Below are 141956 nucleotides of genomic sequence, written 5' to 3'. Positions count from 1 at the left end.
AGGATATCGTAATTATAAATTTTAATTAGATTTGTTAATTTCCAACTCGTACGTACGAGCGATGTGTCGACGCTATAAATAACTAATTAAGATGATATGAAATCCACTTTATCCTTTAAATTTATTTTTATTGTCTCCACCTTTGCTAACATTCATGTAAATTTCTATGGTTTTGAAAGAAATTCAAGGGACTGTTTCGTGTATAAAGCATAATTAATATTATATAATAAACTTCGTAATGAGGAATATTCGCATTACGAGCTAAAACAAAACTATGAGTCGTACATTCGAGCATTTCTTGTCTACCGTGGATTAACATCATTTCATGAATTCAACTCGTGTGAATACTATGATAAGAGTATTATTATTCTAAATCATCTACATCACATAATATTTATGCGATATAATTTAATTTAAAAAATAAATTTTAAATTTTATAGATTAAATTTTATTATTTAAATTATATATATCTCAATCCAAATTAATTACTGTTTTAATAAAAAATTCAACTTTTATAAATTTTAAAATAAGAATAATATTATAACAATATTTTATTCAATTTTTATCTCATTTCAATTCACTATCTAAACATCTTCTAATTATATTATATTTAACTTGTCGTGGTTTCTAAGGCATACACGAGTTGATTTAAGTACATATTTGACTTCGAATTGGAAAAAAGGGGATAATTCCTTACAATTTCGAAAAAAAAATAATTAATATTGTGGTGAGACAAGAGGAAGATTATAAATAAGTTGACTTGGCCAGCCCTACTAATTAATTCTACTTAATTTCAAAGGAAAAGGCATAAGACATTACCTAGGCGGCATGCTGCATGGGTCGAAATTCCAAGGTGCTAGCTACCAATGCGGTCCCAAGGAATTGATATATAGTCTGATATATAGGGGGCTATATAATAAATATATATATATATATATATATATATTATTATTGAAGGGAACATAAATTAATTAGGAGCCGTACTATAATACCTTCAATTTCTAAAGATCAACGACAAAATAAAAACCATATATAATATATACATATTAGGAGAGCTACTATAATACCCTTATCATGCCTTGTTTAATATTTACTTTTTAATGATATATTACGATATATTATGTTATTTGAACACGTGCTAGGTTAATTGATCACCATATTAAAAAAAAAAAAAAAAAAAAAAAAAAAAAAAAAAAAAGCTATTTCATGCTAAGGTTGAAAAGATCTCAAAATGATCCTATATATAAGATCAATAATTTTGTAAGTTTGCTCACCCTTTTTTTTTTAAAAAAATAGAGTCCACCATTAAAAACAAATTTTTTTACAAAAAAATTATCAATTTAAAAAAAAATAGTTTACAAGACTTGCACGCTCTAGAATTATACAAATCACTTCCCTATATATATTATAACCTAAGTTTAAGTCCACCGATCTTAGTAGCCAGCAAGCACCGTTGTAGTATATAAGCTTGAAATAAATTGTTCTTTTTTCCTCCCTTCATCTGGAATAAATGATTCTTGGTTACTTCAATTACTTCAAGAAAGACACACTATTGAATTCTCAAATAATTAATTAACAAGTGAATGTATGCCAAAAAAATAAAATAAAAGAAAAATTGAAACGATAAACACATTATTCAGTATTAATATTACTACTAAACAAGGGTTGATTAATTAGAATTGCTACGATATTCTAGTATGAAAAGTTTACTCGTAGAACTCAACATTCTCATAATTGATATATTTTTACGATAACATTTATTATTTCTAACAACTCAAGATTTAAATAAACAACATTAGCTAGGAAAGGAAGATTTCAGGAAACAAACAAACTAAACTAAACTAAGGACATATAAATTCACTACAAGAAAAATGAACATTTATGATGTGTTATTTGTTACGAAATTGACTATTTGTGTTAGAATAGACTCATTTTAGTAAGAAATAACTGTAAATAAGTAATTTTCTTATAATGAAATGATAATAATGAAAAAAACAAATCCTTGCAAAACTTAAGAAAAATGAGTTTTCTTTGATTTTCTTTTCGCCTCCATATTGAGAGAAAAACTATTGGAGTAGAGGCCGGGGATAAAAAGAAAACTTATTTAATAAAATGTTTACATGTCATAATTTAATTTTAAAGATAAATTTTAAATTTTGAATTTTATAAATTAAATTTTATCATTTAAAAGACGTTTATGTTGTACATTAAACATTAACTTGAGAAGATAATAAATCAAAAGAAAGTAATAAGTAAATGCATATCTTAGTATTTGATTTTCACTAGAGTGCATATATATTATTTTATGTAAAGTACTTAAATAAAATTTGATTGATATAGATAAAAATTCTGCCGTTGACCAGTCAAAATTATCGATGTGAATTCCACCAATCTACTGGTCTACACAGGTTAGTAGTACTAGTTGTACATTGAATTAATGGCGTGTACTACTGGTATTTTGATAATTAATTTACACGCCATTATAATTTATTTCGTTGAAAGGTCATTGTAAAAAGATTAAGGTGCTGTTTGGATTCGAAAATGAGTTGAGAAGAATTGTGAATAATAATAAAATAAATTATAAATAGTAATGAAATTTATGAATTAAAATTAATGAATAGTAATAAATAATAATAAAATAAGTTAAGATGAGTTAAGAAGTCACTGTAGGAATGAATACTTTGCACTTACTATATAATTACTTTTAATTCTTTATTTTTTTTATTTTAAATTTGAGAGATATATAGTATAGATGATATCACATCATGTGTATAAAATAATTTCTGTCAACAGTGGTTTATATCTATATTTATTCTATAAAAATAACCCCACGCTATTCACCATTCACCAACACTCAGACCTCAACCATTCCATTTCTTCACGATTCAACGTCTCTCTGCGTGTCTGTTCCCCTCTCTTCCATAAGAGTTCGGTTCAAGGTTTTTGATTCAGAGACCCTTTTCTTGTTCTCTGTCTAAACGAGGTATGATTGTTTTCTTGTTCTCTTTCTAAACGATTCTTTTGGTTTGCTTATTTGATTGCGGTGGTTTGAGTAAACAATGGATTTTCTTTGTTGTTTTCGGATTTTATTTTTGAAAACGATGTCCAGTCCCGGACTTCGTTTCCTAAATCAATCCTTTGGGAGTTTTTCTTTGTATATATAATCTGTTCTATATGATGGGGAGTTTATTTTGTGCTCAGTTTTCTTGTGAGAAAAGTTATCTCTTTGGATCTTAAATTTTATACTTATTTTTCTGGTAATATTCATCGATTGAAACAAGAAGGGCCGTACATATTTTCGAGGGATTGAGGGTCAGTGTTCTCTTCATTGCAATATTTTCTCTCGTTGTCATTAGGCCGAGGTGAAGTTGAGGGACAGGAAACGAGAAAATATTCTTACCCATAATGATATATTTTCCTCGATGAAGTGGAGACAAACGTTGAACTGCTGAACTTTCAGTTTATCTTCTTGGGTTTTAGAAAACTGCGAAGGGAGACGGTAGGATCTACTTATCAGGAGGATCCTCCTTTCGTTTCGTAGCCCAAAAAAAAAAAAAAAAAAAAAACAGAGGGGTTGGTCCATCTTCCTTTTCTATTTGACTTTATGGAGAGATGAGTATATTATATAGGCCATAGTTTGATCAGTCTGTAATTATCTTAGCCTAAATGTATAAAATAAGTTCGAATCATAGGATCGAATAAGTGTTTTCAATTTTGATGATATCTTTTATTCGCCCAGTCTGGCGTTTATAAATCAGATACTTCGTATTTTGTGGTGTTGTAGAAATATCCACATGAGCGGAATGAATTGAATTATTAAGAAGACCCGGTCTTTCCAATGAAAGAGAGGTTTTTCAGTTGTCCACTGCCAGAATCCTGGAATTGATGCGCGTCTGTAAATTGTAATAGATATTCCTAAAGCTCAAGTGCTCCTCGGATATTAGAGGTGCCAGATAGGAAAGGAGTGCTGGGTTGCAGGGCGGCCTAGCGTGGATTATGCTGCAGGAATAACAGACATAATTCTCTCTTTTACTTCCTAAATGTGATGATGGTAGGCAAGAGTCCATATTTCATATTCTTCTTAGCCGTGATTCTGGGGTTTTTGACGCATGCTTTTTGCTCTTCCTTCATCTGTTTGCAGCCAGTCTGGCCGTTTGACATTCCCTTTTCTCTTGTCATTTGATGATTGCCACTAACTTAACCGTAGATTATTTGATCTTGGCCCCTCCCTTGGTTCCTATTCATTCATTCTTTTATACATTCTGATCTTTTATTGATGAGTTTCTATGCATACTTCTGCAACCAGTATCATTCTAACGAGACCTCATTTTGTAACAGAGTAAATAGCTATGGAACACAATTTATTTGAGCCTGAGTTACATTTCGAATCAACTGGAGATGTTTCTTTTCATCAGACATGGAAAACATCAGTCTCAGACAATGAAGATGGCTGCTTTGATTGCAACATATGCTTAGATTCAGCACATGAACCTGTGGTCACTCTCTGCGGTCACTTGTACTGCTGGCCATGCATTTACAAGTGGCTTCATGTACAAATCTCCGCAGATGACCCAGATCCGCATCGGAAGTGCCCCGTTTGTAAAGCTAACATCTCACAGACATCGTTGGTCCCCCTGTATGGCCGGGGCACCTCCCCCCCAGATTCTACTGGCAAGAAACCCAACTCGGGCCTTGTCATACCCCACAGACCAGCTCCTTGCGGATTGAACACTCTTACTTCTGCTACAAACTCTACTCTGGATTCCAGCCAGCGACTTCACCCAAATTATTTTCAGTCACAGTCACAGTCATTTCATCACCAGCAATACTTTCCTCACATGTATGGAGGTTTAGCTGCAGATGCATCAACTTTTGTTGGGGGTGAAGCGATGGCTGGTTTATTTAGTCCAACAATTAGCGTGTTTGGGGAGATGGTATACGCGAGGATGTTTGGGAGCTCAAATTTAAGTGTATACCCTTATCGTTATCCAGGTTCCTATCCTCGCACAGGGATTAGCAGTACTAGGATGAGAAGGCGGGAAATGCAGCTTGATAAGTCTCTTAATCGACTTTCCGTTTTTCTCTTCTGTTTCATAATCTTGTGTTTTGTCCTTTTCTGATCACGTTTCCTTTCTGGCTTTGGCCTTTATAGTCGCCGGAAGATGTAACATTATGTGCAGTAGATCATATAAATGCTGATATCGATTTTGCAGCAATTCCAATCTTTTTTTTTTTTTTTTTTTTTTTTTGTATAGAATTATGTGACATTTTTTTAGCTGGATTTATGATGAATTATTGGTATGGATGTATCTGCCGCTTACGATCACCAGTGGAGCCAGGAATTTGATTGGATTGGGATTGCACTTTAAAGGAACTTGTGCCATTATTTTTAATGCAGAAGACTTTGGCATCTAGAGGAACAGACACATGTTCCTAAACACTCGCACTCTCCCTGCCTGCCTTGTGAAAACACAAATGGAATGTGCAAGTTACCTATATATATACAAAAATTAAATGTGACCAACCCAAGAAATTTGACTAAATTGTAATAATAATAATAATAATACTAAACTCGACACCCATGAAATTTGACTATATTATTATATAATTGAGCATTAAAATAATTTTTTTAATATTTAAATAAGATGGCAGTAATTCATTGGTGATGCCGTAGTCTTTGATGGATTTGTATCGGCATATTAATAGAGAGATTGATTTGATCAAAGTTAACAGTTCAAAATTAAATCTCAAGAACTAGTCTATTAATGGGGGATCTCTAGAGTTCCAAGGGCCTCAACCCTTGACCAGAAAATAAGATCAATGAAAGAGACCCTTCTCGGTTGGTATCATTCCCTGTTACTCGCCTTACAGTCTCTATAGCAACATTGGAGATTTTACAGAAACTCTAGTCTCTTCTCTGTTGGTATCATTCCCTCTTTTACTCACGTAACAGTCTCTACAGCAACATTGGAAATTTTACGAAATTCAACAGAATTAAATCTCTAAAGGGCCCGTTTGGTTCCTTGTCTGCTGAGTTCGGTTCAAATTTAGACTTCTTCTAATATCTAAACACTCAACTCTCAATTAAATTTATCTCAACTCAAAACTTCTTTACATGTAGGATCCACAATATTTTTCAACTCAACACCTCTTTACACGTATGACTCACAATTATTTTCAACTTCTCATAAATATATTTAAACTCATTTTAATATTTAAATACATCTAAACTCATATTAGGTGGGTCCCATAAAACTCGTTTCACCATATCAACTCACTATTATTCATAAAGAACTCAACTCAATTCAACATTCAAACGTAGCCTTAATCAGTTTAGTTTTAAATTGAAAAAATAATTGTTAGGACTACAAAAAGATTTCATAAAAGTTAATTTATAAACTGGCGCGACTTTATATGATATGTTAGATATACTTTACAATAAAAATAATTTTGAATTATTTTTATGAAATCCCCTTGCATCTAAAGATTGCCCCGTTTGGATTGAGAAATCATCTCAACTCATCTCATCTCATCATTACAACTTTTTCAAATTTTCACATAAAATATAATAAACAATTTAACATTTTCAAATCTCAAAATAATAATAATATTAAAAAATAATATTCTAATAATATTTTATTTAACTTTTAACTTTTATCTAAAGAGAAATTATTTGTACAAATTTTAAATAGACAAATCTCATGAAGCCTTTGTAAAAAAGTAAACCTCACTTTAAAAAAATACAAAAAAAATATTTTTTATTAATAGGATCCATGTTTTTACAACGAACTTGTATGAGACTTATTAATTTAAGATTTATATCTAATATTATTCTTATCTAAAATCATCTTATCTCATAATTAAGCTATCGCCTAACTTGCCACTGAAAACTACGACAGGAAAGAATGGACCGCCAAGTAACGAGCGATGCTCAAAATTAGAATCTGATCATATATTTATAATGCCACATCGATTCTGCCCACTCAAACAGGCCCATCATGCAGTACTCCAAATTCCAACCGTTGAGAGCATTTTCCCTGGAAAACATCCAACGTGAATTGAAACTCAAATTCCAAGCACTCTCCACAAATGATCGCTCTCGCCATCTCATTTCACGCAAACCCTTCTCTCCCCTTGCCACTATTCTTGATCCTCATAGCCCAAAGAGCGCGAAAACTGCAACTTTCACAAGAAGATCCGAATTCCGTTTCCCAGGAAGAGCCGAAACGACTCGCTTTGTGCACTCAGTCGCTGATTCTGATCAACCCAGCGAGTTTCGACGAGACCCAGATCACCAAGCAACTATTTTTGTTCAAAATCTACTCAAGTTTCGAAGGGACAAGCCGGCGGAGGAGATTGAGCGTGCTCTTGATCTATGCGAGCTCACGCTGAGCGAGGATTTGGTGCTGAACGTACTTCAGCGGCATCGTTCGGATTGGAGACCAGCGTATGTATTTTTCGAGTGGGTTTGTAAAAGAGGAGGAGAAGGAAGTGCTTACTCACCTGGGTCGGTTGTTTACAATGAGGTTCTTGATATTCTTGGGAAATTGCGGCGTTTTGAGGAGCTTGTCAAAGTGCTCGACGAAATGTCGAGCAGAAAGGGCCTTGTCAATGAAGAGACGTATGGGATTTTGATCAATAGATTTGCGGCTGCTCATAAGGTGGAGGACGCACTTGGTGTATTCAATAGGAGGAAAGAGTTTGGATTAGACAGTGATTTGGTTCCATTTCAGAGGCTTTTGATGTGGTTATGCCGGTATAAGCATGTGGAGGCTGCGGAAACTTTATTTCAGTCAAAGCGATACGAGTTTGGTTGCGATATCAAGACCTGGAATATCATTCTCAACGGCTGGTGCGTGTTGGGGAATGTTTACGAGGCAAAAAGGTTTTGGAACGAAATAATTGCATCTAAATGTCGGCCGGATTTCTTCACGCACGGGACTTTCATAAACGCTCTGACAAAGAAGGGGAAATTGGGCACCGCGATCAAGTTGTTCCGAGCTATGCGGGAGAATGGTTTGAATCCAGATGTAGTGATCTGCAATTGTATCATTTATGCGCTTTGTTTCAAGAAGAGGATCCCTGAAGCTTTGGAAGTTTTTGAGGAAATGAAGGAGCGGGGCTGTCTACCAAATGCGGCGACTTACAACTCGCTAATCAAGCACCTCTGCAAGATAAGGAGGATGGAAAAGGTATACGAGCTTTTGGAAGAAATGGAACAGAAGAAGGGCAGTTGTTTGCCAACTGATAAAACCTGGAATTACTTGCTCAAGTCCTTGAAGAAACCAGAGGAAGTTCCAGAGCTTTTGGAAAGGATGGAGAGAAATGGGTGTCAGATGACTTGTGACACATACAATTTGATGTTGAAGTTGTATATGGATTGGGATGATGAGGCAAGAGTAAGATATACATGGGAGGAGATGGAGAGAAACGGGATGGGACATGACCGTCGATCTTATACTATTATGATTCATGGCTTCTATGACAAGGGGAGAATACGAGATGCGCTGCGTTTTTTCAAGCAGATGATATCGAAGGGAATGGAGCCAGAGCCAAGGACCAATATATTTGTCAATGACATGAACGACAAGTTGAAGATGAGGGCAGGCGAACAAGTGGAAATTTCAGCAGAGGTGGATGGCAGCTCATAGAGAGATAGAGAAGGTAATGCTTCCTCCAACTTTGAAAGTTGAACTAAGCTTGTAAATCCCTCACTTAGAACGGAACATCAAAATTATTACAAGAATTTTGGAGATGGTAAAGTTCTCACTTTTTATTTGTCTTGTTAATTCCTCATTATTTTTCTCAGCAACCAAACTAGGAGTTGATTCTGCATTTACCTTTAGAGAAGCATTGCGCGATTGGTTTTTGTAGAAACTAAGCGACCTGAATATACTTGTCATCTTAACTGATTTGAAGAAGAAGAAAAAGAAGATGCACTAAAAAGTGAAAGAGAATTGCTCAGCTTTGAGGGGAGGATCAAACAAGCTAACAATAGGGTTGCCATTCTGTCTCGCTTGCTTGGTTTTTATCCATGGGAGGAATCCGGTCAGGGGGTATGCTAAACTTAATATAAACTGGTGCAGCCTTGGCACTCCAGGGGGAAGTGGAGGGGGAGAAGTGATTTGGGATGAACAAGGAAACCTGGTGCGGGCTTTCTCAGCTTACCATGGAGAAGGGACCAATACAAAGGCGGAATTCCTTGCCCATAGGGATGGCTTGAGCTTTAGAGGTGATCCAGGTTAACATACAAGTCTTACCTTCCAAATTTAAGAAATAGATGATAAAAGCTTGTATAGAGAGAGATACAAGGAATGTGGGAAGCTCCAATAGAAAAATGTTGTATGGGAAAAATACTTCGAATATGGACTTTTTCCCATCAAATAGTCAGGAATTCTTGATGGTATCTAGCTAGAACTTCCTGTTCTTCAGCTTGAATACCTCGATTAAGCGCAAAGAATTTCCTGCCCATCTCTTCTACTTGGAACCCACATAAGTCCACTTTCACAGTATCACTCTCCGCCAATGTTTTGAATATAGTACCGGAAGTCATACCGGTCAAGACACTGGAACGAAATATTTTAGTGCCGTTTCGAGATAGTCGATATATGAATAAATTATATATAAATATATATATATATAAATTATAAATAGTCTAATCTGAATTGGGGGTCAAAAAATGAGCTTATAGTTTAAAAAAATGAAAAATAAATAAAAATAAAGGCCGAAATATTGGCCGATATGAGCTGAAATACAAGTCGGTACAGGCTGAAATATAGGTCGGTACGACCGGTACAAAATATATGCAATACTTGTACCGGACCAGTGGCCGGTACGACATATTTTGACTGTACCAGCCGGTACGGTACGGTATTTGAAACGCTGCTCTCCGTCGCAATAAATTATATATATTTGAAGTAAAACCCATGTAGGGGTGGATTTCTACATTCCAAGTCTCCAACCACCTAGCAGGATGGCATGAAACCATCCCTCGGGTGGTCGAGCCACCTCTTTCAGTGGTGAGAAGTCTTCTTTTTTCAATTTTCTTTATTTTCTTGTTTCTAAATAGATTATTATAAATGGTATGATGTATCTCAGTTTTCTTGAAAATTATAAAAGACTGGTGTTGAGGGAGTAGAAATAATACGTCTAGGCTTTATGTCACATTTTGACTCTAGAAATATTGCTGTAACAAACTATATACTAGACAGTATTAATAGCAACACAAACTGATTAGGAAAAAAATAAAAATAAAAATAAAAACAACACAAAACAACATCCCGTCTAAATTTGGGTCCGAGCCCGCCCAAAAGTTTGGGTACCATTGGGCCCAATCGACAAGTTTGCCATTGCTCTATTTAAACAACCCATGAAGTATTCAACTTTGCAAAGCAATCCTTTACATTCCACATTTGTCAATTCACCAAGATATTGCTTTTTATTTTACTTATATCCACTTTTATATATATATATATATATATATATTGCATTCACATTAAATACTTGGGAAAACGAGACTAATAAATAAATAAAATAAAATATCTCAAAACTATTAAATGTACGACATTGGGTTTAGTTGACAACATATTGACATAAAAGCTAGGAATTAGATTTACTTATTTTTAAGATGACATTATTTTTTTAAAATTTCAATGGAGAAATGAAAGTTTAGAAGAGTTATTTTAAATTTTTTTTTATAAGAAAAATGCTACAATACGGTCTCAATTATAGGGTGACAATAACAATACTGTTTTGGTAATTGGATGTTCCTCTTCTGTTTTCAGCATGAAGTGTAATGGGAGCGTTTTCAACTTAAGGTTAAAGTCCAAAAAAAAGTTGCACAAATAAGGGACACCCGCGTGCTGTGCCATAGGCCTATGCACCGGGAGGAACCTACCAAAGTAGAGTCCCTGAGCAGAGATGAGATACCCCATAAAAAGGCAGAATAATGGAGGGATCCTGCTACGCATTTCCTTGATGGAGAGTAGCTGTGTCTCTTTTATTTAGGCTTGATAATGTACGTACCAAGCTGGGTGCAATTAATATGTTGACTTGACTCTTTCCATCTCACAATCATTACGCTCCTTCACCCACCAATATCTGCTTGATCCCACGGTTCAAAACCAACTGAAATATATTATGATTACGATTTTATTCTTCTTTTGACGTTCTTTTTTTTTTTTTTTATAAATATTTACGATCCTAAAATAGACTTCTTCCGTTCGGTTCTCTAAAAATGAATCATTAGCAGCTACATCTATACATATGGTATCATCATGCCTACTTTTTTTTTTTTTTCTTCTCTCTCTCTCCAAATGCCTAATTGATTTTATACTTTTAATTTCTTTATTAGCGACATATTAACTTATCCCAGAAATTAAAAAAAAAAATATTGTACGAGACAATAATATAGCGCGCAAGCATGACGTCCAACTAGCTAGGTAAACGCAGATGCCCGGTTCAAGTATATATCTCCTCTATTATAATAAATGATTATTTAATTATAAATAATATTTTTTTTTCAGTCAACTTTTATTATTTTTTCATTAAATCTGTTAAATCCTGTACCTCCTGTTTTATCCAGAGATCTTTGTAACTATTAATCATTTGACGTGTAGCTTCTTTATAAAATTTAATAAAAAATTATGTTTTATCAAAATGTCTTTAAAATACTTAATCATTTAACGTGTAGCTCCATTATAAAATCTAATAAAAAATTATATTTTACCAAAAGGCCCTTAATGTCCCGCGGCACAAAGTCTCTTTTTATGTCTTTTTTGTTCTCATTTTTCTTTCTTTTTGTTTTAATTTTTTTAAATAAAAAATTAATAATATTTTATTGTTATATAGAAAGTAAATAGATAATTCAATATGAATATAAACCAATGTTCATACGTTGCTGAAATTTAAATTTTTTTTTAGTCTTAATTTTTTGTCCTTCTTTAACCTTGTATTTTTTTTCCAGACAAATATGTTACTGATTTTTTCACTTTTTTTTATTTAAATCATTATGTTAGGCGCATCTCAGAGCTAATGCACCTTGGACTGTTCTTTACTGTGTATATATATATATATATTTAAAGAAAAAAAATATTTACAATCGTGAATTATGTAACTGTCGTGTAATCACTTTAAATATGAGATCTACATAAAAATAATAATAATAATAATAAATTTTTTAATAATAAACCTCACTCTTTTTCAAAGTGATTGATTATACAACGTTTACATACTTCACGATTATATATAGAATTACTGATCATATTCAAATGTAGATTTACCAAAAATAAGTTTATAAACAACTCCATCGATCGTCTCAGATGAACAACGTCCGCAGTGTGGACCTCCACTAATTTATTCTTCCCACTCTGGGAATCACGGGATCGCATCTTCTTGTTTAATTTTCGATTTGGAGACGGCCAACGTAATATTTACTCATTAAAGTTAGGTTTTCTTACATGTATATAAATATATGCGCGCTGCAAGTACTCAATATCGATCAAAGAAATAAATGGGAGGCTGCAAACGAATAATGATTATAAATGTACACACCCATTTCTCTGAAGAACAGTTATTAGCAGTGTTCTACAACTTAGGAGGGGCCGACCGGGAGCCATATATATATATATATATATAGAATCCGGCGGGGGGCCATGCACAGTCTCTGCCTGCAGGCTGCAGCCAGCGCCTCCTTCCGCCGCCACTGTTTGCAGTTCTCGTACCCGTATCTGATCATTGTTTGTAGTTAGCATGCATGGGGGGCGTCCATTAAACATGCAGTTAATACTCAGTGGTCTCGAATATATATGTTTCTTAATAATAGTTATAATAATAATAATAATAAAAGGAGTGAGGATTCCAAATTAATTCATATATCGAAAGTGCAAATTAATGATCAATGGCTGGAATATATATCTAGATTAATTCGTAGCATGAAGCTGGAGGGATTTTTAATATTTTTATTTTGTTGACAGTGGGTTTTTCGAGTTTCTTGTTTATTAACCCTAACTAGTGTCCGTGATAAAGTTTTACAGTATGGCATGTCAATTATATGTAGGTTGTAAACAGATATAGTCCTTGCTCATGTTCTAATTCTCCGGCGATATTGGTCTGAAAAAGCAATGTCATTCGATTGTTATCAACTTTAATTGCAAATTCATTGACTTCTTAAAAAGAAATACTCTTAACTACATATATAGATTACAATAAAAGTAATCTCACATACAAACTGATGTTGCTAAATTTAATTAGTCAGAATTTAAGTTATTTTTATTGTAAAATGAATATAAAAAATTACTTGAAATTTCATCAGTTTATTGAATCCTTTAAAATTGTTGTGTAATGATTTTGTAACTGCAATACTCCTCATTTATAAATAAGCCGAATTAATAGTACTATTCGTACAAAGAAACGACTGTTTAGGTGGTTGGCAATATAGTTTCATTCCCAACCCATGAAGAAAGTGAAAAATTGGCTAGTGATACTCATGAAAGGCTCTGGAATAATCAGATCGATCATGTTTCTGTCCTACAAAACACCACAAGTTTTCATGCATGGTTTATTAGCAGAAATATATGGCATAGGGTTCTCCATTTTTATCACTGATCTTGTATGAGGCACAAGATGATCAGGAGATATTATATACCACAACATGGTCACGATCAATAATAATTTCCTGCAGCTAAGGTAGTACTAGCCCATGTTGTTGCATAGCCTGGTCCATCGCCTAGTACCTTTTATAATCCGTATCTAACGCTCACGTAAGAGCAATATAATTTCAGTAAAAGAGCATTGAATTTGTCCTTTCCACTAGCGGGGGCTGAAGACACGGTCCTGTCGAAAGGTCTTGCTTGCACTTCCCCCTCCCATGTGGAAGTTCACTGTGATGCCGACCCTCCTTGAGTCTATTCAACTGCCCATTAAATGTCGTGGAAAATGTTCCCTCTGGAAAAGGACCAAAAAAATTAAAAAAATGTCACAATTTTCTTAATTTCTCGCTTTAAATATTGTATCAAGTGTTTAATACAAAATATCGTAAAGTATAGTCAGTTATTATTCACCGTTTTATACTCCAAAAATATATATACACCATATAAAATATACTCGCACCCTATGAAAAGTTATAGATGTAAAGTGTGATGTGAACAGTTATTAATTTATAACAAAACTCTAAGATAAGTAATCACATTAAGCTTGCGATTGAATTGATTCGACTCTTTTTATTAAAATATTATTTTTTAATATTATTATTATTTTAATATTTAAAAAAATTGAATTATTTATTTTATATTTTGTATTAAAATTTAAAAAAATTATAATAATAGATTAAGATGTGTTTAAGAACCAAACGAAACCAAGAGTTCCATTTACTTCACTGAAATGAAAACAATTAAACTCGGTGCATGAATTGATTCTCACCGTCTTTCCAATATATTTCCACGTAAAATCCAAAATGTCTGGATCTGCAACGATATTATTAGGGCTGAGCACCGCCTGTTTCGGAGTCGGAGGGCCCAACCTCCGACTCCGACTCCGACTTTGTCGGAGGTCGAATCCGACCTCCGACTCCGACTCCGAGATGTGCAAAATCCGCTCCGACTCCGACTCCGACTTGTCGGAGCGGAGTCGGAGCGGAGTCGGATTTTTTGATTTTTTTTTAATTCTTTTTAACTTTATATTTGACCTACTTTTAAAAACAAATTGTGGACTTTTGAATTTCAATTTTCTCAACATTACAATCTAAACTAATTAAACTTTTGATTATAACAAAAAATACAACTAAATAAAATAAGTAATATACTAACATGCATTCAAAAAGTAAAAAAAAAAAAAAAAAAATCATATTTTTACATATACTCTCATCATCCATATCCTGATATCCACATCCAACTAAATACTAATCACTACAATAAACATTCACATATCACACCTACCATCCATCATCCATAAAAATTAAAAAGAAAGTTCTATTTTGACATGTACTCCCATCATGATATCATCCATATCATGATATCCACATCATTCTAACAACAAAAAAAATCCAAAATATTCTAAGAGCCAACCAAAATAAATGTTCTCAAGAACATTTAAATATTTAATTACAAACTTTCAAATGCACCAAAATAGAATAAATTACAAACTTCTAAATTACAATATTCTAAATGCCCAACAAATGAACCAAAATATATTAAATGTTAGAAACTTCCATATGTTCCAACTTCCAACTTTCAAGTTGTGCCTGAAAAGGAAAAAAAAAAGAATATTAGTAAGGAAAACAACCCAACTTTAATATCATATGAAAAAAAAATTTAAACAAATATAAAAAACATGTATATTACATCTTATTAGGAAGATGCAAAATCTTATATAGTTGTAATATTCTCAAAAAACCTATTAGGAGGAATGGATCCATTTAGCTTTTTTGAACTAAGGTCTCGGAAACTTAAATAAATATGAACTTATGGTATAAACAAAGTAGAAGTAAATAGCAGAGTTATCTTTGAAAAGTAAACAGAATTCAGCATGAAGCATTTAGTATTTTGGATAGTAACTCAAACCTCAAATGCTCAATATGTCAAATTGTCAATCATCTTCACGAAGTAAGTTGGCCATACCAGTGATTAATTCTACATTAAGATGTTAAAGTATAGGAGGTTAGTATCAGAAAATGGCAAAATCAACATATATAACAACTTAAAAAAATCTCTAAATACATTACCTGAGTCTAACTTATAACTCTCCACATCATCAATGGCATCCGTATAATTTTGACTCAAGCATATAGGAGTTGACTTCAACCAGTTTTGTGTGCACACAAGAGCTTCGACAGTTCTAGGAGCCAAAGAACTCCTAAATGGATCCAGGACACGGCCTCCTGTGCTAAATGCCGACTCAGATGCAACGGTGGTGATCGGAATGGCCAAGATATCTCTTGCCATTAGAGCAAGAACTGGATATTTGCTTGAGTTGACTTTCCACCATACCAAAATTTCAAAATTTCCCATAGGAACCTCAACATCCTCCAACAAATACCACTCTAGTTCAGACTTACAATCCATCAAGGATGCTGATTTTCGATCTTTATGGAATCCCAACAAAAAGTCCATGGGATCATCATCATTACAGGCACTACTACTACTACTCCCCATTGATGCACTAGCCTCACCACTCCGACTCCGAGTTGACTTAGACCCAGTTACGCAACCACCACAAAATCCTACATATTGTTCATACAAATATTCCATATCCCTCTTGAGGAGTCCAACAAATTCCTCACCCCTCTCATCGCCCAATGTTTTGTTGAACCAATATGCTTGAGCAACCAATTTGTACCGTGGATCAAGAATGGCAGCAACAAACAACAATCGATTTATTTTTTCTAGATCACCCCAATATTTATTATACTTTGTCTTCATTCTCAAAGCCATTGAACTCAAGCGTCGATTACTATTGTTACAAAAAGTATTCAAGTTTTTATGAATATTAATGAGCTCTTGGACATACAAATTTGATGTGACATATAGTGTACCAGAAATACGCAGGGTGACATTATAAAATACATGAAGAAACTTTGAAAAGTTTCTTATGGTCTCCCAATCATCAGCCCCAGGAGCTCCTAGACCCTTTTTCCCATGCCCATCCTCAGACAAATAAACTCGTGAGTAAGGATCCTCATCAAGCAAAAGTTGGAAGGCTTTTTGATACTTCTCAGCCACGTCCAACATAAGAAAAGTCGAGTTCCATCTAGTAGGCACGTCAAGACACAAGAAACTAGAACATGACACTTTTGACCTATCAACACAAGACTTGAAAGTGACAAGTCTTTGGGGAGAAGACTTCACATACTTAATCAAATTTCTGACTCTTATGATCGAGTCATCAACATCTTTCAAACCTTCACTCACAACAAGGTTTAAGATGTGTGCTGTACACCTCATGTGAATAAACTCGTGAGCTGCAACACAATCCTCACTTCCTATTTCCCTTGTTCTCAACCAATCAATAGCAGAGTCGTTAGAGGTAGCATTGTCCACGGTAATTGTAAGGATTTTGTCAATGCCCCAATCAAGCATACACTCCTCCAACTCCCTGCCAATCGTTGCCCCCTTGTGGTCGCTAATCCGAACAAATGAAATGATTCGCTTCTGCAAGTTCCAATCACTATCAATAAAGTGAGCGGTCACACACATGTAATTAATATTTTGGATAGAAGTCCAAGTGTCGGTGGTCAAGCACACTCTTTGTTTGGTGGTCATAAACATTTTCTTCAAGCTATCCTTCTCTTTCAAGAATAGCCTCATACAATCACGTATTACGGTAAATCGAGAAGGAATTGAAAACCTAGGATCAAGGGATTTAGTGTATTCCCGAAACCCTTGGCCCTCAACAACCCTAAAGGGTAACTCATCCACTATCACCATCCTAGCAAGAGCTGCCCGGATTTTTTTCTCATTGTACTTGGTCATTCCTAAGCTCTTCTCCCCTTGGCCTTCAATTCTTGCTTCTGGGACCAAGAATGTTTGAGTCTTGTCCAACTTACTCTTACGGTTTTTGGGGCAAAGTTGGATGTGTGTTTTCATGGCCGAAGTGCCTTGCCGTTTGGGATGGCATTTCCATTGCCTCCCACAATGGTTACAAGTAGCTATAGGCTCTTCGGGATCACAATCGGGCACTCTTGTGAAGTGGACCCATACCAAAGACCTGTTCTTAGGAACTCTACTACCAGGTGGAGGGCGAGGATTAGAACAGAAGGCACTAGGAGTGCCTACCGAAGATTCTATTGGTCCGCTAGACTCTTCAACTATGGGACATGGAGCATCAATAGACTGTTCTGGGATGCCAGGGGAAGATGCAGCTGTGGATGTAGGAGTGTTTGTGCCTTCTATATTCATGATTTAAGAACTAAAACACAACAAACAAAAAAAATCATACGATTAAGACAATCACTAAAACAGCCAAACACAGCCTTAAAAGCATAATACAAACTCATTAACTCAACTAGTGGATGTTTTACAATCACTAAAACATAAATATATTTGAGAAAATATATACTCATCTTAAACAGAAAAATAGAAAAAAAAAATCAGACCCAACATTCAACAATATAAACGAAAACACCACTAAAACAACATCAAAAATTACATATTTTTGGCCCTTTTGGGTAACAGATTCCCCAATCAACAATCAACAAAATAAACCCAAACTTGATGGAATCCCCAAGGTACAAAAGCATCAAAACAGACTATGACCCAACATTAGCCACTTTCCAAATCTAATGGTGCATGGCTTTGCAATAGTTTCTTCGGAGTGAAGAACATGAAAAATAATTGTAAATCCGGATGCACACATTTTTCCACATTCAAAATTTAAAACTGCTCAGAATAGAGACTCGAAATAGGTCTACTACATAAGCCGTTTTTGCCATTAAGAAAAAAAAAAAAAAAAAACATATAAAGATGACCGTTAGCCCAAGCATGCTCCTCTCACTCCCAGCCCCAAACTCCAAAAACTATGATCGGAAGAAAACTAAAATTTAGAACATACTACTGGAGGATGGACAGGACATACAACTAAATAGAATTTTTAAACAATTATCCACCCGAGATCAATGAAAATGACAGATGGGCGAAACCATAAATAAATTTCATATACCTCGCTCAAAAAAGATCCAATCACTTGATTAACCAACAGAAAAATCTTCAACTGCTATCCTCCTGAAAATCTTTGCTTCCTAGGCAGTAGCAGTTATCCGTGGAGCTGTACTTCTGGCTGCTGCATTTACAGCCAAGCCACCAGCACGATTCACACGCGGCGAAAGGGCTGCGTGAGGGAGGGGAGGGCTGCGGGACTGTGCTGCTGCTGCGCGAGAGGGAAGGGAGGGCTGCTGCTGCGCGAGAGGGAAGGGAGGGCTGCGGGACTGTGCTGCGGCGCCTATTTAGCCCTAATTCACCGAATCACATGAAGAATCGAAGATGAAATTGAAAAGGGGGATTGGAAGTATAAGTATAAATCTAAACGGCGCCGTATTATACATATTAGTAGTATAAAATCTATTTTATCTATTATATATATATATTAAGATTCATAAAAAAATATATGATATATATATTATTATATATGAATATTAAAAAAAGGGTACCGTATAAGAAATATTAGTAATTTAGTAATACACTAATATACTTGATATATTATATATATATGTATATAGATTAAATCTCTAACCTCTTAATTCTTATACTTGATATATATATTAATATATATAAATATTAGTAAGACACTAATAGTATTAGTATTAGTATTAATATTAGTTATACTAGTAGTGATATTAGTTATACTAATAGTTATATTAGTATTAGTTATTATTAATACTATATATTATACTAATAGTAATATTAATACTATATAATAGTATTAGTATTAATATTATACTAACTATATCACTAATAGTAATTAGTATTAGTATACTAATACTAGTATATTGCTATAGTTAATAGTACCCTATAGTAATATAACTATATTAGTATTACTTATAGTGATTTAAATTTTAGTATAACTATATTAGTATAAGTTATAATAATTTAGTATAGTTATAATACTATAAGTTATAACTATAGTCTATATTAGTATTAGTATTAGTTATGATGATTAGCATAATTATATATTAGTGTTTGCTATAGTGATTTTAATTTAGTATAACTATATAATAGTATTAGAATAAATGTTATACTGACTATATCACTGATTGTATTAGTACACTAATATCTAATACTAGTATATCACTATAGTTAATAGTATCATATAGTAATACTGTAATATAATATTAGTAATTAATACTATAGTGATTTATATAGTAATTTATATATAGGCTTAAAGTGGTTTACTAATTTATATATAGTAATTAATACTATTAGTAATTTATATGAATAATACTTTAGTTATTATACATTAATATTATATGTTATTATAAATTTATAGATTAGTGTTTATACATTAGTATTACAATATTACATGTCGATGTTAGCACTTGTTATTATGCATCTTAGATTCTTAGTGTTTATGGTATATTATATATACATTAGTATTATATGCTATTATATTTATACATTAGTAATTTAGTGTTGCATGGTAGTATTTAGTAATATTGTAAATTTGTAATAGTATGATATTTACATCTAGTTATATACTAAACTATTATTAGTCAATTTAGTCCATATATTATAGTATAAATATATTATTTAACTAGAATATTATTGAGTTTAATTAACTATATAAGATATAGTTGTATAAAATTTAAATAATTAATATATAGAAAAACACATCTTCTTATATAAAATCGGAGGCGGAGTCGGAGGCGGAGTCGGAGGGACAATCGGAGTCGGAGGCGGAGTCGGAGTCGGAGGCGAAGGGTCGGAGTCGGATCGGAGCGGAGCCAGAGTCGGTTCATCCGAAAATCCGACTCCGACTCCGACTCCGACTTCTAGGAGGAAAAAACCTCCGACTCCGACTCCGACAAGTCGGAGTCGGAGCGGAGCCGGAGCGGAACCGGAGTCGGAGTCGGATTTTCGGATTTTTGCTCAGCCCTAGATATTATGTATAGTACTAAGAAGAATCGACCATTGATTTCTTTAAATCCATGCAAGAACTTCAACATAAATCTATCATGTGTCTTCTTAGGTACGTGGTTTCCAAAGCGAATGCTTTAATTCTCTATTATATTTTAAGCTCGTTTTCGATATATACACCAACAAGTAAGGGTGTAACATCATCTCAATCGAATCCACCACAGAACTTGAAAAACTGTCCTATATGCATTTATCCACATAACGTGGACAGAGTAATCGGGTGGATAATCCAACTTCACAACTATTATTAAATCGGTAATATAACACAAAAATATATATTAAACTGAAAACTCAAGTAGCAAAAAAAAAAAAGAGAGAGAGAGACAGTAAAAAAGTAGTTCAATTTATTACAAATATTAAACTAAAATGAAAGTACAGTAAAAACAATGAGTTCACTTTACCAGGAAGTGAATCATTGTATTAGCAGAAGATAAGCTGTTTGATGGCGATCGAAAAGCGGCCTACACAATATCAAACCGACTTTATAAAAACAGTACTTAGTACAATAGCTTCATTATCACTGTCTTCAGGCCCAGGTATGTAGAAATTAAGCCTGAAACTTCTTTAGTAGGTCCACATGCAGTCAAGCTCAGTGGGACCCATTCCCGCTCTGCCACCACCGGTGCCATCGACCTTTAGGTCCTCCTGCATTGGCCATGTCCCAGACGAGCTGCAGAGGCCAGGTTCGGCGGAGCCTCCGTGGAACATAGGCGCCTCCCCCTGCGGGAAGAAGAACGGCAGCTGAAGGTTATCCTGCAAGGACCTCAGGCTCGGGAACGTCGAGACTCCAATGTTCGTCGGAAACCGCGCGAAGGGGTCGACAGAGGCAATTGCAGGCAGTGGTGGAGCGAGGTCGAAGCTAGGGTTGAAGTTGGTGGCAGCAGCGGAGGCGGCTGCTGCGGCTATGGTGGAGAAACAGGACACGTGCTCCCTTGCAATTGGGCTGTCGTACGAGCAGCGATCACGATCGGTGAGGTTGACGGAGGACGCGGCAGTGGCGGTGGGGTAGGGCGAGGAGTCAAGCAGCGGGGGGAGGGAGACCGAGGTAGGAGAGCTGGGCTCTGGGTACAAGGTAATACTAGCAGCAGAACAGATCAGGCGAGTCTTCTTCGATCCAACACTTCCTCCACCGCCGGATCCGCTCTTCTGAAACACCCGGGATATGACCCACTCATCCTGTTTGAAATAAATTTGTGTAAATATCTCGCAGCAAACAATGCAGTGAAAAGGAAAAAGTTTCTAAGAGCAAAAGAAATTAATACAAAGATTAAGAATATAATCAGAAAGGTTAGGGCACAAAGTCGCCTGCTTTCAGTTCGTTTCCATAATATGTTTATATACGTTTCGATTGACTTAATCATAAATTTACTCGTTTGAATGCCTCGGTATAAAGATCCTAATTGAACATCTTACGCGTTAAGAAAAGAAATAGTGAAATTCCATAGAAGCAAAGCTTCCGAATGGCACAGGAAATTTGTCTCAACGATTAAATATGAGTGCAGAACCCATTCATATGTGATTTCATCCTCCACCCACCCTCTACCACCGATTTATGGAGAGAGAGAGAGAGAGCAACGGATTTCCTGTGAATCATCTTGTAATGCTATACAAGCGGATACAGAAGGACGAAGCGATCAAAGTTCCATGCATTAAAAAGTTTGTAGGCCGCGCCGAGTCGAGCAATATTTCTACTTTTGGATATGCGGAACGTTCTAAATTTCAAAATCAATGTAGACAGCAATGCTTTTAAGTTTATCCTGATGATGGAATCAATGCCATAAATTTTGTTTACAAACCAGCCGAAGTGAGAGTACGAAACATTAACTTAGGCCCAATGGCTAGAGTACTTCTACCAATTACCATTCAAGTCGAAGCAGAAGGAAGTTGGAACGGAACTACGAACAACAACTTCCGAGGAGCGGGAGTATTCCGATCAATGGAACTATCAACTGAAAAACCTAACCTAACCTTATCAAACTTCACCTGAAAAAACCCATCCATAGATACATTGCCGTAAATAAAGCCTAAAATCGCGGAAAATAAAAAACTAAAGCCTAAGACCAACTCCTTCAACTCAGTACGTGATTTATTTAAAAACAAAAAAAAAAAAACAAAAATACGTATCCGCTACAATAGTAATGAACCCTTTGTGCTGGAAAGTGGAAAGTGCAAAACAATCTACGAACGCACTCAGAAAGAGAGAGAGAGAGAGAACCTTGGAACTCCTAGAGAGGTAATGGTAAGCAAATTTGCCTTCAAGTCGGTACTCATGCATGACCCAGTTACTCTTCTCTCCTTTAGGAGCTCTTCCTCGGTAGAAGACCAGCGTCTTCTTCATCCCCACGAGAGAACCAGTCTTGGTGCTGTAAATCTCCCTATCTTTCCCAGTAGCCTTCCAGTATCCTGCCTCAGTAGCCCTGTTAGTTCTAAGGCCAGTTGGGTACTTGCGGTCACGAAGGCTGAAGAAGTACCACTCTTTCTCTCCTATCTTTGCTTTCTCTGGGAAAAAAAAACAATATATAGAGAGAATTATAAAATCTATCAAACTTGTGAATCTCGTTGGTGACCAGAAATGAGCTTTGAAAAAAAAGTAAATACCAGGTAGCTCCCATGGCTCGCACTTGTTGAGGTCAACTTCGGCAATGGCTCTGCCGGTGAAGTTGCTGTCCAAGACTTTCTTGAGGAGGTAGTATGTGATAAGTTCTTCATCAGTTGGGTGGAAGCGAAATCCAGGAGGCAAGTGATCAGCATCTGTGTTATCAAAATAGCCGTAGGACTCCATGGAAATCCAGCTAGAAGTCACAGGCGAAAAAGAAGCCTAATGAGCAAAAAAGCAAAAGCAACGAGTTTTATGCAGAACTTTAGAGACTGGCAAGGGTTATCAATAACGCAGGTCAGAATCTTGCTTCCAATCTTCAAGAATCTGTGAAAACCAATGCAGAGAACGACAGGGAGTTTGTGAACTCAAGAACAGAAGTCATAGTGGAGGGAGGAGAAAGAGGTTTGCTCTGGGTAGTTGTTAGTTTAACTCATAGGTGGGGTGGAGAGAGAGTGATCTTATATGGGTTTCATGGGGATTTTGATGAATCGGGTGGCAGGGAGAAAGGCGAAATAATAAGGTATGATATGGCTGGAAAATCTCTGTGTTTCCTCTGCCCTGTCCTTTCCTGTTACTCTGATCACTCTCTCTCTCTCTGCTGTTCTGCCAAGGTCCTTATCATGTCCATATAGCTAGAGAGAGAGAGAGAGAGAGAGAGAGGGGTGATGTATGTGTCTGAAGAGTGGCTCAGGGGTCTGGTTTGAGTATGCGTGCGTGCGTGAGAAAGTGTGCAGGTATTCCTCTGTCAGTGAAGAAAATGAAAGGGAGGGAACAGAAAGTATTTTACGAGAGAGGTCCTCTTGTGGTGGAAAGGAGGGGAGAGGGAAGATGGGGGAGAAAGATAAAACGAGAGACTTTCACCATGGATATCAATAAAGCTGTTTCAAATCTCCCCTTGTCAGCACAGTGCGTAATTAAATAATCAAATAGACAAGCCAAGCCAAGCCAAGGGTTATCACACGCCATCTTCTTTTGGTACTTTCTCTCACACACACAGATACACACTCTCTCTCTCTCTCCAACACTGTTTCTCCATGAGATTCACTGATGATCGTCTTTGTTTTCGGGCATTTGTTCATTTGTTTGGATTCTGATGTCCTCCAGCCAAAGTTAAAAGAGCATATATATATGGTTGCTGCAACCTACATCTAATAATACGATTTCACTTTTTTATCACTTTTCCAAGAACTGCTTTTGCCATTTACTTATATATATATATATATATATATATGACATTTTTTTATACTGAGGTACAGCAACAGTTGGACGCATAAGACAAATAAGTTTCCCCCAGGAAGAAGCTAAAAGCAGGGTGGATAAAAAAAAAAAAAAAAAAACAAAGAAAAAAAGAAAGTTCACCAGCCCTCGTGTTGTAATCTTTTTGTATCCTTGTTGTTATTGGAATGGTTGGGGATCGTTGCTTGATGCAGTACCCTCATATATATTATTCTATTCTTCAATGCACACTACGTACGTACCCCTTATTTATGTTTATTTATGTATACTATTCACGTGCAAATTCGATGATATGTAGTGATCTTGTATTGGAAGGATTTCATTGTTCTACTGTGGAACTATTGCTTGATAATATTAATGTGTTATGAGATATATTTTTTATGTAAAGTGAGCAATGGAGAGGATGAAGCTATCTATTTGCTGTATTGTTGTAGATGTTCTACCAATTCCAGGGGCAAAAAATAGGCAAACAGTCATTTAATTACTACAAAAGTTTTTAAGACTCTTTCTGTATAACTTGCATGTGCTGCATGTTGATCGTTCTCATGAGTTGATGGAGTGAATATCGTGAGAAAGCAGAAGTTGATACAAATCTCACTCATCTTGTTGATCTAATTAAATGCTCAATCGTAATCGGTTTCTGATTAAAAACTAAATCTGAATAGTTCCTTTTATAAGTAACAACAAAATAGCCAATAGCCATCATTTTCAAACTACATGTCAAAAGTAGCAAAATATTCTGTTCTCTGTAGAGGAAACAAAAGTCCATCATAATGAGTATCTTAACTCCATATTTTTGTCTTCTGATCCATCTATACCCACGCAAAGATCAGCTGTTCCAAAAACATTTGAAAAAATGGGAAGGAAAAAGGGCTGTATTTGCATTTCTGCACTGCAAAAAAGGGTGAGAACGTAACCCAACCCTCAGCTATATGCCATGAAGATGAAAACACAGATGCCCAGTTCTCTAAAACGATCGAAATACCGGATTGATTGGTTGTTGGAATCGATTTGTTGATTTTACACCCAAATGAACCATCACCCATTAAATTGATTAAGATTTCTTACTTTTTAGAACGTAAAAGACTGTGAATCCCAAAAAGAATGGGAGACAAAAGGTGGGGCTTCTTTCTGGTTTCTTTTACACGAATTCTAACACGGTGTGAGTTCAAATCATCTGGATTTCGACTGAGGAATAAATGATTAATTAAGCATATGTATATGTTTGTATTGAGCAATCCCATCCATCCAATCCATTCCATCCATCACGATCAGTGAGAGATGAAGGGGGAGAGGGAATTGATGCAATGAGATTTTGACACATCATGCTCGGATTTTGAGAGCACAGCTCCACTCTCAGGCTTTACATCTAATCATCTCTTCAATCTGCAATGCTACTGTCCGGGGGTCTCCCTCTTGTCGCTACCCTTCCTGTTTGCACCATCTCCTTCGCTACTCTCTTTAGCAGCATTTACCCAAAAAAGGCCAAAAGGTTACCTCCCACCATATCTTCTCTTGTTTTGGTCACCTCTGCCTGCTAGGTTTTCCTTGACCCTTGGAAAAACGAAGCCTGTAATTATCCGTACTGAGAATAAAAAGAAAATGAACGAACACATTGTTCCATTTTCACTCCCTCGTTTTGGTCTATTAATCTTTTTGTTGTGGTCACCTTTAGAACTTGACATGGTCAAATAAGTTTTTTTTGTTTTTTACACGACGGGACGGGGAATCATTATAGAACATAATCCTTGAAACTCATTTACGAAACTTAGTCCCGTTCAGAATCAGAAAGTATTTCCTCACATTTTATTTTATTTTATTTTATCGTTATAATTTTTTTAAATTTTTATATAAAATATAATAAATAATTTAATTTTTTTAAATTTTTAAATAATAATAATATTAAAAAATAATATTATAACATTAATATTTTTTTCAACATTCATCTTTTATTTAAAATCATTTCAAATTATTTTTATATTCAAAGCAACTCATAAAAAAATAGCACAACAACCCACTGCTTTAGCCTCCCCTAAATCACTGTAACATGGGACACATGCACATAAGTTCGTGTTTACCAGTTGGGCTACACACGAGTGGGTCCAATAAATTCTTATTCTATATCCATGTCAAACAAAATTATAATTAAAGCTCTTAGGAGTATAAATTTATACGGGAGTTTTGAATCGGTTCAGTTCGAAACCAGTTTGTATATTAGAAAAATTGGTTGAAATCGATCTGATTTCGATTTTATGATTTCTCAAATCAGACCAGTTGAAAATATATATATATATATATATATAAATTAATATTTTTATTAGGGCTGTTAAACGACCAAGATCAGTCGAGCAATTCCAAAGAGGAACTAAATAAGAAAATTAGGGGGCACGAAGATTAAGGAGAGAGATCTCTCCCTCCTACCTCTTTTAGAAATGGGCGATGCTCTTTTAAGGGCCCTTCTATATAACTTTTATTTATAGGAAGGCCCGTTTCAGGCCCATATTGTGCCCAACCTCTTTTAACAAGAAACCAGGCTTAGATAATGCCTCATTTTGCATGAAACAAAAGGCACAAAACTAGAGCTTCACTTCTATAATCAAAATACTTTTGGGACAATTTGATTTGGTTGGTTTCCTATAATGTTAGTTTAGTTACGAATTTCAAATTGACAAAGTTTGTAAGATTCTTTATGCAAAAGTAGATCTCATTAAAAATAAAAAGGTAATTTTTTTATTATAGAATCTACTTTCTTACTGATAAATTGGCATTTTCTTATTTGCATCTTTGTTAATGTAAATACTTTCTTACGTGGAATGCCACGTGACCACGGTATTTATTTGTTTAATAGAGATTAGAAGTACTGTTCTCTTTTCACCAAAAACAAAAGGGAAAAAAAAAAATCTAACTTCTTTAAAAAAAATTCGTACAAAATTTATCTACTTAATACTGTTAAAAATCATCACACTTTATCCGTGAAAGGCCATGAAAAAGGAGAAAGTTTGAAAACTTTTTGTTACCTTGAGATGTACAATTCACAACTCCTGATATCTGACTTACTTCTGACATGTGGAACATCGTCTTGTTGCCGAAAGTCCGTGGAGATTCCTCTCATTTCTTGCATCCAATATCAGAGCAGAGATGCCTTTAAGAAAGTAGCAGGATTTCGATGGTGTGACACCTGCTCTCCTTGCAAATCAATCTTAAAAGAGTTAGAGCAACAGTGAAAGGTTAACGGGCAGAATGATTGAAAAAGAGTATGATCAATCCGGACCTTCCACATCTAAGATTCAATCTTCAAAAAGTCTACACATTTTTGCGTAAAGACTTGTGGGCGCAGTTTTGAATGGATGCCGCATTTGTTTGCAAATTGCATGTCAATGTCCGGCTAGCTGCCTTTTTTGGTTTTGAATTCTGCGGACTTTTCAACGTGCAACTTCACAAACAAATTGAGTAAATTCACAAATTTCGGAGGAATGGTACGTACAATTATGTATTACGGAATTTACACATTTTATAACTGTAAATATTATTAATCATCAAATATTTTGTTAACCTCTCTTTGAATTTAAATTGTAATAAATGTTGGAAAAAATTTTTATAAATTAGTGCATTTGTATATTATGTGTGTCTTATCACGCCGAGAACATCTTTCAGAAATTATGTTGGTTGAAATCAACTTCAATCAACTTGTCTCGCTTGTTGGCAGATCAACTTCCTCGCCAGTACTCATCGTAATCACGTGCCAATTGATTTGTCTCACTTCTTGGCTTACATTAAAAAAAAATCCTAGAAAGTAAAAGAATAATGAGTATATAGGGTAGTGACATATGATATTAGAAAGTCATCACGAACCACATGAATTGTTTGTTCAGTGTCGCTTCGCATTATAAATACTATTATTATTTTGGAAGAAATGACGGTTAGAGTCGTAAGCGTATAAATATCGTATAATTATTTTAAAAAAAATAATAAATACGAAATATAAATAAAATAATAATAATTTTTTAATAATGAATCTCACTCTTTTTCAAAACGACTGCACGATACTTATCCATTCCACGACTGCATATAGTATTACTCTTATTTTAGTTGGGCTATTAGTTTCGAGCTTAATTAACTCTAAGACCCGTTTGGAATCACTTTAAATATTGAATTAAGTTGAGATAAGTTGAGTTATTTATGAATAGTATTGAGTTGAGATAATATAATGAGTTTTATGAGGTTTACCTAAGATGAATTTAGATGTAGTTAAAAAAAGTTATGGGTCTTGTGTGTAAAAAAATATTGAGTTAAAAAAAATTATGGATCATACGTATAAATAAATTTTGAGTTAAAATAAATTTAATAATTTAAGAATGAAATATTTATATATTAAACTCAACCTAAAATTAGATTAAACTGAAAAGTTCCGTCCAAATTCAAAACGGGGCCTAAGTTTGGAGGGGGAAATTTTATTTTATTTTTTATTTTTTTTAAATCGTTATTTGGTAATCAAATTCAGACTTCAAAGTCATTTTAAGAAAGATGTACGTGTTTAGCGTGCGTGGCTTATTTTATGTTCGGGCAGTGCTAGCGTGCCACCGAGCTTTGACAAAGCTGGGCGCGCGTGCCCGTTAGCACAATTTTTTTATTTTTTTAATATTTTTAAATATATTTAAATATTTAAAAAATAAAAAATATATTAAAAATTATTTTCTTAATTATTAAAAAAAAAATTAAAAAAAAATTAAATACATTAGCGATTAAAATGAACGGCCAAAATTAGGCGATATATTAATATTTTTCTTTTATGTTCTGGGTGAACAACTAAAGAGATCTTTATAAGACATATTTGGTAAGATATTGACGGGCTTTTTATTTTTACGACGAAATCAGGATTTCCAAAAGTGATATTAAAGGACTCCAGATTTGGAAAATGGATTATATAGCCCACATTGTTTGGGCGAGAAATTATGTTGTTTATAATGATTTTTTAAGTGACACTATCGGGTAGAAAATTGAAAAGAAGTTTAAAAATAAGAAAAATGGAGAAAAATTCCTCCTTTTTTTAATATTGACAACCAAGAAAATGTATTGAAATATTTTAGCAATAAAAGAATTTTATAAAAATAAACTTATAAACTGGTGCGACTTTACGTGATATATCATATTGTAAAATTATTTTTATTATAAAATAGATCGATCTAAGTGTGTTTATGATTTTACTTTTATAAAATCTCTTTGTAACTATAACACTACTCTAAAAGGTGACAGGTCGAGATAATCGGAAAACACTGGTAAAATTTAATCATTTTTCAAACAATTGTGTTTTGGTACCGATCGACTGCAAAATTATTTATACTAATTTTCATAATGTCATCCAGAAGTCGTGGAGAAATAATGTCTATATATATTCAATAGGAATCAGCTAATTATATCCAGAAGTCGTGTACTTCGGTTTATAATTTTTTAGTAACATGGAAAGCGCTGCAAGACAAACTGCAACAGGGGTTTCTCTTCGTTATATAGTTTTCTAATCTTTTTATTTTCCTTGGCACATTGATTGCTAATCATTTATATTATTTTATTTCCCAAATGATGAGGAAGCATGAATGATTCACATTGATCTGTTGTGCCTCAGTTTCCACGTTTTTTCCCTTTAAAGCCATGGAAAAGAGCAGCTATATATTCTTCTCATGATCAGGAATCAGGTGGTTAATCATTCTCTTCTTGTTTTCTTTCGATCTCTGAAAAAGCAACCATATCCAGCAATGTATTCCAGCGTATTTGATGGAATTATTCTTGATCCAACCATGATGGTAATCCCATTAGATGATCACATGGTTCATCGAGGGCATGGTGTTTTTGACACAGCCATTTTATTAGGTGGGTGAGCATTATATATTCATGATCTTTGACGTTCATATCAACTCATCTCTGCTAAGCAAACGTTACGGTCTTATGCAATCCGAGCTTCTCTGCAAACTTTCAATTTTCTCTTACATTTGGGTACATTTGGAGTAGCAAGTGTTGATTTTTTTAAGCTATATATAATTGTTGATTAATCGTCTTATTCCGACAGATATCTCTACGAGCTGGATGTTCACTTGGACCGTTTCCTCAGATCAGCTTCAAAAGCAAAGATATCCCCTCTCCATTCCCTCGGTCAGATCTTCGAAGCATTCTTGTGCAACTGACTGCAGCATCTCAGTGCAAGAAAGGAACACTAAGATTCTGGTTAAGTGCAGGTCCTGGGGATTTCTTGCTCTCACCTGCAGGATGCCCAATGTCTGCATCCTATGCTGTAGTCATAGCTGACGACTTCTCTCAGTGCAAAGAAGGGTTTAAAAAGTGATAACATAGACTGTACCCTTGAAGTCACCCCAATTTGCAACAATGAAGAATGTTAACTACCTCCCAAATGTCCTCTCCAAGATGAAAGCTGAGGAAAAGGGAGCATTTGCTTCTATTTGGGTAGACGAGGAACGTTATATTGCTGAAGGTCCAAACGTGAATGTTGCTTTTATAAACCATGATAAGGAGCTTCTCTTGCCTTTGTTTGATAAGATCCTTTAGTGGTTGCACTGTGAAAAGGCTTGTTGCACTTGCGCCCGAGTTGGTTGAGCAGGGACGTCTAAAAGGGGTGAGAATTGCAAATATTACTGTGGAGGAAGCACGCTGCCTATATTGCCAATCATCGTGTGGGATGAACAATGTGACCTTTTTTTCTTTAAAATCAACAATGCAACCATGAATGAGATTTCGAAACACTTTCATGTTTGATTTTTCCTAACAGGCAAGGTGGGAGAATTCACAATGGCACTCTCAGATTTGCTTTGGAATGATATGGTAGCAGGGCCTGAAATGCAGAGGATACCTGTTACGTATCAACGGAGGCTGAAAGAGTGGTTTCTTCTTGCTTTTAGATGCCTCATTCCTCCTTATTCTTGTTGCAGAGGCCTTCGCCATTGTCGCCTTTCTTTTTTTTTTTCCTTTCTTTTTCTGTATGAATGTGGGGAAAAAGTTCTGAATAAAACAGTATCGGCATCGTCATATGGAACTTACTTATTTAGCAGATGTACAAATTGGTAGCCAAAAGACGGGCTAACTGAACTGCCTTGCTTTCTTTTGTATTTGAAATTTTGAAGGTTTGAAACACTGCCCGCATGCCAAAATCATATCTTGAAGCAGGGGCGGACCTATGTGAGTTGGGGCTTCAAAAGTTATAAAAAAAAATTAAAAAAATAAATGGTCACTAATTCAGATATAGTAGATAATGTTTGTATACTTTCACGATCGAGTAGAGCTGCCCCCACATGAACACCACGTGCGTGCATGCATGCATACGAAGAAAACCACCTCGCTACAGATTAGACCTGATAGAGACTCTCTCGCTTGAATCCTCACTAATTTTTGGTCTCCCGTTTTCTTCGTAGGGTCTCCGCCTCCACTAATTTCTTAACCGATCGAAAAGGGCCACTTTCACATTCATAATCCTCTCCAAAGCTTAATCTCCCCAACTTCCTAGAATTATTTCAACAAGTGATGGATTTCTGTCGCAGCCAAAACCAAAAACACCCATCCAAACACAACAAAAAGAGACTAAATCCTGAGCAAGTGAGGCTCCTGGATAGAAGCTTCACTTCTAACAACAAGCTGGAGCCTGAGCGCAAGCTTCAGCTCGCAGAACAACTCGTTTTGCCCCCGAGACAGGCTTATTTGGTACCAAAACAAGCGAGCCCGGTGGAAGACCCAGAGCCTTGAGCTTGAATACAACGTGCTTCATCAAGAGCTAGAAAATGCATTAGTTGAAAAAAGGTGGCTCGAGAAAGACGTGGAGCGGCTTAAAGGAGAGTTGGCGAAAGCTCAAGAAATGGTTCTTGCTTTGAAGCAAACTGGGTCGGCTCAGGTTTCTTGTACTTCTATTAATTTTGATCAGGACTTATATGCTTGTTTGATTGGTGAAAATTGGTCAAGCTGGGATTAAGTGGGTATAGCAAGAAATGTTCAATGATTTTTTGTTTGAATGATTCCTGAAAATTCGTACTATTCGGTTTTTAATTGCAAATTTTAATCTTCCTCTAGAACAAACAGTGAGGACTGACGCATCAATGAGTAAACAAATTGCCCAGACCGACTTTGTAGACGATTGTGTCGAGTTTGATGGAGAAGAACATGAATATATAGTGAAAATAGTAACTGATGGAAATGCCTAATTATGTGCTATATATAGTCCATTGCATATATATATATGCCATATATATATATGAGCAATCTCTGTTCTTCTACTTCAAATTCTCTTTCCTTTTGGGGTTCAGAGACTGTATTTTATCTTTACCTAGTTATATTGCTTGTAACTTCAATGCGGAATACCTTCTAAACCTCCCAATTGTAAATAGTCATCTTCAATTTGCCTGACCAGTTACGCACTGCCATTCGAGCAATTAGAGTTGATCTAACAGTGCATTGTATCAGGTTGATTTAAAATGTGAAATCTATTGTCCAAAGATTTGCCCGAGATTACAAGTCTTGGCAACATGGAGAAGAGAGAGATGTGGACTCAGTGGGACCTGCACTATCCGTGCGAGTCTCTAGATAGATAGACCCTACCGATAGTCATCCATGTCATATGTCCTGATCCTGATCTAAGTTTAACACGATTCACCTGTTGCCAATAGTGTCATGCACTCTCCAGGTGGGATTGAACTGATTATCACCCAGGGTTCTACAAAACATGACTTTTACCCGAAGCCAAAGATTCCTGAGGTACTCAACTCTATTTTGTCTCTGCTCATAGGATTCTCTCCAAGAGAACAAGTTTGTGACTATGATATAATTGCAAGAAGCAGGACCAGGTTGAAAGCCTTTTGTTTTGACTCTCCAGTATTCAGCAGATGGGGAGAGTCGGAGACACAGCAACAGGAATTAGGTTGGTTGTGCCCAGCCATGTCTGCAAGCTTAGGATGAGCCTGATCCTACTTCCTACCATTTTTCACCAAAAGGGAGAAAGACTCCCTACCATTGTATTAGATAAAACCATTAAAAATAGCCATTTTCAGCTATTTCCCACCCCATATATTAACGCATAGAACCTAGCTGTTACACGATCTTATTAAAAAAAAAAAAAAAAACTAGACAAAAAACCCTCTTATATATATAGCTGCCTAAACAAAAAGCCATCACATATGAAGTGTGCTGGCACTTCAATGATGTCATACGCCTCATCAATGGTACCCTCAATGTATATCCCTAGTTGTTAGACTTAGGTTGGTTTGGATAGTGAGGTATTCTGAGGTATTCTATAAGTAATGCCATAAGTCCCTCTTCAGTTCTCATCCCTTTCTGTTTGCACCGCTCCAAACACCTTCACGATCGAAGTCCTACTTCCACGTAGAATGTTCTTTGTTTCCACTTTCAAGTTCAAGCAGATGGGGTCAAATCACACATGGCTTCCCTCAGTTAGCCCATTTGCAGACTTTTTTTATTTTTTATTTATTTCTCATTTAGGTGGGATGTTGATCTTTAATGGATAACGTATCAATAAATGATCCGGGATGGGAAGAACCCTCATGTGGTATGCTTTTAATTTGTTGAGGGGTAAAAAGTAGGGCAAGAATGGAGCCGATGGATGACCCTTTTGAGTCCTCTTCTTCTACTAGATATGAAAAGGTGGAAGCTGTTGGAGTGTTGGTTCTTTAGGAAGTCGCTTTATAGAAAAACAATGATGTCCAGGTGCTATTCAGATCCTTCTTCAATCAGGTTATTTGATTTGAATGGCCTAATCTGTGCGCATTTGTGTTGATGATTGAATGGAAATGAATTTTTTATTGACTATGGCATTTCTGCATTATCTTACTTTTATAATGATGAGCTTACATTCTGGACCGTAGGGCATGACACAGACGGTATACTCTTGCAAAATACAGACCAACAAGGAGTCCGGAGGTGGAACCATTAACTCGAGCTGCACCAGGGACATGAGGCGGCAACTCCTGAACCAAACAAAGTTGAGGAAGAGAAAAAGCGATCTTGAGTTTGAAGAAGTACAAGGTTTCAAAGACTTAGGTTTCACATTTGACAAAGAGTTCAAACCGGATGTGGTTAAGATACTTCCTGGTTTGCAAGGGAAGAAGTGTGAGGAGTTGGAGGAAGATAAGTTGAGGGGGCCTTATTTTTCTGAGGCATGGTTTGCAAAGCTGTGGCCCCTCAATTCCAAACTGGGCATCCGAAGGGTCTATGGCATGGTGGCACAAATCAAGAGTGCTGCAGATCGATCAACAAATGAAATTTGACACCAGAATGAGATTTGCTATGACTATCATGCTAAAACTATCTAATCCATAAGAATTTGCTATCCCCGTCATGCTAAAACTATCTAATCCATAAGAACTCTGTAGTCTGATAACTTTATTTTTTATTGTCTTTCTGCAATTCCTTGTTACATAAATTTTAGAGAAAAACACCTATCGAAATCCTAAATTATAAATAAATAAATAAATAAATAAAAGTCTTGATTTATTCTCTTCTTTGTGTGTAGGACATCGTTTCCTGACATTTTCGAGCAGAGATTTCTCTCTTTTTTGATGGAATAAGAGGAAAAAAAAACTGAAATGACAAATAAAAAATGAATAATGCTACTTAGACCGAGGAAGAACCGATGAAATTTGATAGATAAGAAAAAATGTACCTTTTTTTTCATTTTTTTCTATTTTATTTCGATATTTTTTATATTTTTAAATATTTTAAAAAAATAAAAAATATCAATTCATTAATAATCACTTTCTTAATTTTAAAATAAAAAAATTTAATCCATCACTTTTATTAATAACTTTTATCTATTAATTTTTTAAAATATTCTCCTACTAAGAAAAGGTGAAAAAAAGAAGAAAAAAGAAGGAAAAAAATATTAAAAAAAAAATCTAAAATGCATGCCAGATATTATCACAATCTCAAATCCCCACCAAAATCTAAGCAGCGAAAACACGAGATATTATCGTATCTTCTTCCTTCCATTCCAAAATAAGAACAATATATTTCATAGATTCACGAGACAGACGCAAATCGTCAAGAACCGAAATCTGACATAACCACAAAACCTCCAATGTTGCTGTCTCTCTCCTACCACTTCCTCAGTCCCAACTTTCCCATCTCCCTACCTCACCTCCACAATTCCTCTCTTTTCCCATCCCCTCTTGTCAGCGTCCCTTACAGACCCACTAATCTCCACCATGTCTCAGCCCTCCCTCGCGCCAGACCCGAGACATGGCTTGCCCAGGTCCCCGAATCCACATCCACTGCTGCACCGGAGGAGGGTCCTATTGAGCTCCCACCGTCTACTCCATCCATTTTTGCCACCACAGACGACCCTTCTGCTATCCAAGTTGCCACCAGTGTTCTCCTTACGGGTGCCATCTCTGTATTCCTCTTCCGCGCTGTCCGTCGCCGCGCCAAGCGTGCCAAAGAACTGGTATTCTTCCTGTTTCACTCCTTTTTTCTGAGTTTGCAATTTTATTTGTTAAAATTCCTCACTTTGGATTTTTAGGAATGGGTTTTGGTGGGGTTTTGTTTACTCTAATCCTGCATTTGCGTTTGTTATGAGAATTGAGGTGATACCAATGTGGTATGGAAGGGGACGGAACGGTAAAGTTGGTAGAATTTTCACATTGACACCTTCCACCATGAAACTTGAACTAGGAGTTCTTGTGCTCGAAAATAATTTCAAAATTCCCCACATAGCTTCAAAGGCCCCATTGTGGAGTTCATTCACTGTATACATGTTGTTTATCATTGTTACGAGCTGCGTCCAATTGATTTTTAGTTCATTTCAATAGTTCCGCTTTGCTACGTGTTATTATGATTTATTTCAGTTCTGTTGTTTTGTGTGTTTCAGTGGTATTAAAGTTGTATTTGGATTTTGATGAAGTTGGTTTTGGCGGGTCTAGAAATTTAGGTCCTCGGGAGTGAAGTCATTGAAGGAGGAGGCAGTGGATACCTTGAGAGCAATGGGGTCGGCTCCTGTTGAAACCAACTCTCCTCCTTCACCTGTTCAAGCATTCTTGGGTGGAGTGTCAGCTGGCGTCATCGCACTTATTCTCTACAAGTTCGCTACTACAATTGAGGCATCTCTCAATCGCCAGGCGCTTTCAGACAGTTTTTCGGTTTGGTCTTTGATCCCCTACCTTTTCACTACCTTTACCATGTCTTCATAAGGAATTACTTTGTAAAAATAATATGATAGTGTTGGAGTCTACTTCAGTGGTGTGTTGGGTGTGTCGGCATTTAATTCTCAAATATGATTGGATGGTCACTGGCGGGCTTAATTTCCTAACCACAACTTACAACAATGGCTGGATGTCTGATTATTGTCCTGGAGTTGAGAGTTGGAGCTTAGTTAATCCTACTTCTATGATTCTTTTCAGCATTCATCACAGACTGGTCACTGAAGCTTTAAAGTTCCAGCATTTTGATAAACATGTTGTGATGGTTCCAATTGTTTGATATCCATCTTAGGACCAGTTTCTTTGAAATTCTTCTTTGGGGTTTCTCATTTCTAATTCCAGATTTCAGAACAGGGACCAGTTTCTGTATGGGCCTCTGACCATGTGATTTTATCTTATATGAATTCGTTCATACTCGGTCACTAAATAATATGGTTTCCCATATTTGTGGTTCTGGAAAAAAATATATCTTCCAGACTCACTGTTCTCTTTCTAGGCGTGTATTTCTATGCAGCATTTTAATAAACGCAAGAAGAATCATCATTTAACTAGAAACCATTTGGTACATTCATGATACAATATTGTTTGTGTTATGTATGTTGTCTACAAGAAAACAAAAATGGAAGAAATCATCTTTTTTATACAAGCGCATGTGACAAAGGACTTTCCTAAACTAACTATCGAAGGAAATTCCACAAAAGAACACCTTTTACGTTATCATAATACACGGTATGCTTGTCTGTTCAAGAAGGTCTTGATGATGATTGCTATGTCTTGAGAGGGTCATCATATAATTCTGACACTGGCTTGTTTTCATAATTTCCAGGTCCGCCAGATAACCATAACCATAAGGTAGTTCCTACTGCTACATTCTTCCTGGAAATGTTGTTGTCGACTTCGATAGGAAAAGAAATCATCATCATCTCGTTTCTGCTGTTTACAGGACTATTGTAAATGGTTTGTGCTACCTTGCAACCTTTGTTTTTGGCGCAAACTCTATTGGGTTATTCCTTTATTCTGGTCAACTTGCCATGAACTCCATGATGGAAGGTTCTACAAATGAAGAAAACAAAAGCAAAGGTGATGAGCCGTTAGACTCACCAAATTCAACAGCTGCGAGTGCCACAGATGCCACTGAGGTAAGCAGCAGCAAGGGGGATCAAAGTTCTAATGAGAAACAATAATTGAAGGGAGCTGAAATTAAAGTATAGGAATTTGTAGAAAATATCATCAAAATTACTCAAGCATTTTCATCATCATGGTCTTTACTCAATGATAGCTGTGTACTCAATCCACCATGCAAATACTTGATTATTATTGTAGAAAGATTAATGCTGTTTTATACACCCATTGTGAATTTTTGACTGACAAATTTTTGATTTTGGTGATGAAAATCATCAAGGAGGGATGATTTAAGGAAGTTTTGACTGCTATAACTGTTCCGGGCATGTATGTCTTTCTGAAATCTTCAATCCAAGTCCTTTTTTATTCATAACATCCTGGCTGGTGGTCATCGTTTTCCTTCTGTACAAATGATATGATAGCATTATTGACCACCTTAAGTTGTGCTTCCATCCCCTTGCAATCTTTTGTGGTGCTCAGTGGCACTGTTGACTGCAGTTAGTTCATCCCAAATTTTGCCATGTTAGGATTCTAGGCTGGTTAAAATCGATGCGCTGGAGTCGCATTTGTATCAAGAATTTGAAAAATCACCACCATACTCACTGAAGAAATAAACGTGGGTATTGGACCAAAGATCAATAGCAGCAATGTGGTGGCAAAGTAGATTGCCCGTAGCCCGACAGACCAGCAGCACTTTCAATGCTTCATGCGCATACCCCCACGGTAATATCGCTGTTTGGCATACTGACGAGAAAATTGGCATGGACTACGCTCCTTGTACATTGGATAAGATCCTGGACAAAAAGACGCGGACTTAACGTAACGCTCCCCTGCTGGTATTGGTTAACTAAAATGCCTAATCATTTTGTCTGAAAGCGAATAATTACGATCAATAAATGACAACTTGCAAAGAACACATACTCTTCTCTTCACATACCACTCGCTGGTGAACAGTGTTTCTATTCTATGATGTATCTAAAGCCGCATTACCTTCCAACATAACTGGCATTTTTGGTTTGGAGCTAGCTGTTGGGAGCAAGTTTGGAGGGATACCCTTGAAAGGACCAAACACAATGCAGAGGAAATCTTTACCAAAAAGAGAGGAAAGAGGACCCTTATATGCTTGTCTTCTGGCATCCCTCTGGGCTTTAGTTTATCCCATTCCTTTACATGTATGTGCCACTATTATTGGGATTGTGATTCTCCAAAACTTTCTCATAATTGTAAAATGGAGATCTCTCTTTTAACCAAATTAAATCGCCTGATTTTGAAATATTTAATACTACCTGTATAATAAGATTATTAGGCAGGGCAGAGTAAATGTTTGTGTTAAATTCCATTAAGAAATTGAAGACGATAGGAGCTGCCACTAAAACCCAGCAATAAGTCATTCTGGAGCCATATGTACGGGTCCTACTTTTTCTTCTTTTTGGTTCTCAGAATTTGCCCCTTGCTCACGCCTCATCGATCTCATATAAAGCAAAGTAAAACCCCACAAAGCGAGGACAGGTGAAATAAAAATCTATAGACCACTGAAATCTCTGTAAAAAGAAATGATATTGAACCCACCAACTTCTGCTGCCTTGGAAATTGATTACTGCATGCATGCTATTACGTATTGAAAAGTAAAACTAAAGATTGCCAATGCTTTGAAACTCAGAAAATCACACATGCTCATCCATCCTGGCCCGCACCTACTTTATTTCCTTTCTTCTATTTTCTTTTGTTTAGTAGATTGAAGACACGAGTGAAGTTTTTAACATGCAATAAAGATCCAGTAGAGTCTAGTTCGATGTGATGACTGCAAACAAATCCAACGTAAATGTTCTCCGAAATGCAGATTGAAACAGAACAAAAATTATTATATTTCAGAGGGAGGTGGCTGCTGATTAGACCAAACAGCTACCTAGAATTATTTCCAGAGTCGGAGACAATAATATAATAAAGAGGTAAAGCAAACATCATCGACACCATCAAATCCCTTCCCAGCCTGACTAGTGCCAATTCTGAACTGTCGCACTGGTGTGCGACTGCTCCATGCCAACCCCACCTCTTCTAACTTGCACCCTGCTCTCTCCATCATCATCCATAAATTATTAGCCTCATCCCCACCAACATACAGACATAGGGACGACAGTAAACGAAACAGATGTGTAATATATATATATATATATATATATATGTGAAGTAATATTATTGAAGAAAAATTAAAAAGGACAGAGAGAAAAAGAATTGCTCGGAAACCATTAAGCATAGATTTACAAACGTGGAAGACCAGTAAAAGCACCCTGCCCAAACTAAAGTACAACAAAAAACAAACAACGTTTAAGAATTTGCCACAGTATTTTTTTTTTTTTTTTTAATCCTTTTACCATAATTGCCTCGGTTCAGAATCCGATCCCGGCCGCACCAACCCCAAGCGTAGCCGGGCGGTGCGGCTCCATCTTCCGATTCTTCCAGAAACAAGCCTCCGGGGCGAACTTACCCGACGACCTCCTCGGCTCCGACTTGCACCGCGTCAGCACGAACGGTTCATACCCATTGGACCCCACCAGCTTCTGCTCTATCATGCTAGCCATCGAGGAGCCTGCTCCCGGAGCCGCCGCTGCAATTGGGAACGAGCATGAAGATCGCGGCGGCTGCAGCAGCAGCTGGTGCGGCGGGTCCGTAGGATTGGAGACCTCCGTGCTGACTCGTTTCTTGACCTCATCTTTGCCGTTCGTTTTGTTGGCCGGTCTCTCTGGGAGGCATCGAATGAAGTCTGTACTGCAAACCCAGGTCTCTTTGGAGACCTCCATAGATAGCTTCGGCTCACACATCATCAACAACAAACAATCCGGCAAGACTGAACTCCTTCTCTCTGGCTTTTGTTGAATTTCCTGGATATTTGGCTCGAAACCCGAATAATGTTCGTTGGGGATCGGGTATTCGGGGTCCGACCTTCCATGGGAAGGCCCTTCCCATGGCCTCTCTGGCATCTCCTTCTCCTCGTTTGACTCCTCTGCTTCTTCGCCTAAAGCTGCAGGCGTTGCATCTCTTTGTTCTTCTTGCTCTTCTGATTCTTGCCCTGACTCTGCCGATATTACAGAGGAAGGTGAAAAGTTAGCTCCTTTGTTATCTGCTGCTTCTTGTTCTGCGTGGTCGGCTTCGGGTTCCATCTTTGAGTTCTCTGGATCTGCAAGAGCTCCAGGTGGAGAACTCAATAGAGTTTCTTCTGCTGGTACCACCTGGTTCAACTCTAATTCTTCTTCTTCTTCATCTTCGTCGTCTTCTTCTTCTTCATCATCGTCGTCTTCGTATTCTTCTTGCTCTAATGGGTGTTCATGCAACTGATTAATAACTTGTGGACTCCTTTCTGAGTTTTCTTCCACCCCCTCATCTTGTTCCTCTATAACGAAGTTTGCCTTCTCTTCTAGTTGTCCATGCCCTTCACCAGCAGAAACCCACTTGTCACGAATTTCATCCTCTTTTTCCTCTGTTTCCACCTCAACTTTTCCTTCCCGTCCTTCGCCCACTTTCACCTCCCCGTGTTGTTCTTCCTCATCTTTGTGACCCTCATCTTCATCCTGATCATGATCCTCATCCACATCTTTCCGAGTTGGGGAGTCCCAAAACCGATTCGCCAAGGCCGCCATTTTCACTGGGTCGGATCTGCACCTCATAAGCAACAAAGCATTCTTAGGCGGAATACAAATGCTCACCCTTGCTTCCTCTTCCTCCGCATCCTCAACCCCTTTCCTCTGCTCTTTAATCTCAAATCCCGCATCAAAAACCTCCCTCCTCCGCTGACTCGGATTTCTCTCCGTCACTCTCTCTTCTTCTCGTACCACCAACTCTATCTCCCTCCCCTTGCCTTCACCTTCTTGCATCGCCACCAGCCACCTTGCGAACACAGCCCCGCAAGAACTCCCATTTCCACACTCACCACCGTCCGATCTAGCAGCTTTCTCTTCCTTTTCCCTTTCGCTTGTCATACACGAAGACCGGCAAGGCAGGAAACAATTCAGCTCAGCACCGAAGGCCCTCAAAGCTTCGCAAATTGTTACTGGTAGATGTACCCACCTTTGGTTCCGATGCGGCAAGCCTTCATGCTGCTGCTGTTGTAAAACCTGGTGGCTTTGAAACTGACCGTTAGCAATATTCTGAGTGTTATGCTCTTCATGCGTGACAACACTCGCATTTTGCTGCTCCACTCTCCGAAAGCTCGCCTCACCTCTTCTTTTGGACCTTGTTCTCATCTTTTTCCCTTGCTTCTTGGTTTTGACCCTAACCTGGCCAATACAGGTCACCTTGGGAGAAGAGGGCTCTGGGTTTTCGAAACCGTACCCTCGTTTCTTGCCCCCAGTTGGGAACATTGGCGAGGCCTGGCCACCCTTCATGCTGCCACTGCTTCTCAGTCTTCGACTCAGAGAGGAGGAAAGAGAGATTTGGGATGGTTCTCTGGTACGGCCTGGGCTGAGAATGGATTTGGAGAGCTTCATAGAAGAAGAGGAGAGGCGCGAGGTGAAACAGATGAAGAGCTCGCTGGTGCTACTGCCGTTTGTGCTTGTCGTGCGATGGGTTCTCTCTGACTCCATTCTCTCTCTCTGTTTTTTTTTTTTTTTTTGGTATTTGTTATTTAGCCATTGACGGTGGAAAATGTGAGACTTTGTGTTGGGATAGTCAATATAGATTGGAGACTATTGGGTGGGGAAGATCTTTGTGTGTGGGTAGTATGTTTTGGGGCCGTGCTCGCAGAGGTACAGACTACAGACTGCAGAGAGAGTGAGGGTGACGAAATGCCCTTTGTCCTTTGCAAAATTTAACACAGTGATGTAGGCAGGCTCTGGATATGAGCCTGGCTACTAATAACTTTTCACGACGATAATACCCTTAACCTTTGTGCAGAATCTGGGACAATTGCTGTGCATGAGATAAATAAAAATTCTAATCCATCATCATTATTTATTGTTTTACATCTCATATTTTATAAAAAATAAATTTATATTTTATAAAAAATATCTGTATATTTTATAAAAAAATTATAAATATAAAATATAAAAATAAATAGTAACTGATACATAAAATTTCTATCAGCACTTCTATCTCGGCAGAGCAACCCACACGGTGGATAAGAGCAGGATTTGATCAGTTCTAGTTGTGGAATTCTGAAACTCGTAAAGGAAAAGCCAAAAAAAAAAAAAAAAAAAGTAGAAAGCAATGTTTTAGAAAGAAAGCAGCTCACTACTTTTGTTTTTGGGTTTAGGTCTTTTTCCATCCAACTTTGGTGCGCGCACACACCACTATCCTATGATATGACATTGTTTAAAGATGGGAGATGCATGTCCTCCAAACAACTTAGGTCGATCAAAGTTTCTTATTCATTTTGATTCAGAATCCGAAAATAGAGAATTGACAAAATCTAAATGAGATGGACACCATTCTCAAAGGATAACCATCTGATAAAGTAATACAATGCAAAGAAATGGTATAGGAGTTAGAACAACGTGGTGGACAGATGAGAGACAGGAGGACGATAAAAGAAGATAAAATATATATATATATATATATATATATATATATGAATTAACAAGTGTGTAATTGTCTTTGTTGGGAACATCGAGAACCCATCCGTGTGGTCTTGTGCCCTGTCCCAACCTCGCTTTTACCCCTCCCTTGACTCGAGCCGTTTTCTCTATGCCTACAAATTTAGCTAAATGACAAGGTGGCATTTTCGATATTAAATCGAAAAATGAATGTTCCTTTGGAGTGGAGCTCACATGTGAGAGAGGGTTCGATAGGGACGATGTGAAAGAAACGGAGAAGTATCCAAAGGTGCACGTGATCGGTAGCCCGATGGCGATGGCGATGGCGATGTACACGATAATATGCATCGATCATACGCTATGGTCGTTCTTTAGTTATCGTTATTATTATAATTTTAAATTTCTTATAAATAAATAAGAGAAAATTTATTTTACCTCTCTAACTTGACACTTCCATTTGACTGCTGATCAAAATTCTTTTTTTTTATTTAGTGATTAAAGAAGTGATTTTAAGTGTATTGGTGTATTTTTTTATTTTTTAAATATCTTTAAATGTTAAAAAAATGTGAAAAAAAAAAATTTATGCTTGCGGTATGCCCACCAGTCAAAATGAGACGATATAGTAGCCGCACCCAATAAATAATATATATAATTTTCTTTGCCATCAACCTAATCTACGTACTTTTTTAAAGAAGATAAACATCCCAAACTTCTCAAATTATTATTTTTTAAATATTTTATTATTAAGTCGATGTGTATAGTATATATAAGAAAATACATATATAATATAATGTAATTTGAAAATTTAATTTTATAAATTAAATATTATCATTTAAGTAATATAAATAGTATGTTCTACACAATATATTAAAAAATAGAATTTTCTTCCAAAAAATGCCCACGTCTCATATATTGGATATATTAAAAAAAAAAAAGTTACATTCACAAAAAGTTCTATAAAAATAAATCTGTAATTTAACGTAACTTCATATGATATATTAAATTTATTTTATAATAAAAATAAGTTTATAACATGACGTACCGTATTAAATACATCGATTTCTAAATTTAATTTATGCAATCACTTTTTACATATCTTGTATTGAAATTTCAGGCCATTTACAGTTTATATGTCATCCTGATGGTATGGCACGCGCATGGAATGAGAGTGGGTATGAACTGCTTGTTGTATCAGACGTTTGCCATGGAGCCTATACTATGCTAAGTATGCTTCCCATGCGAACATAGAGAACAGCATCAAAGCAGGGCGTGGCAAGGAGGCCATAATCCGATGCACAAAAGATCACGACACCGCTTTAGCTAAACTCAATAGCTGCTCGCCACGTTCGCAATGGATAAATGAATCCAACGTGTCGAGTGTGTATTGGTGAGCTTCAGCGTAAACATAATGATTTTGTCATGGAGTGGGTTTCCCCATGTATTTAAATAGTTTATTAAAGAGTAGGGGCCAAGCTGCCAAAAGCAAAAACTACACAATAAATACAATAAAAGAAGCAAAGAAGCTAACTTCAAAGCCAAATGATAAGCAAAATAATGAGTGGGTCAAAATAATGAGTGGGTCAAGGTTTACTTCAAGGGGAGGGGAAGGGGTTTGACCAAAGATTTTGTACCACAAGAAGACAAGACAAACGTTATTAGATTATTAGTTAATTACCACTTTTAACCCAAATAAATAAATAAATAAATTGACAAAACCAATATGGTGGGCTTTCTAAAAGAGGCCCTAAAAGCATGCAAAAACAATGGAATGTGACAGACAAAAAGAAGGAATCACCCATCAATATGGTGGGCTTTTTAAATGGCTGTTGTAGATAAAAGATGATATTGTAACTAAGGCTAAGTAAGGTGTGGGGGAATCACCCATCAAAATCCCACAAAAGATTAAACAAAGTTCTCTTAAGGTTCCTTGTATGCCTACTTAGGTTGCAGATAGTGGTTTGATGGTTGAGGTGCATAGAAATTCAAGAGCAGAAAGAAGCTAAAAAGGAGGAACAACGGAAGCAAGAAATAGAGGCAAGTAATAAGGATCTCTTCTATCCATCTCCTTTCTCTTTCTTCTGTTTGGTCTATTTGGTTTCAGAAGCTACTTAAATGTTCCGAGGTCCTAAAAGTTTACACAATTTAGTTAGAACATGCCAACATAGTGAATGTTCGACGATGCCATGGACTCTTTTCAATGAACTATTTTTTAGTAAGTAGGCCCACAGTCCGCCAGCTTCCCTTCACAATTCCTAGATGTTCTTTTCGACCTCTTTTGTACCCATATCCATGTTGCCACAATAAAATAAATAAAGAGAGAGCTAGTTTTTGTTAAATTTCTGAAATTCAATAATGCCCTCCCTAGGTGATAATGGATGTTAGAGATGAGCGTTTTTATATGCAAACATAACGGGACTCATTTGGTAATTCTTCAGTCTCTCTCCACTTAACATCAAATTGAGATTGAAACGAAATGAACTATATAATAGACGTTGAGCATGATAAAGATTCTCAGATATTTAAAGATTGCCAATTCGATAGAAAGTTTCCACCATCAAAACTTGCTCAACTCCTATGCAAAATCCTATTACTTATTGTACAAGAAAAGGCTGACATTGCAGTATCCACAGCCAAAATTAAATTTCAATGGAATGGCATTTAGGTGTTGAAGATTTTAGTCTCCCACAACATCAATAAGAAATCGTTAAATATTATTCAGTCAAGTTCCAACACTATTTTACCGGGAATGTGCCGCTCATCTTTGGCCTTGTGAGCCTCACTAACCTGCGTGATGGGAAATGTTTTTTCCACTGGCATTTTCAGCTTCCCAGCTTCTGAGAGTCTGCGGATCTCATCTAAACCTTCTGAGTCAGCCCTCATGTATGTCCACCAATATTCTGCGCCATTCAAAACAAGAATGCAGGCATTAATTCAATGACCTTTGTGTGATTGCACACGTTATCTTGGGATACAAGAACCAGATGAAAATGTGTTATTCATGCACTTGAAGGCAGATGAAAATGTGAACAAACAGAACTACGATATTTATTAATCAAAATTCTCTATAGCAGAAGCTTACTCTAAAAAAGAAGACAAAGGATTAAGCTATTCCGAAAGTTGTTAAACAACACTCCCCCCCACCCCCCGCGGTGGGAGTAAGGACAGCAGAGGAAGGAAATACATGTTGGATCATATCATCAACTTTGACTTATAAACCGCAAACCCATAACAAAGAGTGCAACAATCAAAAAGTTTCATGTATGATCACATTTTCCCTTCTCACTTCCACCTTTTAATGCTTTTGGCATCTGGGTTTGGACATTGATAAAAAATTTAAACCCAACCTACTCTGAGGTTAACAAGGGCCTTTTTGAATTGTCAACGAATTGAGACACTAACAAACATGTAAAAAATATTCTGCTAAAATAATATGCAAGATATAACCTTTTTACCTATTCCATGAGAATAACGGTATTGAATTTGTTTCTTCATTAAAATAGCTGTGGCTAAAGGAAGTCCAATTGCTAGCCCATACCTATCAGCCAAAGATGCCGCCTCACCCTACAATGAAAGAGGCTAAAAAATTTAAAGGCATATGTGGCAGCATTCAGAAAAGACGCATACAAGAAATCTTTAGAGAAGACCATGCAACTATCTCATACCTGAAGTGTCATATAGTGGCCACCTCTCTTCAAAAAGTTGATACTTATTCTTTCTGTCTCTGGTGCACCAATGGTGTCCAAAACAGCATCAAACTTCCCTTTTATTGCCAATTCAAGGTCCTGTAAATTGAAGAAAAAAAAAATCAGTCTTGGTCCCCAAGATCATTTTTTTTTTTTTTTTTATAAGTAGTTCCCCAAGATCATATGAAATCACCATCTACATAAGGTATTTGAGGAGAGATGACCTCAGCAGTGTAGTCAACTGCCTGCTCCGCACCAGCTGCCAATACTCGACCAATACTTTGACTTCCACAAGTAGCCGTAACATGGCACCCTGCAGCTACTGAAAGCTGAATTGCGGCAAACCCTACTGCTCCTCCACCACCCACCACTAATACTCTTTGCCTGTGAAGATGACATCAAGGAGACAACTATGAGGGACTACATGATGAAAATATAACATAAAGAACATACGGTAATTCAAGTTGAAATTGCATTTCCTTATATTTCATCCTTTTCTACAAACTTCACGCAAAGCATAAAATAGGCCAATAGAATTCCAATTATATTAAAGCATGCCAATTACTAAATTCTTTCATTGGGTTAATTTTATCACCACATCCAGCAACATTCGCAATGGAAAAGAAAAGAAATCAATATTGCTTGGTAAATAAGCATGTCTATATTTGAAACATGTCCATATTGAAACAATCAAGCAAGCAACCAAACAATATTCAGAACAATCTCATTTTTTACTACTGCAGTCGTTGTAAAATGGTCATCCAAATGCCTGAAATATAGCATTTTCAGCTATCAGCCATTTTGTGGTGAAGACTGCACTATCTGTAACGGTGACAGCTTTGTGCCTTCATAAGGCACATTATTCATACAACTTGATAAAAGGGAAACAGCTAAGAAATATATGGCAGAGAGAGAGAGAGAGAGAGAGAGAGAGATCAAACCATACCCCTCACTTATCCTAGCAGAACCTTTTAAGGCACGCCATGCTGTCAGCGCAGCAAAAGGAATGGCACTTGCCTCCTAGGAGCATAAAAGTTATATACGAAGTCAATCTCTGTAGATGCATGGAAAAATAATAACTTTAACTATTTCTAAATTATGTGATTCATCATATGTTGAGAGCTGTTGTAAGGCCAAATCATGCAGAATAAGAAAATCTGGACAGCTTATGAAATGTCATCATCAAATCCACATGGAAGTGCCAAATGACACAAAGTATGGAAGCAGCAACAGCAGTTTTTGCATCAATGCATTCTGAAGAGGTGATTTTCAGAATTCAAAAACACCCCCATTAAAATACTAACGATGAGCCAAATATTTTTTTTCTTTACTTTTCTGTAAAATCTAAGGGTGTGTGTGGATGTTGAAGTGAGTTGAGTTGAGTTGAATTGTGATGATAAAATATTGTTAGAATATTATTTTTTAATATTATTATTATTTTAAAATTTGAAAAAGTTGAATTGTTTATTATATTTTGTATTGAGATTTGAAAAAGTTGTAATGATGAGTTGAGATGAGTTGAGGTGAGTTTGGTGACCAAACGCACCCTAAAAGTGAGTTTTTTGAGCAGCCTTAATTTTTTCTCTCTCATAAATTGTCCAAGCCAGCAATTAAAGCCTAGGCATCAATGTACAGCATATCGTTCAAAAGGACAACAGTACACCAACTTTAATTAGCATTAGAACAGCTTTTATCGTTGAATGAAAATGCCCACACATATGAGACTAACAATTACATCAATAATTCTTCAGCCAAAAACACAAAACGCTCCAAAATTTACCACGTGTGTTACTGCAACAGGTTTCGGAGCAAGCTCATCTTCAGAAAGAATTGCATAGTCAGCATAAGTACCCCTAATGGCAGTTGGATGCAATGCACCAAAAACTTCTTGCCCAACCCTTAGTGACCGAACTGAAGCTCCAAGCGCTGCAACTTCACCACTAATATCACGACCCAAAATGAGAGGTAGATGTGGTTCAAATATGGAACGACCATAGGCTGATCGCATCTGAAAATATTAAATCTAAACCATTCAATATGTGCTAAGATCAATGGATGATTAAATGTCTAAGCACGAGTGAAGGGAAAGTGGAGGGGCACTGGGCAGGGACAGGATATAGTATTGGTACATTCCGTTACATGGTATTGGTATAATAGTTTGCCCTGTGTGCGGCAAACAGTTCAGCACCCGTATCGAGTGGCATGAAGTGAATGTGTTAATACATAGTGGCTAGTATTATAAATTCGTAAAGTCTAGTTTCAGTAGGCAACATCTCTCAAACGCCAATTGGTTTCCTTCAGTTTCATCACCTATTTCCCACGTTTTCTCAGCAACCAAGCATAACTAGAAAAAGATAAAACCAATCCCTCCACCCACATTTAGAAAGTAAAAACAAAGCGCATACTCTGGTATCGAGAGGGTTAATGGAGACGGCACGAGCGCGGACGAGAACCTCATTGGATTTGAGAGCGGGGACTTCCAGATTGGGACGGAGTTCCAGCACCTCCGGCCCACCGAACCGCGGAAGCACGACGGCTCTGCAGCTGGTAACGATGCCTCTCAGCCCCGAAACGTCTGAACTGGGACTAAGAAAATTTCTACCGATCGAGAAGCTCCGAGGCGTCAGAATTCGCATTTTGAAATGTCCGTTTGATTAACCGTGAGTTCAGAAAAATGATCTGTTACGGAGTTGGAGAAATAAGAACGAAAAAGAGAAACAAATATCGATACGCAGTAGTGTTTGTTAGGGTTTCGATGAAGAGGGAGGGGAGTCAACGCAATATAAAAGGAGTGAAGAAGAGAGTGAAGAGAGTCAAGAAGACGTGTCAGTACTTTGGTCCGCACGGCAGAGATGGCGGGGGTTCGTTTCCGCTGCGTAATGGAGGACGCACGCTCCGTGCTAACGTGCACCATATCTATGTGATAGGCTGCGCCTCTTGCGTATTTTTTTTTACTGCCATTTTTTTTGCCTGGAAATAATTATTACAATCTTATCGTGTACAAACTATACTTATTATTTTTTTAAAAATAGATAGATTTGAAACTAATATAAAAACAATCTAGAATTTTTTTTTTAAATACGCAAAATTTACGTATCAAAAAACTGTATCTAACGTTGCTGTTTTCACATTAATTGTCGTATGCTAATAAGCATACCTGGAGTTTTTCTTTTTCTAAACAAGAAATGAAGTAATAAGCACAAGCCAATTATCGTGCCAAGTTTGGGATATATGACATCTACTTCTTTCTTGGCTGTCATTTACAATCGGAGAATGTATAAACACTGCGTAATCTCTTTAAAAAATAAATAAATATAAAATCTATATAAAAAATTTAATTTCTTAATAATAAACCCTATCTTTTTTTCAAAGCAATTGCGCAATACTGTATACAGTAGCATTATTCTACTTAATCTGCATTGTTGTGTTGTATGCAAATATGCTAACAAATATTGTCATGAAAGAAAAAAAAAAAAAAAAAAATTATTGTTCAACGTTGCAGAGCACAAAATATCTTGCTGGGAAATTTTCCCCCGTCCCCCTTTTTGTGATAACTTAAAATCAACGTCGATTCATTATCTTGATCAATGAAAATAAGAAATAGGATTCTGCATTCCATGGTGGTGCAAAGGACTCTACCAAATATAGAAGTTAGGGGAACTATTGACTGTATTGTAAGATACTATCATGAAAACAGATCCTACTCGGAGTGATAAAGCTCACTGACAGTTTAAAAGCAAAAACAAAAACAAAAATAACGGAGAGAATTGCATAATTTCTTATCAACCTACAACTTTGCTTCATGTCTGTTCTCCATAGAGCCAAAAGGTGCAGTGCTGCTGCTCACGACTGCAGTACTGGGAACATTAGAATTTCCTGCAATGTTAGGGTTGCCAGTTTCAAATTCTTTCGGTTCAAGGGTTACTGTATGAGTGGCTACAGAAATGTTAGCATGGGATACAGGAGCCACCATAGCTGCCTCGCCGGAGTGTTGCTTTTGCATTGTTTCAACAGGAGTAAGAGCCCTCGGAGCACTGCCTGCCGAAGGATTTGTGGTAGTTTTCTGCTGGTTGATGGATGCTGCCTCATTCACAGCATGAAGTTGCTGCAGCCTGTAGTCAGTTTCAGGCCGACGGCAAACCTTTCTCAGCGGCACTATTTCCTGAGGTTTAAAAAATCATGAAGCAACCAAATAATTATATACGATCATAAACCACATTTGAATGACATTACAATGCAATCAAAAGTCCTGATTGAATCCACGTTCATCACCTTAAAATATATAAAATGAATAGAAAGCAAATGAATTCCCATGGCAGCGTGAGATATAAATAACTACATGACAGTGTGCATTTGGGGCTAAATCAATCTTACTGCTAAATAGAAAATTCCTCTAAAATGAATGACCATAACGAAATGGATATTTTTCTACCATTTATAGGCAAGCGGTGACCTAAAACAATATAAAAGAATCATCGTTATACTGGCCAAAAAAGTTATATCAAGTTTATCAAGTAAACCAAGGACCATGGCTGATGTAGAACTCAGAGGAGGATACAGGGAGGGGAGAGAGAGAGAGAGAGAGTCAAATGATTGAAAAAGAAAAGGAAAATGAAAACCTTACTAGAGAATTAAGGCAAGTAAATACCTCAGACTGATCATGATCGTAACGCACCAAAAACCTACAACGGCAACCTCTGACATCATGCCTTCGTCTTTGTGCATCAAGGACATGGGCATCATAGTAAAGAGCCTGCTCTTTACCTTCCTGAAATTTTTCAAAGCATTGAATAAAAAGTTCTCAACATCTGATTAGAATAACTCCCCTTGCTGTCGTTGACTAAGGTCCCGTTTGGATGTTGAACTGAATTGAGTTCTTTATGAATAGTAGTGAGTTGAAATGGTGGAGTGAGTTTAATGGAGCCCACCTAAGACGAAAAGATGTATTTGGATGTTAAGATGAGTTTAGATATATTTATGAAAAGTTGAAAAAGATGTGTTGAGTTGAAAAAGGTTGTGGGTCTCACGTGTAAAGAGGTTTTGAGTTGAGATGAGTTTAGTGATTTGAAAGTTGAATATCTGGATGTTATACTCAGTCCAAGTTCCAAACGGGGCCTAAATCAATTTTCTACTGCAATTGCATTGAGATAATTCCACCTGAAAACAGAGTATGAGATCTCCAGGAAGAACTGCAACACATTCTGATGATTCACATGGGAGAGAGCGCGGCCTGACATGCTTACGAACATTAACCCACTCATCCTCCTCTGATCCGAAACCAGCAAAACGGACAAGTACTTCCTGAATATCCCAGCAAGATTACAGACATGACATGAGACAAAAGGTAGGTGAAAGGCCAAGAAGAAAAAATGTAACCCGAACAATAAGAGCAATGCTATCTGCATTTTATTGCACACTTTTAAGGATAAAATTTAATATAGTCAAAACAAGATTTGAGGGATTGACAATGAAGACGACGAAAAAAAATCCAATCAGGTATTTGGACTTAAAACCTTCATGGCTCATAACTCATAATTTTTAAGGTAATTCTCATGACCCCCATTCCAAGCCCTAATATGGTCAACCGGGATATATGCAATGTGGATACCTCTTTCTCACAGGAAACAAGGAATTATTCTATGACATTTAATTTACTTAAGTAATTCCAAATTAAATACGGTGTAAGAGATGTAAATAAGACATGAAGGTATGGATGGACAAATATGAAACAAACATAAAAGAATTCAAACCACATTAAAAAGGGGAAAACTGAAGTAGCTTTAACAATTTATTGAAGAGGAACTTGAAACTCACTGGATCACCAGTCTCCAAATGTCTATGGGAAACAAAGGCAGCAACATCATACCTAAGAAAAGAAAAGAAGTTTTAGGCTAATTGCTACTGAGTCATTACCAGAAAACAAAAAAAATCATATTTATAGGATAGAATAAAGAAAGCAACTAGAAATACAAACTACAGTTCCTACAAAAAATGACAAGAAATACCAACCATGCACCATCCCTCCCAGATTTGGCTTCAAACTCCATTGGAGAATTTTCAGTAGCACCCTTTCCTGCACTTAGAACTGGCTAAAAGAAAATGAGGGCTAGATATATCTAAATATGATGACATAGATGCCTAACAATTTTTATTTTTATTTTTTATGACAAGGAACCCCAGAGATCTTGCAAATGCAACATGTCTTTTATAACGTGCCCACATCACATGGATGAAGTTAATTTTCGGCTTTTCACTGATGGGGAGGTCGCCCTAGACATTGTCTGCACTGAAAGATTCAAACCTTGGACCTAGGAGAATGCCCCAAAGACCAAGGCTCTTACTAAAATGGGCTTTAGAAAATGTTGGGGTAGTGAAATGAAGAGCATGCCCATCTACTGCTTCCTGTTACCCAATTAACAATGTTTCTTAATGGCTTCTCAGGTTTTGGGGCATTTATGGATGGCATCTTTCATCTACTTCACCTTTCACCATTATAGGAAAAGTAAAAGCAAAGTAATAAAAGGGATGGAAGATGGGCTGTGAATTGTAACGAATGTGAAGGGCACAGACTACTAGACATCTATGCTTTTTTTTATAAGTAACTATTAGACATCTCTGCTAATTAGATATTTTGAAACATTGACAAACCAAATGATAGCCAAGAGTGCACTTTTGGAGGTAGGTTGTGTTTCTGAAAAACGAGAGCATGACTGTAAACTTGATAACAAATCAGTTCAATTTCTGTATGCGCCTGTGTCGTGTTCTATGTTATACATCGATAGGCAATTTTTAAGGTAACGTGCAAGCAACAAAAAGATGTGCAAGAATCATATCAAACAACATGGACAACAGGTAATAGTCATTTTCCTGAAAATTCAAACATAGACAAATATAAATGTTCTCGTAAAGCTGTAAAATTCCAAAGTGTTACTCTAGAAATAGATACAGATATAAACATAAACAACTACATGCAGCATTTGGATAACTCCAGAATATTACGAGTTATGGGTGCATATTTTTTTCTACTCCCAGGTTGTAGAGTTTCTACTTAGATATTATATCTTAACATGCTTCCAAATATACAATAGATGACATACAAAAAATTAATAAACTAATTCGCAACACCAGATTATGTGCACCATAGAGATAAAGGTTGATTATCAATCATCATGACAAAAAAAGAAACTCAAGACTATATAGAAGAGTAAATACTTTACCTATAAAAAAAAAAAATAGAAGAGTAAATATTTTTTGTCGTAAGGAATAGTCTATATTAAGTACAGAAATAGGGCTAAAAAATATGGAAGAGAGAAAGGAGGTCTTTAAAACTATGAGCATTGAGTAGGACACATCGTACCTGAAGGAGCAGCTACAGATTGTGGTTGTGGTACATTTCTCACTGGATTTGAATCATCCCGAGGCATGGGAGAGACATTTAACTTCCCAGGAGCCTTACTTATTTTTGCCCTTATAGCATACCGCCTATTTTGGAACCAGTTCCAAACCTAAAATGAAGATTCTAAATGAGAAATGAGACTCTAAATGATTCCTCATAAAGCAAAAATACATTAAGCCACCATACTTGCTTCATTTGAACTGTAATCTTCCCTTTGCGTTCTGCTGACTCACTACATCACAAGACAATGCATCACAAGTAAAAATTGTAATGCTTACAATATTGAAAGAGATGAAGACACACCTGAACTTCTCTGCAAGTGACACAATAACATCACGTGATGGCATTGTATTATTGTGTTGTTGCAGAATAACATCCATCTCCACAACCTGGATAAAGTAGCAAGACATTATATGGCATCATGAAAACAGAATCATTTGATGGCTAGAGGAAAGACAAATTAACTCCCATTCGTTTTCTTTTCTTTTCTTTTTCTTTTCTGACCCTCTCTTTTTTTCTTATTAAAATCCAGGTACGGTTTTTGTTGAACAATTGAAGCCCCTCAAGGTGTACAGGTAGGTGTAGGTGAATTCAAGAATCTTACCAGGAAGCTATGCTTAAGACATTCTCAGTGTCAGTATTAAATTGAATATTCCAAAAATAAGATGACTGAAAAGGCTGATAAAACTGCACCATATAAGGTAAGAGCACGTTTCCAAAAGTGGAGAAAATGAAGATGGCATTAAAACCTTTATTTTCAAAACTGTATCCTAAAAATTATTCCCGGATCCCAACACAACAGATCATCGCTAAAATATTTCCAGTTACTACCTTTAGGTTTTTTGTTCAATGAAAGAAATGCCGCATAACAAGCACTCCTTCCAAAGTGTTTTCAGGTTTATTTTTAAAGTTTCTGGAAATAAAAGCATCCAAAAAAGTATCCAAAATAGCTTGATGCTACCAAATACACCGATCACCCAACAAGATAACATTACTGGGGAGGCGTGCTTTGTCCCAATAGGGCTTGGTGTATATCGGATAGGTTTCTAATTTCTCCCTCTTGGGCGTTATTCATTAGGCGCTCTCTATTATGGGCTAGGTGCTCTCTCTTGTATACATCCAGTGTACTTTGTTACACCTATTAATATTAATATATTTTTACTTATAAAAAAAAAAAGATAACAAATTACAAGCATACCAAACCATACAAAACAACAAAGTTTTGTTAAAAATACCATACTAAGAGAATTAAACACGTCCCATATTTACATATATATTTATACATAATAAAATATATATACATCTACCCTACAAGTTAAAAGAAATAAATAAACTTAGGAAACAGGAACAAAAGAAATCAACAATAAATCAATTCAACCCAGAAAAGTACGCTGATAACTGCAATTGAACTGACCTCTTTGACGAAATGAACTTTAAGTTCAAATTTGATACATACATATACATACACACATGCAACAGTAAATTGATAAGCTTATATTAAATCAACCACCAACAGGGAACTTTAAAACCCCAGAAAACCAAAAACATAGAGCCTGCATAATTGACCCATTTAACAGTTCCACCCCTAAATTCGAAATTTAGCGCTCGCATACGTATCCAAAACCCAGAAAATCAGGCAGAGAAACCCTGCCAATCAAACTGACCCGTTAAAATATTCCACCCAGACTTTAGCTGGAATTCATCCAATCAAAAGAAAAATGCATAATACATACCACACAAATACATTATATAGGTTCCCAGACTCGTACATATTAACATGAATCGCAAATTAGAAGGAAAAAATAAGTCGCAGAAGAAGATACCTCATTTTGTGTGAAGCGGAAGGCAGGGCCTCCATTGCTAGGAGGCCGACCCATGACCTCTTTCCGTCGCTCTCCTTGTGTCTTCCTCTCAAACTCTCAGAAGCGAAAGAAAAAAACTTCAACCAAAAACAAACGCCCGATGGATTTAGACAGATGCAGCGCTTAAGCTCGCCAAAACTTGTATTATTATTATTAAATTATAATAATCATAAGAAACGAGAAGGCCCTGAACGCTGTAGACTACTACGGTACTACCCTGACTATCTTTGTGTAAAGTCCCTGCAAAATTTCGGGTAGAGACGTAGGTTGGGCGCAAGGTGCAAACTGCACGACACTAGACAGGATATTTGCGCATTTTGGCGAGCTTGAGCATTAGCATTGGATGATACATTTGCATACATATCTAGATATTTGTATAATATAATCTTAAATTAAATTGTACTAGATTATGCATATTTAAAAATTTTTATAACTATGGATAATATTTTTATAAATTTGAAGATGCACTATTTACTCTCTAAATCTTATTTTATTATTATTATTTCTCTCTCCTCCCCTTCTCTCTCCATTAACTAATAGAATTTTAAGAACAAAATTCTAGTGGGTACTAAATAGTAGAATTTGTAGTGGTGCTAATTGCAAAATATAAAAAAAAAAGGAAAAAAAGTAAATAATAATAATAATAAAATAATAATATTTTATTATTATTTTGTTAAAAAATACATAATCCAATGTGAGAGTTTTTCTTTATATACAAAATTAATCTTCAAAAGATGTGATTTTGCATATCTATATAAGGGAACCAATACTAATACTCTAGCATTGACATTGGATTCATCAAACTCATATTCAAAAATTGATGAAAAGTACATGTTTTCTTTAAATCCAAAACTTCCTTATCTATAATCTCACATTAAATTAGCTATTGGATTCATCAAAATAATAATATAATATTATTTTTTAATAATAATATTTTTTTATGTTTTGTAATTATACTAATCATATGTTAATTAAAGTAATCATAATCATTATAGAAATAGAACAGGTAAATATTTGCAAAATGCCAGACACGAAAATTTGGAGAAAATGTTGTGATATTGTATAGAAATTAAAGTAAGAGCTCCTCCAAATTGCCTACTTAAAATATGAGTGGATTGCAGTAGCCAAATTTTCTCATCATACCAAATTGGGTTCTACTTTCGAGTGTATCAATCACAGAAGATGCTCAAACATATAAATATTAGTTACTGATATTGGAGTGGTAAATCACTAAATCAATTCAAATTTGCAATATTTTCATTCATTCATGAGCAGCAGTTGCTTTCAACATAGATAACAAATGAAATGGCCAGCCTTCAATTGCCATTTTGAAATGGCCATGCGTTACAAGCAAAAAACGCATGGCTTAAAGCCATGCGTTACACTGTGGTTTAAGGAAGGGGTCAGCCCCACGTGGGCGCCCCTCCATCTAACATTTCTCACTCGCACACAGTGGGCATGACCCCAAGTCTGCATCTCTCTAATGTTCTCAATCTTGTTCATACAAATAAATAGGCCGTGCGACCACCAAGCACATATGTAGAAAGGTGAGAATACATATATCAAATCTCTCACTGAGAAGACCAGTATAACAACATCCCTAAAGCGTTTGGTCATGTCCTAGACTCATTCGATCGCATCAAGATCAAGCATTTTCGAACCCTCTTGAGTTAATAAAAAAACTCAAAACAATTTAGTACCTCCAAAACATTTCAATGTGTTCACAACCTTTAGCCGCTACCAAGATGTAGCATCATTGTTTGACGTCAGCAAACACTATCGAAGATACAATATCGAAGAGTCTTCCTTTGCACTCATATCACTCAATTTTGGTCGAACCGCTTTCCCAACAATGCCTCTTTAGACCGTATCAGTCCTGGTCATAGACAACATGCCAAAGTAGCAGACATCACAACCTCCATCTCATGACATAGCCAAAAGTAAAGGACATTTAAAAAATGTGACTCACACAATGAGAAAGAGGGAAACATTTTACTCACTTCCTCATATGGTCGTATAAGCACATATAGTATGAAACACATGCTACGGTGTATTTCTCTTTCTTAAAGAACATATGTCTATATCAACACCGTACAAATCTTAGTCTAGCCACTCCTTAAGTGTCTAACCCGAATTTCTCTATTTGCACGCCTCCAAGACGTCAAAGAGGAACTTACATCTGGCTTACTACAGGCTACATGGATGGTGGGGTAACCCATGCATAGTCCTATCAATGGACCCCATCTTAGATTCCACTAAGGCGACATAACTTTGTATCAACCAACTTATCCCTTTGGAAAAGTACCTAGGGACACAATATCTTATCTCTACTCGCTACTTAAGCGCTAGAGGCGATCGCTCGTATGAGTGAGCCGATCTAAGCCTGCTAACATATCTTGTATGTGTGTATTATAAAAACAATACGATAAAGACAAGAACTGAATCATATTGTATTAATATCCCAAAGGAAAGGTTACATCTCAATGTCATTTGAAACACAAATTACATTTACAGTCTACGCAGTCCTAGATTCCTAACATGAGCCTCAAAGACATCTCTTGCAATAGGCTTCGTTAAGGGATCAACAACCAAGCGACTATATGTGTTTCAAAACCACTTCCTTTTGCGTTACCATGTCTCTGATGTAGTGATATCTGATATCTATGTGTTTGGTTCTCCCATGATACTTTGAGTCCTTAGCATATGCGAGAACTGCCATGCTATCGCAGAATATCCTCACTGGATCTGAAGTATCTGTGCCAATGTCTAAATACTTGAGGAACCTCCGTAACCAAACAGCTTCTTGAACTGCTGCAGAACAAGCTATATATTCTGCCTCCATAGTGGATAAAGCTATACATGGTTGTTTCTTGCTGCTCCATGTAATGGCGCCTTTATTGAGCAGAAAGACATACCCAGTGGTTGTTTGCGCTCATCTAGGTCACTGCCCCAATCGGCATCACTGTAACCTCTTAGCTGCAAATCTGAACCCTGATAGCATAACACATAGTCTGCAGTTCCCTTGAGATATTGCATAATCCTTTTGACCGCTTTCCAGTGAGCCAGTCCGGGGTTAGATTGGAATCTACTCACTAAGCCAACTGCATAACATATGTCAGGCCGAGTACACATCATTGCGTACATCAGACTACCCACAGCATTAGCATAAGGGACACGGGCCATCTTTTCCTTTTCTTTTTAAGTCTTAGGACACAACACTTTAGACAAGTTCTAGCTTCTTGCAACAGGGGTGTCAATGGGTTTACATTCATTCATTAGGAAGCGCTCGATGACTTTCTTTATGTAAGTCTGTTGGGACAAACACAAAAGTCTCTTTGAACAATCTCTATAGATTTTAACTCCTAGAATGTATTCTGCCTCACCCATATCATTCATCTCAAAATTAAAGGTAACCATTTTTTTGTGGCGACTATCAACCCTTTATCATTTCCAGCTAGTAGTATGTCGTCAACATACAATGACAACATAGTGAAACTCTTTTTGGACCTTTTGACATAGACACAATAGTCCTTTGTGATCATCGTAAACCCATTCGAGAGAATAGCTCGATGGAATCTGAGGTACCATTGTCTAGATGATTGCTTTAGGCCATATATAGATCGTTTGAACTTGCACACTTTGCGTTCTTGACCTTTAACCACAAAACTTGTTGGTTGATCCATATAGATCTCCTCATCTAATTCTCCATTGAGAAATGTTGTTTTAACGTCCATTTGGTAGAGTTCCAAATCCATGTTTGTTACTATAGCTAGAATCAGGCAAATTGAGGCAAACCTCACCACTGGTGAAAAAGTTTCCTCATAGTCTGTACCCTCCTGTTCGATATATCCTTTCGGCACTAAGCGAGTTTTGTACTTATCTATTGATCTATCCGACTTGCGTTTGACCTTAAGAACCCATTTGTTCCCAATAGTCTTACGCCCTGTCGGTAGATCAACCAGATCCCAGACCTGGTTAATCTTCATAGACTCAATCTCATCATTAAGAGCTTTCATCCACTTATCTTTAGTAGAAGATGAGAGAGAGCCTCATGAATTGTCCTAGGCTCGTCATTATCTTGCGGAGCTACCATAAAAGCTTCCCCTTCAATCTCAAAACGACGACGGGGAATACTTTCACGTGTGCTTTTACGTGGCTGAGATTGTTGTGATTGATTGACAAGTGGTGTGCTCCCACTCAGATTCAAATTCTTTTTATAATTTGTAGGAGTTTGAAGAATTTCTTGCTCATTCTCAACTAAATTCCTTGGAGCACTTTCCTCTTGTTCCACAATCTCATGAAGTTCTAAACTCCTATCAACCTCACCTCTACTTGGAAACTCATCTTCAATGAAATCCACATCTCGTGACTCAATCTCAGTCGCACTTCCATCAGATTGTTCACCTATTAACACATACTCTTTAGAGTGTTCTAAGTACCTTATAAAGATACATTTCTTCCCTCTAGGGCCTAACTTTTCATATTTATGAGAAAGATCGTGAACAAAACCCGTTGAATCCCATTGCTGCAAGTTACTCAAATTGGGTTTCTCGCCGGTCCATAGTTCATATGAGGTGGAAGTTACTGATTTGAAAGGCACTCAGTTATGAATGTAGGCAGCAGTCAAAAGTGCATCCCCCAAAAAGAAATTGGTAGGTTTGCTTGCGCCATCATTGACCTAACCATCTCAAGCAGTGTTCGATTTCTCATTTCCGCCATGTCATTTTGCTACGGTGTACTTGGCATCATTAACTGTCTTTTGATTCTTTTTACATCACAGAGCCTTTTAAATTACTCAGAGAGATATTCTCGTCCTCGGTCAGTTCTTAGAATTGTTAAACTCTTATCTAACTGATTCTCAACCATTCTTAGATATCGCCTAAAGCATTCCAATGCTTCAAATTTATGAGAGATTAAGTAGATATGACCGTAACGTGAAAAATCATCTATAAATGTGATGAAGTAGACACCTCCGTGTCTTGCCCTCACACTCATTGGACCACAGATGTCTGAGTGGATTAATTGCAATAGAAAAGATGCCCTAGTGGCTTTTCCAAACGGTTTTCTCTTAACTTTTCCCATTAGACAATGTTCATATGTGGGCAAGATGACCTTAACGAGATTGCCTATAAGGCCTTCTTTAACTAACCTAGCCATTCTATCTTGCCCTATATGGCCAAGCCTAGCATGCCATTTATATGAATCCAAATTATCAGATGTAGAAAGAAAAACAATAAACTCATTTATATTTAAATAATCCAAATTCAATATCATAAAACCGTCTTGAAGAAAAGTATTGCCATAAAACACATGGCCCAAATAAAAGAAAACGTAATTATTTTCAAATACAATTCGAAAACCAAGTCTTAATAGAGTAACTACAAAAAGTAAGTTTTGTTGGATTTCGAGAGCATATAGCACATTGTGGAGGAAAAGAGTGCGGCCACCCCGCAAGTCCAGCTTGTAGGTACCAAGACCCAGTACCTCCACGCTAGCTCCATTCCCCACCTTGATATCACGGCTCCCAGCTGGAATCCGGCGGTACTCCATAAATCCGACTCTGTCTCGCGCTATGTGTTCGGTCGCTCCTGAATCAACAGTCCACATAGGATAGGAGTAAGCAACCATCACATGGCTAGTTACAAAAACAATGCGATAAAAGCCAGATTGTACCTTATTCGGCTCAGTGCAGTCAAGAGCGAAGTGGACATTCTTTCCACAGTTGAAGCACTCTAATTTTGACTTGTTCTTCTAGCGCTTGCCCCTCTTGCTACGCTGAGAAGTTCCTGACACATTCTTAATTTGTCCAGCAGCTATCCCATTCTTGGACTTCTTGCGCTTAGGCCTTGATGCCTTACGCGAACCAGAATCAGCCACATAGGCCGTATGATTGGGCTTAGCAGCCTTTAGGTGCTTAGCCTCCAATTCCAAGTGACTCGAGACATCATCAAAGTCTTTGATGTTCTCGTTATGTGTCAGGTTCTGGCTCATATTCTCCCAATAATTCGGCAGTGATCTTATCACTGCCTGGACTTGCTGTTCATCAGTTAGGTTGTTTCCTGCCGACTTAAGTTCACGGATCATGATCGACATAGCCCTAAGATGTTGCTTCATCGTGTGGTCAGAGCACATCTTATAGGAGTCAAACCTCATGGTTAACTCACGCAACCTAGTGGCTGAAGTTCCACCAAACTTCAACTTTAAAGCCTCCCACATGCTTTGGGCAGTGTCATAGATCTCGAACTCATACATTAGATCATTGTGCATGCTACTTAACATTATTATGCGAGCGTACCAACTTTTCTTAGCCCATTGAGTATAGGCTAGTTGATCTATCTTGTGTTGTTCCGATATCCCCTCCCCGGGTGCAGTAAGGGAGTGAGATAAGGCCTCCAAGACCTCTTGCTCATCTAAGACATATTGGATCTTGCGATGCCAAATGTCATAGTTCTCCCAATCCAATTTCTTCCATTTGTTTAAATCGGCAACTATACTCTTTGATGTCATTTCACTACAATACGCAAAGAAGGAATATTACACACACCTAAGAAATCTGCCGCGTCCATTCAAGCTAGAAAAAGAATAATTTAGACATGGCGCAAGATCGAAAAATCGCTAGGCTTCATAATCATCTTTTGCGTCACAATATCTAATTATTAAATTTCTAACATAATTCCCACACAAATTTAAAAAATAAATATAGGAGAATTAATCATCATAAATCTCAACCATACTCTCACTATCTTAAGTAGTCATCTAGTCCTAGTCACATATAAAGACAAAACTTACTAAAATTGCAGTAACCTTTTGGGCTAGTCTACAAGGACAGCTACTCCAACCACAGCAACATGTTGGGCCAGTCTACAAAGATGGTTCATATAAGACCATTACAGTCCATTTTTCTTGTTCCATCAATGCATTTACAGTTCTTACTGGGGTCACTATGGTCTTTTGGTTATACAGTGCATTTACAGTTCTTACTGGGGTCACTGCAATTCTTTCAGCCTATCATTTACACTGACAATTCTAACTAAGACTACTTAATGAGAACTTTTTTATTTTATCATTAAAGACTAATGTATAAAAATTCAAGCCTAACATTCATAGATGATAAAATAAACACATATCCACATGTTCAATTCACATATACATGTAATCACATTTAATCTAAACAATTAAAAAAAAAGATCACATGTAATATAACATAATGGAATAAAAAAAATAGCATGAATATAACCATATATTCACATGTAATCACATTTAATCTAAAACATTAAATCAAAGATCACATGTAATATAACAATATATCTAAGCATATATCAAATCATGAAGAATTTTTTTTTTTAATAGAAACGAAATAAATGTATAACAAATATATTTAAAAAAAACCCCACCTAAACCAAAGATAAGTCGCAACCCAGTGGTGCACGCTGCTTTTGACCGGTGGTCCTGGGTTCGAGTCCCAGAGGTACCATTTTCATCCCCTTCTTTTTATTTTGTGTTTTAAAAAAAATGGGCTCAAACAAGGTTGGGCTTCTAAAAAATGGCCCAGAATTTTTTTTTTTTTAAAAAAAAAAAAACACAGAAGGACCGAACCGGCCCAGCCCAGCCCAGCCTAGATTTAATTTGGTTTAAAAAAAAACACAAATGGGTCGTGAGGCCCAAGCCCATTGGCAGGGTGGTGCGAGTAGCACCTCCGTGGTGTGTGATGCACCACGGTGGTGCACGCTGCGCTAGGTATGCATAGCACCACTGAGTTGGTGCAGCACAACAGCTTCTAGTGCGCTGCCATTTTTTTTTAATCCAGATAAAAAAAAAGATAAAAAAAGACATCAGACAAATCTCAAGCATATGCGAGAAAAAACTATAGACTGGAAGCAATTATAAAAGCTCTGATACCAATGTTAAAAAGTACAGCGGAAAAAATACCTCAAGCTCAGCTTATAAAATTACTCCACAAGTTTTTCCAGATTGATAAATCTCCAACGTTTCCTCTTAGTGGTGAAATGTACTACGTAGTAGGGCTGCAACCCGAACAAAAACAGCAGAGTTTATACCCGACCTGACCCGAAACGGCATCATCCTAGAATAAGCCCGATCCGACCCGATCAAAATAAAACCGGGTCGAACCCGTATGACCTGACTAGGTCTTGCACTGTGGAAGAGGAGAAGAGGGGGGACTTGATGGAAGCATCTGAAGACGAATCCAAGGGACCAGATGAACCTCTGGTTATTTTTCTTCAACGAACAGATGTTTTAGCTTGAACTTGATTTCATAATGATCAACCTCCCATATCTATTGAAACATATAAACTAGTATTGGATCTTAGGAAACGCCGAGATCTTACCATTGAACTTGTTCACCGCACCGCCACGCACCCGAAGTCATTTTCGTACATGGGGAATCTCGGGTAACTCCCCATCGTCATCAATGCACCATCGAAGTTCCCCAACGGGAACAATCTCGGCTCACTCTCCCAATTCGCTACTCCCCGACGGACCATGGAGTCATCGTGTGCAACCACGTTCCGGTGCAGAAGATCGGCGCACCTCGCAGATCCCGAGATAGAAGCTCGCCGGCTACAGCACCAAACAATCTCCACCAGCCAAGCGTAGCCATTATCTCACTTTAGAAATCTCTATCCACAATTAAGTAAAGGCCTCGAATAACCGTGTGGATTTATATACATTAGAAACCAAAAGCTTCTTCCCAGACCAACGATCTTGACAACGATGAGAAATGCATGAGGTACAAAGACGTCTTGGTGGAATCGGCGAAACAGGCTCAATGTGTTGGCAAATGCATGGAAAGATCGAAATAAAGAAAATGCGGACGGGTTGAAATAAAAATGCAAACCCGTTAACTAGTCGGGTTGGAGACCCAATCATGCAATAATCCAACAAAATCGGTTCGGGTCGGGTCGATTTAAGCGGGCCCATCGGACTAACGGATCGTTTGCACAGCCCTACTACGTAGTATAAAACTAGAGTAACACTTAACAAATCCACAGCATAAATATTTTTTCAAGAGAGAACAAAAAGAGAGAGTTTTTGTGTATTTTCAGATGATCCCAAAAACCAATTGAGGAGGACTATATATAGTCCTCCTATTAAGGCCAGCCTTCAATTGCCATTTTGAAATGGCAGTAAAGCAAATAACGCATGGCTTTAAGCCATGCATTACAAGCAAATAACGCATGGCTTTAAACTGTGGTTTAAGAAGGGGGTTAGCCCCACGTGGGTGCCCCTCCATCTAACACTAACTCAAGTTGCTGCATATCTCCATAAATCTAACTCAAGTTGTTGCCATCACACAAAATAAATAACAAGCATATAAATATAGCCAACATTCAAATTAAAATCAAGTCACAATTCACAATACACTGAAGTCACAACATTCATATCAATATAGCCAACATTCTGAACTAAAGTTGTTGCTATCTAAAATCAAGTCACAATTCTAAAATAGAATCATCCATTTAAAAAACAAAAAAAAAAAAAAAAACAAATTTAGATCTCATAGTGGCTAGCCAACCACATGTTTATCCAAAACATGTGGTTGGGTAGCCACTAAAAGCTGGAAATCTGAAATCAGTACCAACATTTACACACCTCCATGACGTGTGGATGGAGATTTGTCAAGTGTACATTCGGAATTATTCAAAGAGTCCTAAAAAATTCTCCTCTAAATGTTAAAGAAGTACGCTTGTTGCATGACATTCATGCCAAAAAGATCCTTACTCAAGATCTCCATCTCGAACGTTCTTTTATCAAATTCCAATTGTACACCTTTATCGTGATCTACCTTCATCACCCATGCTTTCCTCTCTGCCTTTTTTGCCTTTTCAACTATCAAAGAAAAGTAATTAGTATTGATATTTTCTCATTATTGTTGAGTCTGCAATAGCAGCACATTCAGGGAAGTACAATTTCAATATGTCTCATCTAGATCGAGAATTGTTGTTTTGTTTTTTTAGTCATCCTTACTCATACGTATGGCACACATTTTAAAGAGGTGGCTATCGGCTGTTGATGTATGAAAGTCACTTAAAATGTACTACATCATGCATGATTAGGGATGACAAATTCTAGGACAACGACTTATAAGGCTCTTTCAATTCGTGCAAACCACCAATGCAGGTTTGAATAGGGCATCTTTAGCTTAGCTAGACTTAGGTGATGAAGGTCGGCAACTTGCCAAGGACTTGAGGATTATATTACCACAATAGAACCCTAATAGAGGCAGTATAAGGCCAATTGATTAAAATCGATTTTCTCTTGCAAATCGATTGCTCCTTTCCCATGTTCCTCAACAGCCCAGATTCCCAACTTCAACAGGCTTGGAGTAATGAAAACAGCAAGAGAACTGGAAAAAATGAAAATAAGGGGAGAGAGGGAGTGTCGGGACAAAGAGATAACCGATGAAGGGGGTGTTCGGCGAGGAAGAAAGGGAGAGAAAGTGAAAAGGATTTTGGGGAGAATGGATACACAAGGGAAAAAATTTGTTTTGGTTGAGGATATGTGATTTTAGAATAAAATATTGATTTGGTGATGAACAGTGTCTCGCTATATATGAAGAAACGAATGAATTTACTGTAGCTGAAAGCTTCAACTCTTCTATTTTACCCAGTCCAATGCAGCGGGTTTAAAGAGCACAAAGTTGATATTTTGGCTTTTGAGGAGTTTTAGTCAGGCCGATGCGGATGCTGTAAGGGTGTAAGTGTTCGCATAAAAATAAAATAAATTTTTAATTTTTTAACACTAGCTACATCCAATGCGAAACTGCTAAGAAAATTCGAAAGTTAATGCCACCACTGAATAATATCATCCACAAACCGTGTATGTCGAGCTAAAAGATGGGATACATCATTTCCATGCCTACCAACATGAAGAACCTCAAAAGAGAGGAAAGTAGACAACAATATTTTTACTTCACGAATCAAATGACCACACCTGTTCAGATCATCTCCCTCGAGCAAATAGCCTCCACTACAGCAAGTGAATCCCTTTTAAGAATTAAATGAGATATGCCCAGATCATAAATTAATTATAAGACCCTTAGAACAGCAAAGACTTCAATATCTTCCACCTCATAAATACCCAACTCTCTTATAGACATTGCTATGACCATATAACCTTTTTCATCACGCAACACAGCACCCACCCTAGAAGAGTGTATAAAATTAAACACAGCTCCATCAACATTCAGTTTTAAGATCCCACATGGTGGAAGATACCAACGCGACAACTATATCTAATGTTACTCAACGAAATCTCAACTCCCGTGACCATTAGGAAGAACATTAATTTATTAATAGTTCAGAAATATTTCATTTATCAAAATTATATTTCAGAAATATTTAGTAATTACCTTACGAGAGCAGAATTCTCCAACATTTTTTTATCTTTCAACCTGAATTTCTGATTTTTACAACATTTTCTGAGAGTCGCATGCAGATATTATATTATATTATATATATATATATATATTTATATTTATATTTTAATTCTGATTGAATCTTTTTTTTTATGCGTATTCTCACGTCGGCATGTTGTCAACAAATTAATGAAGAATCGACAAATGGATCACATTGGAATATGATTTATGCCACAAGATAGTTATTCCAAAATTCGTGTCCTAAACACCAATTTGAAATTCGACAAAATCAGTTTAAAAAAAGAAAAAGAAAAAGAATTTCGACAAAATCCAGAAATGAATTTATAACCACAAACCACGTTGCAAAGCTCATATATTACCAACGTCATCTGAAAAAGCATAGTAAGTGCAATAGATCTCTCCCATATAAGGGAGTCAGGAATACAACCCCATCACCAACAAGGTTCTCTCAATGCATGCTAACACAATAATCACACATTATTATTCTCTGGTTTTGCTCTCCCCGTCCAGAAGAGAACCAGAATTACGAACATCTAAGCAGCTTCCTAAGCACCATCATCTTCGAGGCTGTTGACCCGCTCACATTCGTCAATCCATTCACTATAGCTGTGATCCAAAAATATGAAATGAGAAAAAGAAAGAAGAATATAACAGAAAAGCAATTCTCTAGTTCTAAAGTAACATTCATACAATACTTCAACTTACATGTCTATGGGTTCAGTTAAAGCTGCAAAACAAAAAACCAAAAAAAGAAAAAGAAAAGAAAGATTAGTACTTTACTGATTTAATATGGCTATAAGATTACTGAAGACTCTTGGGGGAAAAATAAGGATTATCGAAGACCAGTGGAAGCCACAACAAATAAAAAGGCGTCTAATCCCCAGAAAACAATAAAAAGAGGTCATAAAATGCAACTGCATTTGTTTATTATTTTTGTCCCACGTCATAAAAAAAATAAAAAAAAAAAACAAATGCAGTTGGACTAAACCATACAATTAAGTAAAACCAAGAGCAAATTTTTATAATCTATACGTCTCAAATCCGAGAGAGAGAGAGAGAGAGAGAGAGAGAGAGAGAGAGAGAGTTTTTCAATCCAGTCCTGTTTAAGAAGGTTTTACAAGTTGAAACTCTTTTTCAAACTCAGGCCCTGACAGGTTAATTCCCAAAGCCACGAAATAATAATAAGGAACCTGTTACGGTGGTGCTGAAACTCTCTTGGCAAATCCCACAAGAAGCCTCACCAATCAAGTTCTTCATATCACTGAAACAGCACACAATCTTTCAGTTCCAATCAACACCAATATGAAAATTACGTACATGAGCACACAAACTTTACTTCATAAATGCATTAATTAACGAGACACGACTTAAAAAAATGGAAAGATCTTCAGAAGCAAATTGAACTTGCAAACATGATGCTATGTGACCAGAGTCCACAAGTGTAGTGGAAGATGTCAACTTCTAATATAACTATAATTCATCAACTACATCTCTAGTAAAAGTAATTCCATCGTAACAAGGCTGAAGAAAACAGCCAAAACTAATGATAATAATAATAATAAAAAAATGCAATCTTGTTCCATGAATCTAAATGGATGCTACTTACATTCGGCATTCAACACTTGTTCCATGGTTGCAGAAGGGGCAGCTGAAGACAGTATCAAGCTTGTCCATTCGCTTCTTCGGGGTGGCTTAGCCCTTGACTTCCTTTTCCCCATTTGTCAACTCAAACCTGTTCGATATCCATGTTTCACCACATCAACCCATGTTTAAAGCCATCAAGCATGCAAAACATGGGATTATTACTCAAAGAATATATAAATGGAATAAACAAGATGCATTATTGACAGAAAGCAAAATCTTTTCACGCATATTAAATGCTCCTGATCACTGCTTTGATTAGCAACTTCTCATGATGAGATTCCTTTCCCCCAATATTTATATTGATTGTTTCGACATATACCATCGCCATCATCACTACTGAACCAAAACTATTCAACCAGATACGGTAAATCAATTACCAAACAGCAAAGGTTATACACTTGCACACCCAGCAGAGATTTATCAACAAATATTACGGACCGAATCATTCAACGGATACGCCCAAAATAATTTCTTTTTAATTTCATTTTTTCTCTTGATAAACAGTAAGCACTAAGCAGATTGCAAAACATCGAGGGATTGCAAATTTAATCAATCAATAAAAGGAAAGCCCGACCGAATGACCAAATTCAACCTATGAAAAAATCAAAAGCATTAGCAATTAGGCAAACTTCAATTAAAAAAACAAATCCCCCAAACAAATGGGCAAGATTCATATAAAAACATTGGGGAAAAAAATCTAACGAGCAAACTTATTCAATTGATATAAGGTAACCTTAAACCTATACTCCAAAAGAAAATGGACTTGGAATACAACTATACAAGTTTTTCCCACTCATAATTTATAGAGTCCAAAATAATTATAACGAAAGTAAAACGAAATCCCTGACCACAGACCAACGAAACGAAAAATTTGCTCAGAACCAGAAAAAATAATTTGGAAAATTTTCAAAACACTGAAGCCCTAACTCTCTGTGATGCCATTATTGGTCGTCGTCGCAAACCATACGACGAAAACTCGGAATTTCAATAATTTTTCTTTGCTTCCTTGGAAGCCTATCCCGAAGATCAAATCTTCTTATAACAACGAGTGAATAGATGGAAAAGAAGCTGAGAGAAAGGAAAGGAAAGAAAAAGAAGCTTACCCGCACCAAAGTTGCTTGAAATATGATTTCAACGGAGAGACTCAGAGAGAGGGTTCACCCGTCAGTACTTTAGAATTTAGTTGGATTGCAGTATTTATAGAAAATAAAAAGAGGCCTTTGTCGGAAAAAAAATATTTACAATTGTAAATTATATTACTTAACTGTTAAATAATCATTTTAAAAAATTAAATAATATGAAATTTATATATAAAAATTAATATTTTAATAAAAAAATTTTATATATTATATTATCATCTTATTTTTATCTTATTAAATATGATATGATATATTTATTATCATTAAATGATCATTTATTATATTTTTCTTTATTATCTAATGATCATAAATATTAAAATAGATTCAATCTTTTTAAAAATAATTACACAATATTTACAAACTTCACATAGGTAGAATTACTCATCCCTTCTATCAATCTTATCGCTAAATGTTCTCTGGCACGTCATTTATTAAAAATATAAAAAGTTATATTCAAATCCAAATGATACACGGAAATTAAAAAAGAAAAATTAAAAATTAAAACTGAGATTTTAGATTTTTTTATTTTATTTGTTTTTTTAATTCTTTTAATAAATTACATGGCATCACATCACATGACGTGTCGCGCCAAGATGGCGATATAAACAGTAAGTTTAGATGACCAAATGAAATTATTCTAAAAATAATATGCTTAAATATTAAAAAAAAAAAATACCCATCAGTATACTCTCTCGATACAATCTCCGTCTATTTAGCATTATTCTTGTTTATTTTAAAAAGTAGTGTTACTCTGTCGCCCTAATAATACCGTTCGGTGTTTCCGTTAATTGTAAAAAAAAAAAAAAAAAATCATTTTTTTCACATTTTTAATATATTTAAATATTTTAAAAAATAAAAAAATATATCAATACATTTAAAATTTCTTTCTTCATTATTCAATAAAAAAAAAAATTTCGCCGAACGGTTAAACTGAGTGGTATATTTGAAACAGTATAATAGACTTTTTCTATTTTAAAATCAATTATCCAACAAGCTCTTTAGATAAGGGCGGTACTTCTATCTAAATAAGGACAGTCCTGCTGGGACTGATATTTAACGGAAGGAAATGCATCTACGAGTGTAAATGCACTTTTTTTATTTTTTATTTTAATCATTTTTTACACAATTTTAAATATTTTAAAAAAATAAAAAAAATAATTTATTAATATTCACTTTCTTAATCATTGAAAAAAAAATTAAAAATTAAAAATTCAATCGATCACTTTTATCGATTTTTCCCTTAAATAATTATCCTTACTTCTAATTTACCATCAAGATTATCCCCAAGTTTCAATTTAAGACAAATTATAATTCAACCATTTGGTTAACACCTCATGTACAATATATTTAGAAAAATTATATTACTATGGATAAAAAAATTATGTTACTATGGATAACATATATAGTAAAGTATTTATATGATATAATTTGATTTAAAGAAAAATTAAAAAAAAAATTATTGACATCGAGTGTCCGGGAACAGCATCCCAACTAATCCTGAGGGTGCTCAGGTCTCAACTCGAACCTTAGAATTAGGAGGGAGTATACCAACAGGACCAAGATCTTTACCACTTTTTTTTTTATTTATTTATTTATGGAAACAGACTTGTTTCATTAATGATCCGAAATTACAATTGTGACTTATCAGTACATGAAAAATCCAGACTATAAGTCAAACTACGCATTAACTCTAGGGCTTCCCTACACACAAATTCCTTTATAGCAAACATTGTCCTAACTTCTAAAAATTATTTCCTAACAAAGAAAGCGTTCTGTAAAAACAGAACTCCATGGCCCCCTCTGTCCTCACAGGGAGGAAGAGTACGGAACACTACTATGGATACCAAATCCAATAGCCTATTTCTATTACATTACTAACTAAAATAACAAAAAAACTACAGAGAAAAACACATAATCAACTACATAGCCACAAGTACTGGCATGAACCCGGACGTCACGCCTACCCAAGCATCGGCAACTCGAGCCCCGACGGCACGAGCACCCAGCTCTCACGCATGGACAAACAACCTCCATTACGCAGGCGGCACCTACGCACGAGCACTAGCCGTACGGCCACCAGCCGTAGCATCGCCCCCTCTCTCGAACAACTCTTACCCCAGATTGCGTCTGATGTAAAGATTTAACACCTCACTCGGGTCAAAATGAAGAAATAGAGCAACAAAAACAAGAAAACAAAAAAAAAAAGAATTTGAAAAATGAAACGGATGAACAATACACATAGCGTCGGCAGTGGTGCGTGCAGTACACTGGTAACTCTGGAAGGAAAGTCGACAGTCAATCTGGGAAGTCCCGGAGTCAAGAATTTCTGAGAAGCCGAGCGTGGCGTCGGCAAAAGGCTCCCTGGTGGCGCGTGATGGCCACGTGTAGACGAGATCTAGAACTTTCTCTCGCGCGTGCGGGCTACGCTCCACTCTTATGGACGCCGGATTCAGTGATCTTGAAGATCGGTGACTGGGCATCGTTCCGGTGAGGCGCATGTTGAGAGGCGACAACTGAAAAGACCTAAACGACAATCCTCTTTTATTTGGCTTGAAAAACATAAAAAAAATAACCAAAAAAAAAAAAAAAACACTACACAAAAAATAAGAGGAGAAGGGAGCGGAGGAAAAGAGATTTTTGGGGGGAGGGGCGGGGAGCCAAATCTCCCACCCTCTTGCATTAAATATGAGTCTGTGAGAGTTTAGAGAAAATGGAGAGGGTTTTTATCTAGAGAGAGAAATTACCACTAGAAAAAATTGATTAAGGTCTTTATCACTTGAACCAACTCTTAAGAATTAATTTTAAAATTTGAATATTACAAATTAAATCTTATTAGGTATGATGTGAATTTGTATTTTCCACACCGACTTGAAATAGAATAACTCATACATTTATATTTTCAGAGATTGAGAGTACTTCTACTTATAAGTCGGTATGGAAAACACATTCTTTAAACCATTAACATAGCAAGATTTAATTAACACCCTCCATATTATTGGCATGACAAAACTTGATTTAAAAGATAAATTTAAAATTCAAATCTCTTAGAAATTAAATCATGTCATATTAATGATTTAAACGGTATGTTCTCCACACCGGTTTATAAGTAGAAGTACTATTTCTTATTGAAAACTTAATTGAAAACTTTAATAATTTAAAGAAGAAAAATTTTACTCATTATCCTCACACCATACACCACACATGATTTTTTTTTTCCTAACCAAATATGTAATGCATGAATGATGAGCAGAAGAACTCAATTAGTTTAAGAGAAATAAAATAAAAAATAAAATAAATGTAATGTATGAAATGATGAATAACAAAACTCTTTAAAGAATAAATGATAAAATAACCGATAGTTCGGAGGGACTCGGTATAACTTCTTCTAAGTAGAAAGTTGAAGCTCAGAAGAACTCGACTCTGTCCTTTAACCATGCAATCTAATTTTCTTTTCTCGTATTTTTCAGCAATCACAGACAAAGAATGGGTGTATCCTATACAAAGAAAGAGGTTCATAATGCACCGGCATTATATATCAATACATGGAAAGAACAAGATTGGGTGGAATAGAGTTTACTGAGCAACATGAGAAAGTCTGTACAGTTTCTGTTTAGGCAACGAGACCCATGTTCCAGAAGCCAACAAATAAATGGTTCGAACATTACAACTGTCAAGTCATATATGTTCATTTACAAAATATAAAACAAATATCAACTTGCTGCCATAATTAGCTTTCAAATGGAAAGACAAATGGAAGAGTATTTTTTTTTTTCACTCGATCTTCCAACTGTCAACCCATTTCTATACATCCCTCCTTCCTGTGGTCAAGGCCTCAGATTTGCAGATGGGGCAGACATTCTTCACGAGCAGCCACTTCTTTAAGCAATCCGCATGATAATCGTGCCCACAATCAAGAATTCCAATTTTCTCTTGGTTCCTATATTCATCCTGCAAAATAAAGAACAACCCGCAAGTTAATGAGGTAAATGGATTAACCAGGGTAAGTAGTAGAAATATGAGCGAAATAACAACTCAAACTTCCCCATTGCTAAACGGTACTTTTAAAGTACCTGGCATATAATGCAAGAATCAGCTTCATGATCCAAAGAAGCTGCTTCCTCCAGATTAATAACAGTAGCAGATGATAGATAGGTTTTTGTCCTCAATTGACTTGTGACAGTTTCCTCCGACAACCCAGTGCTTACATTCCCAATCTGTTCCCCCAATGCAAGAAGGTCCTGAGGGAAGAAAATTCAAGGTAAAAAGTTAATAGGGTGTCTTCAAAATTTGTACAAACAGAGGTAATCTCTTTTTTTTTTTTTTTTTTGTGAACGGAAAAAAATCTATCAACACTATCTCCAATATGCCACTCTATGTTCTATTTAGCACTAGAAGCATTTCCTAGCAAGGACTATACATAATTAAACATTCTCCACTTACCTCATAAGACATGTGCTCTATATCCAACCTCATATCTCTATGATGGTCCATCAAACTCCCCACTTGATAAAATTCTGGAATATCTAGTATGGCAGTTTCCTACACATTAACCCAACACTTAGAGCCAGTTTGAACCATATCATTCGTCCAAATAAAAAACCACTGCTTATTTACAGAAAAATAATGAAAGAGAAGAGGCAAAATAGAGAATATTACATCAGCCTGCAGAACTCTCAAGTGTGGCAGGTTGTGATGTCTAGGAGTTGCCTCAGGCATGAACCCCCCTCTGTGAGGACGGTATATCCGAAGCCCAGTTGGTGGAACAGCTGCCAAATTCCTTAGACCCATCTCAAAACTATTTTGAGAAGGATTCGGAGTGCTGCGTAAAGAATTTGTAGGAACTCTATATGAAGCTGCAGCTACTTGAGGGTGAAAGTTAATAGTCTGGCCTCTCACTCCTAGCATTGACGGGCTTGGATGTTGATGATTGTGGTGCCGGTGATTGATGGGGGATGGATGCTGGAAACCAGATGAAATTCTGTTGCTAGCTGTCTCATGATATCTCGGTGCACCCATGCTGCGAGTCTCCACAGAACCTCCATTGGCATTGCTCCCTGAGAGAGAGAGAGAGAGAGAGAGAGAGAGGAAATTAGGCTCCGTTTGTCGCAATAGAGGTCTTCTCACAACAAAGAAACCACGAGGGATTTTGATAGCAACAGTCATGCTTATGAATATTAGCTTCGTTACATATAAATGAAGAGGTGGAATTGCTTTGACATTCTAAGAAAAAATAAGGATACAGGACAATATAAATCCCACAAAACAACCTCAATTTTTTTGCTAATTCCAACAAGTAAACCTAAGAATAGGTTGTTGAAAACCAATAGAGCTCTGAAAAGGATAAAGGAAACCTATGAATAGTTTGTTGCAACAGGCATATCTCCTAGCTATCGCAAACCTAAGAAATTTCAGTTTTCTAACATAAACTTCGCACCACCGGTGCAAACAGAGCTCTGAAAAGGAGAAAGCAATTAAGGAACGGGTAGTTTACCATGCATGTGAGGCATTGCAGGAGGCTGGTTCCAGACTGAAGTACCTCCATCACTGGAATTACTGCTCAACTGTTGCTCCAACCAGAGAGCACCAGCTGGCTGAAAAGGCTGACCCATATAATTTCCACGAACCAAATGACTATGGTCATGCACCATAAGAGAATCCATCCCAGTAGCACCTGATCTGTTTCCCAAACTATTCTGGGGTCCTACTTCCATGAGTGATGGAGTACCAACCCCTCTGTACTGAGACAGGTCAAAAGATGAGGAATCCATTACAGAAACGCCATCAGGATGCCTTGAATTCAAGAGAGCAACTGAAGAACTAGAGCTTGATGAAGCATCATTATGCTGAAAACTCCCAGCAGTTCTTTCAGCATATTTTCTCTTGCATGGACCCCTGATGTCATCCACAAGATGACTGTTGCTTCCATGCTCATCTGCAGAAACTCCCATGACTCCATAATTGCTGGAAGATGCCAATTGACCTGAGGCCCCATGACTTCGGGGAGCAGGAACTACCCCACCACCAGATGAAGGTGTCATGTATGAATAATAAAAGTTGGCAGCAGGTGCGATACCTAAATCAGGATTATGATGATGCTGCATCCCATTGTAATGTGGCATCGCATAGATCATAGCATTTTCACAGTGCTCTACATATTGGAGGTCAACATTTGCTGTGTTCCCTGAAGCTGATACCATACTCCGGATATTGGGTTGTGCAAAACTTGTATTGGCCCCGAAAAGGATGCAGGGCTCTGAACGGAGATAATTCTGGCCATTTTGATCCAATCCAAAACCAATCATCTGATTAGTGCATAGCATATTTCTATGCCCCATATTGAATACCTGTTTTCATGTCACAATAACATTGAAAATCCATCAGGCTGGGGGGAGATGCACCATAGAACCTCAAAAGAAACTAAAATTATTCGGTAAATATGCACTGATTCAAAGTAGAACAACAAAAACGCATGTGCTGTTATTCAACTTGTCAGGTGATTGACCATACAAACACACCACCGGAAAGAAACTACAAAGCAAAAAAAGTCCTTCAGCCTGTTTCACCTTTATAGTCAGAATATGTGATGTCACAATGCAAATTTCCCCACATGTTTTAGCAACAGTCTTCAACTATAGTTTCCTGTCAAGCATCCAGATAGATCCAAATCTATTTATATCCAAAATAAAGCCGCTCTCCATTTTTGCTTTCAGTAAACATAATTACTTGGTTATAGCTTGGCTATGTTTTCCTCGCAACAGGACAAGTAAATGATCACTTCATCCACTGACATCTAAAACCGTAATGATGCAACCGACCATGAATAGAACTCTGAAACAGATCGTAGATACCATAAACTTTTATTCTACAATCCACCAAGACCAGAATAAGTCTTCCAATATATACACTTTACCAAATAACCAAACAAAAAAATGTCTATAAAAAATAACTACTCTTAAACATGGTCTTTCTAGAAATAACCTCAAACTCCTATTGCCCCTACCAGTATTTCTAAAAGGCCTAATTCTAGGATCTAATATTCTATTTCTCGACTATAATATTGGATAACAGAACCATCCAACAAATAGAGTAGCGCTCTCATCATGTGATGTAAACCTCACTAGCATAACCCACCCCATAATTACCAAACAAAGTCTGGACGATCACTCGCTTCCTATCTACATTCATAACCCGCAGAGGAAAGGTTTAAAGAAATTCTAGGTTAAAACTACTGAAAATAATGTATTTGTAATCAACCAACACCCATCCCGATTGTTTAATTGCAAGCAGATTTTCACCCAAAGGAGAAAAACAGAAGTAACCCGCTTGGCCGCTTTGTTTCCGGTAAAATGTAAGTACAATAACAAAAAAGAGAAAATCATACGATTTTTTCCAATTTCTTAAAGACCTAGAAGAAAACTTACCAATATTCAAAATTTCTTACTCTTTACCCAGTTGCCGGGTAAAGGTACTGAATGACAGTCTTTTTTTAAAAAAAATTTATATATATAATTTTAACCTTATATTGTCAAGGATCATGTTGAAAATTTAAAAAAAGAAAGAAACATAAAAGGTTACTAAATGTAGATATGATCTTTGCCGAATTCTTGGTTACCCATAAGAAGAATATTTATCACCCTATGCATACAAATTTCCTTCGCTTTCATCTTCTTTCCCCCAGTTTTCCCGGTAAAAAAAACACGAGCATAATGAAACCCATCATTTGATACTAAAAAAAGGGAAAGTTTTCAAAGATTTAACGTTATTTTTGTAACGATCATGGGGAACTTTAAAAACTAAAAAAACATAGAAAGAGATGAAATCTTAAGACGGTTTATACCTGAACTCTGGGATACCCAGAAGAAAATTGATCACGATATTTAACCAAAAAAAAAAAAAAGACTTTCAATATTCATCTTCTTTCCCCAGTTTCCAGTTAACCAAATATATGAAAGGATAATGAAGCCCTTTACATCAAATTAAAAAAAGAACAAAAAATATCTACTGGTATTTTATAACCGATCATGTTAAACTTTGAAGATAAGATAAGAAATCGCAGGATAGATATACTCACTTGCGATCGTAGAGAGGGCGATCCACGATCTCAGAGAAAGAAAGAGAGGCAATCTACGAACAGAGGAAGAGAGAACGAAAGCGTTCAGAGATTGAACATCAATATTAAAGATGAAGAAAGCATTGTCTCGGAGAGAGAAAATCGGTTTGTGTATTTAATAGCGCTACGGGTGGAGAAAATGGGTCCGTTTCGGACAATGTCCACTGTCTTCATATTAGGGGAAAAAGACAATTTTTGAGGATTTTGATGAAGAATATTATTTTAAGATTAAGGGCCAATTTGTACAGTGAAATAAGTTGAGAGAGGTGATTTTAAATATATTAAATAAAATATTATTTTTTTAATATTATTATTATTTTAAAATTTAAAAAAATTAAATTATTTATTATATTTTGTGTGAAAATTTAAAAAAATTATAATAATAAGATGAGATAAGGTGAGATAGTTTTCGTATTCAAACGATCTTAAATTATTTTAATAAACGTTATATATTTGTTATTTGAATAAAAAAAATTTTCTAATATAAAAATAGTTAGTAAATTATAATATATATATTTAATTAAATTTTATATTTATGGTTATTGAAAAATGTTTATAAAAAATATTTCACCACTTTTTTTCTGTTCTTGATAATAATGGAGTTCAAAGAATTTTCGTGTGATCGTTTTTATGAGTTCTGACATAAATTATTTTTAATTTCTAGAAGTGGTGGAACATGAAAATTATTTGAGGAGATGAAAATGTGTTTTTGAATTAAAACATGTTTTTATTGAAAGCTAGTGGAAAATAATGTTCTGTTTTTTAATTTTATTGGCAAACATGCAACTATGGTCATTTCTTATTTTATACATAATTAATCAAAATCTAAAATTAACATAATAAATTATAAAATTTGTACGACTAAAGATAACATCTTGAGTAAAATCTATCCGTTAAAATTGTATTGCGTTTCTTATTGTTGCCGACGTTTGGATTTTAATCCATTGTTGAAATTATGAAAAATTGAAATTTTATATATAATTTTAAGAGTAATGTTATATACAGTCGTATAGTGTGCAAGCGTTATGCAATCGTTTTGAAAAAAAGTAGGATCGACAATTAAAAATTTAATTTCTTTTCACGTGAGTCCCTTATTTATTCAATTTTTTCAAAGTGATTGTACGTCGCTTACACACTCACAACTGTAACTATCATTTGTCTAATTTTAATTTTAGCTCGTGCAAATATTGCACTCTCTTTAAAAAGTAGCGGAGTCGTTTACTAAAATTAAATTTTTTCATATAGATTCTAGATTGAGCTAATTTTTTTTAAGAAAGTGCACCGAGCTTGTACATCTTAAAATTGTAAAAATGATTTTCTTACTAATATTAGACACAAACCTATAAGATATTGTCAATTTTGATAAATTAAAAACTTAGTACTTAAAGAAAATAATAAGACACATATTATTCTATTTTCTAAATAATAAAACCATGTTTGTATACTAAAATCATCTCAATTCATTTAATTTTATCTCATCTAATTATTATAAATTTCTTAAATTTTAAAATACAATAAATAATTTAACTTTTAAAATAGAAATAATATCTGAATAATATTTTATTTAATTTTTAAATTTTCATTTTCATTTTAATTTAAAAGAGAAAAAAAATGAAGTGAGACAGAAATATCAGATCTGATATTATCATCACAATTCACGTCAACATAAAAAGTTACTTTGCCGTACTACCAATAAAAAAGCTCAACAAATTTCAATTAATTGGTACGGCCAATTTCATGAATAAGGTTGGCGTTGCAGTTTCTAGGATAGCATTAGCTCTTAGGTCCCTATCCAATTATACCACGTGGCATATCAATAGCTTACAGATAAATGTTTTTTTTCAAAACCACTTATCCAGAAAATTAGAAATATAAGATAAAAAAAAAAACCATTTTCCCATATATAAATTAAGCACAATGAAAAAAAATATATACATTCCATTAAAATCGAACTTTAAAAAAAAAAAAAAAAAAACTAGATGTGGTTTGGATATAGAAATCATCTTATCTTTTCATTATAATTTTTTTAAATTATCATATAAAATATAATAAATAATTTAATTTTTTAAAATATTAAAATAATAATAATATTAAAAAATAATATTCTAATAATATTTTATTTAATTTATTTAAAATCATCTCAACTTATTTTACTATCTAAACGAATCCTAAAACTTTTTTAATTTTTGAGTTAGATCCCATTAAATTGAGAAATAGAGATTAATTATTGTGATCCAATATTTCCAGCTTTGAAGTATATTTATCCTCGTTTTTCACAAATACGACTTTTTAAGTTGTCGAGGTTGGATTTTTTCCCGAAGCTATGGGGTTAAGCTATTATTGACATCGTTAGAGTGAGTAGAGATATTGGCCACGTTGCCTAATCTCCGAAAATGTGATATAAATCCCAAAGTATGTTCGGAAAATTCTATACATCATATCCTTCCTTCCTCACCAACCCGCAAAGAAAAATTATATTTATCATATTTTTTCAATCATCTTTTTATCATCTCTTGACCGAATATTAAATGATTAACTTGCAAGTAAAACATAACAAATAATCAATAATCATTACTCACCCTCAAAACATATCACTAACCTACTATTTTTTTTTTAATGGTAAATAACAACTTTTATTGCGAAGTGGATAATATTTATTTAATGTAAAGCATGGAGTTTTTTTTTTTTGGTCTAACATGAGTATCAAAACATGCAATTTCCTTCAATAATAGGTTGGAATCAGGTTCTTTCACTCTGAACTAAACAAAGCAAATGTGGTGGTGGGGGGTTCTGGAGGGTACCGCCACCCATAACTTCATCAAGGACTCTCCTTTATTCTACTTGTTTAGATGAAGGATCAACCAACGCTGCGCCTAAATTATCTTTATTTATTTAAATCCAATGAAAGCTCAAGAGTTGCTATGGCTAATCACATTAGAGCATTGTTTTATGCCAGCTAAAGAACCAAGTACTATAAACTCTAGGTTAGCTGAAAATACCCTTTTTTTTTGGGGGGGGGGGGGGGGGGGGGGGGGTGGGTTAGGTTTTGGGGGAGGAGGGTTGACTTAAATAACCTAAGAAACCGCCATGCAAGACCAGAATTAGATGGAGCTATCAGATATGTACATGGTCTGTCTATAAAGAATAAAGCCAACAGAGAATATGGTTCAACACCAAGTTTTCATCCATAACAAAACAGACCTATTACAATTTTTCTGACATTATGAGGACATAAAACCAAACTGCATCACTATTTATTCGAATTTCATAGCTTCAGTGTACAGGTTAAAAAGGGTTAAATATTCAGAGAGAGAGCAACCAAGATTTTATATGCTTGGCTTCTTCATAATCTCTCATTTGCGTGCCTCGCCTTTTTTCTGTTCTTTTGCTGACAAGAGTAGATAAGTTACAATCAGTCATTTTTTTGGAGGGAAAACAGGAAAAAACAAAAAGAAGCACAAGAGAACAAAACAAGAAAATCTTGGGGTATCCTATTCCTGCCCATAGTAATGCTTCCACCCTATGGAGAGAAGACAATGGGACAGAAGCATCACGAATTGTGAAGCAAGAAGAGGGCTGCTCAAAGAGTTAAGGCAGACTATAACAAGACTTTAGGACTACAAGAATTATACCGGCCTTCTCTTCTTCCCGCTTCCTAGCAGCCTCTGCTCTCTGTTGCCTTATCAGGGCTAAGCGTTCTGCAAGAACAATTTTAGTGCAACGACAACAAAAAGAAAGAAACTGGGCGTTTTAGTCAAAGGTTCGTGAAGGTGGCAAACCATATGACTAGGTGGGATTGGAGAAGAAGCAGGGTGCTAAACCAAAAATACAAAAGATAAAGAGCTTTCAATTTCAAATAAATCACCTAAATCTTTTCTTGCTTGTTCTGTTTTTCCTTGTTCTTGCAGCCTCATGTATCGCTCATGAGCTTTTTGTTTGTCTATCTCCTCTCTGTAAATAAATATAGCGAAATTGAGTAAATGAAAGCATTAACTCATTACCTAAAGCAGTTACTTTCTTGGCTAAAAATACACAAGTACTCTAATAACAAGATTAGAAACAATAAAAATACACAAGTACTCTAATAATAAGATTAGAAACAATCCTAACTATTAAAGACTGATGTCTTACACCATATGAGTTCAACACTGATGTGGTATTAAGACTTTCAAGATAATTGAATACATCCAACCAAATACAAAAGCAACAAATCTTAACCACGTGCCAAAAAGAACATGCAAGCATGCAAATACAACATTCCTGTATCAAAATTACAGAGAGCATGATTAGTATGATCACCACCCTACAAGGTGAAATGTTTCTATAGAGATGTTTAGCACAGTACTCAAAAAAATAACTTTGGGATTTCACATGATTGTGTGCAGGAGGTGCAAAATTGTGATAACCACAAGTGATATATGGAAGGTGTAACAAGCTAATTATCAAAAAATCTAGAGATCACCAGAGTCCAAAGCAAGGCATTAATTTTACAGAGTTACACATTTTTTTTTTTTTTTACTTTGAGAGTTGCACAAACTACAGGCCTGAAGATTGCATTTGAAATCTTTCCAATGCCCATTGATCGGAGCTGAAGCACTTTCAGAAGCTCTGTTCAGTTATATACCAGATTTAGCAACAACCTTAAAACCAGAGGATAAACTCGAAAAAGAAGAAAGAATAATAAGACACACTGAAGCGTAGTGAGTCTAGAGTAGAAACTAGAAAATGCAGGACTGTTTCACAAAGCAAATGGTACCCAAATGCATTTAATGTACTGTGACTCGAAGCATTTGACGAAGGAAATCAAGAACATGTATAGACTAACCTTTCACGCCTTGAGAGTTCAGTTGTTTTCTCCATCTGCAACATGGATTTATATCACCCATTGCATTAATCTAAAAACAAGATAAAGAAGCAGCAAAACAAGAAAGAAATTTGCTAAACTTACATCAACATTTCCAGCCTTCAGATTCTTCGGTTTTACTAAATTGGGATTTTCAATCTCAATGAGGCCCAGGTGCCTTTCCGCTTCTGTCATAATTTAATTAGTAGCAAGCCAGAAAGGAACGCAGACATAATCATATGAATAAAAAGGATTAAGGCACTTAAAACTAAAGCGCCATGCTGCGCCAAAGAGTACACTGACCTCAGGTTCTTCTTCTTTTTCTATCTCCTCTTCAGACTCTTCTTCTACATCCTCTTTGACTTCTTCCTAATAGTACCACAGAAATCAAGTCACAATCAATACTACTTATTTTGAACATGCAACAAAATAGAAAAAGCAAAAAGCCAATGAAGCACGAATTAACTCAAAATATCTTGTTCTTTGCTTTATTATTATTATTATTTTCTTTTTTTTTTTGTGCTCATTAACACCCAAGTACAGCCAGAAGTTCTGTTAACCATGCAAGTCATGTAAGTCAGACGCAACTAGTCCATAATCTTCAAATATGCTATAGGCACAAGTCAAAGGAGAAACAGTAGCTGTTTTAAGTCATATATTATATTTTCAAAATAGATCTTTGCGCTTTTTCTATAAGTAAGATACGAATATTATTTGTGTTTTTCCAGTATACTTAAGATGTATACAAAAGATACCTAATCAGGAAGAGGGAGTAGTGTCATAAGATCTTGAAAAGAAGAAACAGAAAAAGATACACTATTTTGAGGTTAAGCCTGAATTTCCTATTTACCCCAATATCTCAAAAACACCTTATTTCCTGATGACCTTAGACAAAGTAGCTTCCACTCATTCAATGTTAGTTCCTTATATGAAAGGCTAAGCCACAAACCCAACCCTTAAATTTCTGCTAGTGACATTGTCAAAATCTAATACAGGCCAGGTCCAACTGATGAGAGAGTCTACATGAGATGAAAATTTTGCTCTCACCGTATGCATAAGGAATATCATAGAACAAAAAAAATTGGCCCCTTCGGCAGGAAAAGGGAAAAGTTTGGGGGGACTGGGAGAGGAGTGGGACTGATATTGACATGTCACAACAACAGAGAAATTTAGTTCTTGCTGGTAGTTTTTTTCCATGGTCATTTGGAAAATAATGAAGCCAAGATGAAAATATCAGTGCACCATAACTGTAGTGTTTCAACAAGACACTTCTTGAGGGCATCAGGATTCAGATTGCTCACAAACATTAGTAATTTGTCAATCATGAGAGTAGAATGACATGAACAATGTTAGATATTAATTAAAAGAGCTACGTTACTAATATAAAATATACCCTCTTAAAAGTTCGTGGGCGGGACGAGCTTCCGGAAACTGCAACCATTAGAAGTACAAACGCAAAGCACATGGAGTCAAGAAAGTGAATAATCTCATCGAATTCTAATTTAATAAAAGTAACAGAAAACAATAGTTTATTTATTAATCTTTTGGAGAATAACTTCTAAAAAGTTGTCGAAACCAACATTCTTCAGAAAATCATTAAGTTAAAAATCACTCTCACTGGCTCACAGATACCCCTCATAAGACTGTAATTAACTCACTAACCCCAAACCACTCAAGAATAAATGGCTCGAACCATTGTTTTTTTTTTTTAATTCAATGGTGTATAGAGAGAGAGAGAGAGAGAGAGAGAGAGAGAGTACATATATAGCGAACTGATTCGGTCAAATGAACTGTGAACACTAAACGACCAACTTCCACCAACCTATTAGCAAAATTAATGAGCCTCCACAACTTTCAAGCTATAATCTTACAAGAGTAGTGCTACATACATACATTTATTTTTTTGTATTCTTTGCGTCCTCCACATGTGATTGGCCATTGTTCACAGTAGTAGAGTACGTAAGGAGTACCAAAAGTGACTGAATATAAAATTTTTGATTTTACAAATCAGTAATTTTAAAAATTTAATTGAAGAAATGACCATTGTTCATAATTCCGAATATATTATACAAAATAAAATGGCAATAGTTACGCCAAATTCGTTACGAAAAAAAAAAAACAGTTAAATTTTGGTGGATCTGATGTAATATTTGAGCAGAACTGAAACCTTATACGTACATACATGCATACGTTTTATAGGTAGACAAGCACACACGTACACACACATACAGAGAGAGAGAGGGGGAGGGGAGGAAGGGAGGGAGGGAGGGAGGGAGAAAGAGAGAGAAGAGGGTTATTGAGTTCTTCGTGTGTAGAGAAGTTGCGGTGACCAGTGGGCTTGCCCTTGAACTTTCCTCTTCCCATATTTGAAGCAGAGTCCGAAGCTTTCGGCTGCGAAATGAAAAGAGAGAGAGAGGGAGTTTGATGTAGGTTCCGGTGGACTGGATTTTGCCTTCCCGTCTCGGCTCGCGAACTTCTGCTCCTGTATTTGAAAGCTCCACTATTCATTCAATATTATTTATTTATTTATTTTGTGCACCGGCGTTTCGATTCACGTCTACGCGCCATTATTGCGAATTTCAGGCGTCGCTAAAAGTGGGGAATACTCTTTCTTTCTTGTAAGAAATAAGGAATTTTGAACCATTCCTCTTCTTCTTTACCTTTATGTACTTCACATTGGCCAACCTAACGCTTCTTCTCTTCCTCCTTCTCTTTCTTTCTTTCCTGTCTGGTTATGCTGGAATATAGTTTTTTCATTGGCCATCTATTACTATCAGCCTTTTCATATGAACAAGATTCGATTTTTATCGCACCATTCCTCACACCTCAGATGTAGCTAATACATATTCATGAGGAAGAATAAGGTAAATAAATGTAGAAATTATTTTCCAATCCCCTTTTTTTCTTTTTAATTTGAGAAAATCGCATCTATCCTGTTGGGTACATAAATTTCTCACCAGCAGACTATAATGAATGCATCTCTACTGCCAAAAAAAAAAAAAAAATCAAAACACTAACGTTTCTTCACCAATGATAATAAGATAATAGTTTTCCAACATGCAAGATTGCCACCTAAATAATGAGACTAAAGTGTATCCCCCCGGACGTGTTGGATGGAATTGGTTCTAGTAGCTAGGTATTGTATCCTCTTCGAGTTTCCTTCTCAACATCATGGACAATGTGCCGGTGGATTTGAAGTGAGCCCGATGTTAGCGATCGAGTTTCGAAACGATCGGGAACTAAGCATCAAGTATCATCAGGCAGCAATTGCTACAATGCAGTTGGAATACTGTCAATTGTAACATCTCCCTGCTTTATTTTCTTTTTCGGCTTGCGCTTCTTCTGTTTTTGTTTGAGACGCATTTGATCTTTAACACTCTTTTCCCACTTCTTTTTGTTTTTCTGATAAAGCAGCATTGCAGCACGAGCATCTTGTATCTAAACAAAAGGAGTCAATTAAATTCGCTCAATAATTTCAAAGTTTCAGCAAAGTTCTTCGCCAAGAAGCTGATGCAGTAATAATATGGGCAGGATCATAAAATTGGATTATGAAGCAAAACTGGATAATTGGCCTTCTCTCTTTTCTAAAGATGTTTAAGGCTAAAATTTTGATTGAGCTTTTTATTTTTTTATTTTTAATTTTTAGAAAGTAAAATTAAATAATTTTATTTTTTACATTACATTTTTATTTAAAAATAATTCCTATCGTTTGCCAAGTAAAATTATTAATTAAGATTTTATACTACCTTTTCAACTAATAACCGAGTTCATCTTTATTAGAAAATTCCGATTTAGAGGATTTTATCAAATCTAGTTTTACAAGACGTGCTCTAGAGTCTTAGGGGTCGTTTGGGAACACAATTGTTTTCAGGTATTCTCAGATATTCTCACATTCAACTTTTTCTTTCATTTCTCAAAACCCAATAAAACAACTTAACTCAAACTATTTTACTACTATTTACAGATATTCTAATATATTCTTACATTCTAAAAGAGTCAGAGAAGCAATTATAATCATTATTATCAATAAAATTCTATAAAAAACCTACACATTTGGGAAAAAGTGTGCCTTTGCCTCTTCAAAGGATCATACAAAAGAATTTTATGAACACTCGAAAATTAGATTTTGCTATTTATAATTTTCACATTATATATTAAACTAATAATGACGAAAGAGAAGTGTATTCTTATATGGAGAGTACTTGAAATAATTATTATGTGGGATACTTTTAAAACTAATAATGACATATATAATATCTATTTGATACTTTTGATGTTCTCTTATTGAGTTAATTGACTTTTTTAATTGGATATTTTTTTTCTTTTGAAAAAAATTCTACTTTAGACTTTTTTTTGGGGGCCTTCTTCCACTAGGGGGCCTTAGGCAATTGCCTAAGTCGCCTATGGAGGAGCCGGCCCTGTGACACTAGCTCAAGTTCCAACTAGGGAAGCCTGTGAGTCTGTGACGCTCCAAAGCCAGGGAGTCATGACATCAGTAGCATTACCCCATCAACGATATTGCATATGCATTGTCTAGCAATGAGATAAGCACACAAATTTGAATACTGACTAGCAAAATGTTAAAAAATTATCACCAGCACAAGATTAGAGAACTAACAGAGCAGTGCTCCCCATTCTGGATCTGAACACCAAGAAACTGTGCTGCAAGATGCCGGAGTGCTCTTCTGCCACCTTCCCTGATTCAATAGCCTCACAAAGTTATTAGGAGATATCACATATGGTAGGATGTGAATAACAATGCTCTCAATAGATACAAAATTGGGGAGTGGGGTGAAGTGGTACCTGAGAAAAGGCTGGTATTCTGAGGTATCCCTCAGGTCCTTCTTAGGATGACTTAATAGCAGTACCTGTCCAGGAAAGATCCAGCGGCATTAGATTTATACCACAACACAAGAAAAAATTAATCAAACAGAAAACAACAGTCAACCAAGATATCAACCTTCAGATCATTGTGCAAGGCATGTCCCACGAGAATCCTTCCTTTAATTATATCTGCCACCCTCTTCTGAACAACCCAAAAATCTTTTGCTGAAGAGAATATTATAAGCATGCATGAGGGCCTTCTTTTATTTTTTTGAGAAGTGGAAATATCAAACATTTCTAGCAATTGATATTTTTCACAACTCCTCCCATGTCAATCATCCCTTCTTGTAAAGACCAAGTAAAATAGGTATTCCCACTATGCCATTATGAGATGGCAGATCGAGTATATTTTCATTAACTTGTCAGTTTCAAACAGCCCTATCCATGATATATGAAATTGCCTCTAGAGATTGTTTAGTCTTTCTGGTTTGCTTGAACTATTTGAGTGGGGAGACACTGTAACTTGTTTAAGATGCTAAAGGAGATGAAGAAGCATGACTTTTCTCTTAAAAATTAGGATGAAGGAACTTCTTATCTGGAAAAAAAAAAAAAAGTTTTGGTCTGAGCTGTAGTGTATAATTTACCAAGAATATAGGAGGAAATTTATTATTCATCTACAACTAGCTATGGGGAAGTATAATTCTCTCCACACCGAAAAGTTCTTTTTCCAGAAAAAACAAATTCACCAGGAAGAGCCTCATCAAATGGATGGTACTCAAGTAAATAAAAGAATAAAATTAAACTTAACAATTAATATTGGAGGGCAAAATATACAGGTAATCTAGGAGTTTATAAGTGCTACAATTTTCAAAATGTTTCTGAAACTCCAAAGTAAAAAAGAGATTCAACCTTTCCTCAAATCTCGGGGTCGAATGCCACTAATTTCAGTTCGGAAGTCAACAACACGATCTACTGGGCGAACAAACTCATCATACACAACATTTCCCCATGTATTAACCTGCCATTAACTAAAAGCAATCAATAACAATAAAAGGCATAAAGGCATGACCGTAAATATGATCTCTAACTAGATAGCCTTTAGTTTTTCTACTCAAATCAGGAGTTGTAGTCTTAGTAGGCTACAGGACATTACATTCAAAGATTTTTTTTTTTTTGGATTAGTAAAAGATAGATATTATATATATGAATGAAATAGATATAGCCCTTGTACACATGAAGTAGACATAAGTGCTCCTAAACACATTCTAAAAAGGATAAATTAACGACAAGAAATCCTGAATATTGTCCCCATGCAATACAATAGTGGAAAACCAACACATTAGAGTGTGGAGAAAAAAATTCTTCAACTCGGTCATTGTACGTTCCTTATCTTCAAAGTAATGCGCATTCCTTTCCATCCAAATACACTACATAATGCACAACGGAATCATCTTCCACACTGCTAGCACTTGGTGACAGCCTTGCAACTTTGTCCAACAACCCAACAAATCCACCACCCTCATAGGCATAACCCAAGCAACATCAACCCTTTGAAAGATCTCATCCCACAACGCCCTTGATACCTCACAGTGTAATAAGAGATGGTTCACAAATTCTCCATTCTTCTTACACATGTAGCACCAATCCACCAATACACAACCTCTCTTCCTCAAATTGTCTGTGGTCAATATCTTTTCTAGAGCAGCATTCCAAACAAAAAAAACTACTTTAGAAGGCACTCGAGATCTCCAAATATTCTTCCATGGAAACGGAGTATTGTCAAGATGTGTTGTCAAGATGCTATAATACACCTTAACTGTACATATCTTGTGATTATTAGACCTCCACTTCAAGCTATCTTGCTGTGCCTTAGGAGTCTCCATGGAATATAATAAGCTGAAAAAAACTGAAACACTAGGTAATTCCTAATAATGGAAATCCCTATTAAAAAGAATATTCCACTAGTGCATACCATGAGAAAATAACCGCACATCTGCCACTGAGGCCTCCCTATTAGCTGCAATACGGTATAGAGCTGGAAAAACCCTTTCCAATGCCTGATCTCCACACCACACGTCCCGCCAAAATCTGATTTGATTACCCTCACCAACTACAAAACGAATTTGATTTGCAAAGCATGGCCACCCCTTCCTTATATACTTCCATAATCCCACACCCCCTCTCACTTCATTAGAGCACCAACCACTCAACCTAATACCATATTTAGTGTCAATAATATCCTTCCACAATGAACCCCCCTCCAAATGATATCTCCAAAGCCATTTTCCTAGTATAGCTTTATTAAAAGTTCTCAAGTTACACACACCCAATCCCCCATTCACAACTGAGCCACATACAGTCTTCCAACTCACCAGATGAAATTTTTTCTTCTCCCCCATGCCTCCCTATAAGAACGCCCTAAAGGGTTTCTCCATTATGTTCACCACCCCTACAGGCATAGGAAACAAAGATAAAAAATAAGTGGGGAGGTTAGTGAGAGCACTCTTGATAAGAGTGAGGCGGCCCCCTTTTGACAAATACACCCGTTTCCAGCCAGCCAACCTATTCTCCATCTTCTCCACCACCCCATCCCATATAGCTCTATTCTTGAAAGTAGCTCCCAACAGAAGACCCAGATATTTCATTGGGAAAGAAGACACCTTTCAATCCAGAAGGCTACTAAACTGTAGATATTAGAAACCGCACCCACATGAACCATATCAAACTTACCCAGATTCACCTTCAGCCCTAATACTGCTTCAACGCAGAGTAACAGTGCTCGTAGAGATTGGATCTGGCTTCTATTCGCTTCACAAAAAACTAACATATCATCTGCAAAAAGAAGGTGTGAGATGATAGTAGGGCCACCAGAACCATTGCCCACCTGAAAGCCAGATAAAAACCCTCCCCCAACAGCAGCCTGCACCATCCTACTTAAAGCCTCCATAACTATAATAAAAAGAAGAGGAGCTAGAGGATTTCCCTGCCTCAGACCCTGCGAACTGTAAAAAAAAAACCAGCTAATGTGCCGTTAACCAAAACTGAGAATCGGGCGGTTGAAATACAATGACGCATCTGTGAAATCCACCTATCCCCAAAACCACATCTCTCAAGCGAGTATAATAGAAATTCTCAGTTCACGTGATCATATGCTTTCTCCATATCAAGCTTGCACAGAACACCTGAACCTCCCTCCCGTAATCTGTAATCCAAACACTCATTTGCAATGAGTACTGAGTCAAGAATTTGTCTCCCACGAATAAATGTGTTCTAAGACTTAGAAATAATATGTTCCAACACCAGACTAAGCCGGCTAGCAAGAACCTTCGAGATAATCTTATAAACACTATTAACCAGGCTTATAGGTTGAAAGTCTTCAAAGAGCTTTTTAAGTCAACATATTCCAAGAATTCAAGCTTATGTGTCACGATATACTGCACATATCACCATAAGAAGAGGGTTACTTCTCATTTGCTATCCCTAATGGGTGAAGACTGCCAAAAACTTTTAAGATATCAACAAATTTGTCTCAGAAGTTCTAAAAATCCAGGCCTAGCATCATTGTCCTGCTCTCATTCAAAAACTCAAAAAGTAGATTTTCCAGCAAAAAGACCTGATCTAATTCTGCAGAACCATAGCCATCAGATCTCTCCAGATCATAAAGTGTTCACCCTGAAGCTTCTGCCAAAAACTTTGAGATAGCTTTTCCTTGTTCAAGACATCGTTCTCTTTAAATCCTTTAACTTTCCTTTTTATCATACTTTCCCATTATGAAATCTCAACAACAAAAGATTTTAAAGCAAGAGACACTGCCTGTTTCACTGTCTATAACCATCAAAGGTCCAGAAAAGCAACACTGCCTTAATACTTTCTCTTTCATATATTTCCTTGTTCCTTTGCATTTGCATCTTCAGATCTAAGAGAGTCCATTCTTTAAAGACTATATGTATATATGACATAGAAGTTAACCATGAACCCTAAATTAGAGTTCCCAAGAAAAAGAAAGTCAGCAGATGTGAAGCCAACGACTATTTTGAGGAAACATCTACAAAGGCCCAAATAGTGTCTCAGTGATAATCAAAGCAGCGTATTCATTAGGAATAATTATACAGATACAACTATTTTACAATCCATTTACAACCAGCCAGTGTGATATTACCACCAATACTAATCCTTTTGAGTTTCCCATCTCATTTGAATTTCAGATTTTACATAACTGCCTTCCATTTAAAACTCGGTTGCAAAAATAGTTGTAAGAATTTGTGACAAGTGTAGGACGTATTACTGATCTTAGAGATGGAAGTCATTTAAAGACCAAAAAGTAATAAACACAAAGAGAGAAACTAATGAATACCAGAGTAACTCGTCCAAGGGCACTTTTGTTTCCTTGACTAACACCGACCATTTCACAATCCATGGCTACCACATCTGTTACACTGAAAATCATTGAAAAAGTAAGGCATGTGTCAGTTGAAACAAGGAAAAAAGGGGGTTACAAAAAGAGTGGTTACAGACTACACTAAACTATCTCAACCCATCTCATCTCATCATTACAATTTTCAAAAATTTCTACATAAAATACAATAAACAATTCAACTTTTTCAAATCCCAAAATAATAATAATATTAAAAAAATATATTCTAATAATATTTTATTCAACTTTCAACTTTCATCTAAAACCATCTCATCTCATCTCATCTCATCTGATCTCACCATCCAAACCCCACCTAACTCAGCTTTCACATGAAGAATAAAGGAGATATCCTGATGGTGTTCAGAGTAGTGGGAAAATATTTCACGTCAATGGTACTGTGGTTTGAAGTTGCAATGTAACGTAACATAGCTATAGCATGATAAAAGAACAGATAGAAATAAATAGATCGCCAGGAGATAATAATAATAATAATAATAAGTCACAATGTCTCTTTAATCTTTATCCTAAATAAAGGAAAGCCACAACATGGAAAACAAGCTCTTGGGTACCTTAAAGAAACAATAACATATCCAAGTAATGAAAATATCCCACATTTTACTGCAATAAAATTGAGCATCAGAGTAAATAGATATAAAGAAGCACCTGATATCATCATTAATTGGAGCGAGAGGATTGATCGGAGAATCGTCCAATTCTACATTTGGCCTCTCCTTACGCTTCCCTGTGAAAAGAAGTCTTAGCAAAAGAACGTTCGAACTGAGACAGAGGAATGGTTTCTATACAATATTTATTTGTGTTTGCTTCCGAATGGAAGATTCAACTGACTCTATTTCATCGGAAGCAAGAAAGTTATTTCCACAAAACTGAATACAAACAATCCTATAGCATAAAAAAATCAACTTTGACCGAAAGTTAGCCACAAGAAAATCTCCCACTAATTTGTGTTTAGTAAAAGGAACAAAAAATACAATCCGAATATAGACCAACCAGCATTAGCAACAAGAAGCAAAAATAAGATAAAAATCATAAATAAGTAAACCACAGCTCGATTCCGAATTTAATAAAAGCTTGAATATTCAAAAAAAAAAAAAAAAAAAAACCAACCCAGAAAAGCAAAGCAAAGCAGTATATGAGGTGTTAACAAATATATTACCCAGAATGGTTTTCGGGTTTTCGGTTTGTGAGCCTTTTGAGGGTCTTTGAGGTTTTGAGTCATGGCTTTTCAGCTTCTGCACAACAAAAACATAAATTTTGATCTGAGAAAAGATATTGGTTTATATGCAGAGAGAGAGAGAGAGAGGTACTTGTTGAAGTTGAGCCCAGTTGGGATTGAGGTGTAGCCGCTTATTCTTCAGCTGGCTTCCCATATCCTACTAGTACTACTTCTATGGGGTTTCTTTACTTTCTCCTAGACCGAGAGGCGGTGGACAAATAACGTTGTGGCTGCGAGTCTGAGACTGCAGCCTTGGAGAAACGCCGTCGCTTTTGTATCTGGTCCGCCTCGATTGAGAGAAACGGGTTGTATCAGGAAAAGTGAAGAGACCCACCCGATCCACATAATTTTTACAGATGGGCTGCATCAGAAAGGCCGGCCCAAACCATAAAATAGAACACAAAAAGAATTAATACCAACGGTCTTATTTACGTCCCACGAAACCTGAACTTTGGTGGGAAAGGCTTCGTATTGGTTGTAGACTGTAGTATAATATAAACTAATCACCATGTTCTTAACTTCTTGGAGGACAATTCCAATAGTGTGGCGTCCCAGCCATTAGCTTCCATCTCCGACGCAAGAACGAACGGGCGATCAGCTTTCTCGGCTCCCTCCTTCTCTGGCATTGGTTGGGTGAAGGTGAAGGAAGTTTTTCAAATTGACTGGTAAACTTTTTCCTTCTGGGTAATCAAGAATTTGGTAGAAACGGTATAAATATTTCTTGTTTTCTTTGTTCGTCATGGATTTGTTGAAGTGTATTCGTCTGAAAAGTCGTCATGGGATATGTGGATTGTATATAGAGGTCAAAGTAAAGGATAAGAATGATCAGTTCTATAACTCAAGTAATTACTCGTGGAGAGAAAAAGCTTATTTGGATGGATGGATTTAGATACTGTAGTAGGATCTTATGCCACTGTAGACCGATGTGCTGTAGAACTCCCTTCTCTCTCTCTCTCTCTCTCTGCTTCTGATTTTTCTCCCCCTCTGAGGTTTTCAGCAAGAAAAAGAACAAAATTTCATCTTGTTAAAGATTGTAAAGGACAAAGAATTTGGTATAAACCGTATGAAGACTTCTTCTATCTTGGTTTTTTTAAAGATCTGTTAAAGTTTATTCATCTGAAAACTCGCCATGGGATTTGTAGATTGTAGAGGTCAAAGGGATATGTAGGATCAGTTTGAAAGCTCATGATAACGTAGTAAATACTGTGGAGAAGAGAAGATTTGATTGGATATAAAGAGAGCAGGTTCTTTATGGATGCTTCTCTTGTTGATTTGGAGGAGATCGTTCAGAAGTAGATGTTTGCGGATTTAGATATTATAGCAGGATCTTTATGCCATTTCAGGCTGAACTCTCTCTCTCTACGCTTCTGGTTTTTCTTTCTTCCTTCCCGGGGTTTTTTAACAAGAAAAAGAACAAAAGTACATCTTTTAATCCCAATGTTTGGGAAATAAGGAATTCCTTGTACGAAGTAGTACATCTTTCAACAAGAAAGCTTTACACAGGAAGCTAGAAAATCCATGGGGAAACTGGAAACATAGACCCTTTTTTATAAGATTGTGTTCCTGTAAATAAATAACAGCGCATGAAATTTTTGTTCTTATTTACCAATAATTTTTGTTATTGTTATATTATGGTTCCTAATTCCGATGACCTGAATGATTTTTGTCAGTATTGTGGAATGAAAGCTGGTACTCAACATGGGGCGAGGAACTATTCCATGTACTAATCAGATGACTGGTTTTGAGTCGGGTCTACATGGCCAGAACACAGGTAATGAAAACGTTGCACAACCTAATATCCAACCTGCGGTATCAGCTTCGGAGAACACAGCCAATGTTGGCGTCCAATATGTAGCAGAGCAGTACCGGGACGACGAAATTCAGAATCTTCGTAATCCTGGTACAGGCGGTGCACCTCCAACCAGATTTTATCATTCTGACACGATATCCTCACTTGGGGCTGCTTCACAAAGGCATGCGGCCTCCAGTCAATTGCCATCTTCCAGCAATTATGGATTCACTGGAGTTTCTGCAGATGAACATGGAAGGAACGACAGTCACTCTTTGGATAATACCCGGAGTCTATGCGAGATAAGATATTCTGAACGAATTTCTGGGACTATCCAACATAGTAACTCATCTTCAGGCTCTAGTTCTTCAGCTGCCCCCTCGAATACAAGGCATCCTGATGCTGATAGAGTTGCTGTGATGGATTCTGCATCTTTTGCGCTGCCTCAATATTACAGAGAACTCGGTGATCCATCAATCATGGAAGGACTCTCGAGTAACTTGAGATACAGATCAGGCGCTACTGGAATGAGTCATCTTATGGTGAATGAACATAATCATTTGATTCCAGGAAATTATATGGTTCTGCATTTTCGACCAGCTAGTACTCTCCGACCGGACCGGCAGTTGAGCAGTAATTCTGGCCACGAAGGTACTTCAGCCACGAACCAGATTCCTGCAACACCTTATATTAATGGTAAGTCATTGATTCCTTATCATATTTTCCATTTTAGAAATACTTTAGCCACAAAATAATTACATAAAAGTAATCTCATGATGTAGTTTAACATAGTTGTCAGATTGTAAAGTTACTTTTACTGTAAAGCAGATCTGACGGATCACATGAAATCATGTAAGTTTGTGAGATTACTTTTGTTTAATCTTTTTGTGGTTGTTGCACTCCTCCCTTCCTTTTAGAGCTCTATTTTACCAATGGCATATATTTTATGTCGAGAAACTCAAATCACTCAACGGTCTGCAACAAGTTATCTGGCTTACACGATGGAATTAGCAAACAGTTTTTGAAGTTGTTTTGTGGATATTGTCGTGTTCTGTATCTTTGATTGTGAAAGCATTTCCGCCGCTTTCATATAGATAACATGCTGCTTATTCTCATGAGCATGGTTGTTTCTATTTAAAGCCACTCTTACAGCGTTTGTTTTCTTTATCATAATCTTCACAGGCAGCAATTCCATTGAAGGTTCTATGGGGACTTGGAGTTTGCAGGGTGTACAAAGATATCATCACACAGCTAGCAGTAGAGGTACCCTTGGTTTCCTCAACAGGCAGCGCCCCGATCATCTGAGCCCACAAATGCAAGAATTGAGAGGCCAAAATACTAACTCTCACCTGGATAGTTTCCGTCATATTCATCCTTCAATCAACAATGGGCGCCACGATTATCATTATTATTATCCTTTGATCCCACAAATGCGAGGAGTGAGAGACCAAAATATTTCCTCTCACCAGTATAGTTCCCGTCATCTTCATCCTTCCACCAACAATTGGCACCACGATCATCACCATATGATCCCACAAATGCAAGGAGTGAGAGGCCAAAATACTTACTCTCACCAGCAAGTAGCTGCAGCTTCAAATAGAGTTGCTACGAATTCTTCAGGAAGCACTCTAAGGCCTGCTCGGAACAATTTGGAGATGGTTCTCAGGCATCGCGGATCTATTCTGCCAACTAGGCCTCAGATATACTGTCCTCATAGAAGGGAAATCCCGCCTGAGACAACTCTTAGACATAGCAGCCGACCACCCACGATAGTTCTGCTAGCTGATGTAATATTTTATCTTATATTTCATCGTCTTTCTATCTTCTCTCTTTGGAATGAAGTATTTTGCAAGTTTGTTAAACAGTCCGAGTTAATGTGTAGGAAACTGTTATACTTGATTTGCTAGTGCTGCCACAATTATATCAATTGATGAACTTGACCGACTCTAGCGATGAGGTATGGTTGAATGTAGTGCAAATGCCATTGGTAAAGCTAAAATTATTTTATGTGGTTTTCTATGACAATAAATTAAATGGACAGTCACTGAAAATCAGCTACATGGGCAAGTGGGTAGCATTGATCTAGAAACATTGACATTATATATTATATATATGTATAGACATATATTAAAAAAGACCTTGCTCTCTATGATTTTGAATTTAACAAATTTTGCAGACATCTATAAAAGCTTTGTCTTGAAATTCTTATTTTCTACAGGAGTTGTTTGCATTGATGGAAGAGGACTCCGATGAAGAGGACGAGTTGTCGGAGGAAACTATCACTGGGCAGTTGAGGACAAGAACTAATGTATCATCTGCTCCTATTATCAATCCGGGGGAGACTGCTTCTGTGCATCAGGAAGCCGAATCTTGCATTATATGCCAGGTATGCTTTGAAACAGAGTTTAGAGATGGCGAAGTTTGAATTGTATCTGGCTCATATTTCTGTAATAATTTATCCCGGAATTATCAAGTCCAACTCAAATATATCAGGATATTGTATTAATTTCTCTGATTTTGTAGCATGAATACAAGGATCAAGAGCAGATTGGAACCCTTGATTGTGGGCACGAGTATCATGCGCATTGCTTAAAGAAGTGGTTGCTCGTGAGGAATGTCTGCCCAATGTGCAAATCTACAGCACTCTGAACACACGAAGGAATGAGTTATAAATGTTAAAAATGGGGAGATGGTTTGAAAGATTTTCACTGTAAAGCTAGCTGCCTCATCAAGTTGAGATCCTGTTTCATATGTTAGCATGGAGGAGTAACAGTTGCATGTCCGACTCATTTATATGCTGGTTTCTGGAAAATGGCCCAGTGGTTCCCGTCTTGACAACAGCTGTAGAGACTTTTTGTCCAATTATGACTTGGATCGGAATGAAATTCATTACTTTTTTTGTTCATTAAACTAATTTATATAGGGCACGTGACTATGCAAGAAGCAAAATTGCCAAAAAATCAAATATATCCCCCCCTCTTTTCCTCTTGTAAAAAACTGACTACACCATTACGCATAAAAAGACGAAACCAGCCCGTCATCTTCATTGTCATCCAGCAATAAAAACAACTAAATCATTTATCAGATGCAAAATTGAATTTGCCTCTGAGGTCTTTCAATTCTAAAACAACCAAGTACAAGAAAAACTTCATAAAAGTTGAGAATTTAAACAATATACCAGTGGAAAAGACGGTCAACATTTCTATGGATGTAAAGCGTTAAAACTGACCTCAGACATGCTCAAGCACTATCGGAACAGTGAAAAGTTTGGTCGGAAGATCCCTGAGTTGCGGATGGAAACCTCAGATTTCAAGCGCAGCAAGATAGGTTTAGACTCCCTGATCTATATCACTATCTATAATTAGGCAGAACAGCAACTAACTTTCTTAACAGCAGAAACATCATCCTTGGTTCCAACATTTATGGTTTGTCCTTTAGGCAAGGCTGTAGGATCATCTCCAATATCAAGTGCTTTCCGGCTCACTACTCGATATGTTTGGGTTAGAACTTGGGTGAATGCATTCTCCACATTCAAAGACTCCAGGGCAGATGTCTCCATAAAGAAGGTGCGCTCTCTCTCGGCAAAAGCTGTAGCATCCTCTGCGGATACAGCACGTAAGTGGCGCAGATCTGCCTTGTTACCCACAAGCATTATCACGATATTGGAATCTGTGTGATCCCGTAACTCCTTCAACCATCTCTCAACATTCTCAAATGTCAAATGGCGGGTGACATCATTGACAAGCAATGCACCCACAGCTCCTCGGTAGTAAGCACTAGTAATTGCACGGTACCTATGTGGTAAAGAACATAATTAAGTAAATCAAACTATAATTTCAGGACTTCACATTACGACTGAGAAGATCACGTGAGAGCAGAAGTGTCAGAAAAGAAGATGACCCTTTTCTGCCTTGAACAATAAGAGTAACAGGATTTAGCATGCCTACAGTAAGCCACATATACAATAGAGAGAGCTGCATAATATCCTTCTCTTCCAGTTTGAAATCTGACTCAAATTGAAATTCATTTTCTATTTCCTTTATCTATTTGTTCAATATCGGTGCGGTAAAAGCTGGAGAACTGAATAATTATGAACATTATTAGAAGGGCCCTTCTACTCTTGTTAGGTTTCATTACTCAATCAATATCCTACCGCCTGAAAGATGGCTTTTTCCCAACACATATTTCAAAAAAATGAAGCCCTCGGCTAAATCAAGCCAAGTACTTGTGCTAGGTCCATTAACTTGGAAATGTTGCTTCCCAGATCTCTCATAACCTCGAGAACAAACTAAAAGAAGTAAATAATAAATTAAAAAAATAACCCGAGATTCAGATACCTTAACTTTACCCGCATTTTATCAACAACCAAAGAACAAAAACATTTTAACTTCATGAACAGATGTCAATTGATATTAACGAAGACAATTTCCCAAGAACACGATTTTATTTCTATCCCTACATTTCCGGCAAACTCAAATACCAAGACTCGTTTACCTCAACCACCTTCAGACCCTTCTAAGATCCGGGACAGAAGAATCCCAGATTGTACAGCTTGTAACAAGTCTGTTAGTTTCTCTAGTTTAGACTCATTCAAAATAGTTGTTCCTTAGAATTAGGATTTCAAACAAATGTTTGTTATCCCGTATGCATATTTAAATGCTGCAAATGTACATGAAAGGCACTCTCGATTTCCATATTCTGATATGGTATCAGAGCCACCACGAGTAATATAAGCCGATCCAAATTTTTTTTTTTTTTCTTTTTCTGCTCTTCAGCACTCATGGCTTCCGAATCTGACCCTGCAACCATTCTCAACACCAATGAGCCACACCAAACTCTTATCAGCATCAACGTTGCTGCTCAAGCCCCTCTCAAACTCACCTCTTCCAATTACCTCTCCTGGAAACTGCAGTTCCAAACACTCTTCATTGGCTATGACCTTCTTGGCTATATTGATGGCTCCAAACCATGTCCGCCAGCCACCTTAACCCAATCCAATACAACCAGACCCAATCCAAGTTACATTCTATGGACCAGACAGGACCAGCTAATTCTCAACGCTGTCATTGGCTCCATCTCACCCACCATTATTCCATTCATGGACAATTCTAGCCAACACCTATGCTAAGCCTTCTCATGGCCGCATCAAACAAATCAAAAACCAAATAAAAAACACCACCAAAGGCAGCCTTAGCATCACTGAATTCATGCAAACCATCAAAACTCAAGTAGATGATCTTGCTCTTCTTGGAGCCTCAATTGATGAAGAGGAAATCACAGACAAAATCCTAGATGGTCTCGGGGATGAATACAAAGAATTAGTCCGTGCTGTCCAAGCAAGAGATACCTCTATCACCTTTGAATAACTTCATGAAAAACTCCTCAACTTTGAAGCCTCTCTTCAAACAATCCCACCCGAGCCACACCATTTTCCAGCTACTGCAAATCCCACATACCGAACCAATAATAAACTTCGGCGTCCTTCTCCACCACAAGGCACTATCGCCCCCAACTGGCACCCATCCTTCAACTCAACCAACCGCCCACCTGCTGCAAACAATACAGGACCTCCTTCATCACAGGGCCCACGTCCTCCTCCCAGACCATACCTTGGTTACTGCCAAATCTGCAGAATTCAGGGTCACACTGCCAAAAAGTGCCCTTCATTTCGTCTCATACCAGTTCAAAATTCTCCTATGTCCAGCTATTCTCAACAAGGACCACCATGGCAACCACAAGCTCATCTTGCCACCAACACCACCACCATGCCATCCTGGCTTTTGGACAGCGGTGCCTCACACCATGTTACATCTTATCTGAGCAACCTCTCTCTGCATGCTCCATACATTGGAACTGATGATATCATGATCGAAGATGGCTCCAATCTTCCCATCACCCACACTGGTTCAACCTCTCTCAAAACTTCTCACAATACCTTTACATTAAACAATGTTCTCTGTGTTCCTTCTATGAAAAAGAACCTAATCTCTATATCACAATTTTGTCATTCTAACAATGTTTCTATAGAGTTCTTACCATCCACTTTTCTTGTGAAGGACCTTCGAACAAGGGCAATACTGCTGAAAGGACAAACTAAAGATGGTGTCTATGAGTGGCCAACCTCCTCCCCTTTGATTGCCTTCTCCACAATAAAGACCACTTCCTTCAACTGGCATCATAGATTAGGACATCCTGCTTTTCCAATTCTCAAGCATATTGTATTGAGCAATCATTTAGGATTTTCTTCCTCTTTGTCTCCTGATTTCTCATGTAATGCTTGCCTTTGCAATAAAAGCCACAAGTTGTCGTTCTCCAACTCTACAATTGTCTTTACTAAACCTCTTGAAATCATATTTTCAGATGTCTGGACCTTTCCAATTTTCTCCCATAATGGCTTTAAATATTATGTCATCTTTATTGATCACTTCACTAAATACATTTGGTTTTACCCACTCAAACACAAATCTGATGTCAAAGAAGTCTTTCAAAAGTTCAAAGCCATCGTAGAAAAACACTTCAATTTACCCATCAAAACCCTCTACTCTGACAATGGTGGTGAATACATCTCCCTAGCTCACTTTCTTTCCACCAATGGTAGCTCTCATCTCACCACTCCACCCCATACACCTGAACACAATGGTTATTCTGAACGAAGGCACCTTCACATAGTCGAAACATGTCTTGCTCTCCTCACTCATGCTTCTTTACCCCTCCCCTACTGGACATATGCTTTTGCCACAGCAGTCTATCTCATCAATAGAATGCCCACTCCTACTCTAAATCTGTCCTCACCCTACCACAAGATATTTCTAACAGCACCAAATTACTCGAAATTAAGGGTCTTTGGCTGCTTATGCTACCCTTGGCTCAGACCTTACACATCACACAAACTTGAATCACGGTCCAAGCCATGTGTTTTCCTTGGGTATTCTCTCACTCAAAGTGCATACTACTGCCTTGACTCTTCAACATCGAAGATCTATGTCTCTAGACATGTCAAATTTGTTGAATCTCAGTTTCCTTACTCCTCACTACCTCGTTTGTCCTCTACTACTCCTCCCAACATCATCGCCACTTGGATTCCTGCACCAATTAAAGTTATCTCATCCTCTTCCCCGCAGCCACTCACTATATCATCTGAAGTCAACGTACCTCAGCAACCTCAAAGTCCAACTACCTCACCCCCTCCAGTACATAATCCATCCACCAACACAACCCAAACCACCCATTCCCTCTCAACTTCCTTGACATCCTCCACCAATATAACCCCACCACTACCTATTTCCACGACATCTCCTCCTAACCTACCCAAAACTAATCCCCTTCCAACTCACTCAATGACAACCCGAGCCAAAAACAACATTCATAAACCAATAACCAAAATGAACCTTCACACCCAACTCTCAAAATCCAATGACCTTGAACCAACAATAGTGACTAAAGCCCTTCTAGATCCAAACTGGCGTGCAACCATGTCTGATGAGTGTGATGCCTTAGTTAAAAATGGAACATGGAAATTGTTCCACCTGATTCTACACAAAATATAGTTGGGTGCAAATGGATTTTCCGAATTAAACGTAACTCTGATGGCTCTATTGACAGGTTCAAAGCACGTTTGGTCGCAAAAGGATTTCATCAAAGACCAGGACTTGATTATCTGGACACTTTCAGTCCTGTTGTCAAACCAACCACAATTCGTGTTGTCCTCAGCCTTGCTGTCTCCAGGGGTTGGTCCCTACGCCAACTTGATGTCAACAACGCCTTTCTCCAAGGACACCTCTCCGAGAATGTCTACATGCAACAACCTCCAGGTTTTGTTGATCAAGATTATCCATCTTATGTCTGCAAACTTCGTAAGGCAATCTATGGCCTCAAACAAGCGCCCAGAGCATGGTATCATGAACTATGCACTTTCTTTCTTCACTCGGGCTTCAAGAATTCTCATGCAGATACCTCACTATTTGTTCTCACCATTGCTAAACATATATCTATATACTTGTCTATGTGGATGACTTAATAATCATAGGTGACAACACTAAGATGATCGACTCATTTGTTGATGTTCTTGCTCATCGGTTTTCAATTAAAGATCTTGGACAGCTATCTTATTTCTTGGGTGTGGAGGTAGTCCCAAATCAGCAAGGTATTTTATTATCTCAAAGGTGTTATATTCTGGATATTTTATCTCGAACGCATATGACTGATGCCCAACCAGTGCTCACTCCCATTCCCACTAGCCCACCACTGACGTTAAAATCGGGATCACCTCTCTCTGATCCTACAGAGTACAAAACAGTAGTTGGCAGCCTTCAGTATCTCTTGATTACAAGACCAGATCTTGCGTTTGCGGTTAACAAGCTCTCTCAGTACATGCACAGCCCAACAACCGAACATTGGAGCTTTGTTAAACGTCTATTACGCTATCTATGTGGCACCATTAATGAAGGCATTCAAATACACCACCAGTCACCATTAAATCTACATGCCTTTTCAGATCATCTTCATCGTAATTCCACACTCAACTTACACGCCTATTCAGACGCAGATTGGGCAGGTGACAGGGATGATTTTTCATCCACCAGTGCTTATATCATTTATCTTGGTCGCAATCCAGTCTCCTAGAGTTCTAAGAAGCAGAAAATGGTTGCAAGATCTTCCACAGAAGCTGAATACAGGTCTGTAGCTAATGCAGCTGCTGAGATCAACTGGTCAACTGGCTTTGTTATCTCCTAACTGACCTTGGTATTCAACTACCTAGCTGTCCCGTTCTATACTGTGACAATGTTGGTGCTACCCAACTCTGCTCCAACCCTGTATTTCATTCCAGAATGAAACATATTGCCATCGATTTTCACTTCATTAGGGATCAAGTACGAAATGGCATCCTTCGGGTTGCTCATGTTTCCTTAGCAGATCAACTTGCTGATGCACTCACCAAACCTCTTCACCGTGCTCGCTTTCTTGATCTTAAATCCAAGATTGGACTTCTATCTCGAGCTCCATCTTGAGGGGGCATATCATGAGTCATAGGATTGCAACTGATTGTAACAGCCTCTGAGTTTATCTACTTTTTGAATTTCAGAACAGTTGTACAGCTTGTAACAAGTCTGTTAGTTTCTCTAGTTTAGACTCATTCAAAATAGTTGTTCCTTAGAATTAGGATTTCAAACAAATGTTTGTTATCCTGTATGTATATTTAAATGCTGCAAATGTAAATGAAAGGCACTCTCGATTTCCATATTCTGATACATACCCCAACTGTAACCGAAAATAACATTCTCAACAAACAGTACGCCAAAGTCAAATTCAAAACCACAATTCCGTCTCTTTCCCACGTTTTTCCCACAATAATAATAATAATAATAATAAGAAACTAATAAGAAAAAGAGGATAAAGAGAACACAAATTCTAAAGAAATAATGAAAATAAAATGAGAGAGAACCTTTCTTGGCCAGCGGTGTCCCAAATCTGGGCCTTAACGATCTTGTCGTCGACACGGACGCTGCGGGTGGCGAATTCGACGCCGATAGTGGACTTGGAATCGAGGTTGAACTCGTTGCGAGTGAAACGAGACAAGAGGTTGGATTTTCCCACGCCAGAGTCCCCTATCAATACCACCTTGAACAGGTAGTCGTAGTCGTCCTCCGCTCTGTACGCCGCCATTACTTCTCTATTCCTATTCCGTTCCGATCTTATTCTCGGATGATCAAGACGCAAACGTCCTCTCCGACATCAATGGAACTACTTTTCTACGTAACGTCAGAGAGAGAGAGAGAGCGAGAGAACCAAATTTCAGGGAGGTGGCCAACGACTACATGCACTGTCGCTTTCTTTCTTTCGTTCGTTCGTTGTTCCTTAGTTTGAGTTTGGGCTTCGATATGTCACGTTTGTGAAGTGGACTAGCCTGCTTTATGTTCTGGGCTCAGCTTGCAGGCCTAATTAAAAATAATAATAATTTATATTTATATTTTTCTTATTTAAACATATCCAAAACACACAAAAAAAAAATATATTAATATTGTTTCAGTTACAATCTTGCCACGTCATCAACGTCATCCCCTTCCCCTCCAAATCGGAATAAATTGCATCATCTCCGTTCATTTGATCTTGTGCTGTGCAGGATTGACTAGTCATGGAGACCAAACCGGTCAGCAAAATCGACGGCCCAGATTTCCCCCCGGAACTGTCGTACCAATCTGGGTTCGGCAACCACTTGGTGTCGGAGGCGATCCCCGGAGCTCTGCCGGAGGGTCAGAACAGCCCGCTCACCTGCCCCTACGGCCTCTACGCCGAGCAGATATCCGGCACCTCCTTTACCTCGCCCCGCAAGCTCAACCTGCGCAGGTCCTTACTTATCACTTTTTCCATAATAGGAACGTCCACTGCTACTTTTCCTTCTGAGCCTCATATGTAATGGTTTTCTTCTTTCTTTCTTTTCTGTGTTTGGGATAAATTACCGATTTACTCGGGGGCTTTTAGCTTTGTACTGATCGTCTGTTTCTATTCGAGGACCGCTCAAGCTCACCAAAGCTATATCTTATGTGATTGAGGTTACGTTATTTTAGTATTCATAATTCTGCTGTTGATTTTTTTTTGGTTTATTTTTCCTTTCCATAGTTGGCTCTATCGGATTAAACCATCAGTTACGCATGAGCCATTTAAACCTCGCGTCCCGGGGCATGGGAAGCTCGTGAGCGAATTTAATCAGTCCAACAGTTCAACCACACCAACTCAACTACGATGGAAGCCTGCAGATATTCCCCACTTACCAACAGATTTTATTGATGGGTTATATACTGTATGTGGGGCTGGCAGTTCACTCCTACGTCATGGATTTGCAGTTCACATGTAATTGGCGCTCTATAGTTTTCTATTTGATGCACTCCATCCAACTATGCCAGTTTTTTTCCTGATATAGTAGCTTCGATTGAATCTCTGATAGTGAAACGAAAATTAGGAGTAATCTAGTGTACCAGCCACTTCTACAATTGACATTGATCAACCTGTCAGTGTTACGAAAACCATTGAATACAAGTGCTTTCATGTTAGCTATAATTATGCTCTGGTTTTCATTATCATTATCTCTACAATAAGAAAGAGCATTGAATTCTAGATTAAGAATTTGTGAAAAGTGGGAAAAAATATATATTTGTGATGATTTTAAGCTTTCTTTGGGTTTTAATTTGATTTCCAAGCTATCAAAGAGCTGGCTTTTGATGAATTTAATCTTTAGAAGATCTGCCACAGTCCAGATGGTGATGTAAACACATAATTGAACTGGTGTTGCAACTTTAAAGATACTTCTCCCAAGTGTCACTAGTTAGTTTACCATGACAATATTGACGTGGTGTTAAAATGCTAATGTGACAAAAATATGTTCTTTTTTAGTGGGTTTTACTTGTATATGCTCAGTGACAACTAGCGACTGGTTCACTTGCCCAATGTCCCATTATAATGTTATTATCATGATACCTTATTGTGGTGTAAGAAATGCTTCAATGTAGTTTGTCTGTTTCATTTATTCAACTTTGGGCCATCTTCATTTCAAGTTTTGAAAGATTCTATATACCGATAAAAAAAAAAAAAGTTTTGAAAGATTCTATAGTAGAAATATTGTTGGAAGATATTACCGGATTCAGAAAGTGCACTTTCTTTCTGTTAAGACTAGATTTGATGCAACTTTACTTGAAACTGTGGAGGTTATAATGTTCACCTGATTAACAGAGGAACTCAATGTATAGGTACATGGCCAATAAATCGATGGATAACTGTGCCTTTTGCAATGCTGATGGTGACTTCTTGATAGTCCCACAAGAAGGAAGTAAGTGATTGTTGCAATCCCTTGAAAGGCATTGTTTCTTTGGATCATTCTTGTTTAGATATATTTTCCCTGCTACCTTGTTAGAAAGCCATCTATCACGAAAGACTAGGAAGGGGTAAAATTTGTAAGGTCCCACCTGAAACACAAATTCCCCTCTATTAAGGAGATGTAGAGAAAAATATTGATTTTTGGATGAGAATGAGTAAATTCCCCCGTGAATTGAAAAAAAGTCATGCATGCCTTCCTGCCTGTAAGCTTAAATGCACTATTCTGGTTTTGTAGGGCTATGGATCACTACCGAATGTGGGAGATTGAAAGTTTCCCCTGGTGAAATTGCCGTTTTACCTCAAGGATTTCGTTTTTCTGTTAATGTACCTGATGGCCCAACACGTGGTTATGTTGCTGAGGTTTTTGGATCCCATTTTCAACTTCCTGATCTTGGGCCCATAGGTATCCAATCTCTCATTTAGCCGTGGCATGTGTGAACAAAATCTGGAATATTTGTTACTCAAACCATATGAGTAAATTACTTTGTTGAACATTCATTATGTGGAGCTGCAATTTTGATTACATGTAGGGGCTAATGGTCTGGCTGCTCCAAGGGATTTTCTAGCTCCTATGGCCTGGTTTGAAGAGAGTTCTTGCCCAGGCTACACTATTGTACAGAAGTTTGGTGGTGAACTGTTTACTGCGAGACAAGATTTTTCTCCCTTCAATGTAGTTGCCTGGCATGGTAACTACTTTCCATATAAGGTGGGTGTTACTGCTAAAGAATTAATCCCACTGATAAGACATGGAGACTGAATACTTCTGTGTGCAATTATGATAATCCTTGTGGACCTGATTTGGAGTAAAATATTATTTACTTGCAGTATGATCTAAGTAAGTTCTGCCCTTGCAATACTGTTTTAATTGATCATGGTGATCCATCAATAAATACAGGTATGCTTAATGGGAACAATAGCTTTTTGTTTTTTGTTTTAATTTGTTTGGGTAATAACCTTTATACTGTTCAATCATAACTTGGGATTAATAATCTTTATTGGTATCTTGCTACTGTAATGTAGTATTGACAGCACCATCTGACAAACCCGGTGTGGCACTTATTGATTTTGTCATTTTCCCTCCTCGATGGGTGGTTGCTGAGCATACCTTCCGGCCTCCGTATTACCATCGCAATTGTATGAGTGAATTCATGGGCCTCATTCATGGTGGATATGAGGTAAAAATTTTGGGTTAAAACTGCTAAGCTCTTCGTAAACTTATTTGTATGGAGAGTGGAAAAAGCAATATGTTTTGGAATCGAACTTTGAACGGGAGTACCAAATGTAAAAAAGAAAAGAAAAACCCTTCATATGAATAGAGAAAGAGACTGCAGAAAAAGATTTAAATGTCAAGCTTCTTTTCCTAATGCCATTGAAATTTGAAATGAATAACATTATTGTATTGTGGTTCTAAATGCATAGTAGCCATTTCTATCCGCAGATGCTCCTCGAAAACCAACGAATTTTAGGGTCATTCTCATGTTGAGATCTGTCAATATATGTGTATTGTGTGTGTCTGTCACAGATCATAACTATTACGCAAATTTGTTCTCAGGCTAAAGCTGATGGGTTTCTCCCAGGTGGTGCAAGCCTTCATAGCTGCATGGCCCCCATGGTCCTGATACCAAGTCATATGAGGTATTCGTCTTATAATCAACCCAAAGTTATGGCTAGCTCCCCTCTCTCTCTCTCTCTCTCTCTCTCTCTCTCTCTCTCTCTCCCCCCTATTAGAAACCTTGAGTGTGTGTGACAAATAACAATGGAGCAATCCAAGCTTGGACTCAACAGTCAACACCCGCATCGATGGTCAACGAATAGTCTTGTTCTAACCAGTAACCACGTCCCTGTTTTTTGATGCACAGGCAACCATTGCACGTGGAAATGAGGCAGGGCCTTACAGAATAACCGATACCATGGCTTTTATGTTTGAATCGTATTTAATCCCCCGCATCTGCCCATGGGCTCTCGAGTCCCCCTTCATGGATCATGATTATTACCAGTGTTGGATTGGACTCAAATCCCATTTTAAACGGGAAGGGACGCATGACAATGACATGAATATGCTGCGGAATGGACATGATTGAGACCACCAAAAAAAAAAAAAAAAAACAGAGAGAGGCCAAATTTGCAAGCCATCCTGGGTGGATGTGCATAATGGACATTATTATCAACCTTTTTTTTTTTTTTTGAATCAGACATTATTATCAACCTAGCAGCAAATGTACAACCATCCCGTCTGAAATGTACGTATATAGCTCAATAAAAGCATTATAGAAACTGTAAGGACTAAGTGCATATACATATAGAACTCGTTATGTCTTATGGTTCTGTCTCATCGTTGTATATATATAATAATCACACGATTTTCCGAAACATTTATGAATTGGCATATACTTAGAATTATTGTTAGATTCAGGACTCCGACGCCAAAACAGATTGAAAATGTTCACTCCGCTTGGGACTTGCTCATGAATGGTTGACAAGACTAACGAAGTTCTGGTTCAAACCAGGGCTGCTTCTCCCTGTCCCATGGATCCCACAACCCCAATCTGTATTCCAACTTCGAGGATCGAAAGTAGTTCGAAACATAGCCCATCAACACAATGTGGCCGAATCCACGTGCGATACTGATTCCTGCCAACATGTACCAACTCAAAACCCGAACCTATTGATCAGAATTTACAAAGCTAGTTTACAGAACAAACCCCTTACACCGATTACTTGCCAAAATTTTATTTTATTTTTTTACAATCTCTAACATACAAGAAAATTCCAAGATTTCAATGGGTACGTGACTGCATACCCATCAGAAACAATGTGGCCCCGTCACTGCATGCATACATATATATTATGGTATGAGACCACACATTCCTGCTGTGCTCTTCAATACTGATCAATTTGGCTATGTTTGGTTAGTGAGATAATCTTTCCAGATCACTTCAGACTGCCTCGTTATTATTTACTATTATTGATAAATTATTCACTATTTTTATTAGAATAATGTTATACATCACACTCTCATCTTATTTTGATCATATTAAGTAGTATGTAGTATATTCATCACTATTAGATGATAAAAAAACATGTAATAAATGATCATTTAATAGTGATAAATGTGTCACATCATACTTAATAGGATGAAAGTGAGATGGTAATATAATGTATAAATTTTTTTTTATTAATATTTATAAATTATCTGACATCAGGTCAATATCCAAACAAATTATCAAATAGTTACTATGTGTGTTGTCTCTAGTGAAGCTGAAGCAGCCCAATATTGGTCTATATATGCGCAACCAGATATGCGTGCATGCCGGCGTACTTATATATGTTTTTTTTTCACATGATCTTTGAGTGGGAAAGTGATCAGTTTTTGGACCCAAAAAAAAAAAAGTAAAAATGAAAGGGTCCAGTGAATGATCTCATGAAAAATTGCAATCGGGACTGGATGGTCCCAGTTCATTAGCAATACGTCTCGTGTTAGGTGTAATTCCATTATTTGGGAGTGGTACGTACGTACGATATGAAATAAAAACACTAAATTAATAAAGAAAATTAATAAATGCTAGAGCTAGCTACCAATTGTAATTAAGATCATATAAAAATGTCGCATGCATGTTCATTACTTGCTTTGCAGTGCAGATATATAGATATATAGCCTCCCTCTCTCCCTCTCAATATCATGCAAAACCTAAGTTGATAGCATTCGCGGATGCAGTCCCTAATTCTCTAAATCTTAAGAACAAAAAAATTTAACTTCTTTGACAGAAATCCCTCTCTATCCGATTCTCTATTTTAGGAAAAGTTTTTGAGATGTTGACGATGGCTCCCTAAATATGAGGAGCCACTATTTATTCTTAAATCATTTTTTATAAATATTTCATTCTAATAAATAAAACAAATTTTTCTTTCAATCATCTACAATTTCTTTCATGTTCATATTTTTTATAGTTTTAAGTAATAATTTTAAAAATAATTACAAAAATGTAACAAAAAAATTAAAAATATTATCGTACCCGGAAAATAAGAATTTAAATTTGTGTTTAAAATATTTGCCAGAGAATAATAGTTCAAAACATAAGAGAAAATATAAAATAGCGAGTTGTTAAGTTTGTAAATAGAAATGAGAGAAAAAAGTAATAAAGAAATAATATAGAAGAAATATTATTTTAATATAATAGAGAAATTATAGAGAATGTGATGTAGGAGGTTTTTGAAAAATAAATAAAATTTAAGAAAAAAATTTATGAAGTGTGTTTTTTAACCAAATTAACAAAATTTTAAGGAAATTTTAAGGAATTTTATAAGAACCCAATATGAATGCTACGAGAGATCAACAAAAGATTGAGCTGGAACCATAGATTAACGTAGAGATGGGCCAATCATAATTAATGTAAAAGTGGACACTGATCAGTACGAATCAGTAGAAATACATTAAAAAAGCTATAAATTTTTTGTTTTATTATTCTTTTTCTTTATAATTTATAGGATTGTATAATTTAGACCATTCTCAATTGCTTATGTATGATACAAAAAATATAAATTATTTAAAGAATTGTTCATAAAATGAGTTTCATCCTATTATATAAAAGAATATGTAAAATACAAATGAAAAAAACTGGGTAGTGGTCCGGCTGCTCCTCTTCATTAAGCAGCCCTCCAATGGTTGTGCACCATGTAAGCACTTTATAGTGTTTAGTCTACATTTATATACACATGATCAGAGACCTATACAATCCCGCCCCCCTCTCATCTTGTTCTCTCTCCTCCTGAATGACTCCTCTCTCTTGTGAATAATCTTATCTCATTTTCTTATTTCTCTTTTATATACTCCATGGCTCAAGACTCATTTCTCCTCCATTAAAATCCTCCACCAAAATTGTTGTGATGCATATGAATGGCCGAAAAGGCAAAAAGAAAAGAAAAAAATCCTTATACATACCTATCACAAAGGCTATCCCTCTAATCCCCTCCCCCCCCCCCCCCCCCAAAAAAAAAAGGTTATCCCCCCCTAAAAAAGGTTATCTAAATTACAGTTTTGTGTTTTTGGTGACTGAAGGGGGGTGTCTGCCTGTATTATGCCCTAGTTTATGCAACATATTTTAAAGATAGTGATAAAAGTGGGGTGCTGCTCTTCCAAATATAAAACATTTTAGATTTGTGCTGGCATCATGTCGGCTGGAGATGAGAGGGGCTGCAAGTTTGTGAAGGAGATAAGGGGTCTGTGAAGGAGATGACTCAAAGTCTGTGACAGGCTTTGGAAGGGGCTGCAAGGCGACCCAGACGGAGACGAAATGAGGAAGAGGCTTGGAAAGATGAAATGAGGAAGAGCTTGGTCTTTGTGTTGTGATTATGTGTGGTGAGTTCTAATTAGTTTATTGTGTTTTTTCCTACATGTCATCGTCTCAATGGAAGGCTGCTCTTCTACCTTGAATAGCCCGACCGTCCCGTAGCGTTTCTCAATACAAATTGCTACAGTAACACACTACATGTAGTGAGTACTGTTCATCATTCAAACAAATTTTTTTATTCTTTATACTTCATTTACTCCCTCATTTTCTTTACTTTTATATTTCAATACAAATTCTTTTTATTGTTCATCATTGAAAACACCTATATTTTATTTTTTTTCCTAAAAAATATCTTGGAAATATTATTTATCCAATTTTTTCATTTTTTTATTTAATTTTTAATTTTTATTTGGGTTATATATTTTTATTTTGTGTGTATAGAATTGAATTATATTACATTGTATATAATAATATATTGCAAATATTAAAAAATATATTGATATTACAAATTTATTGGTAGAAAGGAAATGTTTAAAAAGAAAAAAAATTATTTAAATGATATGAAGAAAAAATAGATAAGCTGATATATGATATATTGTAAAAGTCAGTATGTAAAATAGAAAAAATGAAGTTTAGTGATATATTTTAAAGGATAAGATAAATGAACCATTGTGAATGCTCTTATATAGAAAAACACTATAGACACAAAGGGATCGAAAATATTATAGACACAAAAGGATCTCACAAAAAAATACTACACACTTTGCCACGTCTCCCCTTCTTTTTTTTTTTTTCCTTATCTCTCTCTCTTTTCTTCCCCCCTCCCTCGTGCCTCTCCCCTCCTCCCCCTTTCCCTCTCCATTTTCCAACCCCTCCCCACCCCTTCAGCTCGACTAAAAGAAGAGATGTTGACAGAGGCGAGGACGTCGGCGAGTGGTGATGACATCAAGGGGGCAACAGTGATGATGATGACAGAGGTGATCGATGATGAAGGGTGACGTAGGCAAGTGGTGAGGAAGGTGAGGGGTGCGGCATTGACGTTGGTGAGAGGCGAGGAAGCTTCGACAGCAACAAGAGAAGGGAAAGAGGGAGGTGGTGAGAGGCACAGGGAGAACGGGAGAGGGAAGAAAAAAAAAATACATGGCACGCTGATAATATGTCAATGTATAGGATCCTTTTATATCTCTAACAATCGTGATTAATATAGCGTCTTCATGATACTACTAACAATTATAATTTACAAGTAGGAGTTTAAATTAGGTGAATTTATGAATAGGGCCAGAGAGTGTGCGTGAATATTGCACGTACGAGATAGGTGAATTTAATATCTTGGTTTACTCACAATTTCTCGCACTTTTTTGAGCAAGATAAAAAAAAAAAAATTATATATATCATAATTCATATAATTTACATTATCAATATTAGATACAGTTTTAGAATATGTAAATATCACACATTATTTTTAAAAAAAAATATAGTCCACTGTTAAAAAATTATTTTTTTACATAGATTTTAAATTTAGCTATTTTTTTTCAAATATAGTGCGGAGGACTTGTACCCGCATTTACACCCCTTAAAAATACAAATATCATTTATATATATTGTAATTGATGCAAATGGATGAATGGAAGCGTGCAATATTGTGGTCGCCAGCCACCCTTGTTTCTCCATTAATGTGTTTGCGCGTCCTCTCTTTGGACCTTTTATTATTTTCTGATGGAGACTATAAAATAGATAAAAACAAGTAGGATCGGGTCTACTTTGCTCCATCCACGTGCAATTATGCTTCTTTTGTGTCCGGTTCACAACAGTTCCTGTACGGTAATTTATAAGTTTTTTTTTTTTTTTCCTTTTTATTTTTGGGATCCCAACATTATTTAAGGTAAAGTTGAGACAGGAAATATAGATAAGAGATTATTATCTATTTATTATATTGCATAGTAGTAGTTTAGGTTATTAAGTAACTTGTGGGCTACTAATTGTATGCACATGCAAAAGGATTTAATTAGCATTTGGTTGTGAGAATCACATGGTAATCAGCATATATATTAGTATCCATCCATACATACATATATTTGTTGGGTATTGATTATTGATGGTTACAAAATGGAACATGGGATTAGTTGCATCATTGCTGTCAAAACTTATGACTTTTTCAGGCATTGACCAACCCTATTTTGTTTCTAATGCTAGTCCGATCATATGGTTACTTTTGATTTAGAGAAATATTTTAGTTATAAAAAAATTTTATAAAAATAAATTTATAAACTGATATATCTTATACGGTACATTATATTATAAAATAGATAACATATTATATAAAATTATACGAATTTATATGTTTACTGTCTATATTTTTCGTTGCTAGAATTAACATTCATTTCATAACGAAAATCATGCCCCAAAAAGTGAATTAAAAAAAGAAAAAAAAGATGTACTCACGACATATTATATATTAAACAGGCAGAGAGGTACATAACATGCATTCTAACCTTTTTCCGTTGATCATTATCAGTGGCTTCTTAGTACTTTCCCTAATAAATTCCGACATGAGATGATGGAACTTATCAAGAAACTTCAGAGAGAGAGAGAGAGGAGTCACAAGTCCTTCCCATGTGAGCCTGATTTTGGGGACAAAGCAAAGAAAGGTGGGCTCTTGCAAACAATTCACATGGGAGGGAGGAGGACATGATTCTTACAAGCTCCCTTTGTTTCACAGCTCATCCACCAATATTTAAGTATAATGAATACAAATTATCTAACCGATAATGATCCATTTGGTTTTGGCTCGTTTGTTTTAAAAAATGAGATGAGATGAGTTTAAAGTTAAAAAGTTAAATAAAATATTATTAAAATATATTTTTTAATATTATTTTTATTTTAAAATTTGAAAAAATTGAATTGTTTATTTTATTTTGTATTGAAAATTAAAAAAATTATAATAATTAAATGAGATAAGATGAGATGATATATTATATGAAAACAAATGAGGCAAGTTTCTGTTCGCAGAAAACCAGCCCATTAATTTAATTTAAGTTCTAACCTTAACACTAAATTAGTGGGTATCCACTAATTCATAAGATCTAAGTTCTGATTACAAGTAGACATCAATCACATAAATAGGTGTGACCACATGCTATTATTTGGTAACGAGAAAGTGGGGGCCATGAGATGAGATGATCGATCATCACAGCTTGTACATGAAAACGTCAATCATGTGAGATATGCATAGAGTGTAATCTGATTTTATATATATTACATGTAAATTCAACATGTAATTGGAGATTAGATTAAGTGTTAAGGTGATGGATGCGAATTAAGGAGAGGGGTCACATCGGCACGTGGTGGCTGATTCCGCCATTTATTAAACTACACTGACGACTTTCCCAGTAGAACCGTTTAAGTTCTCCCACCCCTTCCTTTCACCCCCACACCCCCCCCAAACCAGCTGTTGCTAGCTGTCTTTCCTCCCTCCCATGTGAACCCCAGCCTCTCCCCTCCTAAGACCCATTGCCCTTGAAAAAACACAGGTCTCCAAAATCCCAGAGAGAGAGAGAGAGAGCAGCATTTCATGATCGATTTGTAATGAAAATGTTGCTGTTGTTGTCGTCGTCCATGTCATGTACTGGCTCTGATCACCTCCTTCAATGTCTCCCAAGTGTTTTTCCAAGTCCAAGATTGTGATAAAGATTACTGTTTTCAGTTGTTTCGATATTTGGCCAAGTTTATGGTCATAGCTCCCTCTCTCTCAAATAATCAACACTCATTTTTCGCGATCTTTTTTTGTTGTCTTGGTTGATCTTTCTCTCAAATTGCACATATATTTGGCAATCTATTGTTTTGGTGTAATATGGCACAATTACCACCCAAGATACCAAGCATGACTCAAAATTGGCATTCTTCTTCTCACCAAAGAATGCCCATTAACATGTCAAACTTCGTTCCCACCAACAACAATACTTCTACTTCCATGCCCACCGCACAACAACAACAACAACCCACTTGGGTGGACGAGTTCCTCGACTTCTCGTCAGCCCGGCGCGGAGCCCACAGGCGGTCCATGAGCGACTCCATTGCCTTCCTCGAGACGGCTCCATTCATCGGTGTCGAATGCCGGAATAATGGCACCAGCGGCGGCTTCGAACGCTTGGACGACGACCAGCTCATGTCAATGTTCTCCGACGAGGTCTTGGTCGCGCTGCCGCCTACAGTCTCGTCTTCCAATGCGTCCACACCGTCTGACCACAACAGCAATATCGACGACGAGAATAAGCCAATAATGCCTCTCGACCAACAGCCCAAAAGTGAACCAGGAGAGGTTGAAAGCTCATGCAAACCTGAGCCACAAGATCCAGTATTGCCCTCCACCACCACCACCGGCGACTCCAACGTCGATCCTAAGAGGGTGAAAAGGTAACCCTATATACTGATGATGAATGATCGATGACTCGCACGCATTATAATATTTTATATATATATATATATATATATTTCTTAAATGCATTAATTCGTTAGAGGAATGTAACTACATGAGGCAGCGATCATATTGGATCCGCAATGCAAAATAAGATTAAGATCCGAATTACTGTTGTTGGGTTTGTGCTAGAATTTTGGCAAACCGGCAATCAGCGCAAAGGTCAAGAGTGAGGAAACTGCAATATATTTCGGAGCTAGAACGGAGTGTAACAACATTACAGGTACATGATATAATTAATTTACTTGTTACTAATTAATTAGTAAACATTTGTTTCATAGAATTAGTGGATATATTGACGTGCTTTAGATATTTATTTCTGATAATTTGTATAATTTGATTTTCAATACATGAAAAAAATTGAAGACCGAAGTATCATCATTGTCACCAAGGGTTGCATTCTTGGACCACCAAAGGTTGATACTTAATGTCGATAATAGCGCTCTCAAGCAACGGATCGCTGCTTTGGCTCAAGATAATATTTTCAAAGATGGTAATTAGAACTTCATCCTCATCATCATCATATTTAAGTATTATCTAGTGCTATTACAATGACCAAGTATATACCTTGATTTACTGGAGAATTGATTGCGATTAATTCATGGTTTTTGAGTAAATTAAAGATCCATGCGACTTGAAATTATTCAAGTTAACGGACCGATCATATATATATATATATATAGTACGTACTCATATATTATTGCGTTGGTACCACAAATACATGATACACTCACAATGCATGCATATGTGGGTCTCCAATGTTTAGCTTATGCGCCGCATGCTGGACTTCTACCTACCGGCCAGAACTATTAACCTTAGATATGCGTCAGTTTCGTGATAACTTGAGAAATCAATATTTGTTTGTAAGGGACAGGCATACATTATCTGGTGTTCAAACTTTAAGAATTAGGAAGATTAGGTGGTTTTCCACCGATTATCAGAGCACATTTCCTTGAGCTCATGCCTTTTTTTTCTTCTTCTTGTTTTTTTTGGTTGTATAAAAATTTCAGCTCATCAAGAGGCATTAAAGAAGGAAATAGAGAGATTAAGGCAAATCTATCACCACCAGAACCTCAAGAAGATGAGCAGCGCAGCCAATCTGCAAAATGCACCACCACCATCATCGCCATCACAAGCACCGCAGCCCCCAACTCCCGATCACTTTGGAGGTACGGACAAGGAAAGGCTTGTCAACTGAGAGAGAGGGAGAGCGTGGGTGCATTCTGCTAAACTGGATTTTCACGTGATGTGTTCCCACTTTTTGGCTTACATGGGGCCCCTGATAAAGCTTTGTGGGATTGAGAGGATTGGAGTTGACATGTGGACTACTTAGATTGGGTGGCGAAAACATCTTGTTTTTCTTTCCCCCTCTTATTTGGGAATCTAGGGTTGGAGTTGGGTTTATTTCTTTATGCTTTTGTGATATTATTATATGATTCTTTTTTTTTGGGCCTCTAACTTTTATTTATTTCTTCGATGGGTAAAAAAAAAAAAAAAATGGTGCGTTTTAATACGTTGGGTGGGTTTGTATTGGAATAGATGAAAGGTGTCAGGGTTGAGGGGGTCATGCAATGCTTGCATGATACTTGTATCTTTTATTTTCCTTTTCCCTTGGCCGGGCCTAATAATATCCTGTAACCTCTGTTTATTTTTATTCTTTTTTACTGGAACGATGTAAATATATGCACTGTGGCACAAGGTTTCACTATTCTGATCGAGAATTCCCAAATGATTGGTTAGAGTATTAATATTGTCTATATATATACATATATAAAATTACATCTTTTGCATATTCATTTTGCCATTCAAACATAATTCTCCACGTTGGCTGATGTATATTTGAGATAAAATAATAATAAAATATTATTATTTTTTTATTATTAATTATTTGCTAAAATCAATTTTTTTATATATATTTTACAATTAGCATCCACTACATATATTTGACATTAATAATATAAATGCAATAATAAAAAAATATAATTTTTTTTATATATTATATTAAAAATATAATAAAATGAAAAATATATATAATATATTATAATAATAAAATGAATGTGCAAGTGAAAGTTTGTTGTGTTGTTGAAGGAGAGAGAAAATGAAAAGATTGTGAGAGAGAGAGTAGGAGGAGAGAAATAATAATTAAAATATAATTTGTAGAGTAAATAGTAGTTATCTAAATTTAGATAAATACTGTTCATAGGTAGCTAAATATTTAGATATGCATAAATTAATGTAGAGAATTTTTGAATCATATTATGTAAATATAATTTTACATATGTATACGTATAGCCCAATATTAATACTCTTAAGATCCCTCTAACGATTATATCATGTCAGGTCTTTTTCCCTCAAATTATCATTTATTTGAATTGTTGAATTTAAATATTTATATTATATTCTTAATTCTATCTACATGTAGAATTTCTTATAAAAATAACATTATTTTTTGTATTATAAAAATGTGTTGGTCTCTGAAACTTGAATAATTGGTCTCTGACTTTGTAATAACTATTGATGATCAACAGCTGGACATTTTGATAGGCCGGGGTTCAAAACCATGCATGTGGTTTGTGTTTGATATATTTATTACAAAACGAAAGTGTTGGTCGACTGCTTAAACCAGCAATCACGTACACCTATTAATGTGTTCCAACTGAGTCACACAAAAAAGTGAGACATATCACTTCTTTTTTTTTTAAAAGAAAGAATGCTATCTATCAGTTATTATATTTTTATATTTTATATTTATAATTTTTTTATAAAGTATAAGAGTATTTTTATAAGAGATGGGACGGTGAATAATAAGTAATAAGAAGAATTTTTCTTTAAAAAAATATCTTGTACAATCAAAAAATTTTGACAAAAAGTATATTGTATTTAACTTCACTCACTGAATTGCTTTTACCGAGAACTTTTGCACATATTTAATTTCCCCATGTATTATTTTTAACCATGTCAGATCATGAACCAAGCCCCAGATCATCAGATCAGGCAGATGAGGAAGACAGTTGAAATAATTCATTAGTTTTAGTAAGTGTTTACAACAGTACTTTTAAAGTTTAGCTCCATATATGTACTATTACCATGATACCTCTCCTAGTACGCAGTACACATGAAAAGATTGCTTTTGGATCGAACCTTTCTCTTGATCTTGTTAATGAAGTCTAGCTTTTCTATTGTTTCTGAGCCTTGTTGATGAAGTTAAACTTCCATACTCTTGAGGGAATCATCGCTTTTGACTCCTCATTATTGAGCGTGTCATTGCAGCCATCATAAGCCTTGAGATGGTTGTTTGTCAGAATCACGTGTGGAATTATTCGCAAAAAAAATAAAAAATGCAGACAGTTAGCTATGAGAGATTTTGATGTGCTGACTCATCTTAAGTAGAGTCTATAAAATTCACTCTATCATTTCAAATTATGATTATTGATAAAAAAAAGATTAAATTAAATTCAATTTAACTCAATATTTAAACGCAGCCTTAATTAATATCAAGCGCAATACTAAAAAGTTGTTGGGAATAAGAGTTGGGAGTGATCACTTTCTGGTGTACATGTTTTGATGATCATATGGACATAACCTGGAGAGTAAGCAAAAACATTTGACAAAATTAATTTTATCAGGATTTGTTGAAGTAGTCCTAATTAACACTGGCCTAGCAACTCCTTATCTACAGTTATTCTATCTAGCAGCTGCAAAAACAACAGAGTTTAAGCATATAAGGACAACTCATGAGCTGGTCTTGATCTGCGATTCTGCAGAATACTGCCATCATGCAACAGTGTTCATCTCTTCTACTTCTATATATATATATATATGGATGCCTCGGGATCCATTTCCTTGTACTTCTACACTTGAATCCGTGAATTAGATGTGTTTGGAAAATTGCTAGACCTTTCATTGCTACTGACTCTTCGAGAGAATGACTTCTTCCGATGCCACCAATGTCTCATGACAGCCAACATCAATCTCCGTATGGTTTTTTGTCCAAACCGTCTATGACAAACAACATAGACCAGAAGAGCAGCTGTCGATGTACCTGCCGTTAACACGAAAAGAACCCAAAAGCTGCTGGGGTTAAGACTAGAAATATCATCAATCGACTCGATGTCCTCGCATTCTTGGGATGCAATCATGCTGATCTCTAAATCTCGTAATTTGCCACTCTCAGAAACGCTCAGTAGTGCTTTAGTTACATCAGGAAGCAGTGGAGAACCCCTTGGAAAGACCTGAGGCACCATGAATGAAAAAAAATATATGTAATTAATCTTCTTATTCACAAAAAAGGCTTAACTTGACTTAACGTTTCTTGATCCAGTACTTCAATTCAGTCTAGAAGTTATAGTTCAGATTGCAAGGCTAGTAACAGCTACGCTGCATGGCTTTCCTAAGAACGGAAAAAGAGACTCGGTTTAGATTAAGGAGTACTTACAAATCCAAATCCTCCAACTTTGTAAGTTGGTCCAGCTATGGTGAACTCCTTGCAGTATTTTGCGAGGAATAATTTGGCCAAAGGAACTTCAAGAAATGCTGCTGCTATTTCCCGACTTCTAAGTGCCTGAGCATAATCTTCCGGGGATTTATAATTCCTGACGTTGCCGCGGTGGATTCGCAAGACATCCACCAAATAATCTGCCACGAATGATCCCCTGCAGTATCCAACCATTGCGTTGCTATTCCGCAGCAACTCGACGTCAGTGACGGTGGGTTCAAGGCGTTGGACTGTGAGTATGCTGGTGAGGTTAGCCGTATAAGTTTGCGTGAGAACTAGTGCCACAAATAGCCACACCACCATTGCCATCCGTGAAAGATTGCTATGCAGCTTTTCCCCTATGCTCAATCAGATGAAATGAAGCAATTTTTTAGGCACATATTTCCAAATATATTCAGAGAAATAACGGGAAGAATAACCATATTTTCATTTTACCGTGTAAGGAGAAGAGAGTTGTAAACGCTAAAGAAAGCAAGGCGCCAACTTGATTGAAACCGGAACCTTTGAGTTCGGGACAGTGTTTTCGCTCTATCAACCACACAACAAAGCCATTGTAGATGTTTATTAGTCCTATTAGAACCCACATGGCTTTTGTGAAAGGCTTCATGAACAGCAAAGCTCTATCACTGGTCTGGGGGCGAACCGGAACTATCATCACCAATCCTGATTCTGTGTAGGGGTGTGTGAATTCTGCATGTTGATATCGCTTGGAAACTATGGCTACATCACCAACTACTGCATCAAACTTCTGCTCCAGTACAAAAAAAAATATATATATATATTTTTAAATATGTGTCTTGGCTACCGGAAAGAAAGAAGAAAATCATGATCACCAGTACTTAAAATTGAAGCAGACGGTTTATCCTAGCATAAAATTCAACTAAAAATAGATGCATGCAGTATTCTAATATATTGGATTAATTAGATGTTCTCAGTGACTTGAATTACCAAGAAAGAGTAGAAAAATCCTCACCTTGAAATGAACCTGCTTCACTATTTCATCATATGTTCCATCATGATCACAAGTACTTAAAATTGAAGCAGACGGTTTATCCTAGCATAAAATTCAACTAAAAATAGATGCATGCAGTATTCTAATATATTGGATTAATTAGATGTTCTCAGTGACTTGAATTACCAAGAAAGAGTAGAAAAATCCTCACCTTGAAATGAACCTGCTTCACTAGTTCATCATATGTTCCATCAAAGGGAGTCAAATTGTATGGTAGGTAGAATGGCAGAATTTTCACCGTTGCATTGAACAGATCGATTGCAAATCCTTCAAAATGAGTAGTGTTTTTTGAGCTATCATGTATCACATTTACATATTTTTTGAAACTCGATTTGGTGGGTACACCAATCATCAGTGGTTTGGCATCTGTTGGAAGAGCCCATCCTCTTGGAGTGTTCAAGGACCCGCCTGGCCAAAACACCTGCCCCAAGCTGCTTCCCATTGAAGGCTGGTACGGTGCTCTTTCATCAATGGTTGCTGAGAAACCCGATGTATCTGTCCAGAAGCCAAGTTCTTGGTAACTCTTCCCAATCACATTGATGACCTGAAATTTATGTGCTGGAGCAACTTTCCGGTCAACAAACTGAACCTTTCCACTCAAGCCATAAAACTCACTTAGCGTAAGTTTACGTAGCAATTGTTGGCTGCTGCTGCTTTCACTCATTGCTTTGCACACTGTCCACACAGCATCATATGCCAGCACAGCAAAAGTCCCAGGTTCATGGTTATCCTCTTCTGGATTTTCTGAACTAAACTTTCTACGAAATCTAGTATAGAAGTCTTGAAAATTGGCATCTTTCCGGGGGAAGTAGCTCTTTACTCCTATAGTTCCTTGCATTGAAGAAATGGTGGCGGAATTAAGGGAATGGACAAGGCCTGTTGTGGTATCTGTTGTGATCCAGACATATTCTTTCTCCATCATGTTCATTTCTTTAGCCCTCTCAAAAAGGTGCATGGCCAATGACAAGGACAAATGAACCACAAAAACTCTGCATTGTTCATGTTTAAGCCTCTCGAGCTCTTTCGACAATGAAGGAGAACTAAATGGTGAGATGGCTAAAAGATGGCTTATTTCTGCTCCTACATCTCGCAGGGCATCAGAAAGATGAGGCATGACTCCGCTGCGCAAAGAGTCAATGTCTTCGTAAATTACAGTGACCTGATGCCATTGCCAAGACTGAACAATAGCAGCTATAGCTTTCATTTGGGAATTCTGGTTTGGCGAAGCTTGAAGCAGGAAGGGCCATCGTTCTGTCGCCCACGATGGATTTGAATCAGCAATAGAAAGAACAGGGATGTTTGCTTGGTTACCGATCTCTGCAACTAGAGAAGTTTCTTCCCACCGTTGCGGTGACAGTAGAGCTTGCACTTCTTGTTGGTCGATAAGATCCCGAGCTGAAAATTACCATTGTGCTATCAGAAAATAACAACTACTGCACAACGCTTCTAGTTTCACAATGCTAACAAACGTGAATTATTTGAAGTTTGAACAGCGAATCTTGACAGCAATTATGGAAAGGACACCATCATATGAATTTATACACTAGTGGAAACTTCATCAAAATAGATTAAGGATCTAGTTTATGACTTAGATAAGAAAAAGTGCTGGCATATATGTATATCTACGTAAATACCTGCAAGAGCTGCTCGATAAGGTTCCCCATGCGAGTTTTTCATGCGCAAAGCATAACTTTGACTTGTCCTGTCATGAACATCCTCGATCGCCATTTCCATCGCCACTTTCTGTTCCTTACCAATGCGAGTGCTGTTATCTACTATCGCTCCTATAATGCCCCTGACGTTGTCAGTTCCTGATGCGGTGATCCTTCCATTATCTGCTGTAGCCTTTTGTGAGAGTAACAAAACTAAGGCAAAGAAGGCCGTGAAGGAGGGAAAAGTGTCCATTTGATGCAAAAGGCATGCTTTATTTCCTAGAGGGTCATTCTATATAAATATCATGTATGCATACATAGGAGTATCTTTGATTCTGTTCTCTTCCTGGTCAGTCTTTTGAATTGAATATGATTGGAATATTTCTTTAAGTTTTGAACCCAATTTTGTAAGCATTAGTGAATAGATGGACGTTTGAGTTGGCCTGTTCAAACACATGACATTCTTTACATTAATTGACACAAAACCGCTTGCAGATTGCAGACCCCCTCAACCTTTCTAGATTTTCACTATAAGTCTATATCGTATGATATTTTGCATGTCATTATCACTCAATTAGCAAAGACAAAAGTAGCCATATATCTTTAGACATGGGACCAGATCTCCAATTCACTATAGGATTTTCACTATAGTAGCCATATGATTTTCACTATAGGAACGTGCTGACTATAATATTTCCAATTCATGAGAATATAAGATCTCACATTGTTCAAAAGAGAAATTTCTAACCGTTTATAATGATTTCAAAAATGTTCCAGTTATTAATAAAGATATTTTAAATGCATGGATTTGAAACGCAACATAATTGAACCACGATGAAAATTGTAAGAGATATTAGAATTAGAGGAAAAACTTTAAAAGAAATAGTCTATGGGATCAAGTCTGACGCTAGCCAAGAATTATGATATATACTTTGATAGAAAATAGAAAATATAATAAAAATTGAGATAGAGATCATGACGAGAGAATGATGGAAAAAGACTTTGGATGCTACATTTTTGTGTGGTACTATCATTACTCTTGTATTATTCTCAATTGTAATGGAATACAAAGTATTAGTCGTTGTATAGAGAGAAATTACATATATATGATATAAGATTGAGATAATTAAGTCAAGATCATTTCGATCAATTGACAATACTTTAATTTCTCGCTAAGAGAATTAAGGAACAAATCTCCCCTTTTCATGTATCAAAAAAAAAGATTGAGATAATTAAATTAACATCTTCAAATCAAATCTCTTGATTTAATAATTATGAATAAACAAATCAAATTCTTAATTTAATATCTCGAACAAAAACATTTACTAGTCTTATTACAATATAAGTAAACCTATTAAATCCACAGCCGTAACAATCATTCAGCAGCAGCAGCTTCATGCAAAAGTACTAAGTAAGACATTTGACTTTCGGAAAGTTGGTTGAAATTACCCAATAACAGTTATTACATATATATATATATATATATATATATATACAGTGTTGCAACCACATGCTTGTCGTAATAAATTATATATTGTTTTGGAAAACTATGCATGCAGAGCCACAAGGGTTGACAGATTCAAATTTCACACGACGCGGACGCGTACATCAAGGCCCTCGATGCCGTAGAAAATGCTGACTTCCTTTTCCGTGGTGCTTACTCGTTAATTGATCGATCGGTCGAGACCATTTACAAGCTGTTGGTTGCGAGTCAGCTTTGGACCGCGTCGTCGCTCAACTCAATTAAAAGAATCTAGACTCGTAAGTCGTAAGTTCAAGTAATGATATATACAAAATTTAAATGATTAATGTTACGTATAATTTAGAGTATGTCACTGTACAATCATTTAAAAAAAATAAATTTTATTATTAAAAATTTAATTTTTTATATGAACCTCGTATTTATTAATTTTTTTAAAAATAATTGTTCAATATTTAAATATTTTATGACTGTAAATATCATTTCTCTATTTTTATAAGACCTAATTTTTTATAAAAAAAAATTATATTTACAATCGTGAAGTTTGCAAGTATTACCCAATCTCTTTAAAAAAAATTAGTAGATACAAGATCTATATAAAAAAAAATTAATTAATTTTTAATAATAAATCTTATTTTTTTAAAATAATTATACATCATTTACACATTCTAATATTATATATAACATTAATCTTATAAAAACCTTACCGCAAGACTTTACGTTCGGGGTTTGATTTTAGGCCAAAGAACCAGGTTCGGAAATAGTACCGCTGAATCAAATCTTAGAAAGCCAGCAGTCATTCCCGTGCCTGAAGGTACCGGTCAAGTTCCCCAACAAGACTCTGATATCCTTAATTAACCTGCAGTCATTTTGTACTTTGTTTGGGTGACTGTACTGAGGCTGTAAATTTGGTCACAGACATCCCCAATTCCACATCATTGTGGCTGTATTTGTACGTCTATGGTCTATACGGATATGGTTAACGTAGCTCGCACAAATAGCAAAATCTAATGATACACATTTTTTATTATTGACTTACTATTTAGTTTTTTTTCTTTAAATTTAGATTAAAAATACAAAATTTAAAAATAAATAATTTCAATCAATTAACGTAATTATATAATTTAATTAAAAATAAATTTATTTTTATAAAATTAAACATTCTTTTACTCTTTGAGTCAATTTTTAAAAAATTAAATTTACTTTTAATAAAATTACATGATTACGTTAGTTGATTAGATTTATTTTTTTCTAAATTATATAAGAATGTAATTTTTTAAAATTTGTAATCCAAATTCAAATAGTAAAAAGAAAAAAAAAGTTGGATAGTAAAACAGTAATAAAGAATGTGTAAATGTATTAGTATCCAATAACAAATCCTTACCATGTTTTTAATTTCATTTCGCAATGACCTTATACAAGAATGGTTAGAAAATGAAACTATATATTGTTTTACTTTAATTTCTTGCCGTCTATCGAACGGCTGTATGCTTCCCATGTATATAAAAAAGAGGACTTTGGGTCTCCTTGACTATATGCACACAATGTTCAAAGTTTTATGTAATGACTAGAGTTGTTCACATGTTGTGAGTCTTTCTATTATATATTTGTGTATTTACTACCATAATTTTTAAGTGGCTGTGACTTGTGGGTTTTCTTTAGATTTGGTATATATACTTATATAATAATAAAATAGAGTACGATAGATCCATAATATTAACTGTTTATATCAGTTCTTCTACTTGTTAGCTGGTATACGTGGCCACCTTCATCTTATAACTTAATCAAATGAAGCACCAATTAATTATATAACTAATAGGCTTCTCTCTTATATTTTATTTTTCTCAAGTAAGATCAATTAATGCAAATAAACCAAAAACAGTAGTCATGCTGAATTTCAACTTTGAATCAACTAAAATTACTTGTAACCTTGATTTATATATCGCTCACATTTTGGGTCCCAAGTCCTTCAAGATCATAAAAGCTGGCTTTTTCCAGTAAACGGATCAAGACTGCATGAATTTATCAAAAAGTCAGATGCGATTTCCAGACTGATGCCTATATTTTCATGATATTCATATTGGTCTTCAACTTTGATTGTAATTAACGGTAAACGTACTAGAAACATGAAATGAATATCCTCCCACATGACCACATGAATATAACCTCCCCCGGTCTAATAATTCACTCGAAAATCCACCCTTATGGTATATTTGGTCCTCGGAGTCAGTAGTATGATCACAACGCTGATTAATTAGTAATTTAGGTGAATGAGGATTTTTGTTAATAATATAATTTAAATAATTAAATATACATCTTTTTATCAGTTTAACATTTGGGATAAGTGGTGATTTTACATAGTATCATAGCAAATGTCCTCAATTCGAACTATCTTGAATCTACAGTCTACCCTATTAAATTATATATTCCACGTGTTGGTCTTACTCATTGCAGGAAAATCTGACATATACATGAGGGAAGTGTTAAGAATATAGTACAAATAATTGAATCTATCTCTTTTCATCTACTTAAACTTTTGAAACAAGTAGTGAATAGAAATAATATTCTTTTATTAACCTAGTTATACTTAGTAATCCTAGCCACGCATACTTGTTGATATTACAAATTTTAAGTGGCTATTCATTTAAGAGAAATTATAGTTGCAGTCATGAGTATGCAAGCGCCGCGCAATCACTTTGAAAAAAATGAATAAATATGATACTCACATAAAAAAAAAAAAAAATTAATTTTTTAATAGTAGATCTCACTTTTTTTCAAAGAGAATGCATGACATTTGCGCACTCTATGATTACTGCATGTAACATTACTCTTCATTTAATTGGTAGATACATAAAATAAATTTAAAATACAATACATTAATAAAAATGATTAAAATTACAGCATTTAAAATAAAGAGTAAAACTACTCGGGAAAACACGTAAAGACAATTGTGAAAAGAATAATGATATACACATAATATATTATACAATATATTACACAATAATATTATAAAATGAGAGTATTTTATAAAATTATATTACTTTTATAATTTTATAATTGTGTAAAATTATGTTACACAACATATTGAAAAAGGGAGCAATAAGGATATGGTTAGTAGCGGCCCACTTAGTGAGGCTTTTGGATTGCAAAATTTGTTCTGTGATTAACTTTTGCCATAACATGGTGCTATGTTTTTGGAGTTGGGCTGTGTGCATTCTTTGGACTATCTAGAGATGCAACAAAATCTTCGATAAACCCATTTCACTCAACTTTGAATAAAACTCACGAGAAATGACGTATATAGTTCGGAGGGAAATTATCTAGTCACATAGGAATTATATAAAAAAAATTTTATAATTGATGTGACTTGATATAATTCGTCAGATTTTAAAGTTATTTTTATTGTAAAGTAGATCTAACAAATTAAATGAAGCCACATCAATTTGTGAGATTATTTTTATGTAATTTCTTTGTGATGTAGCAATACTTTAGTTTGGAGGGTGCTATGGTATTGATGAAGTGCATTTTTGTACATTAATTTTTTATTTTCTAATTTAAAGAGTAATATTATACATCACATTTTCATTCTATTTTCATAATACTATATAAGATGTAACAAATTTATCATTATTGGATGATCCTTTATTTTCTCAAAAAATAATTATAAAGATTGACGGATAATGCCACTTCATCATAGTGGGATGGTAGTGTAATGTATAAATTTTTTTTTTAGCGATATAATTTTAATATGTACAAGTTTCGCATATTTTTTTTGAAAAAAATAGAAAAAGAGAGATGCCGAATTGAGAGTTGGGTTTTTAGGCCATTTGGATAGTAAAAATGTTTCATCTCATCTCATTATTACAATTTTTCTAAATTTATACATAAAATATAATAAATAATTCAATTTTTTTTCAAATCACAAAATAATAATATATTAAAAAAATAATATTTTTTTTCAACTTTCATCTCAACTCACTGTCGAACGGCACCCAAGTCTTATATGAATTTTTGTGGTTTTCTTTAAAAGAAAAATGATTTATTATAAAAATACATATATTTTTTTAAATAATTTCACAGTTTTTTTTTTTTTAAAAAAAGGGTTTGCAATAACTTACAAGCCAATGTAGAGCACTAGCATTGGTTGCGCCTGACCATCAAGATGGAGTACCCTGGATTGTGCTATAGTCATTGCTCCCAGCTACCCAGTAGTTATAGGATTTTTTTTTTTTTTTTGCTTTTCCATACTTGTATTTTTTAACATTTTTAAATATTTAAAAAAATAAAAAAAAATCACAATATTATTAAAAAAATTACTTAATTACTAAGTAAAAAAATTAAAAAATCAAAACGATAAAATAGAGCAGTAGAATAGAGCGATAACTATAGTATTATCCAATTTTTATTATTGTTTGTTTGCATCATCGATCCGCTGCATAAGTATATTTAGTGATTAAATACTATAGTTATCGCTCTAGTGATTAAATCACTATACTATACTATAGTGATTAAATAATATTTTTATTTAGTGATTAAATAAGTAATTTTAAGTATATTAATATATTTTTTATTTTTTAAAAATATTTAAAAATATTTAAAAATGTTAAAAAAAAAAATTAGCAGTATAAAGTAGCTCGGCAGAGTAGCACCGCTCTTATATGAATCATCATCCATCGTATTTCCCCAATTGGCCAGCTGTTGGGAACGGGGTTTTAACTTTTTATCTCTTAGCTGATTCCCACGCCGGGCTGCCAATTAAATACTCTTCTCTCATCTCAGTGCAGTGGGTGTTCCTGTCTCAAGATCAACACATTTTTCTTTTGAAAAAATTTATTAATCATTTATTTTTTTATCTTTTTATAATGTATCATTAGATGATAAATTAATAAATAAAATATAATAAATAATTTTTAATCATCTAATACCACATCATTAAATGATGATTGGACGATGAAAATTGAGATAATGAATAGTATCATTTTTTCTTTTAAGTCTCTTTAAATTTTGGCTTTAATTCTTGCAAGCTGATCGAATATTGATATTATTTAACATATTCAGATTGTAAAATGTTAGTACAGTGCCTGAGTTTGTCTCCTTATTTTTACTGCTAGTTTATTTTATTTTTTAATTTTTTTATTTAATAATTAAGAAAATGATTTTTAATATATTGATATATTTTTTTATTTTTTAAAAAATTTAAATATGTTAAACAAATATTAAAAAAAAAAAAAAAAAGTCAATGGAGATTGATTGTTGTTGGAGCATTCAGATTTTCTCAATGGAGATTGATTGTTTAAGCATGCGAGCCTTCATACGTGGTCCGCACAACAAGGTAATTATGTAAAGGATCAATCTTGGATCACCTATCCCTTTGTTCACATTTAAAGCTGCCTGCTTGCTTCATGACATTTGAATATATATCTATCTATATTATATAAGAGCCTATCTCAAATGAATAGTAATAAATAGTACTTTTTTATTTTTTATGTGACATCCGTGTAGCACGTATACTGCTTTTTATATTTTGTGTCCGTAAATATCTTTTTATTATTTTAATATCTTTTTATATATAGATGTATCAGTATATATTATTTTAATTATGAAAAAGGATGAATTATATCAGTAAATACTTGTATCAGTATAAAATGTCAGTAATTTTATATTCCCGGTATAAATTTTTTTATTATCTTCTTTAGTCAGTATATCATTTTAATTATGAAGAAAATTACTTGTGTCAGAATATATTTTAACTATGAGAAAAAAATTAATTTTATTAGAAATCCTACACGCTTGTGTCAGTAGAAAGAAATTGCTTGTGTCAGTAGGAGAAAGAAATTACTTGTGTCAGTAGGTTGAATCAATACATGAATATAGATAACTATACTGATTTACATATTTAAATAATTAAAAATGATAATAAAAAAGAAAAAATCGCTACAGAAGAAGGAAACATTAAAAAAATATTGTAAAACAATCGGTCAAAATCTTCTGCCAAGACAAATATATTTGTCTCATACTCCAAATTGAGCTTCCCTACAAAATAAAATAAAATAAAATATATGTCAAATTTTTAATTTAAAAAAATACAACTGAGTGAATAAAAAAAACTGTAAAAAAAACATGTGCCGAACAAAAAATCCATATGAATACTTCATTTCAAGACTTTCTCCCTATCTGATTTGGAAGATTTTCTTTTTATCTCTGATTTGATGTCTGATTTGATTGGTTTTACAGATTTTACTTACTTTACAGCAGTCTGATGGGTGATATGGGTGATCGATAAGAGGTCTGGAAAGAGGACGCCTAGAAAGATAGGGAACATACTTTAAGGGTGTGTTTGGTTACCAAACTCACCTCAACTCATCTCCACTCATTATTATAACTTTTTCAAATTCCAATACAAAATATAATAAACAATTCAACTTTTTCAAATTTTAAAATAATAATAATATTAAAAATTAATATTCTAATAATATTTTATCATCACAACTCAATTCAACTCAACTCACTTTAAAATCCCCACACATCCTAAAAGATGATATTGTGTTCATCTTTAGGAGAGTTCCTATTTTCATAGTGTTCTTTGTTTGGTTCCAGATATTGTTCCTCACTACAGGTAATTTTCTGAAAAATCCTGTATTTTTTACTTCTTCTCTAATACTCCATTTTTTTTTTTTTACGTACTGATCATCTTTTCAGCTTCTTTACCGTCTCTTCTCTTATTTTATATTTTTTCCTTTTTACTAACTTTTAATATTTACTGCTGATTTTTACTGATGATTTCTTCTACTGATGATTTCTTTTCAGCTTCTTCTAAGGTGTTCTTACCAGCAGATTTCAAAAACTAAAATTTTCTGGTGTTTGATCATTGTAAGTGCATGATTGTTTAGTGTAATATTTTCTGTTAGTTATTTAGAGTAAATATTTTTTTACTTCCATGTTTTTTGTTCATTGGTTACTGCTATGCTTAGTATTTTCTTTGGGTTACTGATTTGTTTTCAGGTCTTGTTGATTGAAAACTTTTAGTGCTGGACATTTTTTATTCTTATCTTTGTAAGTGTATAATATTTTTATTTTGTATTTATTTTTCCCCTTTTTCATTTATTGTTTTTCTCTTTTTCACTTTGTTGATATTTTGTTAGAGAAAACTATTGTATTCAAACAGAATATACAATAATAGAGATAAAGAAAATCCTTCAAAAAATCATATGTTGTATATTTTTATTTTATTTTTAATTTATTATTTCTCAGTTTGATACTGTATTTCTGGCTTCGTTAGTCTTGTGTTTAAAGACACTATACCATGTTCAAAAAACCAAACACAATATTAAATATACATAACCGAAAAGAAATTGTGAATGCACTTAAAAAAAAATTGGCAGACAAGTAAAAATAAAAGAAATGCTTCTGAAAGCCCTATCTACAAAAGAGGTTATGTAATTATCTTATTTACAAGAGGTAATCTTATTTACAATATATAGTGAGAAATCAAACAAAAATTACTACAAAAATAAAAACAAACAAAAAAAAATACTTTAGAGCAAACTGGTTTGGTTCAAACCCAACACTTAACAGAAGAAAAAAATCTACACAGTAACCAATCTACAGAAACCAACACCATAAACAGCTAGGCATGAGAGAAGAAAAAAAAACATCCATTCAGCATCCAATAAACGTGATCTGGAAAGAACAGCTTAAACAAGTTATTTCCTTGTTTAATACAGAATACATAATTGTCAAGCTATCTACATTTAGGAGAATTAAGACTACAAAATTGTCAAGCTATTTACATTTAGGAGAATTAAGATTTCAACAGGTTTGTTTAAACGTACTTTCAAATAGCTTTTCAGTAATTTAATCTAAATGAAGTGACGGCTAAATAAGTACAAAAAAAGTGAAGATTCCCAAAAGGCAATCTTGTTCCAAAGTGTATATTCAAGAAATAAGATAGCAAATTGTATAAAATGGAAAGAATTAAATACAAAACTAATAATGTAGTACTTTACCTCATCTCTGGGGGAACAAACTGCAAGTAAAGCCTTGATGAATACTCTGCTTGGCCCCGTTGCTAACCAAAACCTGATCAGGCGTGTAAGAGATCACACTCTCCTCTGCACAAACACAATTGTCCGTTAGACTACCTCAACTCAGAAAATGAACCCAATCCCATCAACGTGACCAATTACAACAACAACAAAAAAAAAAAAGTTAAAAAATTCTTTCAGATCTAAAATATATAAGGAATGAAAATGGTTTCTTCATTCTCTAACACCGAAAAAAAAAATAATCTCCACATATGAAAAACAAAATAGCCCTATAGGAAAGCACAACAAAATTAGTGAAAGAAAAAAAATAAAGATCAACCGAAAAAAAAAATAACACTAAGATCTTAACAAGATCTCTTCAAATATATGAAGATCTGTTCAGATTACAACAAAAAAAGTTGAAAAAAAAATTCTTTCAGATCTACTGAAGAAAAAAAATCTTTCAAGTAGATCTGTAAGTAAAGGGTTTCTTCATTTGCCTACACCGAAAAAAAAATAATCTCCACATATATGAAAAACAAAATAACCCGATAGTAAAGCACAAAAAAATAAGTGAAAGAGAAAAAAAAAATAAAGATCAAGAGAAAAAAAAATAATAAGAACACTAAGATCTGAAAATAGATCTATAGAAAATATGAACAGCTTGAACAGCTTTAAAGATGTTCGGATCTATAGAAAATATATGAATAAAACGAGTTAAAAAAATCCACTTGATCTTTAGAACACTTATGATCTGAAAATAATAAGAACACTTGATCTTTCACATCTTTAAAGCTGTTCAGATCTATAGAAAAAAATAGAAATAAAACATGTTAAAAAAATCCAGATCAACTTAGATCTGTAGGAAATATCTCTTTATTTACCTGCAGATCCACGATGGAAACAAAAATATAGACAGCTGTAAATAGCAAATGTGGCCAAAAATATGAGAAGTGAGAGTGGGCTTACGGGAGGTAGATAGAGAGATAGAGACGGGAAGATGAAAAAAAGTAAGAAAAAGAAAGAAAGAAGAAAAAGTGAGCGAGAGTGAGGGAGATGAGAAGATTATTTAATAGAAATCAAGAGAGATATCAGACAGCAAGAAATATATGAGAGAAAGAGAAGAATAAAAGTGAAAAAAAGAAATAAAAGAATGCGAGTGAGAGTGAGAGAGAGACGGAAAAGTAGGGGTGGGCTCCGACTCTGACGGAGTCGGAGTTGTCATTTCCGACCTCCGACTCCGACAAAACCCGACTCCGACTCCGACTCCGAACGTAGTCGGAGTCCGATTCCGATCGGAGGTCGGAGCCCCGAACTCCGATCGGAACTCCGAAAGGAAGTCGGAGCTCCGACTCTGAATAAAATTTCTGAACTCCGAACAAAATTTTGTTCTTTTTTTATTATTATTATTTAAATTTTATTGTTCAATTTTGTTTCAGATAGTGAGCAACATATATATTTTTTTTAAAAGTGAAACGATCTACAAATATTTGGTTTATTCAAGAGTTTTCAATAATTTAAATATTCGTTCTGATTTTGTTACTGAATTTTGATTATATCTTTAATTTGTTTTATGTCCGCCTGAAATTTAGCATTAAAAGTGCTCATGACTCATGAGTTGAAAATTACATAAATTTAAAATTTTATAAAAAAGAATGATGGTACGAATTTCTATAATTTGATTAATTTCAGTTGGATAATAAATTCTAAACGTTTGAGAGAGGATGAATAAGTACTAATAGAAATTATAGAATAAAGAGTACTTATCTCACGTCTTTGCTCGGGATATAACTACATAAATATAACTATATAAATAGTTTAAAAAGTAAATAACATGTATGATGTAGCCATAAGTTATAACAGTCTCATTTATAACGTAATAACAATATGACTATAATTTGAAATATAACTACAATTCGATTAAACACGGATTTCAGTCAAATACTTTTTGTTCCATTGGTTATGCCTGAAATGAAGATAGAAAGTAGCAATCAATAGATGAAAAAAAATTGATAATAAAAAATTGAATACGGTAAAAGAATAATTTTATTCTTACCAAGAAATGAGGTTCTCCCAACTCCATCCCAACTCTCAAGTAGTGTCCGTTCCAGACTCTCAATCATCGGTAATTATGTTAGGGTTCACAATTAGATCTATAAAATCATAAAAATTAGAAGTTAGAAACATTAAAAATAATTAAATCATCATTTAAAAGCATATAAATTTATCCGATTCAAGCCTATAGCTCTCGGCATCAACGCCAACGGTATCTAGTCCAATAGGCGTTTCACTTATCCAATTCTGTGTGCAAACGAGGGCCTCCACGGTTGACGGTGACAATGAACTCCGATAAGCATCCAACACGCGACCTCCAGTGCTAAATGCCGACTCTGAGGCAACTGTAGTGACAGGAATGGCTAGCACATCTCGGGCCACACGGGAAAGGATTGGATACTTGGTGGAATTAACTTTCCACCAAGTTAATAACTGAAATACATCACTAGGTGCCTCGACAGCTTCCACAAAATATCGTTCAACCTCAGATATACAATGCATAATATTCCTTGTTGACATGAGTTGATGATACTGCTGTATAATACGATTGCCTCTAACCCCTACAGATGGGTCAGTATTACCTGAGGAAACTGTCAATCCTGTCGGCCTCGAATGTGAGGAGCTACCAACTGCGGATGAAGGCTGAGCACTAGTACTGTAGTGATGATATAAGTCATCAACATCACTTTTTAGCAATTTAATAAACTTTGCAGCCTTCACTACCCCGAGGACGGAATTTATCCAAAATTTTAGAACGGCCAACTTAACTCGGGTGTCAAGGATCACAGCCACAAATAGCAATCTATTTATCTTCTCAATATTCTCCCAATATTTATCATATTTGATCTTCATCCTCGTAGCCATAGCAGATAACAATCCAGCAGAGTCAGTACAACTATTTTCCAACTAGAAGTGAAGTTCCGAGAGCTCGTTGAAAAATGAGTTCGCAGTCGTATATTTGGATCCAGATAGCCGAATGGTTATCTCATAAAAAGTTCTTAAAAATTCAACAAAATAACTCACACTGGTCCAATCATGTGCGTCCGGCGCACCGAGCCCCTGTCTTGCTGGCTCCAACAAAGCATACCTCAGACCCCCATCCTCGACCTCCATCCGCTCGAATGCTTTTTGGTACTTCTGTGCCACATCCAACATCATATATGTACAATTCCATCGAGTCGGAACGTCCAAGCACAACATACTAGAACATTCAATCTTCAGATCTTCTGCTATTGCCTTAAACTTGGCAAGCCTTTGAGGGGAACCCTCACATATCGTACAATGTTGCGGACTCGGGTTATGGAATCATGAATCTCTTTTAATCCCTCAACAACTATGAGGTTAATGATATGAGCACAACATCGAACGTGAATAAACTCGTGGGCCCGAATGACATCATCTCTCACCGTCGTGTTCCGCTTAAACCAATCAATTGTTGTTTCATTCGCACTGGCATTGTCAACTGTAATACACAGCACTTTTCGAATTCCCCAGTCCTTTAAACAATCATCCATCTTCGCCCCAATGGATGCACCTTTATGATCAACAATTTCTTTAAAACCAATAATTTTTTTATGCAAAATCCACTCACTGTCAATGTAGTGTGCTGTGATACACATGTAGCACACGTTCTGTATAGAAGTCCATGTGTCAGTCGTAAAAGACACTCTCTGGCCAGTGGTAATAAACATCTTCCTCATCTCCTCCTTGTCCTTCGCATGCCTCTTCATACAATCTCGCATCACTGTATATCGTGATGGAATGGGAAATCGTGGCTCAACAAAATTTAGAAACTTTCGAAAGTCTCTTTTCTCGACTGTGGTAAATGGCATCTCATCAGTAATTATCATCTCTGCAAGCATGTCCCTCAACATCTTCTCACTGTATTGAGGGATGACCAATTTCTTAGTCTGTGTACCATCAGTGGCTGTAGAAGTTTGGTAACTGAGGTTGGTCTGATCAGTGGCTTGCAATCCCTTCGCTATCTTATATCGTTGACAACCATTTAGATGTGCTATTAACACACTGGTACCTTGCTTCTTCGAATGGCATCCACAAAGTGATCCACAGTAATGGCATCTTGCTACTAGGTTTGCAATTTCACCAGGAATTTTGGTGAAATGCTCCCATGTCCACGACCTCTTTTTAGAAGGTCGTGGTGGTTGATCTTGCTCAATGGGCATCTCCTCCTCTTCGTTGAACATATCCTCATCCTCTATATCAACTGGGAGTGGGAGTCGACTACTCGCACAAGATGTAGCTGCTCTAGATGTAGCTGCCCTAGATGTGGCTCTAGGGGTGGAAGTACCCACTGGTGTAGGAGTTGTAGCATTGGCATCCGCCACATTCCTTTGTGGACGATCATCTCCACTATGTCTAGGATCCATATCACAATCAATGAAGCTGAAAAAATTAAATTAGAAGTAAAAAATTAGTTTAAAAATAAACTAGGCTATTGTATTATACAATAGGACATGTATTATTGTATCGATGTATTATTACATCGAGGTTCGGTTGACTTGCGCTCGACTCAGCGGAACCCATCCAGAGAGGTTCGCTCGACGTGCGCTCGACGTTCGCTCGAGCGGAATCCATCCAGAGAGGTTTGCTCGACTTGCGCTCGACGTGGCACTCGAGCCAATGTTCAATACAACGTGCGCTCGACTTGCGCTCGACACCTCGCTCGAGCAGAACCCATCCAGAGAGGTTCGCTCGACGTGCGCTCGACGTGACACTCGAGCAAAACCCATCCAGAGAGGTTCGCTCGAAATGCGCTCGACATGGCGCTCGAGCAGAATCCATCCAGAGAGGTTCGCTCGACGTGCGCTCGACATGGCGCTCGAGCAGAATCCATCCAGAGAGGTTCGCTCGACGTGCGCTCGACGTGGCGCTCGAGCAGAATCCATCCAGAGAGGTTCGCTCGACTTGCGCTCGACTTGCGCTCGAGCAGAATACATCCAGAGAGGTTTGCTCGACTTGCGCTCGACGTGGCACTCGAGCCAATGTTCAATACAACGTGCGCTCAACTTGCGCTTGACACCTCGCTCGAGCGCAAGTCTGCAATACAATGTAAAATTCAGGATTTTGAGCGTCGTGTTGGGACTATATTGAATATTCAATACAACCAATTCACAAGAATCACAACTGCTGGCTCCAATTCATAAGAGACGTGCTTGAATTAAATTTAGGGCTCATAAATTTAGGGCTCACCGTAGGTGGAAGCTGAGTAGAGGAGCAACGAGGAACGGCGGCACGGAGGAGCAACGACGAACGGCGGCACGCTGGCACTAGGATGGAAGACGCGAGAGAAAAGGGATGAATCAGTCATTGGGACGGGAGACGCTAGAGAGAAGGGAGAAGGAAGAAGAAGAAGAACTGGAGAAGGAAGAAGAAGGGGGGAACCGGAACGTATGAGGAGAAGCTTCCTTAGGAAGACATATGAAACGACGCCGTTCCATATTAAGTGGAATGGTGTCGTTCAATAATTTTTTTTTAAACCCAGTTGTAAAACGACGTCGTTTTACAGCTGGGTTTAAAAAAAAATTCGGAGTCGGAGTCGGAGCTACATGGAGCTCCGACTCCGACTCCGCTTCTGAATCACTAGTTGGAGTAGTTCCGAATTCCGACTCCGAATTTTGACAACTCCGACTCCGTCGGAGTCGGCGTCGGAGCGGAGGTCGGACGGAGTCGGAATTCTCGAAATTTTGCACACCCCTACGGAAAAGGATGTAGAAGATATGCTTAATGCCTGAATATGTTATAAATGCTTTTTATGAATTGTACTTGTTAAAGTCATTTCCCACTCAAACATTATGTCAGCCATTATTTCTTGTTTGTCACGTGATATGTACTTAAAGTCATTTCCCGCCTAAATAATATGTCGGTCATTACTTCTTGTGAATATATACTTGTTTGATTTCTCTTTCACTAATAATACATGTCATTTTATGTCAGTCATTGCTTGTCACGTGATTTTATTTATTTAACTGGTATAATTATCGTCTAACTTGTTAATTGTAATTCTCATGATAATAATATTATATTATTATTAATTAATTTAAAAATTAGAGTGTGTCTTCAGTCAATCTCATCTAACTGATACCATTAATAAAAACAGCAATAGTGACAACTCCAAATCATTATAATTGAATGGTGGGAAGTAATTTGTGTTAGAATAAAATCAACGGTTTGAAAAATAAATATTATAGTGTTTAAATAACGCCTCATTTGAATTTAAAACTCACATTAATTCGTCTCAATTAATTTCATTTCATCGATATAAATTTATATATAAAATATAATAAACAATTTAATTTTTTTAAATTTAAAAATAATTTTTTATAAAATATACTAAAAAATAGATAAATATGAAATTTACATAAAAAAAATTATTTTTTAATTATAAACTCATTCTTTTTTTAAAAATTATGCTTGCCACGTGATTTTATTTATTTAACTGGTATAGTTAATCTTAAATCTATTATGGTTTTAAAAAAAATATATATAGTTACAATATATTTTAAATTATTTAGTTTGAATAATATTATATATATATATATATATATCAGATTGACACATAAACCCAAGTCCAACGGTGAACATTTAAAATTCTAAAATTATTTATATATATATATATTATTATGTAGGAGAGAGGGAAGATATATGGGAAATCGTGAAGGTGGGATCCAATGACAGCTGCAACTGACATATCACGTTTCTCTTAACTTTTTTGACCTTTTTCTTCACCTCTATTTTTTTTTTAAATATTATTATTGTTTGAATAAGTTCAAAAGTAAAAAAAAATAAAAATAAAAAGAATCTGCTGAACCACCACAAAATCGACACGTCAGCTAGGTCAAGGTGACTATCTTTTCGATTACTCTCTTGATCATCTTTTAGGGTACGTTTGGTTACCAAACTCACCTCAACTTATCTCAACTCATCATTACAACTTTTTCAAATCTCAATACAAAATATAATAAACAATTCAACTTTTTCAAATTTTAAAATAATAATAATATTAAAAAATAATATTCTAACAATATTTTATCATCACAACTCAACTCAGCTCAACTCACTTCAACATCCAAACACACCCTTAGAGATAGAGGCAATTCGATATTTATTTACTGGTTATAAAACGGAAACGGAAATTTATGAAAATAATAATTATATTTAAAGGTCTTCATATAACTTAAATGCATATTCATATTTTGGTTAGGTACGAGTAAAATCTTTTACATTAGATTAGTCAAACTACTAAACCTAAACATATGAGTTACAGAATGTGCAAGTTCCATGCACTTCTGGAAAAAAAGTTAGAGTTCATTATTATAAAAATAATTTTTTTATGTGAGTCTCAAATTTATCCAATTTTTTTAAATGAAATATTATACGAAATTTACACGTCCTAAGACTATTTCTACCATGCATCACTCATCTAACATTCATCTTTTAAAAATGTAAACATAATAATATTACTGTTATGACATAACTAACTATTCAATTAGAAAGCATATCCAATACTTTTAGCTCGGATTGCAGGCCTACTACATATGTCATCTCAAAATCAACTTAACCAAACGAACACAACTTAGTGAAAATATGAAAATAAAAAATACAATAATACAACAAAAACAATCATAACATTTTTGCTAATATTATAATTTTCTTTCTAATAATAGGTTTTACACATCCAAAAATGAAAAAAATTGCAAGAAAATGAAAAAATGCGAGTAAAACCTTTAGATCCAAATATAGATCAAAAAATGAATAACAAAATTACACAAACGGCACTTCGAAGACCAATGAAAAAATATATCGCATCTAGATCCTGATTCATATGCAAAAATGAACAATGAAAATACAGCAAAATGAAAATATATCTCAAATCCAAATGGAAATGCAAAACGAATAAAGATACTAGAAAACCTTCAAATCCAGATCGAAATGCAAAAATGGACAAGAAAAAT

The 141956-nt window shown here is 35.9% G+C and overlaps 16 protein-coding genes, 2 long non-coding RNA genes and 3 pseudogenes across 22 annotated transcripts; 10 read left to right on the top strand and 11 right to left on the bottom strand.

Annotated features, from left to right (window-relative positions):
• The first annotated feature begins 2839 nt into the window (after nt 1–2839).
• LOC121237376 (E3 ubiquitin-protein ligase RMA3-like) lies at nt 2840–5370 on the top strand. Of its 2 annotated transcripts, none has more exons than XM_041134086.1 (3): nt 2840–2983; nt 4339–5187; nt 5228–5370. In XM_041134086.1, exon 2 carries the CDS (start codon nt 4350–4352, stop codon nt 5118–5120), a length of 771 nt encoding a protein of 256 aa, XP_040990020.1. In that variant the 5' UTR covers nt 2840–2983; nt 4339–4349; the 3' UTR covers nt 5121–5187; nt 5228–5370. The 2 variants fall into 2 exon arrangements, with proteins under 2 accessions (XP_040990020.1, XP_040990018.1); XM_041134084.1 differs by having other exon boundaries at nt 4339–5190; nt 5231–5370.
• Nucleotides 5371–6889: 1519 nt separating this feature from the next.
• On the top strand, nt 6890–9508 carry LOC121237375 (putative pentatricopeptide repeat-containing protein At3g15200). Its single transcript, XM_041134083.1, has 2 exons — nt 6890–8664; nt 8810–9508. The coding sequence occupies exon 1, from the start codon at nt 6999–7001 to the stop codon at nt 8649–8651; it is 1653 nt and encodes a 550-aa protein (XP_040990017.1). The 5' UTR covers nt 6890–6998; the 3' UTR covers nt 8652–8664; nt 8810–9508.
• An 11492-nt stretch (nt 9509–21000) lies between these two features.
• On the bottom strand, nt 21001–24378 carry LOC121237374 (protein CUP-SHAPED COTYLEDON 2-like). Its single transcript, XM_041134082.1, has 3 exons — nt 23220–24378; nt 22837–23120; nt 21001–21797 (listed from the first exon to the last, which is right to left on the bottom strand). Exons 1-3 carry the CDS (start codon nt 23401–23403, stop codon nt 21186–21188), a joined length of 1080 nt encoding a protein of 359 aa, XP_040990016.1. The 5' UTR covers nt 23404–24378; the 3' UTR covers nt 21001–21185.
• Nucleotides 24379–30131: 5753 nt separating this feature from the next.
• Nucleotides 30132–31929, top strand: LOC121236689 (annotated as a pseudogene).
• LOC121237372 lies at nt 31789–34917 on the top strand (annotated as a pseudogene).
• A 457-nt stretch (nt 34918–35374) lies between these two features.
• Nucleotides 35375–38069, top strand: LOC121237371. Its single transcript, XM_041134080.1, has 4 exons — nt 35375–35902; nt 36378–36593; nt 37480–37505; nt 37597–38069. The coding sequence occupies exons 1-4, from the start codon at nt 35537–35539 to the stop codon at nt 37835–37837; spliced, it is 849 nt and encodes a 282-aa protein (XP_040990014.1). The 5' UTR covers nt 35375–35536; the 3' UTR covers nt 37838–38069.
• Nucleotides 38070–39952: 1883 nt separating this feature from the next.
• Nucleotides 39953–42550, bottom strand: LOC121237368 (glutamic acid-rich protein-like). The gene has a single exon (XM_041134075.1). It carries the CDS (start codon nt 42350–42352, stop codon nt 40163–40165), a length of 2190 nt encoding a protein of 729 aa, XP_040990009.1. The 5' UTR covers nt 42353–42550; the 3' UTR covers nt 39953–40162.
• A 3249-nt stretch (nt 42551–45799) lies between these two features.
• LOC121237369 (reticulon-4-interacting protein 1, mitochondrial-like) lies at nt 45800–49936 on the bottom strand. Of its 2 annotated transcripts, XM_041134077.1 has the most exons (8): nt 49817–49936; nt 49389–49662; nt 48764–48991; nt 47930–48003; nt 47208–47367; nt 46963–47082; nt 46753–46861; nt 45800–46197 (listed from the first exon to the last, which is right to left on the bottom strand). In XM_041134077.1, the coding sequence occupies exons 2-8, from the start codon at nt 49617–49619 to the stop codon at nt 46016–46018; spliced, it is 1104 nt and encodes a 367-aa protein (XP_040990011.1). In that variant the 5' UTR covers nt 49620–49662; nt 49817–49936; the 3' UTR covers nt 45800–46015. The 2 variants fall into 2 exon arrangements, with proteins under 2 accessions (XP_040990011.1, XP_040990010.1); XM_041134076.1 differs by having other exon boundaries at nt 49389–49910.
• A 701-nt stretch (nt 49937–50637) lies between these two features.
• LOC121237370 (protein SAWADEE HOMEODOMAIN HOMOLOG 2-like) lies at nt 50638–56577 on the bottom strand. The gene is made up of 9 exons (XM_041134079.1): nt 56203–56577; nt 54683–54768; nt 54566–54611; nt 54341–54488; nt 52993–53068; nt 52798–52849; nt 52141–52284; nt 51632–51751; nt 50638–51145 (listed from the first exon to the last, which is right to left on the bottom strand). The coding sequence occupies exons 1-9, from the start codon at nt 56254–56256 to the stop codon at nt 50771–50773; spliced, it is 1101 nt and encodes a 366-aa protein (XP_040990013.1). The 5' UTR covers nt 56257–56577; the 3' UTR covers nt 50638–50770.
• Nucleotides 56578–67959: 11382 nt separating this feature from the next.
• Nucleotides 67960–69366, bottom strand: LOC121237373 (transcription elongation factor 1 homolog). The gene is given in 5 exon segments (XM_041134081.1): nt 67960–68245; nt 68345–68366; nt 68830–68900; nt 69246–69327; nt 69330–69366. Coding segments are annotated over 5 exon segments (264 nt in total). The 5' UTR covers nt 69358–69366; the 3' UTR covers nt 67960–68184.
• A 4613-nt stretch (nt 69367–73979) lies between these two features.
• On the bottom strand, nt 73980–78672 carry LOC121237366 (probable E3 ubiquitin-protein ligase ZFP1). 2 transcript variants are annotated; one of them, XM_041134073.1, is made up of 6 exons: nt 78494–78672; nt 75914–76766; nt 75079–75476; nt 74863–74961; nt 74493–74660; nt 73980–74370 (listed from the first exon to the last, which is right to left on the bottom strand). In XM_041134073.1, exons 2-6 carry the CDS (start codon nt 76755–76757, stop codon nt 74224–74226), a joined length of 1656 nt encoding a protein of 551 aa, XP_040990007.1. In that variant the 5' UTR covers nt 76758–76766; nt 78494–78672; the 3' UTR covers nt 73980–74223. The 2 variants fall into 2 exon arrangements, with proteins under 2 accessions (XP_040990007.1, XP_040990008.1); XM_041134074.1 differs by lacking the exon at nt 78494–78672 and adding an exon at nt 76986–77061.
• Nucleotides 78673–81695: 3023 nt separating this feature from the next.
• Nucleotides 81696–86199, bottom strand: LOC121237364 (annotated as a pseudogene).
• Nucleotides 86200–86256: 57 nt separating this feature from the next.
• Nucleotides 86257–94127, bottom strand: LOC121237362 (RNA exonuclease 4). 2 transcript variants are annotated; one of them, XM_041134069.1, is made up of 9 exons: nt 93939–94125; nt 93788–93863; nt 93277–93355; nt 92554–92635; nt 89109–89217; nt 88336–88424; nt 88179–88243; nt 87994–88072; nt 86257–86813 (listed from the first exon to the last, which is right to left on the bottom strand). In XM_041134069.1, the coding sequence occupies exons 1-9, from the start codon at nt 93999–94001 to the stop codon at nt 86646–86648; spliced, it is 810 nt and encodes a 269-aa protein (XP_040990003.1). In that variant the 5' UTR covers nt 94002–94125; the 3' UTR covers nt 86257–86645. The 2 variants fall into 2 exon arrangements, with proteins under 2 accessions (XP_040990003.1, XP_040990004.1); XM_041134070.1 differs by having other exon boundaries at nt 86705–86813; nt 87971–88072; nt 93939–94127.
• A 1418-nt stretch (nt 94128–95545) lies between these two features.
• Nucleotides 95546–97836, top strand: LOC121236688. The gene is made up of 4 exons (XM_041133119.1): nt 95546–96332; nt 96819–97423; nt 97519–97593; nt 97813–97836. Exons 1-4 carry the CDS (start codon nt 95546–95548, stop codon nt 97834–97836), a joined length of 1491 nt encoding a protein of 496 aa, XP_040989053.1.
• LOC121237365 (probable E3 ubiquitin-protein ligase ZFP1) lies at nt 97710–98541 on the top strand. Its single transcript, XM_041134072.1, has 2 exons — nt 97710–98022; nt 98160–98541. The coding sequence occupies exons 1-2, from the start codon at nt 97870–97872 to the stop codon at nt 98283–98285; spliced, it is 279 nt and encodes a 92-aa protein (XP_040990006.1). The 5' UTR covers nt 97710–97869; the 3' UTR covers nt 98286–98541.
• A 27-nt stretch (nt 98542–98568) lies between these two features.
• On the bottom strand, nt 98569–105558 carry LOC121237363 (ras-related protein RABA1f). The gene is made up of 2 exons (XM_041134071.1): nt 105079–105558; nt 98569–99430 (listed from the first exon to the last, which is right to left on the bottom strand). Exons 1-2 carry the CDS (start codon nt 105297–105299, stop codon nt 98998–99000), a joined length of 654 nt encoding a protein of 217 aa, XP_040990005.1. The 5' UTR covers nt 105300–105558; the 3' UTR covers nt 98569–98997.
• A 127-nt stretch (nt 105559–105685) lies between these two features.
• On the top strand, nt 105686–109910 carry LOC121237361 (homogentisate 1,2-dioxygenase-like). The gene is given in 11 exon segments (XM_041134068.1): nt 105686–105980; nt 106254–106484; nt 107378–107457; nt 107740–107907; nt 108035–108210; nt 108330–108399; nt 108525–108679; nt 109057–109105; nt 109108–109139; nt 109364–109661; nt 109699–109910. Coding segments are annotated over 10 exon segments (1395 nt in total). The 5' UTR covers nt 105686–105768; the 3' UTR covers nt 109586–109661; nt 109699–109910.
• A 6305-nt stretch (nt 109911–116215) lies between these two features.
• Nucleotides 116216–118966, top strand: LOC121237360 (basic leucine zipper 61-like). Its single transcript, XM_041134066.1, has 4 exons — nt 116216–117205; nt 117399–117489; nt 117633–117759; nt 118277–118966. The coding sequence occupies exons 1-4, from the start codon at nt 116643–116645 to the stop codon at nt 118462–118464; spliced, it is 969 nt and encodes a 322-aa protein (XP_040990000.1). The 5' UTR covers nt 116216–116642; the 3' UTR covers nt 118465–118966.
• A 1828-nt stretch (nt 118967–120794) lies between these two features.
• On the bottom strand, nt 120795–124678 carry LOC121237359 (glutamate receptor 2.8-like). Its single transcript, XM_041134065.1, has 5 exons — nt 124408–124678; nt 122925–124168; nt 122197–122509; nt 121702–122099; nt 120795–121498 (listed from the first exon to the last, which is right to left on the bottom strand). The coding sequence occupies exons 1-5, from the start codon at nt 124676–124678 to the stop codon at nt 121118–121120; spliced, it is 2607 nt and encodes an 868-aa protein (XP_040989999.1). The 3' UTR covers nt 120795–121117.
• A 7144-nt stretch (nt 124679–131822) lies between these two features.
• LOC121237356 lies at nt 131823–135072 on the bottom strand. The gene is made up of 3 exons (XR_005934909.1): nt 134814–135072; nt 133912–134016; nt 131823–131938 (listed from the first exon to the last, which is right to left on the bottom strand). It is a non-coding gene; the product is annotated as an uncharacterized LOC121237356 (long non-coding RNA).
• Nucleotides 132436–132939, top strand: LOC121237358. The gene is made up of 4 exons (XR_005934910.1): nt 132436–132521; nt 132605–132614; nt 132713–132775; nt 132908–132939. It is a non-coding gene; the product is annotated as an uncharacterized LOC121237358 (long non-coding RNA).
• Nucleotides 135073–141956: the final 6884 nt, after the last annotated feature.

This window comes from Juglans microcarpa x Juglans regia, chromosome 6S (genome assembly GCF_004785595.1).
Source record: "Juglans microcarpa x Juglans regia isolate MS1-56 chromosome 6S, Jm3101_v1.0, whole genome shotgun sequence".
Taxonomy (NCBI): domain Eukaryota; kingdom Viridiplantae; phylum Streptophyta; class Magnoliopsida; order Fagales; family Juglandaceae; genus Juglans; species Juglans microcarpa x Juglans regia.
The sequence above is the reverse complement of the archived record's forward strand: the minus strand, read 5'-3'. Positions and strand labels throughout refer to the sequence as shown.

What these genes read in the sequence shown, in the direction of transcription:
- LOC121237376 (XM_041134086.1), top strand. Translation starts at nt 4,350, where the DNA reads ATGGAACACAATTTATTTGAGCCTGAGTTACATTTCGAATCAACTGGA.
- LOC121237375 (XM_041134083.1), top strand. Translation starts at nt 6,999, where the DNA reads ATGCAGTACTCCAAATTCCAACCGTTGAGAGCATTTTCCCTGGAAAAC.
- LOC121237374 (XM_041134082.1), bottom strand. Translation starts at nt 23,403, where the DNA reads ATGGAGTCCTACGGCTATTTTGATAACACAGATGCTGATCACTTGCCT. An exon ending in CGAGCCATGGGAGCTACCTG is followed by an intron (nt 23,121 to 23,219) that starts GTATTTACTTTT and finishes TTTTTTTCCCAG; the next exon opens with AGAAAGCAAAGATAGGAGAG. An exon ending in ACCTCTCTAGGAGTTCCAAG is followed by an intron (nt 21,798 to 22,836) that starts GTTCTCTCTCTC and finishes TATTTCAAACAG; the next exon opens with GATGAGTGGGTCATATCCCG.
- LOC121237371 (XM_041134080.1), top strand. Translation starts at nt 35,537, where the DNA reads ATGTTGCTGTCTCTCTCCTACCACTTCCTCAGTCCCAACTTTCCCATC. An exon ending in CGCTTTCAGACAGTTTTTCG is followed by an intron (nt 36,594 to 37,479) that starts GTTTGGTCTTTG and finishes CATAATTTCCAG; the next exon opens with GTCCGCCAGATAACCATAAC. An exon ending in CAGATAACCATAACCATAAG is followed by an intron (nt 37,506 to 37,596) that starts GTAGTTCCTACT and finishes TGCTGTTTACAG; the next exon opens with GACTATTGTAAATGGTTTGT.
- LOC121237368 (XM_041134075.1), bottom strand. Translation starts at nt 42,352, where the DNA reads ATGGAGTCAGAGAGAACCCATCGCACGACAAGCACAAACGGCAGTAGC.
- LOC121237369 (XM_041134077.1), bottom strand. Translation starts at nt 49,619, where the DNA reads ATGCGAATTCTGACGCCTCGGAGCTTCTCGATCGGTAGAAATTTTCTT. An exon ending in GCCACTATATGACACTTCAG is followed by an intron (nt 46,862 to 46,962) that starts GTATGAGATAGT and finishes CTTTCATTGTAG; the next exon opens with GGTGAGGCGGCATCTTTGGC. An exon ending in CCGTTATTCTCATGGAATAG is followed by an intron (nt 46,198 to 46,752) that starts GTAAAAAGGTTA and finishes TGAATGGCGCAG; the next exon opens with AATATTGGTGGACATACATG.
- LOC121237370 (XM_041134079.1), bottom strand. Translation starts at nt 56,256, where the DNA reads ATGGGTCGGCCTCCTAGCAATGGAGGCCCTGCCTTCCGCTTCACACAA. An exon ending in TTACAGTTCAAATGAAGCAA is followed by an intron (nt 54,489 to 54,565) that starts GTATGGTGGCTT and finishes TCTTCATTTTAG; the next exon opens with GTTTGGAACTGGTTCCAAAA. An exon ending in ATCTGTAGCTGCTCCTTCAG is followed by an intron (nt 53,069 to 54,340) that starts GTACGATGTGTC and finishes TCTTTTAGCCAG; the next exon opens with TTCTAAGTGCAGGAAAGGGT.
- LOC121237366 (XM_041134073.1), bottom strand. Translation starts at nt 76,757, where the DNA reads ATGGGGCATAGAAATATGCTATGCACTAATCAGATGATTGGTTTTGGA. An exon ending in TGAGAGTTCTGCAGGCTGAT is followed by an intron (nt 74,962 to 75,078) that starts GTAATATTCTCT and finishes GTTAATGTGTAG; the next exon opens with GAAACTGCCATACTAGATAT. An exon ending in TAGAGCACATGTCTTATGAG is followed by an intron (nt 74,661 to 74,862) that starts GTAAGTGGAGAA and finishes TTCTTCCCTCAG; the next exon opens with GACCTTCTTGCATTGGGGGA.
- LOC121237362 (XM_041134069.1), bottom strand. Translation starts at nt 94,001, where the DNA reads ATGGGAAGCCAGCTGAAGAATAAGCGGCTACACCTCAATCCCAACTGG. An exon ending in AAACCCGAAAACCATTCTGG is followed by an intron (nt 93,356 to 93,787) that starts GTAATATATTTG and finishes TTCTTTTCACAG; the next exon opens with GGAAGCGTAAGGAGAGGCCA. An exon ending in AGAATGGGGAGCACTGCTCT is followed by an intron (nt 86,814 to 87,993) that starts GTTAGTTCTCTA and finishes CCTTTTGTTTAG; the next exon opens with ATACAAGATGCTCGTGCTGC.
- LOC121236688 (XM_041133119.1), top strand. Translation starts at nt 95,546, where the DNA reads ATGGGGCGAGGAACTATTCCATGTACTAATCAGATGACTGGTTTTGAG. An exon ending in TGCAACACCTTATATTAATG is followed by an intron (nt 96,333 to 96,818) that starts GTAAGTCATTGA and finishes TAATCTTCACAG; the next exon opens with GCAGCAATTCCATTGAAGGT. An exon ending in TGACCGACTCTAGCGATGAG is followed by an intron (nt 97,594 to 97,812) that starts GTATGGTTGAAT and finishes CAAATTTTGCAG; the next exon opens with ACATCTATAAAAGCTTTGTC.
- LOC121237365 (XM_041134072.1), top strand. Translation starts at nt 97,870, where the DNA reads ATGGAAGAGGACTCCGATGAAGAGGACGAGTTGTCGGAGGAAACTATC. An exon ending in AATCTTGCATTATATGCCAG is followed by an intron (nt 98,023 to 98,159) that starts GTATGCTTTGAA and finishes CTGATTTTGTAG; the next exon opens with CATGAATACAAGGATCAAGA.
- LOC121237363 (XM_041134071.1), bottom strand. Translation starts at nt 105,299, where the DNA reads ATGGCGGCGTACAGAGCGGAGGACGACTACGACTACCTGTTCAAGGTG. An exon ending in GACACCGCTGGCCAAGAAAG is followed by an intron (nt 99,431 to 105,078) that starts GTTCTCTCTCAT and finishes TTTACCACATAG; the next exon opens with GTACCGTGCAATTACTAGTG.
- LOC121237360 (XM_041134066.1), top strand. Translation starts at nt 116,643, where the DNA reads ATGGCACAATTACCACCCAAGATACCAAGCATGACTCAAAATTGGCAT. An exon ending in GATCCTAAGAGGGTGAAAAG is followed by an intron (nt 117,206 to 117,398) that starts GTAACCCTATAT and finishes GGTTTGTGCTAG; the next exon opens with AATTTTGGCAAACCGGCAAT. An exon ending in AGATAATATTTTCAAAGATG is followed by an intron (nt 117,760 to 118,276) that starts GTAATTAGAACT and finishes TAAAAATTTCAG; the next exon opens with CTCATCAAGAGGCATTAAAG.
- LOC121237359 (XM_041134065.1), bottom strand. Translation starts at nt 124,678, where the DNA reads ATGGACACTTTTCCCTCCTTCACGGCCTTCTTTGCCTTAGTTTTGTTA. An exon ending in TTATCGAGCAGCTCTTGCAG is followed by an intron (nt 124,169 to 124,407) that starts GTATTTACGTAG and finishes GGTAATTTTCAG; the next exon opens with CTCGGGATCTTATCGACCAA. An exon ending in TGAAGCAGGTTCATTTCAAG is followed by an intron (nt 122,510 to 122,924) that starts GTGAGGATTTTT and finishes GTACTGGAGCAG; the next exon opens with AAGTTTGATGCAGTAGTTGG.